The sequence below is a fragment of the Pollicipes pollicipes genome, unplaced genomic scaffold (assembly GCF_011947565.3).
Source record: "Pollicipes pollicipes isolate AB1234 unplaced genomic scaffold, Ppol_2.1 Scaffold_3718;HRSCAF=4362_pilon_pilon_pilon, whole genome shotgun sequence".
Classification (NCBI taxonomy): Eukaryota; Metazoa; Arthropoda; class Thecostraca; order Pollicipedomorpha; family Pollicipedidae; genus Pollicipes; species Pollicipes pollicipes.
The window spans coordinates 495,637-621,408 of record NW_023596361.1 but is presented as its reverse complement, the minus strand read 5'-3'; the positions used below and the strand labels follow the sequence as shown (position 1 = coordinate 621,408).

Genomic DNA, 125,772 nt, shown 5'->3' with positions numbered 1-125,772 from the left:
CGAGGGACGGTAGGCATTCATCACCAGTCAGCCGTAATGTGGGGTGATGTACGAAATGAAAACCAAGGAACCAGTTGCAGCATTTCATTTTTACAAATATTTTGTCTTAACCTTTTGATTAAATAGAATTATGGGGTCGACGCCCACGCTCGACGGTGCTTGTCTCGTAAGACATGACACCGCCATTCGACCGCGGCGCTTGGCGTAACGTTAGAACTATACGGCGAAAGTTTAACGGGCTTGCCGCTCGGCAATGCCATTCTACCCTGAGAGTAGAACCCCTGACGTCATCTGACATTTATCGTACCCGCTGTTACCTGCCGTAGTCCATGCCAGCCGGAACAAAAAAATGAGTGCATAAGGCGACTCGAGCCCTGCCCACATCCAGTGAATCGAAAGGCAGGTGTTCTCACCAACCACGTGATTGGAACGGATTGTGGAAGGGAAGGGAGATATCAGCTAGTTTTGCGTGCAGGCTTAAACATTTGGTTTCTGTGCTCATGATTTGGCTCCGGCTGACATGGACTGCGACCAGTAGCGGCAGCGAGAAAGGTCATGTGACGTCAAAAGGTCCTACTCTCAGGGTTGGATGGGCAGTGCCAAGCGTTACGGCACGTTAAGCTTTCGCCGTGCAATTCCACCGTTGGGCCGGAATTTCACGATCCGCTGGTGTCAACAGGCAACAAGCCTTCTATACGTGGGCGCTGGGCCGAGGATTTATCCAACCAAAAGGTTAGGAATAACTCTCTAGAGAATATGAAATGCCTTAAGTGATTCCTTCGTTTTTATTTCGTACATTTTGCCAAATTAAGGCCAAATGGCTATGCATGCCTATCACGTGATTGCGTGATATTGGAGCAGAACCGATCGCACAGAAGCCTCTTCAGCTCACGTCGATTGCAATCGAGCTTCATTACCACGTCGTCGAACGAACGCTTCCACAACGTGGTCGAATGCTCCACTTTAGATATCGTCGAACGTCGAACGTCGAAGGACCATCAATCACTTCACCACTCAAATCTGTCTGCGGCCGGGGGCATGTGTCTGCATCAGAGCTGTTCCGTACAGAAACTTGGCGCCGCGTCACAGTCCAAGGTTCCAGGATTGAATTCCGAGAGCTTAGCCGCGTTGGAACGTGAGGGGACTTTATGTTTGCGGTAACTGCACCACCACTAGCTCCGGAGTGGTTATTTAGCCTAGCACCTCTCCCTCCTCCTCCCTGCTTCTCCCTCTGACCCTGGGCCGGGCTGCAGAGGCGGGGTGCGGGCGGCGCAGACCACCCTGCTTGCGACCGCGGTGGCGCGGGCTGGGCGCCAGCCCGGCCGACCGGCGCCTATTTGCGACTGCAAACAAGCCTTGACCCAACTAACCGATGATCTGAATCCATAATTCACGAGCATCAGCGTTCTGTTGAACAGCACCGGCTGCGGTCGACGCACGGCAATCATATGCTGGCGTGCTCGCCCCGCGGGTCGGTGGTCTAGACAGACCCGCGCCGCTCGTGCGCCCTCGCTGCTCGGTCTAAATTCAGTTTAAAATTGAACGGAACTTACCGCATTTGACGCATGATTCTTACGATTGTGTATGCCGTAAGAGTATTGGTTGCTGCTAACAAAGCTCAGAGAATCTGGTTAGGCTGCTCGAACTCTGCCGTAAGGTATCAACGAATGACCTTAATCTCCGGTGACAGTTCGTAAGGATTGTCATGTCTATAGATATGATTCTACAGATGCTAGTTATAAAATTGCTTGCCGTGACGAGCAATAACACTTTTTATGAGGTTATGCAATGATAGTGATGATATCTCATGCAGCCAAAATGTTTGCGTAGAAGTGCAAGGCGACTTCAAGATATGAAGAGCTTGGCACCATCGGCTTATGTAATGCTATCTGAGCGTCCCAGAATGTGTCTGCATAATCTTCGCATCCATGGCAATAAGCATACGTCTGGTTGGCCGAGGAGTCGATACGAAAAGATGGATGCCAAATCGATTGGACAGCGGCTGTGAATCTCTCTCGCGAAGATACTACTGACTATGGGTTCCATGAGCGCAAAATGGTCAGTGTGTCATCGGAGGAGGTACTTCACGACCTCGCACACCTCGTACACCTCGTAGTGCACCTCGTCGCAACCACTTAAGTCGAGAGACCATCTACCTGTTCGTGGAGATAATGGCACTCCTGGTCAGGAGCCGACCTAATGCACTGAAGCCTGGCGTCGCAACCACTAATGTCGAGAGACCATTCTACCTGTTCGTGGAGATAATGACACTCCTGGTCAGGAGCACGACCTAATGCACTGAAGCCTGGCGTGCGAGAGCCACCATTACGGCCTACTTAGTTTTTCAGCCTGACCTATCCTGGGTTATGTGTAACCGCGCTCCCAACGCTAGTTTTTAGCTGGTTCGTCCGTCGTTTCAGGATTCTTCCATTTGCCTTGGCAAGGATTTCTCTGTACTCCAGGGTGTTTTGATGCTCCATCATCGAGAGTTGACGGAACCATACTGATCCGGTGCGACAGTATCACAAACGTCTGCAAATAGCTTTGGACATTCAGTTGTGATTTGAAAGCCGTAAATCGAAAACAACGGCAGCTCATCGCAGTTTTGAGTGTCTTATATAATGCCGGTGTTTAGAAGGAAATGCCGGTGTAGGCGCATGTGGACATTTTTGCGCTTAAGGGGTTTAAGGGTTAAACGGGTTTAAAGGGTTAAGAGACGCTTACGCTTTCACGGTTGAAGACACTGAAGTAAGCGTCAGATGTGATGCAACAAGGTCACTTATAACTGTTGGTATACCTTAAAGTAGGAAAAACTACTCTAGACAACACAATCTCTCTGTTTATTTAATACGCTCCTAAATACATCATTGTTTGATTACGCCACCACACCTTGCAATATTTTGCTGAGCGCCAATCAACGGCCGCTATATCTGGAAAGCATTCTCACGAACGCCAGATATAAATGAATCAATCATCACATTTTTATTGGCCTTGATCATCGCATGGCTTATGAAATGACGGGATTTGAGTGACGTTATTATGACGTCATGAATGCTAAGGTGCCCTTCAAAAACTCTCCCAGAGCACTCTACACATTTGCTGCCTTTAAGCTTAAAAATCAGACGGCTTTAGGTTTAAAAACACAGGAGCCGTCAGCTTCATCAAAATGTCTTGAGGAAGGCTATTTCCGTGAAAAACTCAACACAAATATGGAGCACTCCCTTTAATCCCCATTTTTGGGAATTCGCGGTACTTTGTTGTTTGAAAAGTGTCTCACATTGTGTAAACTAAATGCTGCCTTATCCAGCGTCCTGTCACTTGTGGACACCCGGGTCGTGAGATCATACAACAGCGGGCGGGTTGCCAGGCGGCTGACGGGACACGCTGGCCACTGACCTGTCCGGGGCGGGGGCCGACCGTGGTGCCCGGGCGGCCGACGGGGCCGGGCCGGACCGGTCCCCCCGGGCCCGGACCCGGACCTGGACCCGGACGCGGGCCCTGACCCGGACCCGGACCCGGACCCGGACCCGTGGCCGCTGCCGTCCGCATCGGATATGTGCCCGACGCGATGGCCGCCTTCCGCACATCGAAACACTTGTTGCATAGCCACTTCGGAGTCCTGGAATGGGACGAGAGACACCTCAGATATGGACATAGTCAGATGGTCCGAGCGGGAATGCCAGGCCACTGACAGCATAAAGGCATTCCATCCACTTTCCAGAGCTGGAAGACGGACCATTTTTGCACACGTTTCGGCTGGCTCAGAAGTATTTTTAGCAGGCTGCAAAAGACTGAATATCTGGAGGTCCATGATGCATGGTCATGACGCGTAAAATTCAATGTAGAACGTACGAAAGCTCCTCACCGATAAAGTTTTTGTGGGCTAGGTGAACCGACCCCGCCGATGCTGTAGTTAATCATCTGTTTATTGATCCGGTATTTTCACGAATTTTGAGTGAATCCAGGGGAGTGCTTTGAGGCAATGCATAAAACAATAAATTTGTATTATTACCCGGTCATTTTTTCAGGCCAGTCCATCATGAGATAAGAAATGTATGGACAGGTTAAGCAGCCTTACTCAGTCATGGGTAGTGATACCTGCCTCAGCACACCATCCTGAAATTTTAGTGTTTTTTTCAAGATCGAACCGATTGGACACGCATTTATCCGCCATCCACGGTATATCGAGCCAGCCAAAACGCTCCGCAATAGAGAATTCCTTAATGCATGTGACTGCGACATAACAAGAACAGTGCTGAAACTTTAATTATGTAATGGTATGGCCGTGCCGCCATGGGATCTGGCGGCCAGGCAGCGTTCGTGATGGATCGAACAGCAAATGATAGGTGCCAGGGACGCGAATAGCGGGCTGACGGGCAAAAGGATTGATAAACGTCGTCAAAGAAAGAGACCATGGAGTAGGGTGGAGTGAGGAGGGGTGGAGTGGGGAGGGGGTGGGTAGGGGGGGAGTGGAGTGAGGAGGACTGGAGTGAAGTGGGGTGGAGTCAGAAGGGGTGGAATGGGGAGGGCGGAGTGAGGGGGGTGGAGTGAGAAAGGATTAGTTGGGAAGGGTGGAGTGAGTAGTGGGTTGCGGGTGGGGACGGGGGTGGAGTGGGGAGGGTTGGAGTGGGGACGGGTGGGTGAGGGGGAGTGGAGTGAGGAGGACCTGGAGTGAAGAGGGGTGGAGTCAGAGGGAGTGGAATGGGGAGGGACGGAGTTGAGGGGGGGTGGAGTGAGGGGGGTGGAGTGAGGAGGGATGAGTTTGGAGGGGTGGACGTGAGTAGGGGTTGCAGTGGGGAGGGGTGGAGTGGCACGATTCGAGGCTGGAAAGGAGGCAGAGGTGCGTCGATAGTCTTAACGCCGAGCTAAACTAAACAGGACGGACAACGTTTGGTAGCCTATGACGCCCACCACGCGATGCGGCGCCATGAGGGGTGATAAATGGATAGCGCCAGTTTCGAAGCACGGCTGGACGGCTCGCTGCCTTCCGCTGCAATGGCGGCACTGCACGGCACAGCATTATTACTTACCAATGGTATGTGTGCTTGAGGCGGCGAAATAATGGTGACATCTGTTGATGCCAAAGCACTTGTGACACATGTTGGTGAGGGACGTGCCCCGAGAAAGCTCAGTTTCCATGCGATGCTTTTGCAGAAAGTTTCTGATCGTGCACTGCGAGCGGAAGCGTACTCCATTTGTCTGATGAGCTCTCAATTTCGCTTAATGCGAGACGTTGGACTGCATCTTACAAATTCGTGCTCTCCAAGACGGCTGTGTGATGCTAAGAGTCAGGCCGGTTAAGCTCAGCTCGTACCCACCAGGGCTTATACCAAATATGAATTAATTTCGGGTAACGACTGCAACCTTGGCACGGCTGGTGGGTTTGGGAAAGCTGTTGCGGCCGGCTCACTTCGCCACAGAGCCGGTGGGCACACATGAGCCCATGAAAATTGCGAACAGTCATACCCTGGAAGGATTTCATTCCACAAAGTGTACGTTCCTAAGGGCGGCAAATGCATGCAACAAAAATGAGGCCTGTGTTATCTTGCAGAGTGCGTGAAGCGTATGGCCCCATTGCATACCAATCGTCAGCTCCTAGAGTGGCTTAACGCGAAATGCAAGATAAATATGTTTTGCCTCTGGGTAAAATGCTCGCCCCCCGTTCCCATGCGCAATCCAAAACAGCAGCAAATGCAGTGTGAGTAAACTCAAATGAACGCCCTTGTGCAATGGCATGGAATGTTACGCACCGAAGACGTCCTGAAATGCATTATATCATCCGTCCAATATTTTTAGCAATACTGTTCCTCACCAGGCGTTATGCAGGGTACAGTGAGGGCAGCGTGGTTTTCCACGCAGCGGTATCTGCCCTGGCACGCGTTCGCGTTCCCCAGCGGCGCCCTCTAGCGGGCATGCGCTGTTCTCCTCTCTGTCCAATTATTGCCAATAATCCGGCAATATGGGCGCCGAGATAGCCAATCATGAAGCGGGCCTGTTTGCGTCACCGACCTGCGGATCACCGCCGCGCATCTGCCGGGATGTGGGTCTGGGGACGCACATGTGTCCAGAGATGCGGACCAGGGAGCTCCCATCTGCCAGGGATGTTGGTCTGGGGACGCACATCTGCCCAAAGATGTGGACAAGGGAGCTCGCATCTGTCGGTGATAAGGGGCGGGGGCCATATCCGCCGGAACGTAGGTCAGGAGGTGTAACATGTGTCCAAAGATGTTGATCAGGGACTCCCGCCTGCCGTGGATTTGGTTCACAGCAGCAGTAATCTGCCGCGATGCGGTGCGGGAAGGAACGTCACTAGGATGTGGGTCAAAGGGCGCACTTTCGCTGAGTTTTGTATGTTTGAGAAGATATAGCCTCGGCAACAAGCACCAACTCAGACATGCAAGCACAACCTCCGACTGGGATTTGAGTTAGCGAGAGCACATGGAACAGGTTGGGTTCAAAACTTCTAGCAACATAAAACTTCATTTGATTAATGTGTTTGTATTGTTCAAATGTCCTAGAAGTGATGCAAAACGTTATTTATGAGACTGTTGGACACTTTCTGACGATCTAAAAATTCCGTGCATTTCTTCGTAGAATATTGAAGAAATCATCAGCCGTTCGCCAGTTGGGCAAAGCAGACCCGAGCAGCCCGACGCAACGGCCGACGCAAACCCTGACAGCATGAGCTGCGTCAATGGCCGCGCCTCTCAACTGAGCAAATGCAGCCAGAGCCAGCTGCCAGTCGTCTAGAAAAGTGGTCACCCTGGCATGTGGCCGGTTTGCGCGTCTTTTGGGGAAGCACGGTGGACAGATTTGGGTATAAATGGCATGTACGGAGTCTGTAAACCTAACACCTTGAAGCGCACATCTCATTATTATTTGAAGGCGCTTGGTCCTCGAGCATGAATTAGCTCTACATGGTGAAAAATTTGTTCTTTTCATCAACTTTATCAATAAACCTTTCTTAATAACACGATGCAAGGGAGCCAAAGGATGCTAGTAACTTTTGCTGGCAACTTTGCGAACAGATAACCAAAAGATGTTAACTCTTGCGCTGGCATGTCCTGTGGCGACAGCTCCGAGGGACATACCACAAATGCTAGTGGTATATTTAGCTTTTTCCATCAGTCCATTAGATACGATCTGTCATGATCATACAACTGAAACCAACCAGTCGTTAGTCCGGCGCCCGTGTGGTTATTTTCTGCCGTTTGGACTGTCTATGGAACAATCTACTTGTAAAAATCATGCGTGGTTTATCGCCGCTGCATTCAGCCAAAGTGATGCACCAATTCGCGGTTACAAGCGCTCTGTGAAGACCGTTGATGAGTGGAAAAACAAAATCCTTAGCAGTTTACATGGAGCATACAGGTTTTACTTGCTTTACTTTAATTCCAGGTCTTCTCAGGGCAGTGTACATTGTTGATTGCCAAACAAGCCATGGCCTGGCCAGCGTGTTGCCTAAGGTGGAGGGTGATTCCCGAGTCTTTGCCTTGCCCGTCTAGTTCCGGAAAATGAGGTTTAGATCTCAACAAATGCCATAGTTGGTACGGGACCATGAGATTTTAATTTGCAGTAGTCACATACTCAACCATTGCCCTTAAACGACCGCATTGCTGGACGCCGGCTGTCAAGGAACAAGACGCAAAGCCCTTGGTTTGTAAAGCGTTGTGCTGTTTAAACAAAGTTCGATTTCCACACGCAACATTTTTTGCAACCTTGAGGGCTCAGCATGGCATTTGTGTTTAAAGTTAGCAATAGAGCATTCCTGACACTGGGTTCATAACGATTGCAGCTAGCAATATAATACTCTAAATAACAGGGCAACTGCGATTTGCCTGACAAGCTGACCAACTAAGTGCCTGACGGCGTCAGAGACCAGGATGCTTTGCTTCCGAAAATTCATGTGTCTTTCCTGTTATCTCAGGGTGTAAGATTGTGTTAGATCCAATGTCTTCTAAGGAGACCAAGAACGGCACCATTAGACTAGCAGGGGCCCAGAGATGCGAGATGATCCTCTTCAAAAGTGGTATCGAGGCCTACTGTCGCTAGCAACAACAATACACCAACGCTGACACTGGGTATCAATGCATTCAGCTTAGAGCACATACGCATCAAAAACTGAGCATGCTCAGAGCATTAGCTGGAGTGAGCTTACACTGCATCGTATTTGGGTAAGTTTATCCATCGATTTCAAATTTAAAGTGCGCGTGTTGCCGGAAATAGCACACGGGCATGTGCGTCAAACATATGTCCGCGTTCACTTGCTCCAAAACAGACTCCAAAACTCCAAAACTCCAAAATATGGAAGAGTCGGGGGCTTGAATTGTCATTCTAGACGATGTTTCTTACATGAGGCCCTGACACAGCACATTTCGTTGGATGCACAGGTAAGATCGAAGGCACCTGATCATCATTTATGTTTCTCATGGTTCCAGCGCCGTCAAGAAAACGACTTCGTTCAGCTTGTGTCTCGATCAGCGGGTCGTCGTTAAAGGACAGCAAAACCATGACCCTGCAAACAGCGTAGGAGAATCCCGCCAATTGGTCAGATATCATTCAGATATCAGTCAGTTAGCATTTTGTGAGCTCTCTGCCTTCAGCGCAATATTGCACGCACAAGCCGATCACCATGAGCCCGAGCACCGGTCGATGGATGCTATAGGTGATCAGATACGGACACAGCTGCAGTTAAAACCCGAAATAGCTATTTCAGCTTGCGTAGCGAGGGCGTCATCAGTCACCAAATACACGTTATCTCCTTATCTCTCCGTTTTACCCCATAGTTTTTGTCTCACGTCATTGTGCGATTAGTGAAGAAACGACCTCATTACATTCCCAGCCTGAGAAACGGGCCGAAAATTACTGACGACAAATTGTTGTTTGCGCATTATCTTCTTTCCACGCATGACCATGAGATTGAGGTGGCGTGTCTCGCGTTCTGCTGGCGGCGGCGGCAGCGGCCTGGAGGCAGCCGTCAGTGTTGATCAGCGTCGTTGGTGCCGCTTGCCTGCGGCTGGGGCGGTGTCTGGGACACAGCGCGCCCCAGGAAGCCGCACGAGGGCTCAAGAGGTGAGACACCGTGCCACACAAAACGCGCAACGGGGGCCCGGCTAGCGGGCTGCAGAAGTCGATTCCATTGGTCACGGCCCGTTGGACGGCGCAGGCAGCATCGTTGAACAAGAATAGCACAGTCCGTGGCAGTTTGGGCGCAGTTAGTCCAATTGTAGTTGGAACAAAGCAATGCTGTGCGACGATAGCTACGGTGCCATGAGTGGCAGAAACAGCTAATGTGCGGGACAGAAATGGAGAGAGGAAAGGGCTCCACGTTATATACTATCAGGGGCCTGAGCCCCCCCCCCCCACCCCCCCCCCCACCCCACCCCCTCACCCACCCATGTTAACTTGAAACCCCCACCCCTACCCCTGCCAATGGCTCTCTGAGCCCCAATTAATAGCACGTTTTTTCCGCAAATTACATCCTATTCCATTCGGTTCGCATGCATGCAATTTCATATCGCCTTAGAATAAAAGTTATGCCTCTGCAGCAAAACAAAACGTAATTAATCGAAGAAATCTTCTTTTAAAAAGTTAAAAGCTTGACATCGAGGATGCACACCCAAGTAGCCAAAACCGGAAGAGAAAGCAGGTTTTGGAGCTGCATCAGGTCAAACTTATCGGCTCAGCCCCAGTCGATAATAGAAAGTGGCACCATTGGAAATAAGGTAAAGGCTGGGAGTAGCACTAGTACTTTGTCCACTTCACTACTGATAGCTGCTGTAAGCGTGCAGCAATTTCGATGAGACAGTAGAAGCAGAAAGAGACTACAGAAAGGAAAAGAACGACTTCTTTTTTAGTAGAAATACTTTTGCTTCTGTTTTATTGCCTCCGCTTTCTTGTTGTTTTGCATAACCTATGTGTAGTAGTTTCATTCGAAAAAAAAACTTTTAGAAAATACTTTTTTGAAGGCGCACTAAGGAATACAGGGACGAAACACCGGATGTCATAGCGGAGAACCTCGGGATGCCGAATAACGCGACTGAGGACCTCATAATGTCATGTTTAGGCACGGAAAATTAAATGTGTCCCCCAAACCAACATAAGACTAAACCGCCTCCGCGAATAATGTTTTTGTGGAGATTTTCAAGTTCATGTTAGCCGGATGCATTATCTCACCTCGTCGCATTAAACATGTTGCATGAGTCGCACGGATGCGGTAGCATATAACATGTTGCATGCTTCATGTCGATGAAAACAAGATTCTTTACATCTGTTAACTTCTAGAGAGGTAATGAAAATCTCTCCGTTGAACGCAAACAAATTTTTGTTGATCTTTTTGGATTACTGAAGCTGAACCTCGGAAGAAAAAACGCATTTCGACCAAATTAATGCAAGAGAATTCATTGGTTTATCAGCATCATGCCTTATTTTCACCAGCGAAACATTCCCAATGGTACTGACATTGCATTAAATTTAACGGCACATATCTAAACCAAAATAATCAAAATGTAAATATGATGCGACGAATTTTACTGCAGATAAACGAGGGCCTCAGCTGTCAAATTTTGCTGAGCATAACCTTACAATCACAATGTCATCGATGCAAAAAGCTACTCAAACTGCTGTGCTGTTAAATAGGCAGACGTCGCCGTGTCCAAATATCGCGAAAAGAAGCCGTGCAGCATCCGACAGCCATTCGCTGGGAACGTCACATCTGACAGGAGCGGCGCGGGGCGAGCCGATGGCAGCACCTGGCCGCGAGCCGATGGCAGCACCTGGCCGCGAGCCGATGGCAGCACCTGGCCGCGAACCGATGGCAGCACCTGGCCGCGAGCCGATGGCAGCATCACCACCGACGGCCGATGACGGCCAGCTAACACCGACCTCCCCCGCGCCAGGGGAGGGGGGGGGGGGGGGGCAGGCAGACGGGTCCCGCATGCGGCAGGGCCGCTTCCCGTGCCAGGAGGGAGGAGGACTGCAGGATTGCAACATGATGCACTCGTTTAGTAGTGCTAAGCCTAAGAACCTGCAAAGGCTTTCAAAAAACAAGATGCATTGCCATACAAAATAAAATCGGGATGTTGTTTTGTAGCGAAGGCCTGCAAAACAAGAGGAAGCATGGCAGACATGACGCATCAGTAAACCATATTCCGCAAAATTAACAATTTGATGACTACATGTCACCGAAAAAAGTGAAAAATAACTACCTGAATCATTGAAACCTAGCACGATGTCATTGGTGGTGTCAAATGTAGCACGAAGCTTATAAAATGACAAATGTTTACAGTACTCAGCTAGTATTAAGAGTGAAGGGCACCCGTGTAGATCTCGGGGGGCATATCACCCCTCAAGCCCCAACCCCAGCTCTTATCCGAGCGCGTAGTATCCACCGGGCCACCGGGCCGTGTACTAATGCCAGGTCAGCGTGGCAGCGCATTGGCCCCTTGTGGGCTTGCCGGCTGGAGCAAGGCAGTCTGCGAGCTGGCAGGTCGGAAAAAATATGCGTACCCTAGAATATACCAACGTTCTCGGCGCTGATTGGCTGTTTCATGACAGCTTTGGTAATGATCTGGTGAGTTTGTTGGAGCTGGTGAATTTTGTTGGATCTGGTGAATTTTGTGGGCAACCTTACAGTCTTCATTGTTTCACACCCATGTAACTGTTTCAAATAGATCCTGGGTGTTTCTGCAATATGTGCTGTTTTTGCGTGCATTAAACCTTTCTCGTGCATTCCAGTTACCAGTTGACTTGCATCTACTCGCCTAGTACCTACCGACCGACACGGAACACTACCGACCCAAAACTGCTCCTACCACACTGCGTATTTATTAACCTGGCTGATACATACTGATACAGTACTCCAGCTCACCCAGCACCCACTCACGCGGTCCATCCACTGATGAAGAGCACCTAACGACCCTTGCTCATTGTCCAGGTGCACTAACTGATCCAGCACACCAGGAGACCCAATACACTAACTGATTGGCATGCTTGTTGACCCAGTGTACTCACTGACCTATTTGTTCACTGACCTAGCCCTCCGACTGACCTAGTGCCCAGACCCAACGACCAAGTGCACATAAGGCATAGTAAATTCACCCGCCCACACGCCCACTGACCCGGTACCGACCCAGGGCATCCACTCTGTACACCCACTGACCCGGTACCGACCCAGGGCATCCCCTCTGTACACCCACTGACCTGGCACCGACCCAGGGCATCCCCTCTGTACACCCGCTGACCTGGTACCGACGCAGGGCATCCACTCTGTACACCCACTGACCTGGCACCGACCCAGGGCATCCCCTCTGTACACCCACTGACCTGGTACGGGCCGGCGGCCGTGTGCTGCCCACAACTTTGGCAGACCACCTGCCGGCAGCTCACGCACTCGGTCTTCGATTTCGGAGGCACCTGGAAAGCATTCGCACGTGTATAAGCAAGTGGAGTTTGTCGGCTGTTTGCTGAGGGAGGGGAGAGCTGGCGCCACCATTCACTGGAACTCCAAGACTCTGCGTCAATGAAGTGGCATGAAATTCTCCTCACCGCCCACCGATTTTGGTTAATCATACGCGGGAGAAATGACCGTCTCCGGAGCTCCATTATCTTTTTTCATGCATCTCCAGACGACAATGACATGTCAAAACATTCCAAACAACACCACTTCCAGTCCAAGTAACAATGACACACAAGCAAACCAAATGAGTACAACAATGACTGCAGACGAAAAACCGCCTCAAAACTTCGTCGCCAGCCGTCCGCCCTCGCCTCCGCCGCGGCCCGCGCCTCCACGTCCCGCCCGGAAGCTGGGTTATAGGGGGCGGCGGCTGGCGCGCGCCCCCTGACCGGCGGCTGTCCGGCCCAGCTGTGGTCGAGCGACGTCCGACAAGCCGCGCCCATCGATCGCCCTGTTAGCACTGCAAACAGGCGGCGGACGCGGCGCGGCGCCGACGCCCGCAAACCCAACACCTCGGCACATATTTGTCACGGCTTAAGGTATTGATCTAGGATGAGAATGGGCCACTCGGTGCCGAAAAAAGGCGCGCGGACAGCGTCACACCCCCGGAAACACAACAAAGATGGCCGCCTCATCCGCGTGCCAATATTGAGGGACGGCTAATGATACTGGCAGCGCGCAATGTCATGGCCAAGCGGCCTCCCCAGCCATAGCCCATCCGAGCATTGGCACTCGAGCCAGCAGCCAGCACGAGCTCCGTCTGCGCTTGCCAATGGTTCATCTCATACCTATCCTGCCGTGATATTTACCATTTAGCTGCCTTGGAGGCCAGTAACACAATGACGACTCCAGGCCGTCCAAGTTGGACGTGGCAACCAAAATGATTGGAAATAAATTGGAGCTTGGGGGAAAACCGTATGTGAGCTATATGGAAGAAAAAGGTTTGATTCCTATGCTTTGATAACGAAGTAGATGAGACTTTTCGTCAGTTTGGTATGGAGCTATTTTCAAACAGGAAACGAAGGATTGAGCCTAGTGTGCTACATGTTAAATCTGAGTGCACGTCGTATGCTTTGGATAGAGTCTGGATGCCTACTGCATGTCAGAACTGTGAATGGGATTGATTCCATTCCGCAAAAGTTGGCTGACCCCAAAAATAGTCCCTTAGCTCACCAGCCCGAGAAATCGCTTTTAAGCATGAGTTTAAATGGATCGCAGTCAGCCTAGCTGTCTAGCCCGATTCTATATCTCAAAAAATGTTGAATTTTATTTGCATTGTACTTACTTTACCATGTTTCACAGCTTGCTTAAACTACAAGCATGGGAGAAGAGTGTTTCGTTGTTTTGACTGCATCGTGCGAGTGACAGACGAACCGTGTGAGCACCTGGATTGGACACGGCCACTCCCACCAGCATTCGAAAGCAGAAAAACAACTGGGAGAGCAGAGATGGAAGGTGGCTCCTTCAAATCAGGGGTAGGAACCTTATGCCGATATTCGCTCGATTGGCGGAAGCTCAAAATTTTCAAGATATGACTGTTGATAGCAACAGCTCCTCGGTACATAGAAACAAGTTGCTGGTTCACTGGAAAGTAGCTCTTTTTTTGATAATCCGAGCATTTTGATTCTCTAGGATCTGGTCTGCATGATGCGGAAGAGGGCTTTTATCTCAAAGCAGACACATGTGGAGAGACTGTCGCATCTCCATGGCTAATCGCATTGCTCGGTGCGATCGCAGACTCAACGCTTTCGTGCGAGAAGCATGCCACCAGAATCATGGAAAATGCAACAGGACTCCGATATTGCTGCACGACCTCATGCACTGTTTTTCATTTGTCATTTGGTGCGTTCAAAATGATTATTCAATCCCACGTCTTCCAACATATCTCATACTGACTGAGCATCCGCCAGCCGACTGCATGACCAAGTGGCAATTGCAGACAATCCAAAAAGTGGTCAGGATTGCTTCTGGCATGAAATGCAGCTAACATGTCACACCTTGTTTTTAAGCCCCGAATTGACAGCCGTACTGGCGACTAAGTGAATGGGATAAACGTAAAGAAATACTTTTTCAGGGCTGAGATACGAGGCCCCCTGCTCCTAACTTTCTGCTGTCCTGCCCATTTTCTCGCCACGTTCGTCTGTGTCACTTGGTAAGACACGTTCCTCTACGTCAACGCTGCGCGACCTGCCCAGGTACACACTGGAGGCCACCAAGTGGACACTTCCGTACTGTGCCACGACAGGCCGAAACCGCAGGCCTCCGGCCACCACTATGACGTCATATGTGAGGAGATTCAAAGCTCTTACTTCAAAACGCAAGTGCTTCGAAACGTTACTTCAAAGCACTGGCCTTTTGAAGTGGCGCTTCTTCATCGGTATTTCTGTATTGCTGTTCTCCTGATGTACATACTTGGCTCAATAATATTTTGTTAAATTAGGGCATTCAACCGATTCGCATGGAGGGCGGAAGAAGGCTTTTGACGGAGAGTACTGGAAGTGTGCCAGGGAAGGGGTCTTGAACATTGCAGCGTTTCCTTCACGTGTGGCTGTGAGTCATGCTGAAATATTTAAGAACTGTATTAAATGCGTATCCAGCGGAGAAGGGGTTCTCGCCCAACATGATCAGCATGTAACCAAGGAGAAGGGGAAGACAAATGGAACAAGACGTGAAATATTTACAAGTTACCGCTGGAAGCTATAATGAGATCCAAAGGTAGCCTGTTGCCAAAAGTAGTTTAGGTTCAGCGGGACTGACGTTATTCAGTCGGGACGCAACGGGTCAGGCCTTAGCTCCAATTTTTTCAATGTTTTCGGTGGAGTTAACACTGGCAGCGATGTCGCTCTCAACAGCGCATATCGCATGCGCCGTGGATGCGTCTGCTCACCGCATAGCGTCCTGAAAGCAATCAAACCATGCGATCCGCACCAAGCCATACCTGAACCAAAACTGAATCGCCAAAAATGAATCGCAAGATAACCGATACCATTCAAAACCAAAAAATCAAAGTCAATACCGATGACAGTACCGATACCAATACATATAAAATATAATATAACATAACACATACACCTTATGTTGTGTATTTGTATATTGCATATATATATATATATATATATATATATATATATATATATATATATATACATACCAATACCGATAACAACAAAGCCGATACCAACCAAAGCCCATACCAATCAGACCCCGTACCAATCAAAGCCCGTACCAAACAAGGTGGTAACGCCAAATTATGAGCTACAGGCATGAATTATTTTCCGAGCGGTACCCTGACTTAAACACGATATTCTTTTCGCTTGCAGTCCAGACGAGGGTGGCTTGCGAGGGACGGCCCATAACTGAAGCCATTCAAGGCGAAGTTCTGTCATTATCAGCCCAGTCCCTGTCAGTCAGTGCGTGCCAGCGACGGAGCTCGGGATTACGACGCCCTCACCAGGTCAGTGCCGGCCGGCGACGGAGCCTGGGATTAGGGCGCCCTCACCAGGTCAGTGCCGGCCGGCGATGGAGCATGGGATTAGGGCGCCATCACCAGGTCAGTGCCGGCCGGCGATGGGGTCCGGGATTAGGGCGCCCTCACCAGGTCAGTGCCGGCCGGCGATGGAGCATGGGATTAGGGCGCCCTCACCAGGTCAGTGCCGGCCGGCGATGGAGCATGGGGATTAGGTGCGCCATCACCAGGGCGTTGACGACCCGGCGACGGTGCCCGAGATTAGGGCGCCCTCACCAGGTCAGTGTCGGCCGGCGACGGAGGCATGGGATTAGGGTCGGCCAATCACAGGTCCCGTAGCCGACCGGCAGACGGTGCCCGACCGATTAGGCGCCATCACCAGGTCAGTGCCAGGGCCGGCGACGGAGCATGGGATTAGGGCGCCCGTCACCAGGTCACGTGTCGGCCGGCGACGGAGCATGGTGATTAGGGCGCCACATCACCAGGTCAGTGCCAGGCCGGCGACGGAGCATGGGATTAGGGCGCCATCACCAGGTCATTGTGCCGGCCGGCGACGGAAGCATGGGATTAGAGCGCCTCACCAGGTCAGTGCCGGCCGGCGACGGGAGGCAATGGGATTAAGGGCCGCCCGTCAACCAGGTTCAGTTGCCGGCCGGCGACGGAGCATGGGATTAAGGGCGCCCTCACCAGGTCAAGTGCCGGCCGCGACGGAGCATGGGAATTAGGGCGCCACTCACCAGGTCAGTGCCGGCCGGCGACGGAGCATGGGATTAGGGCGCCATCACCAGGGCCAGTGCCGGCCGGCGACGGAGCATGGGGAATTAAGGGCGCCATCACCAGGGCAGTGCCGGCCTGGCGACCGGAGCATGGGGAATTAGGGCGGCCATCACCAGGTCAAAGTGCCGGCCTGGCGACGGAGCATGGGATTAGGGCGCCATCACCGAGGGCAGTGCCCGGCCGGCGACGGAGCATGGGATTAGGGCGCCTCACCGAAGGGCAGTGCCGGCCGGCGACGGAGCATGGGATTAGGGTCGCCATCACCAGGTACGTGCCGGCCGGCGAACGGAGCATGGGATTAGGGCGCCATCACCAGGTCAGTGCCGGCCGGCGACGGAGCAGTGGGATTAGGGCGCCATCACCAGGGCAGTGCCGGCCGGCGACGGAGCATGGGATTAGGGCGCCATCACCAGGGCAGTGCCGGCCGGCGACGGAGCATGGGATTAGGGCGCCATCACCAGGGCAGTGCCGGCCGGCGATGGGGTCCGGGATTAGGGCGCCCCTACCAGGTCAGTGCCGGCCGGCGACGGAGCATGGGATCAGGGCGCCCTCACTAGGTCAGTGTCGTTTATAGACATAGGTACAGAGCAGGGGTGGCGCCAGGTGTGACCAGGAAATGAGGCAGCTCCGGGTACAGGATAGACACCAGGGAAGGTTTCACCTCATTGGGCACGCAGGCGGCGTCAGGGACAGGACCGGCTTCATGGACAAAGTTGGCCCCAAGCGTCAGGGAAAGAACTGGCTTCATGGACAAAGGTGGCCCCAAGGGCAGCTGCGACTGAAAGGACCGATGCGGTTCAAAGACCGGGGGCCGCTTCGGGGACAAAGATCCTTTTTCGGGGCAGCGGTGGATCCACGGGTAGAAGGCATTGAAGGACCCCAGGACCCTAGGGATGAGCACCACCTCGCGGCAAAAGTGTCTCCAGAGACAGAGCCGTCTTGGAGGGCAAAAGTTATTCCAGAGGTAAAGACGGCTGCAGCGGGGACGGGGGCGACCAAGATAGAGCCAGCGCAAGGGACGTAATAATTTCAGCGGAAGGGCGTCAACCAAAGCGCTCCCAGAGGCAGAAGGAGACTGCGCTGCTACAGGCGGCGCAAAAGGTAGGGCCGGCTTCAAAGACGGAGGTGGCTGAAAGAGCAGAATGGGCTTTGGGGCCCAGTGCATAATTCTAAGCCACAGGCGGCTCCAGACGCAGAGGCCTCTCCGCAGGTAAAGGTGGCTCCCAGGGCGGGTGCACCACCGCAGGGTCAAGTGTATTTCTAATTCCATGTGCACCGCCGCGGGGTAGGGGCAGTGGTGGCGTCAGTGACAGAGAGAACTCCGGGAGCAAAGCTGGTTTCCCGGTGCTGGCTGGTTCAGGTCACATTTGTTCCGTGAGCCAGGGACGGTCTCAGGGACAGGTGGCCTCACCTCGCGGATCTGGCAGAGGGCGCACTTGACCGGCGGCCGGTGCCCCGGATCGGCGCCGACCCTGAAACACGAGCAACACGCAGTGTTAGAGGGGTTTAGAGTAGGACATGAGAAGTCCGTGTTGTGTAAGAGCACGGGTGAAAATTAAGCGCGAAAAACCAGGACAATGGAGGTATGGTTGGGTACATATTTCGGCAACATGCCTCTATTGAAACAATAGCAGAAGACAAGGATAGGAAGAAAGACAGACGCCCTTCCGCTATTGTTTTGATAAAGGCATGTTGCCGAAATATTAACCCAACTGTATTTCCACTATCCTGATTTTTCTCCGAGGAATGAGTCTAATACTGCTGTCTTGCAAACACTTTCCAACAACTTCCTGGAGTTAGAAAGTAAATGGGATCGACAAAGCCCTTTCTCCAGCTGCCTAGAACCTTGCACATTACCACACAAGTTACAACTTTCAAACCTTTCACACAAAGATCCTTGGCCTAAAGTTAGAAGCAAAAGCGACTGATAATGGTCAGAAACAATTACCTCAGCGTCGAAAACAGCTTCCGGGAAAACTTGTTCACGTCGCGTAACTCAAAAGGTTTTTGTTGTATATCATAGAAGTCATGCGGTCAGGCACCTGTGGCATACCACGATGACATTGCCCGCTCGGCTGGAGGTCGCGCTCCGCGACCTCGCGCCGAAACAGTGGCACCACACCGCTCCCCCGTCACGCACCATCAGTATTACCGGTTATGCTCGCTAGCCTCGCTGTGGCAGCCAGTACTGCCATTAGGGAGATTGCTCGCTCTGTGGAGCAGCCCGCACGGCAGCAGCCGGCGTGGGACCTCGATCGTCCGATCATGTGGTCATCCTCCGTCAGAGGAAATGTGGTCATACGACCCGACGACCCTCTTTCAGACGACACGTGGTCATACGACCCGACGATCCTCACATGTGGCCATGAGACCTGGCGATCTTCCGTTAGACGACACGTGGTCATACGAGCTGGTGATCCTCCGTCAGACGACACGTGGTCATGAGGCCTGGCGATCCTCCGTCAGACGATATGTGGTCATACGACCCGCCGATCATCCGTCAGATGACATGTGGCGATCATTCCTCAGACGATATGTGGTCATACGAGCTGGAGATCCTCCGTTAGACGACACGTGGTCATACGACCCGACGATCCTCACACGTGGTCATGAGACCTGGCGATCTTCCGTTACACGACATGTGGTCACACGACCCGACAATCATCTGTCAGATGACATGTGGCGATCACTCCTCAGACGACATGTGGTCATACAAGCTGGTGATCCTCCGTTAGACGACACGTAGTCATGAGACCTGGCTATCTTCCGTCAGACGACATGTGGTCATGAGACCTGGCGATCCTCCGTTAGACGACACGTAGTCATGCGACCTGACGATTTTTCGTCAGGCGACATGTATTCATGAGACCTGGCAATCCTTCGTCAGACATGTAGCGATCTTCCGTCAGACGACATGTGGTCATGAGACCTGGCGATCCTCCGTTAAACGACATGTAGCGATCTTCCGTCAGACAACATGAGGCGATCTTCCGTCAGGCTATATGTGGTTATGAGACCTGGCGATCGTCCGTCAGACGACATGCGGTCATACGACTTGGTGATCCTCCGTCAGACGACATGTGGCGATCTTCCGTCATACGACATGTGGTCATGAGGCCTGGCGATCCTCCGTTAGACATGTGTGTTCCGTCACGTGACATACGGCCACTAACTATCTCATGATCACAGGCCAGGTGCCAGGAGAGCTGCAGTGTCCCAAGGCGCACCAACATGGTGCACTGGTGAGCTAGGCATACACTGTTGTACTGCCACAAGCACCTATCGTTGATTTAACCACCTACGAGAGCGTTTGCGTGCGGTCCATAGCGAGTCCCTTACTAGGTAAAGGACAGATGTGCATTCTGCCTGGTTATGCTTGAATTTGCACCGCACTGACGAATGAAATATCCACATAATCTGTATATGTTATCATTATAATTATTTGCCACACCCCAATGCCTATTGCAACTCTCAGGTTCTCTAAAATGTGTTTCGTTTGCCCCAATGTTTCGCAATGGGACCGTTAAAAGAAGTCGTACAAGTTGTTTGACTGGAAAACGCAGACAATCTGTTTCCGAGAGCATGATAAAGCGGTCGCTGATGACTAAAGTGGAGCCATCAGGGACAGTGATGACGTCAATCGTATAGAATTTCGGGAAGGGGCAACTGATGGGCTGTAATGATGTCCCTGCTCACGTAGGCTGAACAACTTCAGTCATCAAGTCAGTGCAGATTATGCAAAGTTCATAGCAGAGTGCAATCGAGTCGGCGTTCGTTGCTCCCTGAAACGACCAGGTAGCAGATGGTATACTCGTCTTATCCCTGCAGGATGATGATGATGATGTGCCATGGAGGATGACCATGCAACTCTCCTTCCTGTGCACGTTGTCACTGCTGACACCTTGAAACGAGCGGTGGCTTCAAATGCATTTTGTTCTCGTTCAATCACCTGCTTGTTAGAAGTCCTGTGTAGGCAATGAGTCCTAACAGGAATCATCTTAGCTGTGCGCTTCTGTTTGAAGGGACTGGTTTGGCTTATAAAACACCGCAAATAATTTGGTTTCGACAGTAGGAACACATCATCAATTCCGGTGTTTCCAAGGTGGACTGTTCCAGTGCCGTCACTGGGTCGGCTTCACAGGTGCGTCAGCATCAGCCCCCTCCCCCCTCCCCCCCCCCCTCCCCCGATGACGTTGATGGTGCTCTTGACATCGTACCTGGCATTGTAATTTTTAGAACACACAACTGAACGGAGATTGAGAACCTAAACGAAATGAATACCTACGCATGAAAAGTGCGACTCACGATGCAGAAGCGCAATATATTTGACTCAGATGCGCAAGTGCACGTGGTTTATGCTTGCGCTGTGCTCGCTCCATACATATGACCCAATGATTCTAGAGCAACAGTGAGCTCGGTTGGCTCTTTGCAGTCGCTTATGTGCAGAGCGTGACATGCCAGAGCTTAAAACACCGGAAAACAGTGACGTCAGTGAGATGTGTCCAGCTTAAAGCACGCCGCCCTGGAGCCCTGGTCACTCAAGCACTTATTGGGGCAAAAAGATGTACGGTGTTGTCGCGGATGATACACTTATGAGCGCCTTATCTACGATGTGTTGGACATTTTCTGGAGAAAAATGTCATAACAATGGTCGGTTATTGGCTTCAGCGTTCAGCAGCCTAGGATGGTACGCGGGCTTCACTCAAGCCGCAGGGCTGGTGCTTCATGCGATGATAGGAGCGCTCTGGAGGCTGGCATTCTCCTTTTGCGCAGTTGATTCCACTAAAACTGACTTGCCTGGTCGCTTCGCGACATGTTTGAGCCATTCGTCAGGGTGTTTGGGTGCGTCGGCTGACTCAGGAGCATGCAAGCAGGAGCTGCCGGGTCCTGCCTGCAGCTGGGAAGGTCTGTCTGACCTGCAGTCGACTACGGGCCATACAGGGCCCGTTCTTTCTTAAAGGTCGAAAACGTTAGAACCAATCAGGAAGCGGTGACCAACAGATCTCGTAAAACTGCATTAGACAAGTGTCATTGAACACCATTGCAAGAGGTCGTTGATGTGGGGATGCCATGTCATCGTGTTTAAACTTAACAAGTTCATCCTGTCTATGCTCGCAATGGGCCTTGGCGCCGTGGATCATACCATAATGGTGTGACCTGTGACATTTGGCGTGAAGTCCCACGGGTAAAGTCTTCTGTGTGAGAGGGTCTTGCTCCGTTATTTCAAGCATGGAGCACGACACAATACCGAATCAAGTGGCAATCGATAGCACTTGTCAGACGGCATGGAATACAGGCAAATTATCTGTGATACAAGTCAAAGCCGCCATGAAATGTCAAACGTTACTCCCCAACATCTCTTGACTTGGATTTGGCATATTTGACGCAGGCTGGATATGCTGCCTTCCAACTTACTTCAAATAGAGCCAAATGCCCATGCAGCGCTGGGCAGATATTAAGCAAACCAATAGAAAGTAGGGCATCAGATCCGAGACGGGACGCGAGGTCTGGCCGACGTACCGCGGGAAAAGACGTCACATATTATCATTACTCGTGAGCTATCAGCTTCAGGTCTGACATTCTCATCACCATCAGCGTTAGGAATGATCTTCCAGTTGCCACATGGTCATCCTCAAGCCTACCCAGGGACCTCCGAGGTCCTCTGGTCAGGTGACGAATGTCGATACCCAGCTGCCAACAAGCTATAGACTTGGAGCGATAAAAGCCAATGAAGCTCTCGAGAGAACCGAGGAAGCAAAAATCGTGCCCTCAGCGTCGTCCTCGTTCCTCCCGATGTTATCATGGTGCTTTGCACTGCCAAATATGCTGGACTCCTCGAAGTCTACAAGGCCTGCAAGTCATCACATATTATTATGGACCGCATTTACCACGTTAGACTGCTCTCATTTGCCTTTACATGAGTATTAAGTAAGGTATGCGGGTGACATCAAATCACATCAAGAAATTGTATCCATACTGAGCCAGTCTTTTAGCGCACTGGCATACGATAGTCCCGTTTCTAGAAGTGAGGCCGGACACCGAATGATTCTTACTTGAAGTATGAGAAAACTTTCAGCTTTAGCTGTCTGGTCCGGCCAGACTGAGCCGGCATGGTCAATCACGCATCCTTAAACCTTGCAACCAATGACCGCAGCTTCGTGTCGTCTGCAGCGAAAAGGGGGCGTCATTATTCCAAGGCCGCGCTGTAAAACTGTGCCGCATTTGCTCACAAACTGTCTAATCGGACATCTCATTTCCGCAACATTTAAACATGAATGAAGTAAGGCCTCTCTTCGACCAGTATAAAAGCAAGCTTTCTTACTGTGCACGGTTGTACAGCGCGGGTCCTCCTCCAGATCTTTGGAGTCCGGCGTAGCGGCGACATGAGACCAGCGCTGTTTAACGGAGATGGGAGCGGATATAGCACCAGCAAACGTGAGAGTCGGTGCGCGTACCGTCTGCGGGCGGGCGCAAACTATGGATCCACGCGCTTTAAGTCTGCCGAGGACTGACGTCAGATCCTGGCAGCCAGGGCAGATACAGGCTCAAATTCAAATGCGTAATACGCTGAATGTATCGTCCACGAATCACTAAGCGCTCTCCACCATTGTCCGGCGCACGGTAGCGGCAGGGGCCAGCCGGGTGGCGGTCAATATGGTGCCTCTTCCAATCCGGCCTCAACTAGCATTTGCTGTGGTCCGGACCTAGGCACTACCTAAGACCATGAGAGCCATATAAGCCCAGTTAACTGCGATCAAAATTATACTCATATAATTGCGCTCTCCCAGTGCTTTTCACAATCATCAGAAGCGTATATCATTCCAAGTACCTCGATTTCATCGACCAAAAATTGCCAGTGCTGGTCATACAGTCAGACAATTTTCAACCCAAGGGAGCTGTGAAAAGTGGCGGGATCGCTACACCAGCCAACCATTGATTGTAGTTGCTAGATTATCATGAAAAACGGACATGGCAGTGTATTGACAGCTAAGATTTGTCCCCGAAGTCGTATGGCTCTTTTCTCTTGGTTGTTAGCATCGTCTGCATTATGATACCACCATTTTCTGCTATCTTCTCATTTGTCCCGCATTACACAAAACGTCTTACTGGTTGGAGTATAAGACACGTGCTAGCGTTACATAATCTGCCAGCATATGGCATCTGTATACGATTGCATGTATACGGAGCATGTTTTGAGGCATATCCAACCATAGTTCGCATACTCCTTGGACTGCTATGTACGCACATTGCAAAAGTACACTGGGGAAGTTAAGGGCACCTCGCTGTTGCGAGCAAGCCGCAAAACGGCCTACGAAGCTTCTTTGTGTTTGGATGAGAGAGCCGACTCGAAAGACCAAAGGTTTTCGGTAGGCTTACAATTTTGCAACTCAAAGCATAGAAGTTCTAGACATAGACCTAGGCGTAAAGGGATGAAGTTTTTGCTTGGCTGTAACCCCTTCTCTCAGAATGCATGCCTCGGTCGTTACGTTGTCTCCCTCAACATTGGCAATCTATATTTGACAATCTACATTTGACATTGACAATCTGCATAACACTGGCAATCTACATTTGATAATCTACTTCAGTCTACATTTACCAATCTACCCGAACCATTGCTGTGCACGTGGCATGCCGCACATCACTGACTGACTTTTTAACAGCTCTTACAGCTGAGCATGACAGCTCCTCATAGATAAGGATCAGTGCAGCATCACGCCACAGCGTGGTATTTCACTCAAGATTTTCCGATTTCTCACTGCTAACAAGCCGCCTGTAACTGGCTGAGTCAAGACTTAGTACGCGTGCCCCAGCCCATTTCGGTGGCGCGTTCGGTTAGTGGGGCCGCCGCAATACGTATGGGGTCTCGGGTTCCAGCCTGGCTTCGGTGTATTTTTTGTTGGCCGGCTCCCGCACAGGAAATGGCAGCAACTGGGGAGTGATCACCTTGCCGCAGCAGCAGCGCTGTACCGGCTAGTGCCCGCGGTGGCGGGTTTGCGACCATGGTCTGCCTTAAAACAGACCCCCCAGGCAGGAGACCCACCCCGAGGACACGGCCTCCCTCTGTGTCATTGGGGCAGTCCTCTAACCAACGGGCCCGAGAACTTAGGCTAAGCCCAATGCATGCATACGTGCTACGGCGGGAATCCCGACAGCAAACGAGGGGTCAAGGTCGTCTCGTAAAGGAGCAGAAATAATGAAGCCTCTACCGTGCACAGTGTATATGGTGTTTCTTCCTGTACCCAAAACAAAAATCCCGCTCCTGGGCACCAAAATAACTTAAGATACGGAATAGTGCCACCATTGGAACCTATATTTGCACGATTTACATAAGTAGCATTGATTAAGTACGCACGGTGTCTTGGCACCGATGTCAGGTACATAAGCGCTGCCTGAAAGGGATCTTTTTCTAGCGCGATTATTTCAAAGACATTGTTGTTTTTGGATTATGCTATGTGTTTCACTCGTTATGCGTCTCAAGATGCTTTACTGCTTCAGCAAAATTGGCTTTGAACAATGGATCTTTGATAACTTATTGAAACAGTTCTGAAGCACCAGGCAGTGCTAGTGAAAGCGAACGTCGTATTTTTTTCAATGGGATGAATTTTAGTACGTTTCATAGGCATTACTTAACGCATACAAAAAGGGCAAGTGTCGGTGGGTTTTCAGTGATCCCTTATGATCGCTTTTCTATCACTGATATGGCAACGTTACACGGCGGCTTGCGCTCATCCTGCCATACTTCCTTCTTGCGGCAGGCTGCCAATTGCGCTCAACCTGTTACAGTTTTTTATTGCGGCAGGTCGGTGCTTGCGCCCAGCCCATCATAGTTCCTTATTGCGGCAGGTCGGCACTTGCGCCCAGCCCATCATAGTTCCTTATTGCGGCAGGTCGGTACTTGCGCCCAGCCCATCATAGTTCCTTATTGCGGCAGGTCGGTACTTGCGCCCAGCCTGCCACAGTTCTCTTTTATGGCAGGTTGGCGCTTGTGCCACCGTCCGCCCTTGAAGATTGTTAGGTCGCGTCGTTTCCGATAGCCCACACGGCCCAGCTGGTCCTGACGCTCCAACCTGACCATTCGTGACGTTCAGCTGGCCGCTGGGCTGGTTCTGATGTCATAACAAATCTGACATTTCGACTCGTCCCTGACGTCCTGGCGAGTTCAGACGCCCCAGCCAGTCATGGCATTTTGCTTAGTCCTAGCTGTCCAGGAGGTTCAGACTTCAGGCTCTCCAGTTAGTTTTGCCGTGCAATCGCTTCAAACATGTCAGCCGACAATACAATCCAGTTGGCTCTAACCCTCACTTACAGCAAAACCCAGCCAGCCGAAAACCTTATTGAGTTCTGCGCGTCCACCACCTTGCTTGTCAGTCAGTTGAGGTCTACTCCGTCTGCCGCTCGGTCAGCAGCAGTGTGCGCCCAGCGCAGCCAGAGCTGTGACCGCCGGGGGCAGAATGACGTCAGGCGACCCGGTGACGTACCGCCTCGGGTGCCGGGCGCGGCGGCGGTCGCGTGACCGCCCAGCTCCCTGGCGGCCATTAGACGCCCGGCCTGTGGCCGATTGGTCGGGGCACTCGCCTGCAGTAATCGGGTCGCACCGGCGGGGGGCGAAGCCCGCCCCGCGCGCGCCGGCTTTACTGACGCTTCACGTCGGCTTGAATGGAATTAGGGCCCGTACGCGGCCGCGCCGTGACCTACGGCGGAAGTCGCTAGTCCGTCCGCCTGGGCTGTAAACCGGCTGCAACAGATCGGCGGCGGCGGGCTTGAGGCGCCGCTGGCAGCTGGGGGCGGCGGTGCGCTCGACCAACGGCTTCATCGCTCAGATAAGCGAGCCGAGTCCAAGCCGGCGCCGGAATCTCTGACGAATCGGGGCCAGGCGGTGACAAATGCTGCTCATGACGACGGCTTCGGCCACTGACTCTGGTCGACTGGTCTGGCTGCGGGTGATAGCGCTCAGGCCGGGCTCAGTCAGCCCCGCCCGCCGCGACCGCGCTTGGTGCGGCCGTTTCGGGCCGGGGGGGCCGCGGCGATGGGCCATCTCGTCTGATGAAGGGACCGAGCCGCCGAGGACGCGACTGAGGCCTCGCGGCGGTGGAGCGGGACGAGTTCTTTGCAGCTCTGAGGCCGGGTCCAAGACAGGGCACGCCGTCAGCAGACAGTGCCGAGTGCGGTGGCGCCGAATCCTCAAATGGCCAGACAAGCACAGGACAGACACAGCTGGATGGCAGCAGACAGCCGAAGGGCGGGGTGGCGCCGGACCGCCAGACGGGTGGACAGATGCTCTCCAGATGTCCGCTGCTTTATGTATGGTTGGTTCCTGCCGTCAGCTGTTTTGGTCTCTCTCGTCAGCTATTTGGGAAGTTTCTAGGCATATCGATGTGCGATTTGTGATCGACAACAAAAAAGAACTGAAGGTAGTTACGAAGAAATCAAAGTATCTTTCATGGTCAGCGTTGCAATGGAATTGCGATATTTTAATGAGGCTTATAATGATGGATCCTCCCGATCATGTGCTAAATCTGGAAAGCTAACCGGCTTGTCTTCTCCGCTGTAGTCTCCTTTCCTAACCGTTAAGCTGTTCACCTCAGGGCTTCATTGCATGACTGAGTTGAAAAGCACTGATTTAGCTTACTCACACATAACAACCAATTTTGATTGCCACCAATGCACCCTGTGATTACTTTTATTCATATGTCCATGGTCCATTATTCATACGTCCAGAAACTCAATTTGATCAAACCCCTGCAAACCACCCATGTTAACTCAAAGGCCGCATGGCAGCGGCATCGATTCTTGGAACGGCCGAACCAAGAGGCATTGCGATGAGCGCGGCCTGGGCCAGACACGGCGGTCCGACAGCAGACAGCTGCAGAGTGGAGCGGCGCCAGTCCGCCGGACGGCCGGCAGACCACGCCCAGACGCGACTGCCAGGAGGCGCCGACGTCGACGACAATTAAATTGTCGGAACTCGGCGGCATGTGACCGACGGCGCCGTGGCGTTACCAGCAGCGCAACAGACGGCGGCGCACTAGGGGACCTCGTGGATGGCTCTCTCAGGCGGGTGGCGCTAAACGGCTCAAGCCGAGCAGTGGTAGGAGCTTAAGGCTTAAAGGAGGTGTTCCACATCTGTGTGGCTTTTTAATTGAAATAGCTATCTTGAGGATCATTCGGTGCAGTTCATAGCCCTGTTCTCTTTCAGACCTAAATTCCTCTAGTTTTTGGGCTACACGCCCGTGAAGATGTGCAGACTTTTTCGGGGAGACTATTGCATCCAGGCATCCACGATGTTATAAAAACGTCATTCAAATCATGTCATTCCATAAGCCATACGGTGATCAAGTACAAAAAAATACAATCGTCGAGTTGTTCATATCTGGCTTTCGTGAGCACGATTTCCAGATATGAGGGCCGTCAAATGGCTTTCAATCAATGTTGTGTGAGCTGCGATGATGTCAATCAAGCGATGACACATTGAGGAATACGTTAATTAACAGAGGAACCGCGTTGCCTGGAGCAGGCTTTTCTACTTAAAAGGACACCAACAGTTTTAAGTGGGCCACTTCATCATATCTGATGCTTGCTTCAGTCTCTTCAGATGTGGAACATTCCCCTGAACGTTTTATGGTCATATGATGGCAATATTCTAGGAATACTAAAAGACGCCGCTTTACTGAAGCGTGACTGTGCGCATTGGTTTTGTTAGTTGAAAGTTCTTATGCTGAGTTAACGGCCGTCAATACACCAGGAGATACTGGTTAAGCGACGTTGTATGGTAAATCACGGGTACATTGGCGGTGCTCGATCTCGACGATATTGACGATATTTCGAACTATGCTCATCCTCAGAGTGTCAGACGACAAATGGGGCGCCAGACCGCTGGAGGGCCAGACCGCTGCTGTGCCAGACCGCTGCTGCGCCAGACTGCTGCTGCGCCAGACTGCTGCTGCGCCAGACCGCTAGAGGATCACACCGTTGCTGCGCCAGACCACTGGAGGACCAGACCGCTGCTGCGCCGGACCACTGGAGGACCAGACCGCTGCTGCGCCAGACCGCTGGACGGCCGGACTGCTGCTGTGCCAAACCGCTAGACGGCCAGACCGCTGCTGTGCCAGACCGCTGGAGGATCAGACCGCTGCTGCACCAGACCGCTGCTGTGCCAGACCGCTGGAGGAGCAGGCCGCCACTGCACCAGACCTCTGGATGGCCAGACCGCTGCTGCGCCAGACCGCCGGAGGGCCAGACCGCTGGAGGACCAGACCGCTGCTGTGCGAGACCGCCGAACGGCCAGCCGGACGTCAAGTGCCGCACCAGACCGCAGTGCGGCCTGCCGGACGTCACCCAGACGCACGACCCCTCGGCATCACTTTTGAGGATGAGCGCAACTCGAAACGTTGAGTAACTTCAGTACAATGGTTATTTACCATTGCCAAGTCGTTTAGCCAGCATTTATTGACGTACTAAAGATTGTTAACCCAACAGAAAAACATTCGACTCAAAATACCGAGATACCAGGAGCTAAAGACCTTCCCTTCTTATATCATGCATCCATGAGGTCACTGAGATCCGGACTCCAGCTTCACTTTGGTCCAATTTGCCTTGATGCTTCTTTACAATGGAAAACTCAAAATTATCGCCATCAGCCCAACAGTTACTGGGATATAGAGGCGGGCCCCACCGACCCCAGTGGTGGCTATAGCCATGGCAGTTTATTGGGTGTACTCACCACGGAAAGTTTAGCAGAGTTCGGGACTTCAGCAGAGTTCTGCGCTTTACCAGAGTTCCGCATAGGCCAATGCACATGGGCTACCGAGTGCAACGAGCAGCGGACGCGCGCTACCCTGTCTTCCACACGAGCGAAAGGCGATGGGCCACAGCGAAGCGCCGCACGCGGGGCAGGCTGCTACCCATGATGTGCTCCTGGCGTGAGGCTGACAGAGTGCTTCAGCTCTGGGGCTGACATGATCGAAAATTGGCTTTCCGCCCAATTTAAAAGGCACTGGGTCGGCAAGGTCTTGCTTATGTACTGAGTGTATTCATTCGCACATACTTTTAGCTTAGAATGCGGAGTAAATTTATTCCCATATACAGGTGTTTACTGTACGCCTGCTATGCTGCATTGCTATGCATTGGCTTGGGTATACCAGCAACTAGCTGATGACACAAAACCCCACAATCGTAATGCAGTGCACATGACAGGTGTTATCTATACATGATTGCTTATGGAGCTCCCACGTAAATTATAACATGAACTGTTAAAAGATCCTGCGATAAACTATATTGCAATCTTATTGTAGAAAAGAAACGAGCGACGCACGACGCGGCAGACCGCTCGAACTGACCGTCAGCGGTGACTGCCACTGTCATAACATGGCATAGAAGCCATGATCTTCAGCCGAAGTCATGGCATAGAAGCCATAACCCTCAGCCGAAGTCATGGCATAGAAGCCATGACCTTCAGCCAAAGTCATGCATAGAAGCCATGAACCTTCAGCCGAATCATGGCATAGATGCCATGACCTTCAGCCGAAATCATGGCATAGAAGCCGTGACCTTCAGCCGAGGTCATGGCATAGAAGCCGTAACCTTCAGCCGAAGTCATGGCATAGAAGCCATGACCTTCAGCCGAAGATCGAGGCTGGCGTGGCGCCAGAGACGCTCCCATTGACGCATCAGGCCCACTTATTGAGAAAAGTCAGTGGGGAAATGCTCGCTGTTTAAACCATTTGGGTCTACCGGATAATAGTGTGTACGAAGAGCGTTGTGGCGTATCCTTATCAGTTATTTTAGCATCCTATTTTTGAATGAAATTTGCTCATTGTGTCCATAGCAGTGCACAAAGTTTTTATCCTAGGCATGAACCACCTGGGCGTCGACTGCGGGTTACTGACACATTCACATACAGCATTAGTTGCTTTTAGTGTATGGCAACGTAGTGTTCAGGGAGCGGCCAAAGTCTTGGTGGGGGGGGGGGGGGGCGGGTTAACAAAGGGCACACTGATAGTTGTCCCCTCCGCAGCAATCCCCTCAAAAAACATTGAGTGCATAAATATATATATATATATATATATATATATATATATATATATATATATATATACATAAATATATATCCCCTCCGCACCCCCACTGCGATTTTCATTGATTTTTATTTTTGCATTTTTTTACTGAACAGAAGCCGTCGAAGATGCGATTCTGTGTCCATTCATTCACCAATCAGCTGAAAGAAACGGGCGTTAAATGGCTGCATGGAAAACCACCGGTGCTACCAATTTTACAATGGTTTAGTTGACCCTTTCTAAGCCGACAGCACTCAGATGTGCTGTAAGATTTTGCTGGGTTGTACGGAGCGCCCCGTGAGCGTAGATTGTAGGTCAAAGTGAGGTCAATGACTGGTGTGAGCAAGACCAGTCCATGTTTGGTTGGGAATGTGCAACTTTCGTTTGGAATGGTTTAGTGAGAAATTATGCAGCATGGTTCTCAACAGGCGTGCTAGCAAGTATCATAACCCAAAAATTTCGACGCCCGGTGTTGTAGCTTGTTGCACTAGCTGATTATGCAAAAGGATGGTCGACCTCAGGCAAACGTTCGGTAGTTAGGGCCCTGACTAACACGAGATCCTTCCACCGTACCACACTGGCCGTCTCGGGTCACGTCACGGACACAGGACCCCTGTCAAGCATCTTGGGCCGCTAGCCGACACAGGGGCGCCTCATTCTTTCGGGGCCCGATCAATGCAAATCGCGGGGCCTTGTCCCTGCTTGGAAAATGAGCCGTCGGAGATCATGTCACGGAGCCGACTGTTCGGTGCTGGTAGTTACTGGCAGCAATAGAGACCCGACTGTCCCAGCGTTTCCCAATTGATGCAAGAGGCACTGTGACTGACATATGAGATCCCGGCCCTACAAAAGGAGATTTTTAATATGGCCTGCAGTCAGTCTTCGGGCCTTTCGGTCCTTCAATCGGACCCTTGATCGTATGTACCAACGGACGCTTTAGTCCCCTCTTCGAGTCCCTCGAACACTGCCAGGTTTACCAGACGCGTAAACGTCAAACGGTGCGCCTAAAGGCCTCCGACTACGACAGTGCGTCTCTCCAACGACGCGTCTCAGAGCGGCGCGGGTCTGACAGGTAACCGATGCGGTGTGAGAGGAGCCCCCGGCGGCTCGTTGAAGTATATTGGTCGGACCGCTGTCAGGCGTCGACCTGCCGGAGGGTGACCTCAATTCGTCGAAAGCCTGTTTCAGAACGCCCGAAGTCGTCTATTGAACTACTAGAGATACGAGCGTCACGGGGCCACGTATGTACTTCCTTGGTGTATGTGTCTGACCTGAGACCGTTTTTATGATATGCGATTGAATAAGCAAACTGGGTTAACTTAAACACCAAATAAGCCTTGGAATGGGCAATGCGCGATGAAATCTGTCAGAAATTATGCTATCGGCGACCACTTCGGATGACAGCTAAATGCAACCGCAATGCTGTTAAGCGGTCGCTGGAGCAAGTGTGTTTTCAATTTTTTTTTATTAGAATAAGCACGTTTTAAAATAAGTTTCTAATGGTGTGGAACCGAACATTATGGATAATCCATAGTCACTAGTGACAAATAATGTCAGGAAATAAATATAGGAAGGAACAAACCACTCTGGAAATAGGACAAATGCATATATCGGCCTGAAATATTTTCACGAATGATATCCAACACTTGAAACAGTCTTTCCCCATCGAACAAGATCGCTTATACACTTGTTCAGGCAAAAATGGAATATTTATTCGATGCTGGTGTTCGCCGCTGGTGATAAATCACTGCGGCGGCTGAGCTGACTTCCTTTCAATGACCTTTTCGACCCACTAAACCGCTGGAAATGAGAAGGTACGACGGCCGGACTGTGAGGTGGATGTTCCAGCACCTCATCCTTGCTCTTCAGTATTCCCCTTTTCACCTGCCATGTCAGGGCGCGCATTGCCATACCGGTTTCCTGGTCCATCTAACACCATCATCGGTTTCCGGGTCCATCATTTGATAGTTTTTTCCAGGGAAAGAAAAGGGGGTGGTCAACAGCTTAGACAGCAGAATTTGTTGGCGCGATAAAACTTTCAGGGGCGTGACATAAAAGAACGCGTGCCAAAGCTCATGGTGTACCATATCATTACAAGCCGTGTTCGCCCTTTACAAAGAATGCAACTTTACAAGAGGAAGAGGGTTTTATGTATGATCGTTCATCCCTTTTAACATGCTACATGACCTGGTTCTCTTGCAGCTGACAAGATATTCACATTTGTGGCAAATAATTTGTATCTTCCTGTCCAGCTGTGTGCCCCTAGGCAAAGCACGGCGGCGAAAACGGACACGTGTTGGCAGATTATTTTCGGTGCATTTTATGCACACTGAGGGGCTGTGTCCTATATCTGAGGTAGAACAAATTAAAACTATGACGCACAGCAACACGTACCCGGATTTGGCGCCCTCCTGGTCGAACTGCTGCGCCTTGTGCATGACCTCTTCAATGATGGCCCGCTCCTCCGCACTCAGTTGGCTCAGGTCCACGCCAGGGGGCAGTCCTGTAACACAGAACACACACACAAGATTAGTGCGATGTGTGAAAGGGTTTGTATTTTCAACGCCTTCCTCGCTTGCGTTTTCTCCCAGTTTGGTAGCGAATGCAAGTGAAGGGTGTCCGACTTCATGATTTGTGGTTAACTTACATCCGCAACTCAAAAAAGATGAAATTCCGAGCTAGGTAGATGGGCTGTTCATGATAACTTTGTATGTTTCATACAGCGGCATGAGCGAGCATCTGGTTAAGCGTCAATAAAGTTCGCCTAGCAGTTTAGGTGCGTTCGGGTGCAGGGTTCACTCTGCTTAATGGATCGACTGGACACTCGATCCACCCAGAAATTGTGTAGTTCCGCAGGCAGTACAGGACCACCAACGGAGGATGCACTACACCATTGCATGTCATGCAGTTCTCCGCCAATCAGAAAAGTCGTGAAAACTGTCACCTCTTAGCATCATCTAAACGTAGTATGCCAGGGCCGTTTCTATGATTAATCATGACTTAGCATAATGTCGTTAAGATTCCATACCGTGTCAGATCGAGTCATGGGGACCACAACGGGTTATTTGTTGCCTTTCATTCTGTGTGTATGCCTGCGATCATTGCTCCTCGATACAGTATATGAGTGGGTACTCTAAACACATGTGCACACTACACTAAACACTGAACACTCCAAACAAAGGATTCGGTAATTCAAACACATGAGTGTGGCCTAACTAGCCGACGCGTACTAATCTAGTACTAATCGAGTACTAATAGTACTAATCGAGAATCCATACATAAGAGTGGGTACTCCAAACACATTAGAAGATACTCCAGACATATGGGTGAGTACTCAAAACACATGAGTGAGTTCTCAAAATACATGTACTCCAAAGGCCAACCGCATGTAGTGATGGCTTCACACGCCGCTGACGTGGGTGATGGGTGATGGCGAGCGAGATGGGGGACCAAAAACGTCTTGCTTGGACTGCTAGAAAATTGTTCAGCTTGAGCGAGCCGGCCCCGCCGTCACGTGTGCTCCTGGAGGGCCTGTATCTTTGCAGCCAATGGTCGCTGCTACACGCGTTTTTCAGTAACAAGCAGCCCATTCCTTCGAGTATTGTGGAAAGTCTTCAGTCATCTTTTTCGTTTTTGTTTTAGTTTAGGGGAGGGAGAAGTATAGATGTACCTGGTTTGGATTTGTGACCTTTGAGGTCAGTGCGATGAAGGGAGGATTGAATTTAAAAGACAAAGATTTGATCGGACACCACGCTTGTGATCGGTTTGTAAAATAAATCCATGAAGAGCTATATTTAGTTAGAAGTGAGCGAGACAAAGCTCAGGAATGTTGGTGTATGGGGGAGGGTTGTGGCGTATGGTTAACCACACGTCCACCGACGTCCAATCGAACGTCGGTGCCATGCGCGCAACGCCCCGCTGTGTTCCGCCGTCGGGATGTGCCGGAGCAAGTTTTACATTGTTATATTACGTGAGCGTCGAACTTACGAAATAAAAGCGTGCTAAGCATAGTAGAACAGGTATGCGCGTGTATGGACCGTTGGGTACAGGCAATGACCCGTTTTCACTGTCTTTTACCTCCTGTCTCAGATTATCAGCATCTTTTCAGTTTATGTCTACTGACTCTTGCAAATCGCAAAGTCGTGTGTGGCCACCATCCCTCTCATACGTTGATTCCACCTTTCAGATGGATGGTTTCCACGCGCATAATGGGTCGATGAGCTGTTTCTAAATATATTCTAGCTGTTGATGGGCGTGCAGCACGTCCATTTATGTGAACCACAGGATGAGATCGGAATTAGTGATCCCTGGCTTCATAATGAGGACCCCGCTCATCTCCTGCGACGCTCAGTCATTTCCCACCGGCCGCCGATTGCCGGGCCGGGGTCGAACGACGGAGGCCAGCCAAAGGGTACTCGGCCCACGCTGCAGAAGAGTGTCACCAAACGACGTACCTGCCTCCCAGACACAATGATTGCATTTGGAGCTATGCATTTGAAGAAGGAAAGGCGATCCCTTCGAGATGGTCCATAAGACGCTTAATCATGGTTGTGTTGCTCATTAATTTGCATTTCTCTATGTAGCGATCTGATAAATTAGCATACGTTCCTGTGAGATACCTAAGAAGGATTTGGAACTCTAGCAACGGATTACATAGACTTGCTACTCAGTTACATCACGCCTAAATTTCAGACAACATACTGACACACAAATTCCTTAAAAACCTTCCCATTAATCTCTTTTGAAATTTATTCGAACCTTGAAATAATTAGGTATACAATTTTCTAAGTTGGTTTGCCCTTTTCTACATGTAGCACTAGTTCTTAACTAGCAGATGTAGCAATAGGTCTTACAAATGTTCTCATATAACGGTAAGCAACAATATTTATCAAGCACGTCAAACAAGTGACCGGATAGGTAAATTGACTAATCAAGGGAAGTGCTGATGGCCTCTGATGGTTCTGATCTATTCCTCTCCTTGAATCGCTTTATACACTGTCAAAGGTCACAATTTTTCACATTTGTTTTGAGGCCTTATAAACAACCGGACCTCATATTTTCCAATTAACCTGAAGATTGAACAGATTTTGAGCTCATTGGTAGTGAAGAAACCGTCTAAGCTTTACAGGCTCATTACAACTCTGGAGCAGATGACGAGGGGTGCTCACACTGCCTCACCTGACGCACACAAGACAACTGCTACTGCCCGGCGCTGACTAAAACACTAACACCCTGCCTCACCTGACGCACACAGGACGACTGCTACTGCCCGGCGCCAGCTAAAACACTAACACCCTGCCTCGCCTGACGCACACAAGACGACTGCTACCGCCCGGCGCCGGCTAAAACACTGAGCCGCACACAGCATTTGAGCTTGTTCTCACAAAATTAGTTCATGTGATCAGAGAGAGAGAAGTGTCATGGCAGCCCATCCTTCTTATAAACCACGCGGCCCCACGACTTGGAGGCCGGAGAAATCGACGTGGTTTCGTATGCAGTAGTAGGAGGCATACACAGTGCGCATCTGCACGACTCCAGTGTTCTTCTGGATATCAGCGCCTCTGGTAGGAGGAGACCAGTCACCAGATGGGCACACAGGAGTATTAGTGCTTGTCCTCCGTAAGTTTCGAGCAGCTGATAAACCTGGACAGCTAAAAGGCTAGGCGACATTCATAGATGTCATTGTCATTTTTTTCCATCCTGCACTACTCCGCGGAGCATCGTAATAGTTTCGTTCCCTGCTTCATTTTAAACGATGCTCTGTGTCGCCCTCCACCTGGTCATCGCCTGACTTCGCCATCGGCATCCAGTCCACCACCTGCTCGACCAGACATGGTTCTGGAATCGAGCGGAATCGGCTGTCGGGTCGGCTGTCCCCCGCTAACCTGACCGATCGAGTGAACGGATTCGCGGCAGCCGGTGCGGTCGGCTGTCCCCGGCGCCGGCCGTCAATAGAGGCGGGGGACAGAGCGGGGTGGGGGGCAGAGGGGTCGCGGTCGGTGGTCATGGTGGTGTCGCCGACAGAGGGTGGCGTGTGCGGTCTATTATCCGACGCCAGAAATAGGCAGCGAGAGGTGGAGCTCTCCGTAAGGACGGCTATTTTAGTGAGTGGGTCGTCACAAGCCCGTCTGTGCTTAACAGAACGAGACAGGGCAGAAAGCTGACCGCCAAGCTCAGCCCGCGTCTCAGCACTAAAAAGGAATATGCACTGCACATATGGTTGACATGTGTGTTACCTTGCAAAAGTAGTAGTTCCGTAATACAGTTAGGTCTTGCTGTCAGACGCCAGGCAGCTTTTTAAAAAAATACGGATACGACGAATTCATTCCAAGGTGACATTTGAAAAACCTTTAAATAATGACAAATGATGAAAATATTTATCCATACAGAATACCGGTGACTCCCAACTTAAATTCATCGACTTAATAGAGGCAAGAAGTAAATGAGCTCCCAATGCCGAATGCACCGCCAACAGATTAGGGCCTTTCTTTCGTTATGATCAAGTCGTCGTTCAGCTCACAATGACACATTGGGCACAGCTCATTACCCTTTGCATCCATCCTGTCTCTTATCTTTTCATTTAGCACCATTCCGTGTACCGAGCCTCTACCGAACGAAAACACTGGTCGCCCTAGTAAGGAGCATAATGTGGTGTAAGGCAGCGACAACATGGCTTCCAGTCCTTAAACCGAGCGTCGCCTGGACTGGACCGCTGGGAGCTGACAGCGCCCGTGATTCCCTGCGACACCCTGATAGTGGAGCTGCGTTTACGTCACCCTCCGCGAGGAAGTGGACTGAACTTGGTGATGGGACCGCCAGCTTGTGTCAGCGTGCGATACGACGCGGCCCGGGCGTCGCCCTGGCGGCGTATCTCGAGCAGCGGGTGCCCGAGAACGACATCCGTTGCCTGGCGACCCGGAGCTGACCGGTTTACACGACCATCCAACCAGCGGGTGCCCGAGAGCGACATCCGTTGCCTGGCGACCCGGAGCTGACCGGTTTATACGGCCATCCAACCAGCGGGTGCCCGAGAGCGACATCCGTTGCCTGGCGGCCCGGAGCTGACCGGTTTATACGGCCATCCAACGCACTATCATGACGGCTCTGCTATCTGACCCGCCGGCCCGTCCCCTGAGTAAGCGAGCACAAGGGTCTTTCCAAAACGGTGAAAATGAAAGGTCAATGGAGTGGGAGACCCCGGACGATGGCGCTGACTTCCAGAAGCAGTTCCGCACTTGGTCATGCTGGCGAGAATCCAAGCAACGAATGTGTTCAGACCACGACAGCACTACGGTACTGGCGGTGTGTTGGAAGTGGAACAGGTAGGCGCATGCTATCCAGTATGCGCGCTGCTCTATGATTGGCTGAAGCGCCAGGGCAGACTGTGGCCAACTAGAAACAGGGATAACGTAAGACATCACCTGCTCTGGTCGCCCACAGTGTCGCTTAGAGCCCTGCAGCGCCCGGAACCGTACCGTGCACGCGCAGAGGCTCGTGCGTGAGGTTCGCCTGGATCTGGGCCTGAGGCCTGCGTGAGAGCCCTGCTCCCTAACTGAGCACCCGGTCGGCGAGGCAGCAGCCAGAGGCCTCGATCCTGGCGACGGAAATGGCCGTCGCCGGGGCCCAGAGGCTGCGCCGCCGGGCTGGCGCGCCCCACGCCTGCTTACAAAGCTCAGGCTCGGTGCGGCCACGAGCTCCGTCATCCCCATTGATGTGCCTCACCGTCGGCGCCGCCCACGGCGAGACGGTTCCGGCGCGGAGCGCGACCAACGCGCCGCAGATCGACCGCCCGCCGGAACGCCGACCAACACCCCGCCCCCCCCCCCCCCCCCCGGCCCTCCGGGGAGGGGGGGGTGAGGCCGGTGGACCCCTGGCCGCACCCGCCCTTTTTGTCGCCGCTAGTCTGGCCGCTGCAGACATTGGAGCTCGCCGGCCGCTTCGACTAATGGAGTGCGAAATCGCCGTCAGTTCTCTCCCGCCGGCCGGCCGGCGTAATGGCCGGCGACGTCACTATCGGGTTCCGCGGAATTTTACCGCCCGAACTGCGCTCGCAATTAGCCGGGAGTAGCCAGAAGTGGCGACTTTGGTCGCTCGGCTTCATCAGTACTGGGGATGCGCTGCGGCGCATTGCTCGGCTCTTGTACATGCTGCAAGATGTGACGGCTGGAGTGTGCAGCATTATACGAAGAAGGGCCGAGCAATGTTGTTTTACAAACTGCCGGTGGCAACGAGGCGAACATCGCCATAATGTAAATGAGCATTCGTATCGTCGGTGTTCGTGTTTGCTACGTGATACCGGTGTGCTGTTCGTCTAGTATGCACGTAATTAGACGACGGCAATTAAGAAACAAAGAGCGCACGCAATCAGGCAGATTGGTGGATTATAGGACACAGTGAGTCATAAGTTCTCGTAATCATGTTAATTACAAGCTCTAGCCCGCTGCGCACATGCAGACTGTCTGCCGTCACTGTTGTTCGTGCCCGATACTATGAGCAACTTTTTGTCGTCATTGTTGTCCGCGTCCAGTACTGTGAGTAACTTTCTGTCGTCACTGTTGTTCGTGTCCGGTACTACGGGTAACTTTCTGTCTTCACTGTTGGTCGTGTCCGGTACTACGAGCAGCTTGATCTGAGAAAGAAACGCCCTCAGCTGCTGGATTTTTTTGTATCATGAGTTCAGAGCTCTTGTACTGAGATATCAACCTTCAATACACGAGGAGCTACTGGTTAAACTGGAGGGACGTTCTAGAGGGAGCATTGGTTAGATTGTCAATACTCGATGTTGCAAGTTGTGCATGTAATCACGGGTCATAATCACAGGTTGAAATGTCGAGTGTAGACGATGCAACCATTGTTCGATCGAGAACATCATTTATTCAGTACCCCTTGGTATATTGAACGTCGATAACACAGCTGAAAAACTCAGGAACTCATAAACTATGAGTGGGTTCCAGCTCTAAGTTTGGTCTAGAGGAGTTTAAAGGGCTCGTGGAGAACGCACCGTGTTATTCCGAGTTTGCAATCATAAGGTCAGTATTCGCTGCGAGCATTCATTTCACTATCTGAAGCGATGCAGCTATCTCGCGCCGCTGCACAGGGATGGGCACATACAAGGCACCCTGCGAGACAGCAGAACTACTGAGAGTGGTTCGCAATCGGCGCAATGGCCTCTGCATTTGAAACACTTGAGGAATAATTAAGAAATGCTCACTGGAATATCGCTGCTTCCTCCACCTGTCAACTACCGACTTCTGTATCCTCAAAAACTGCCGCATCACACTTGTAGAAGTGTATGCTTCCCCAACACGTTTCCTTGTTAACTGAATATCTGAGCTGTGTTGACACCTTCATCGAAATCATGGCAAAGTAGCAAAATCTCACGCTCCGTGACATGTTTCGCAAGTTGTACGCCGCGCGTCGCTAGTAGCATGATTCCACAGCACGATCTGTGTCTGACTGATGCAAACCACACCGGCCTGGTGTTCTCTCGTGCAGACTGTATCTCACACAGGCAGAGGCGGCCTGAAGTTTGGCAGACTGGGCTCGCTTATTCGAGCGACTGCTTTCCTTCTCTCATGCACGATGGAAGAGGGCGACAGGCACGCTCTATGTCACTAGCCGCTGTTTGGTAGCATAACACAGCGTTGGCAGCCGGACGCCCCCAATAATTTTTACCGGGAGGGAGGGAATAGAGGAAAGGCGTGACCACACATGGACATATGCTGCAGGCAATTCACGGTCGTTTAGTCCATCATCACAATGGTTTTTAAGTATCAATGGCAACGTTGGTACCCCCGCTCAAACTGAAAGCAGTTGGTAAGAAGACAGCATTGTATGCTCCAATAGTCGGTGATCCTCTTGTTGCTGAAATGACTGAAGCTTTGTACTCACAGGAGACTTTTGGCAGTCGCTCAGTGTTGGGGCAAGCGAAGGCCATTGTGCTTTCTGACGAAAAGAGACGTCTTGTTCGTTCGCGGCCAATTCATGACATTGTTCGGCACAGCGGAAATCGCTATCTGCTGTTTCCTATCTGAAAGCATTTTACTGATACGCTGATGCAAAATGAATGTGATGCAGCCGTCACCACTTGGGTGGCAAGTTCCGCACCCAAGTAACAGGTAAAGCATTGTGGGAATTCTGATACGGACATCAATGAGCTGGTGATTCATGCAACCAAGTTCATGTTTGAAAAGTCCGCAGGTGCTGTTCCAACGTAATGTCGAAGCTGAGTGGCTTTAACAGTTCGTGTGGGTGACAGCTTGGACCGTAAAGTAACGCCATATCGGCACGCTAAATGGCTCAGTGAGTTTGAATAGCCTTTGCCGATGGAGACCACTATGTATCATCGCTGTTAAGCACACTTACACAGGTGACGTGCCAAATAGCACTGGTTGGTGGCGCTGTGAAGTGTCATGCGATGGACATCATTGGCAGTTTTGATAGAAGCTGTTTGCAGTCAGTGACTTGTGGCAGGAGGATATCATCAGCGGTCTTCCTCGGCGTTTCTTGCAGAGCATGGTGAACACGAAGACTGAGCGATCACCAAACATCTACATTTACCTATCATCTTCGTGTTCCGGCAAAACCTCTACGAGACTGCTTTGGCATCCCGCCATCCTGTTACAGCATTTTTCACTGGCGTCATAATATCACGCCCATTATAGTGATAGGCCTCAGTACCGAGTCACTAATCAGTTTCGAACTCCGACTTCATGGTCAGTCAGCCACCAAACCCACGAGCTGCCCACTTTCGTCGACCTCACTGTCAACGTTCAATCTGACGTCTGTGTGCCCCCAGCCGGCTGGCAGCCCCTCAAACAAGCGTCGCGAGCTCCTCGCAGCGCCGCTCTGGCAAACGTCTTCGGCTGCCATTCAAGGGCCGCTGCAGCCGCAGGACACCGCCCAGCAACCGCGGCCGCCCTGCCCAGCTCGCTGATGCGCTCGGCAGCCAGCCCGTCTCCGGAGCACGGTCTGCCGGCGCTGGCCGGGGTCGATCACGCTGTGGCCGCCCTCGCCGGGCGCCGCTCGGCCGGGACAGCCGTGTCGACGTCCGGTCAATAGCGCTAGGCGATGCCGGTCGATCCGACACGGGCCGCTCCACGTGCGTCGACGTCGACATCGCGTTCGTCTGATCGGTCAAGGCCTGCTTCGGCGGCCGCTCCAGCGTGGAAACACCAGGGACTGAAGAGAATGTGCTGGCTGCCTCTTCGCGTGGCGTTTCGACCTACCCAAGGCCATGGACCTCACGGGAATTACCAAGGTGAATAGCTCACTCGGTGTCGTTTGTGCCGAGTAGTCCACACGAGCCGCGGCCCTTTCACTTTTCGGAAATTCAAGATTATTTTAAAGGGCCTGTTCCACAGCTGAAGATACTAAGGCCAACATCATATGTGATTGAAAGATCTCACTCGTAACTGTTGGAATACCTTAAAGTGCAAAACGCTGATCTGGATAACGTGATTCTACAATTTATCAATATGTTTCTTAATACATCATTTCTACGTCTTGGGACGTTTTACCACACCAGGGTCGTTGTCAGACTGGCTGTGTCAGAATCGTCAGTGCAGCGGACGAGATGGCTCACCCATAGTACTTTAAACCGCCGCAAGGTGGCATGCTAATTTGTGCACGTGTGACGATCCCGGCGTCGTTATGTGGGCGTCTTTTAGCGCTTTCTCGTAATCTTCTTGTATACTTCTCTGTGATTTTATATTGTTCTTGCATATGCATTATCGGTTACGGCGCTCTGTTAAGATATTCGATTTCCAGGCTCATGTCTGTCATGACTAGTAGGACTGTCCAATTACCTATGCATCACAAAACGCCTTTCATGATGGGGGGGGGGGGGCATGCATTTAACGCTATAAGCTGGTTGACAGCCAACTGTTGCCCGTTGATGCGGCGATTCGGCGTGCTGACGTACTCCAGACACGATTAAGTCAATGGCCACATTTTGCATGAACTTGAACACAGTATGGCCACCGGAGAGGTGGAATTCGCCTGACGTCTCTATGACGACATGGTTTCGGAGTGATTTGGAAATAGGGCGCGCGAAATAATCTGCTCAGGTTCGCGTGCGTCTAGCTCAGAAATCAGAGGACTTGAAGTCTTAACCCTCGTCTTGATTAGCCGTTTTTGTATAACGTGGACTGATAGGGGGTTCGATGTGATCACCCCGGTGTTTCCAAACTATTTAAGATGAAAATAGCAAAAAAACACCAGCGGTTTTATCGTAACGATATCTTGCAATTGGTAGTAGCTTTTTATGTTGTTAAATAAATAATCGGCCCCATTATGGCAGGTCAATGGTCAATTTTTCACCCAGCATTACGTAATATCCTAAGGAAGTTGCACGAAGCTATGAAGCATGCATCTTAAAGCTCTCCACGGTTTAGATAAACCTATGGATTCCAATGAACTGCACCTGAGAATTGCCTAAACACATGTATGAGGAAAGTGTTGTAGTTTAAAATTGGCCAAACCAAAAGGATTGGAATAGATCCAAAAGTTGAATGTCAAGTTACGAAGAAAAAATGCTCTCAGATACGCTTCAGTTGGCGCCTTGTTTCAATCGGCTGAAATGGTGGCGGCCTGATGCGGATTACTCCGGACGGTAATTTTCATGAGATGGATTGGATCGAGTCTGAGTTGAAATTTGTGGAAAGCGGATTCGCGAGCGAATTGTGGTCAGAGTTGATAAGTAAGATGCAGCTGGATCCTGGAAAATCAATTTGTGAATGGATGTAATGTCCTCCCAAGCTCTTCTCCAAAAATGACACTTTACAAAGCAAGATTTGCTATCTTGCCTCAAAAGAATGTGTAAACGATTTAATGGACCTTGAGGGTTTTGGCGTGTTTGCTACCGTGTCTTAGAGGGCAACTTCCACATTTGTATGTGGTTTTCAACTGAAATGCTTATGGTGAAGATCATTTGATGCAGTTCACAGCCCTGCCATTCTTAAGATCTAAGCCCCTCAAATTCTGCGCTACACGCCCGCAAAGATGTGCAGCCTATTTCGGCCGACTTTTCAGAGCCACCCAGACATCCATGACGCCATAATAATGGTGTAATAACGCCACAATAATCCTGTCATTCTATTAGCCATTCGGCGATGAAGGCTCAGAAAAATATACTTGTTGAGTCGTTCATATCTGGGGTTTGTGAGCACGACTTCCAGATACACCGATTTTTAATAGACTTTGAACCAATGTCTTGCGAGATGCGTTGATGTAATCAAGCAATGACGCATTGAAGAGCATATCTACTTAACATAGAAATTTGGTTTCTAGAATGGTTTTCCATTTAAAAGTATACCAATAGTTACAAGGGGGTTCATTTCATCAAATCGAATGCTTGCTTTAATATACTCAAACATGGAACACTCTCATTGAGGATCCGAGGAAAGACTTTGATCACAAAAATTATGTTTATTGCAGAGTGATTATTGCATGGATGATCACTCGTCATTCAAAAATTCGTGACATTGCTCACATTTGCCGTGGATACAAACAACCCTGCGTGATTCCCGGATGACATGTCTATCAACTAAGCAGGTATTTTATAGATTTCTAGCTTATACAGTGAGCGAGTGGGCGATAGTTAACAGCCTGGGGTGGGCCCGGCGTTTACAGCCATACCTGACTCGCTCTGGGTCCCTCATCAGCCCATAAGCGAGTGAAACTCGAACGCTCATTAGAGGGCAGCCAGTCTTCAGGTGTATCAACCTCACGGTCAACATCGTCACCTCGTGACGCGTGTAGACAACGTGCAAAAACGTGCATTCATGCGGGCGGCGACGAGGGATGGCCATATTTAGTCAGGGTAGGATGTCCCTAAACATTAGCCCTGTTAGGCAATGGTGCCGCCCGCACTGGGTCAGAGGTAACGCACCTTGTTAGGCCATGGCGCCACCTGGCCATGGTGTCATATGCACTGAAACAGGAGTGATACATGCGTGTTTCACGGAGTTTGACAAAATATAGCCACAAACACACCGTGGGCTGATCAATAACAAGGTCCATTATAAGGCACAGGAAGCATTTGAGTGGCTCTTTTGCGCTTTGGCTGTTATTAATTTGCGGTCTGTTATTTGGTTCAAACTAATCTACCTAGCGCGCATGATGCATTTCAGAGTGTTTCAAAGTTTACACATACGCCTGCCAAACGGAGCGGAGGCGAGTCAGGGCACACCAACCTCAAGAAATTGAAGGATGAGTGATTGAAATGGCTGCAACCAAACGGTATTCTAATACGCTTGTCTGGCAGGATGTGAGGTGGTGCTGACGTACCTCCGCCACATTGGCGTAACCTGGCCGGTGCAGTGGGTGGCGCGTCTGCTGCTTATGGCGAACAGAACGCGTGCGTCAGATCGGACGAAAACGCTGTCTAAAACACGTACGGGAAACGCAACGAAGCGTTTTTCGCATCACGAGGGGTGGAAATGGGTGGTTATAGATAAGGCTTGTCAAACCATGCCAACCAAGGTAGGTCACTAGTACGGATGAGCTATCGGTCAAGGCAGGTCACTAGCACGAAGGCGTCCCGGTCAAGGCAGGTCACCAGTCTGGAGGGATGTAATCCTCACCCAATGTAACGGCAATTTCTCCCTATACTGTTGCATGATACTAGCGGCATGGTGTCTACGCCTCATGACAAAAATGGCATTAGGTTGAATATGTTAAGAAATTGCATCCAACTAAGTATAAATTGTCCACTGTCCAGAAGCTCCTAAAGTTGCAAAGATGATGAGGCAAACGCCAATAATGTGGAAAATCCTACTCCATTCCATCATCCAGGCTGCTGAAGAAACAATCCATTAGTGGCCAAGCAGTCGGGCGCTTTATTTCTCAGGCTATCACTCACGAAGCGGCTGCCACATTCGTCACGCTGCGCCAATGTGATGACGGGTCTGAGCCCGCTGACTTCCACAGATATGCGCGTCGGCAAAAGGCGCTCCGGAGGAGCCGGTCACGAGAGCGTCGGCGATCTGGTCGGAATCTGGCTTAGGCGAGCGTCCAATCGGTCTGGTCAAGAGCGCCAGGTCAAGGCAGGTCACCAGTCCAGAGACGCCATCGATCAAGGCAGGTCAACAGTCTGGAGGGGTGCTATTCAAGCTGCTGTTCAAAACAGCTCAGGTGGCTTACGGAGCAGCCGGGTGGAACACGACATGTGTGCAAACGAATTACTGGCCAGGAAAAGTCGTGTGTTACAAGTCTGACCGAGTTGGTGGCCAAGACTTGTCACGCATAGCGAAGACAAGTCATGAGGTCAGACGAATCGCCGACCAAGACGAAAGTCTTCTTGTCACTCCGAATGACGCGTCATCTTAAACCTGCTAGAAGAGTTTGTTTGAAGAAGAGTTCATGCGGAGGAGCTGTGATCCAGACGAATCGTCAACCTACTGAGTTGTCAACCCGATGAGCCGACAACTACATGGGCCGACAACCAGACCAGCTGCCAGCCAGAAAACCCGCTGCGTTCATCGAACCACGCCCCGAAGGACGTTGGTCCTGTTGGTGGGCACGGGCTGCCAGTCTGACACCGGCGGTGACCATGGTAAGGTCGATAGCAGTGAGGTAGACGCTGCTCTCCTCCCCTCCCAGTCCCCCTCCCCCCCCCCCCCCCGGCCTGCCGCCTCCTGGTAACGCTCTCTCCGCCAGACGCTGCTCTTCCTCCCACCCTCCCTCCCCCCTCCACCCCCGGCCTGCCGGCTCATGGTAACGCTCTTCTCTAGACGCTGCTCCACTCTCCCCCTCCACCTCTGGCCTTGCGGCTCATGGTAACGCTTCCCGCTCGATAGCAGTCACTTAGAGCAACGGCCAACCAACCATAAGAATATCTCGAATAATTCAGGAACGCGGCTACTCAAAACTTGAAACAGCTGCAATAGAGGCATTGGGACTGAAAGAATTGCAGCAAATGATGCAGCTAACGGCATGGTTTACTTTACTGGACTCGAATGCAGGCAGGCGGGGTCAAATTTAGCCGCGGCTCAAGAATTGGGGGGACGAGTGCGAGTACACTCATCGGCAATGGCTCGGACCGGCTGGCTGTTACCACTCTAATGAAGACCAAACAGGGGCGCAGCCTGCGAGCGAACACTACGGCGGCTTATGCAGTTGCACGTGAAAACAAACTGACGAGACCAGTGTGGTGCTAGCCTAATGAGGCAAACCCCGCGAATTATAGACGCCAAGGAATTTGTTTGCTAATTAGCACCGCTGCACATTGGGCGTGCCGTTGCCTGATGGCACTGGCAACGGTGTTCATGATCACTTACACTACACGCATGTACTCTACTTTTAGTTCCTCTGGTACGACGGCGGTCTGCGCCTTATGCTCAGCAGACCAATCAGAAAGTAAAACAGGATTTTATGTAATAGACCACTCCAGCCTTTTAACCTTTAACTCTGAAGCTGAGCAGATGACCATGCAGTCAAGCCATCATCTTAGTGCTTACAGCTATTTTCCAACTTGTGCTTTCTTATGGACCTAGTTCAATCTGAATCCTAATCTGAGACATATTTATACTGGAAAGAAGTTACCAGTAGGCATAGAACCGGTTGCTAGCTGTGTGATGGCTATACGCTTGTTATATCTAAATACATGGCAGCGTTAGGGATTTAGCTGATAAGTCACTAGCTTTCGCCCTTGACACATTATTTCATTTATCAGTATTTATGTGGACTGTGAACGTCGTGATTCGTTCTATGATATATTATGCAAAGCTTTCGAAGGATGGCCTATTCAGCTGCAATTCGGGACATAACTCAAGTATTTGGAAACATAACTCGAAAGTGTGCCGATACTTTTATGCAATCTAGCATGTCTCTTGAGTGAGATTTGAAGCAACTAATGTAGCAGTGAGTTAGCGTTAGGAGGGGACCCTCGTTCCTTTACGCGACGAGGCATTGCAGGACATGCTGCAATTGGTGTACTATTCGCTCACGATGAAGTGCCACATTAAATCGTCCGGAAGATTGAGCGCTCCCAAGACCCTGATGCAGTGCCCCGACGGAGCACTCGGTTGAGACATTACACGTAATGGTACCGATGCATTTGCTCAGCTCTACGCCTCCCCTCCCCCCTCGCCAACGTCAGCGGCGGCTCAGCCGCCCTGGCTGCGGCCGGCGCTACCTGCAGCTGGTCTCGCCGCTAGCGAGGGTCGCAGCCTCAGGCTCGGCTCGAGGCGCGACTTTGGGCTCGGCCTGGGGCTCGGCTCGGGACTCGGCTCAGAGGTCTGCTCAGCGCTCCGCTCGCGGCTGGTCTCGGGGGCCTGCTCCAGGCTCGGTTTGGATCCCTGTTGGGGTTCTGCTCGAGCTCCGCTCTGAGCCGGCATCGAGGCTCTGCTCGAGGTGCTGCTCCGGCCTCTGCTCAGTGCAAATCTGGTCTCATGACTTTCCTCGCAGCATGGTTCGATGTTGGGCTCAGGGCTCGACTAAACCCGACTTGCGAGGGACCCATCGGACGGCGGCCAGCACGCCGCAGCTGACCCCGGGGACCCGCCGAATGACGGCCCGCACTGCCGCAACTGACCCCGGGGAGCGCTGGACGCACTTCATTCCACCCTCTGCTGCCCGGCCGGGCCGGATTTATTGGCAGCTCTCGGCAGGGTAGTCAGCCACTGGCGACGCTTTCGGTGGGTGGGGAGGGGCGCAGCCCACACCCCTCGGGCAACAAACTCAACAGGCGCCGACAAGTACGGCCGTCGGCGAGATAAAATGGTCCCGCCACAGGTCAGAACTTGAGAGGGGCCATCGACCCTCTGTGACGCAGCCAGTGGAGCGGCTCTCTCCGGCCGGAGGCCGTGCTGTTCTGTGGCCTGATGCAGCCAGTGGAGCGGCTCTCTCCAGCCGGAGGCCGTGCTGTTCTGTGATGTGACGCAGCCAGCGGAGTGGCTTTCTCCGGTTGGAGGCCGTGCTATGCTGTGATGTGACGCAGCCAGTGGAGCGGCTCTCCGGCCGGAGGCCGTGCTGTTCTGTGATGTAATGCAGCCAGTGGAGCGGCTCTCTCCAGCCGGAGGCCGTGCTGTTCTGTGATGCGACGCAGCCAGTGGAGCGGCTCTCTCCGGCCGGAGGCCATGCAGCGCTGTGCGCGGGATCAATACGCTCGGATCTGCCGGTGAGTGGGCGGCCGGACGGTCACCGACAGGTTGTCGCGCCGCGTGACTCGATAGTCGCGCACGGCCTCCACGCTGCCGGCTCCGAGATCCACAGGTGTGGAACCAGGCTCCCCAGGACGGGACTCTCCATTTTTCGCGAAGGTGTGACATTGACCCTGTGTTGATGTCTCCCGCAGATTAACTTTGAAACTTTTACCACCACCACGCATGCGCCTTTAGGGATGTTCCCACGCGGTCCTAGGACTTGTGGGTGAAGGCGTGGCACCTCAAGACCAGGGCTGAGACATTTCATAGAGACCTGGCACCGACACCATTCCGGCATCCGTCAGGGTGCGTGAACATCGGCTGGGAGCCGGCAAGACTCAGCTTGTGCTGAAATCATACGCGCCAACAGTTGCTGTTGTTGGCAAAGACCGGACTTTGTCAACCTCGGCAGGGTTTCAGCACGCTCAACCCTGATGCACTGCCGACTGCTGACAACGTGGTGCTAAGATGATCTTTTCCACCTAAAACTCACGTGTGGATGACCCCTCTGGCTACGATCCACGTGATGTCATCACCATTTCGGACCCGAAACCCACGTGATGTGGCAATCAGCCTCGTGCAAAGTTCCGCTCTCGAAGGCGACCCTACCTGTTTGCTTTAGGACACATGCGAAAGCAGGACAAACAGTCTGACACCCCGACGTTTGATGATTCACTTGTTTGGTGGTCCTCTCCTACCCGGGAGCCGCTTCAGCCGGTGATCATTCCGAACCAAGAGCATCATCTGACAGCAGCCATGCTTGACCGCCACCCTCCGAGCCAATGACCCACGCTGACCTACACTGACCCACGAGCCCACGGTTACTCACCAGCGTCGGCGGGCGGCGGCGGCGGTGGTTGCAGGGCGGCGGCCGGCGGCCCGCCCGGCCCGGGGAAGCGCGGTCCAGCCGCCCTCAGGTGCGGAGGGCCACCCCGCAGCGGGCGCGGACCGCGCGCGCCCGGCGGTCCGGCGCCGCGCACGAACCGCGGGTCCCCGGCGAGCCCCGCAGGTCGCTGGGGCCCGCCGGGTCCGCCGGGCCGCGGCCCTCGCAGGCGCGCCGGTCCCATGTGACGGGGTGGCGCCATACCGGGCACGACTCCTCCCGGCTGCGGCACTGGCATGCGTGCGTGACCGGGGGCGGTGGGCCGCGGCGCGCCGTGCGAGCCGGGCCCGGCCCCCTGGCCCGGCTGGGGCTCGTCCGTGCCGATCACCGTGTTGATGAGCTTGGAGGCGAAGTTGAACATAGCACGGCACTGGGCTAGGGCCGGGGCAGTGCTGGCAGGCCGAGCGGCCGGTCCCCTCTGGCCATCGGCGCGCGGCCCGGGTCAGAGCGAGTCACACATGTGCACGCGCGGACGCACTGGGCGGGAGAGCGGCGCGCGGCCGGCGCCGCCCGGCTGCCCACCAAAAACCGCGATGGCGGCCGGCCCCGATCGACGCCCTCGACACTAGCGCCATAGATCGATAGCGGAGCTCGGCGAGAACTGTGACGTCACCAGTTCAGGTGTCGCCTGATTAATCATGCCTGATTGCATCTGCTTAGCAGCTTAGCTAATTAAGCTCGCACCTGGATGGGAGCGTTTTCTGCTTTTTCGACACGGAGTGATGGTTATTTATCAAAGAAACGGGTTAGCATTGCAACCCGATGGTGGTACATAAGGTCACAAAGAGACTGCGATATTCAACCACCTCATGGATGTAGCTTTGCTGGTTATTTAGCTTTGGTATATTGGCGCATTGGCACGTCATTTCATAGCTTACGGCCAAGCTGGACCTAGTCCTGCCAGCAGGGCAAAAGATCACGAAGGCCCAACTTTCCCTGCTGACGGTGCTGTAAACAGACAAAATGAAGCTCTTGGAAGACGTTGGAAGATTAAAAAAGTCGCAACTATAATAGGGTTATACCTACCAGGGTTCAACGGAAATTAAAATAATCCACAAGCCAAGAATGCTCTGTTTTCAAAGTCATGGTAGGTCCATCACTTGGCTATTGCAGCGTCGATTTGACGGTCAGTGGATACATAATGGGCAGAATAAGACACTAAATTTATCTAGTAACTTTTGCCTCAAATACCTCACACTGCCTACCAACGGTACATCCCAACACGCCATAACGAAGACATTGACAAAACATTAGACGTTCTGTTCCCACCATGAAAGCTCATCGCTTTCCACCAGCAGCCATTCACTCCTGGTACTGCGCGTCCCTGAAAAATTTCCATAACATCCATCACAAATGTTTCATACACTCGGAGCAAGCTTTACTTGACAACTGGTTGCCTTACTCCTGTTGACAATACCATCTGACGAGTATGTTAGTGGCGTTTACCGAGATCTTCAGGTAGATTTTTCTGTATTTATATATCTTCCAGACTTAAAAAATACGACCTCTTTCGACCTCTACTGCCTGCCTCTGTGCTCAGTCAGGAAAAATGCAATCATTTCGTTTCTTGCCGTCCACCTTATTTTGGTAACAAATGTGTTCGGGAACAAATTTTGTCTGGAAATTTTAATCTTAAGTTATTTTATATTCATCCCCTCAGCTTTCAGCTAACAAAACCGTTTGCGATAGAATATTTCCAAGAGCAACAGAATTGGGGTAATCTGCTTATTCTTAACATTTGCTATCTCTCAAAAGAGGAACATTTTTGCCACAAAACCACAATGCGTTTGGAAAGAATCTCTTCACCAGATGCCTTCCGTCAGTTCCAGCAGAGAAGTCCGGGAATGCAAACTGGTTTGATCGGCTAGCGTCTCCTGTGCCCCTGGAGATGCCTCGGTATATCTGTTGCGTGCTGCGCTTTTGTACCAAGAGTGATTTGAATCTCTTTCTTTTGTTTATATCACACGCGTGAGTAGTTTTGCATTTTTGACAAACCAGCTGATATGATTGGTTTGCCCAATATCCACGGCCTTCCATCTTGAAGATACGCTCAGATAATATTTGAAGCCTGTCGCTTGAATTAGTTGGCCAGTTGTTGGACTGCTCCAAGTCAGATGCAGCAATAGTGGCATCGTCCAGGCTATCTCGAAGGCATGCGCTGTACAACAGAAGTTTCCCAAATAGAACGATCGGGGTCACGTGCAGAGTGAGTCTCACCTAAGTATGAAAAATTTTGGTGGCCCGGCCATGCCTCGCTACATTGTTTTCCGGATCCTTATTACTTACAACCACTGACCGCGGGTACACGAAACTGTCGGCAGCAGCAAGCTTTTTTGACGTGGTGGTGGATGAATCATTAGGTACTGATATGCAAGTTGTTTGAGTAGACGGACTTCACCCACATTATTGCAGAATCACGACAATTTCACCTCTCCCATCCATCTCCTAGGAAAAGCAAAATGTTTGAATCACAAAAAAGGTGAAGAATGAGGCTCGGAAACAGGCCCGGATTTCGGTATCCAGACGTAGACGCCGCATGGTCTTGGTGAGCGTAAGCAACTAAGCAACACTGGCTAATCAATATCAAACTAGTCCAACCCATAATTCTGAGTCGCAATTTCTACACGTCACAACTAATTGCAAATTCATCCATTTCTTTCATTTGAACTGGCGTCACGACCGCTTCTAGTGCCGGCTTTTTCAAACCAGGTTCTATTGGGCGAATGATGTCTTCATGACCTCTGTGGCCAGGACCTTCAGAAGCAGGCGACTTTCGCCTCTCCAGGTCATCCGAAAAGTACACTTTCCAACGCATGGGTCAAATCCAGCGGGATGGGTTGCCTTCGTTTTGTTACGGAATGTCATATGCGCATGAAATCATTTGTTATATTAGCGAGCTTGCTGTACTCTTGATTGTATCGTGAATGCATATACCTTGATATGGGTTGCACGCACAAAGAATTGTGCAAGCACCCGGCCAGGCGACTCGTGGTTAGATAGCTAATTCCTCTGTACCTTTCGATACGTCAACAGCATACTGAAATATCAACGCATTCTCACTGAAATAGACCAACCTTTTCTACTTGCTTTTTTAGAACTGAGCCGCAAACCGCGAATTTCATTGTAACAGTGAAGAGTAGGAGGAGTTAGCAGATAATATTCGTGTTTCCTAGCAAGGTCAAAACTTTAAATCAGTGACTGTCCACGATTTCGTTAGCTAAAACTTCCTGACCTGGCCCTGACCAGAGCCAGCCCATTTCAACCAATGGACATTAGGAAGAAGCGCCGTGCCAGAGAACTTATTCCCGCACCTAATATGCGATAAAATCAGGCTGACCTCAACATGCATTAGCCACACCCATCTGTGCGAGTTCATGAAGCGTATGGCTCCGTCATCTCGAGATGGTGAAATATTCGTGCTGATAATTGACAACTCCCACTTTCGTTATCAGCCCGCTCACCCTGCACTGGACAAGACGTCTCAGCAGTTTTACGTGAGGAAGACTAACAAAGGTGTTGAACAAGGGGCCACCACTTATTGTATCGGCAACGAACGCACCACCAACAGTCTGAGAAAATTAACCGGCTGTGCTGTGTTGGTCTGCAGGGATTGTCAACTTTTACTGCAGTGAGACGCCTCTTAATCGAATGGCAGACGGGGTTGAGAGGCCATACAACTAAGCGCTGTGATCAGCGACTTCCAATAGATGTGCAGCCGCTGGCATTCGATCTCTGGGAGCCGGGGCAATCAGACATTTCAGGGCTTTCTAGCATCGATCACGCCTGTGCTTCGCCGGCGGGACCTTATTTCTGGGTATCGACTGGCGACGGGCAGGCGTTGTGATTGTGGCCCCTTGATACGATGTGATCAATACAATGGCTCGCATACAAATAGTGCCTTGTGGGATAACTGCAGTACGTGTCCTTCGAGAAAGAGTTTCCAAGAGCTCAGGTGATGTGTAACTGCCCAAGAGCAGTCTGTCCTGTGTGCTATTCACTGCGCCGCCTGCGTGCCTATGTGAGCCTGCAGTTTGTCCTGCGTGCCTATGCACTGCGCCGCCTGCGTGTCTGTTCACTGCGCCGCCTGCGTGCCTGTTCGCTGCGCCGCCCGCGTGCCTGTGTGTTACTGCAGCTATATTTATGCAAAGGTTTTTAATTAAGATTCACCGAATGAAGGTCGTCGTATTTAGAGGTTTGATTTGAGAAAACACTGTATGCTGTGCATTGTGCATAGGCTACGATAAACAACAAAGTTTTCTTAAAATTGGATTGCTGTTATAAGCCCTTTTTATGTTTCCTACCAAGCAAAATGGAATTTTTGGTGACCAATGTGTGAAATGTTTCATAATTTTGGAGGTGCCTCGAGCCCCTTCCAGAGGCTCATATGCATTGTATGCTTGGGGTATTGGCAGCACTGCGTAACGGTAAGTTACTTTCAATTCCAATGCCTGCCTCAGCGATTTAAAAAAGATCAATTTAATCAGTGAATGCAAAAACAATTTCCAAAAATAGTCATTATGGATCAGTCTAAAACTGTCGCATTGTTTATCGAATGTAACCGATTTTGAATTAACGTGTACACCGGCTTCTGTGGCATGGTAGAGACAAAACCTATGCATAGCGTCTACGTGCGAACTTCGCAAGCAGGGCGGCAAGGGAAGCCAGGAAACACAACATGAAAATAGCTTTGACCGAGAGGTGTCATAGATCATCCGAGTTAAAGGATGCTTCAAGGGAGTCCGGAAGGATGGAATTGGAGGAAGAAGCCGTCTGGTGCATGGCGTTAGATGACAATAAGAAAGCATGCTCATTAGGTGTCTTCTTCGGCCCACCTTGGGAGGATGACGAAGTTCTCATGCATTTCTTGGAGACATTAGCGCAAAAGTTTGACGAGTCTAATCCATGTATGAGGATAATTACTGGATATTTCAATCCTCTCGACATTGATTGGGGCGCTACGCTCCATAAGTCTGGTGGTAGGCATCGCATTAAAAGTAAGAATATTATCGAAACTTTGAACACCCTGGATTTTGAACAGATTGTTAAAGGATCTACCAGACACTCTGAGCATGCTTAAAACATATTGCATTTCTTGATAACTAATGTAGCAGAACTAGTCGAAGGTATTGACAAATATCGTATCAGTGATCATCAAGTCTTGATCATTAAAATGCACTTAAGATTGAATGAACCAAAGCCCAAGCGGAGGGAGTACAACGAAGAAAAATTGCGTAAATGTAATATTCAACGATTGCGCCTCAATCCAAAGAAATTAAGGTTTGAACAATTATTTTCAATGGGTGTTTGTTAAAGGAGATAGAAATGAAGTCCCCCCCTCCCCCCCCCCCCCCCCCCCAGTCAAGAGCCCGTACACATAAGGGAATGTTGGCTCTAACATTTAGTTAAGATCCGCTCAATGCAGTCTCGTCTCCTTTGTTTTCATGCCTCATTTTTGTCATGAGACTATTGGAAATTCGATCTGAATAAATCCGGTCGTGATATCTCTGAATGTAACACCACAGAGTAGTTAAAGAGTACGTTGGAAGAATAATGAAAGTGATAATGAGGTTGTTTCTAGAAGTGTAATTGAACTGTCACTGTAGGCTAGCGTGCATGGTGCGTTGTTTCTGGCTATTGTGATATTCTCAAGGTTGTCAATGCTGGGTATTGTTGTCATTGCGCGGCATTCTCAAACAGGGCATCGATCTTATATCGACAATCTAGTTTTCCGTGCAGTACATAGTTTGCTGTATTTGCATCCCCCAACGGGACCGTCGTCGGTGTTTGTGGTGTAATAAAAAGCCGGAGTGAAGGCGAGCGCTTTAATCTGATTTTAGAAATGTTCCAAAGGCGAAAGGCAGGCCTTTTATAGTGATAAGAATCGTTGAAAATCTTATTTTCGATTTGTTTCATAACGATGCCGATTTGTTTGCATACATGTTGATTTTTACATGAAATATAAATATATTTCTGGCACGGCGCGAAAGGAGTTAACACAGGTAGATACCACATGCATGCGCGATATGTTTGTATGTATGCAGCTCTGCGTAAAGCATATGTGTTGTGCGTGCCTCCGCAGCATTTCCTACCTGGGGAAACTAGGGTCTGTCTCCGCTTGCGCGTTCTCATAATCCCTCGACACTATGAAATATGTATAAGCGCCTTGACGGCCACAAATGCTCTTCATGTTTTGAATTCACCAGTCACCAACTGTTTTCGCCTATTCTTGGCTCCTCTTTCAAATACTCGGGGATCCTTTAGAAGGGAAGCTCGTCGTTAGCTCTTCATTCACTACTTTAACTGCGTGGGTGTTACAGACCTAAGCAGCTAAACGTATCGTAAAATAAGCCAACATAATTTCTTCCATCCTTAACTCTCCCACGCCGGGCCGATCTCTCCCTCAGAGTCAGCAGCGCTGCGCCTGGATTAACGTGTGGCCGTGGCCCATGAAAGCCGGCCAGCTCACGGCCTTGTCCACATCGTTCCCACGCCTCACCCGCTCGACCTCCACTCCATCACCGTCGGGCGACGCATGAGAGCCATGATGACCAGCGGGCGCCGGGCTGGACCTCGCGCTGCCGGCTGAGCGCGGGCTCGCGGGGTGGCAGAGGTCACAGTCTGTCCGTGATGAGCCGCTGCGAGAGGGCTGCAGTGATACCCCGCGTCGGACTGCCCGTGATGAGCCGCTGCGAGAGGGCTGCAGTGATACCCCGCGTCGGACTGCCCGTGATGAGCCGCTGCGGGAGGGCTGCAGTGATACCCTGCGTCGTCTGCCCGTGATGAGCCGCTGCGAGAGGGCTGCAGTGATACCCCGCGTCGGACTGCCCGTGATGAGCCGCTGTGAGAGGGCTGCAGTGATACCCCGCGTCGGACTGCCCGTGATGAGCCGCTGCGGGAGGGCTGCAGTGATACCCTGCGTCGTCCGCCCGTGATGAGCCGCTGCGAGAGGGCTGCAGTGATACCCTGCGTCGTCGGCCCGTGATGAGCCGCTGCGAGAGGGCTGCAGTGATACCCTACGTCGGACTGCCCGTGATGAGCCGCTGCGGGAGGGCTGCAGTGATACCCTGCGTCGGACTGCCCGTGATGAGCCGCTGCGGGAGGGCTGCAGTGATACCCCGCGTCGGACTGCCCGTGATGAGCCGCTGCGAGAGGGCTGCAGTGATACCCTGCGTTGTCTGCCCGTGATGAGCCGCTGCGAGAGGGCTGCAGTGATACCCTGCGTCGTCCGTCTGTGATGAGCCGCCGCGAGAGGGCTGCAGTGATACTCTGCGTCGTCCGTCCGTGATGAGCCGCTGCGAGAGGGCTGCAGTGATACCCTGCGTCGTCTGCCCGTGATGAGCCGCTGCGAGAGGGCTGCAGTGATACCCTACGTCGGACCGCAGGTACGGATTGCGGGCCGATGCGGTGTCGCGTCTGGCGGCGCTGGAGGCTGATCTGCCCCCGGCAGGTGGCGGGCTTTGCACCCTAAGAGCATCGGTTGACACCAGCTGCATCTCCCGCAACATTGTAGCCTAACGTTTTTTACTCTGCTATTGGCCGGGGATTTCTACTGCACGGAATTCACGTTAAGACAGAACACAGATTGCAGAATGTTGCTAGTAACCAGCTTCACTTGAGTATCATATCGGCTACGATGCCCGGAGCCCACATATCAGTCCATTTCAATAGGGTGATGTGAATGATTACAAAAGAAAAGATTTTACACAAAAAACTGATTACAAAAAAAAAATTGTTACTTGTTGTGAACCCGTGTGAAGAGCCCAGTTTGCTCCTGTAAGCGTTAAATGGAACAGTTGGGTCGCATGTACGCTCTTCAGGCTGCGTGTTCAGGCCGTGCTTCTCAGACTCTGTTAGTTAGGCTGTGTGTCTAACGTGTATACAATCTCTCTACGCAGCTTGACTTGACAGGCTCGACAAATATCGAATTCATCTGAAACGATTCTTAAATTGAGATATGTCCTTGGGTGGAAACCTGCGTCGACTTAAAATGATGCCGTGGCACCCGGAGTTAGACTGGGAATGAACCCCACTCCCCGAGAATCCAAACCCGAATCGATCTCGCTGAGGTAAAGTCAAGCACAAGCCTGCTAAATAAAGCCGCTGTGGCTCAGCAGTACCAAAAACGTGTGTAAACCGCAAGGCAAAGCAAGGTATTAGTTCAATTACAGCCTAGGCTCACTTTATGGCCGACATCGAAGCCCATAGAACGTGTTCTGTCCTAAACTGCTGCCAATCGAATTTGAACTCGACTTCACAAATATCGACTCCATCGGAAACGATTCAAAAGTTCGTGCTGTCACACCATTTCTGAGAGTCGAAGGCCGAATGGAGCCCGCAGTGAAAAACTCAGGCATGGGTCTGCTTGTATAGCCGCTGAGGCTCAGCAGCATTAGCAAGTGTGTAGGAGACACAGCACTAGCCAGCAAAAAATGAGGTACTGACTTTTCGCAGTTGACGATCGAATTTGGGGACTCCTCTCTGACGGAACGCAACATGGGATAAAGAAAACATAAACGTTTTTGGTTGTGGCCAGACGAAGCCTTGGCAAGCTGGTTTAAGTTTAAAGGCGCACGCTGATTTATTTGTGCCCGTAGAGAGATGCCTAGCGATTGGGGGAGTTTAAGAACTACTCATGACGAAATAGGGCAGTAAAGCTGACACGATTTTATTCCAAGAATGACTAATACGTGCCTCAGCAAACCGTACTGAACGCCTTGTACGACCGCAACTGACGATTTATGACCTGCGGAGCATTAGCCCGGTGTATGGGCTTGATTGACACTGCGAGACCTACATTGGAAAAGTAAACCCCAAAGTTGAGGCTTGCCGGAACTGCATGGTCTGCATGACGGCCACCATTGCATATTTTACTTTCTTGGACACTTCTACTGGCCTTAAGGCCTGAATGGCTGCCATATGTTTTGCCAGTTTCACCAAATAACCAATAAATATTTTCCTACGGTGTCGACATGCCTCATGCGCCCAAATTATATTGTTGCATGCCACATATAGATAGGCGGTTGTGCGGCTCGTAGCACACTTGCGTTTTGCTTACAAAGAGATCTGCATTACAGTAAGGTCTGTTATCAACAGTTAGAACCATCGATATAATAAATGTCAAGCTCATGGAAGGTTAAACACTTTTCGCATTGCATTCCTGCCCATTCGTATTCCGTCGACACCTCAGCCTACTTGGAGGGCCCCAGTCTGGCCAGCCCGACCCCTACCAGTCGCGATGTACGTGTGTCCGGAAGGGCACTGTGTCCTGCGCCAGCGTGGTACGTGATTTTCTAGCTACAGATGTGATGGCCGGAGGGCGGCGTCGCTGCGGCCTGCGCCGTCTCCACCGGCCAGTTCCGTCTGTCTGTCCCGGCGGGCGGAGCCGCCTCCACCGGCCAGTCCCGTCTGCCTGTCCCGGCGGGCGGCGCCGTCTCCATCGGCCAGTTCCGTCTGTCTGTCCCGGCGGGCGGCGCCGCCCGCCTGCACCGGCCAGCCCCGTCTGTCTGTCCCGGCGGGCGGCGCCGCCCGCCTCCACCGGCCAGTCCTGTCTGTCTGTCCCGGTGGGCAGCGCTGCCCGCCACCGGCCAGTCACGTCTGTCTGTCCTGGCGGACGGTACCGCTGCGGCCTGCGCAGTCTCCACCGGCCGGTCACGTCTGTCTGTTCCGGCGGGTGGCGCCGCTGCGGTCTGTGCCGTCCCCACCGGCCGTTCACGTCTGTCTGTTTGCAGGGAGCACGCACCGCTCGATACACGCGCGCACTGGGGCTGACAGCCTGCAAACTGGGCTACACGGTTGCTCAGGAGTCACCTGGGCGGGGTGGCGGCGGGTGGACGCACCAATGGCACACGGACAGACGCGCCAGAGGCAAGCAAGCGGATGCGCCACAGACATACGGACGGACGCACCACAGGTACACAGATGGACGCACTAGAGGCACACACGGACCGACGCATCAGAGGCACACATGGACCGACGCACCACGGGCGCACGAACAGACACAGCAGGGGCACACGGACGCGTTACGTAGGCGAACGGAATAGCTACGCCGCATGGTCACGCCGAAAATACACCGATAACCTCAAGGTCATGTGGACGGACTTACGTCACACGGACGGATTAGAGACACAATAGAGCTACGTCGCTTCGCCGAAGCTTCGCGGACAGACCAGAGCCGGGCGAATATCGCAGAACTACGGAGCCGCACCAGGAGACCGCTGATAGACCAGGGACTCGCGAGCACAGTGACAGCTCAAGAAACACGACGCAATATCTCCGAGGACCTAAGCCACCCACCGGTGCACTGGGTCCAATCCCCTCCACCCGAGACAAACGGGACTGACGGCGGGGTGAGCGCGCGGTGAGACGGGAGCCGGCGAGGTCGGTCGGTAGACGGCGGCGGTGGTCCGCGGGGCACTCATTACAGCCGCGGCGCGGCGGTCCCCTCAGCCGATTGTGGCCGGCATTGTGCCGCCGGGCGCCGACCGCTGCGCCGCCAAATGTCGCGCCACTAAGTCACATCGCGCTGATGAATGGGCCTGGGCTCTATTTGGCCGCTTTGTCTGTGCTGGCACAGGCAAAAGTGACGGAGCGAACATAAAAAGGAGCTTAGCGTAATGCCTCGTGACAGAAAGCACCTCTCATTCAGTACCAGAGGGGTGGATGGCTGGCGAGTGACTTTCCAAAAATGGCGCGCGTTATGTCCTTTTAACGAAAAAGGTCCTCAGATGTCCTGCGCAGGTAAAGCGACGCATACCGGCTGAAAAATGACTCAGTCAACGGATGATTAAAGACAAATCGCGGCTCATTTGCAACGATATCAGTCCCATTCGTTAACCAGTTTTTAGTAGCACTGGGGTCAGCCATCACGGATAACCAGGCATAGTTGGGCGGGCGGGGTCACATCTGGATTGAGGCTATAGTTTAGCAAGAACGCAGGCTAGCCTGACATTTACTGACACCATAAACTTTACCCTAACCCTGTTGTCGCCGCTGGCGCCATCCCGGTGATGAAATACGCCCATGCTCGGCGTGAGCTGAGCAAAAGTTCCGCGCGGCTCTGTGTCGCCGGTATCCATGCAGGCCATCCGAGTAGAGGGCGCTCAATGCAGGACAGCTCGTGCCCATAGCCTTCTTTTCTCAGCCCTCCCCTCGCCGGTCGCTCGGAGGCTCCATTTGACGCATGATTCACTGGACTGTCCGCCGGATGACAGAGACGGCGCGAAGCCCGGCTGGGTAACCGGAGTCCCCCGCCCGCCGCCATCCATCGACCGTCCGCTGCTGCCGACGCCCCCGCCGCCTGTGCGGCCGTCGACGCTCGCGACGCGCCACCATCGCGCGCGCTCGTCGGAGAGGTGGTGCCGTAAGGCTCGACGGTCGCCCCCTCGGGTCGGGTCCGGCGTCGACCTCGATTCGGTGGACGGGCCGTCAGCGTGTCTGGCGGGCAAATGGGCCGCATTCAGGCTGGTCAAAGCATGACTGAGCGTAGCTGCCTAAGTGCGGCGGCAGGACCATGGCCGCTGTCCAGTCAGTCAGTCAGGGACCGACAGCCATTGGACAGACTCCGCCCTGCGGTAAGTCCGCCTGCCATTCGGAAAATGCTCGCGCTGCCACCCGTGCACACTTTACAAACGCCGACCACAAATACGCACACGCACGCGCCCGCGATGGAGCTCTAGCAGAGTGGACCGTCTCGCGGTGATGGCGGGAGGGGGCGCCGCCCGCCGTGCGACAGTCGTTACCGGTTGGGGCCTGCGGGCGGCCGCCCCCTGCCGCGTGCCTTAGCGCCTCTCCGCCGAGCCGCGCCGCGCCGCCGGCGCCGGCGAGTGGAATCTGATTAAGGCCGGCCACGATGAGAGACTGGCCGCGCCTCCCAGCCGGAACACTACATAAAGAGCTGCCGACGGCGGCGACCGACCGCAGGCGCGGCTGCCCGCTGCGCTCTGTTCCGGTGCGCAATATTCACATGAGCGATGTTTGCGGCGTGGCCGCCGAGGCAGGGAGAGAAGGGCGAGACCGTGCTCTGGCCTAGGTCGGCGCTGCCTTTGGAAGTGGGCGGACGTGGCTTCGCCTGCTTTGCTATCCCAACACGAGAACCGGGTCTGTTGAATTAAAACGAAGTGAAAAGGGAACTGATTACAATCTCGAATAAGTACACATAAAATCACGGTTTACAGCTGAACATTTTAAAAAGTAGTTACATATGTCCTTAGGGTACTTATACTAAATCGTAATGATAAGCGCACGGGCTACGCATCCTGTGTCCGCCTCTGTAGAGAACGCTCACAACAAACGTAACCTAGTTCAGCGCTAAAAGTGTTGTATTTCATAGGGCCACTTACATGAATGGAAAGCACAGCATGGTATTTTTTTTGTACTGGACACATCAGCTTAACTGAAACCACGTGTTTGGCTGTTCACTGTTGTACGATGCGATTGCGGCAACTTTGCAGCGCCAGCTTTTCTTAGCATTTTCTGCCGTCGCTGCTTCATCAGGCGTCCTGTCCTCTTTCCATTTGTCTTCTTGATACTGACTAGCTTCATCCATGTAAGCCGTGAGTGATCATTGTTGCCTGTCAGGCCTCCGGCGGATATTATTTGACGACTCTCCTTTTTCCTTTCCGCTCCACTTCTGATCAATGCTGACAGCTCGCTAAATATTCATCAAGCCTCATTTTTGTCACAAAACATTCAGCCGTCACACTGATTTCTATTGCACAAATGACGACTCTTTCATTCAGTATAAACCCGCTATTTTTGACAAACATTCCTGGTCCCAGAGCGAAATGTGATTTAACACATGCGGCAGAACGGTAAGCAACAGGCGCTTAAATCTTGACCCAGGTGGTGTGTGCCGCAGTATATTAAGCTGTAAATGTCTGGGCGGAATTGAGGCCTGCTTGATGTACTGTTGATTTCACGATTGATTGAAACTTAATGAAGTGAGCTGTAACAACTGATGTATGCTGTTCGTTGAGCACAGGGAATGAAAACGCAACTTAATCATCAAACATGAAAAATGGCAATACGGTATCTTCAGCCTTGTATGTAAAAAACGCATTCCAACGCATAACTCAACGTTTTTATCGCATCCAAAGCAATGCTCCAACTTGTTGAGCTAGTATCAGTAACAGGGCTCTGGAGAGATGCAATGTAAATTTGACTATGAAAAGGAATAAATGCGCCGCTTAATTCGTCAGTCCACCAAACCCTCCACTCCATGTGTGGCCGGTGTTGACAGCATATCATGAAATGCTGCAGCATTGTTGAGCGACGCTCAACGTGACACGTACAGACATCCTGGCCTGGATGTACCGCAGCCAATATTCCGCGTTGCGTCACAAATGATGCTGTCACACGCCTGGACCTGCCAGATTCCATTCGGATGCGCACGCCCCATTTCCCCTGCTCATCATTAAGCCATCAGCATAAACGGTGCTCCAGTCGGATGTGATCGATGCCGGCGGCGGTGGCAGCCGGGGCGGCGAAAACACCGTGCAGCCCGGTGACCCGTGTAGCGCGGCCACGACGGGCGGTGCCCCCTGACTGATCCCCTCCGGAACCGGCGCCTGCTGCGGTCGCCGCTCCGGCGTGGCTGCCTCTGATTACAGGCGGCCGCCTCTCTTCACCACCGCTGGACGCGGACCGCAATCTCCGCCAGCGTCTGGCGGCAGCAACCGACGTGGACCTGCCGCAGATGCCGCGGAGATCCCAGTGCGGCGGCGATGCCTGCGACCGCCCGGTCTCAGCGGCAGGACGACCGCGCGGTTCGCCTCGGGCGCCGCCAGCCACAGGTTGCAGCCGCGGACGTTACCAGCGCGCCGCGAGCCGCGAGGGCGGAGGAGGACGGCGCGGTGGGCGCCGCTCGGCAGGGGGCGGCGGCCGGCGCGTCCCGGGAGGAACGGGAGGCTCCGCCGCCGGCGCGCATCGATTTCCAGCGGGACGGCTGCGGCCGAATGGTTGCGGTGGCGGCCGCCAGGCGGCTCCGGCGGCGGCGGCGTCAGCTGACCAGCGACAGCAGACATGGCGCCCGCCGTCCAGGTGCTGGTCGGCGCGCTGGGCGGCCTGCTCGGCCTCGCATGGCGGACCTGCGCCGAGCACTCGCCGCCGCTGCTGCTGCTGCGGGAGCGCAGCGTCGCTAACGACTCGCAGGAGGTGGCAGAGCCGCGCGTGGAGGCCGCTCGCGAGACCCATATGGCGGCGGCGGCGGCGGCGGGCCCGGTGGCCGCCGCCCACCCGCTGCTCACCCTGCTGCTGGTGCTGGTCATCGGTTCGGCCAGCGTGGCCGCTGCGCTCGGTCTGCAGCGAGTTCTGCGCCGGCTCGTGCACCGCGACAGGTGGGTGAGCCGCCCGGCCGGCGTCCTCACGCGGTGAGTGGCGGCGTGGTCGGCTCCAGCTCGGCCGTCCGCCTGCCGCTGAAGCCTCCGTCGGACCCATGCCTGGAGGTGGTGTGGGACTGCTGCTTGCCAGTCTGACGTTTTGCTTCGTTTCAAAACAGGAGATTTTTCTAAAAAAAGAGCACGCTTTCGTCACGCGAGTCGAAAGGGGCCGTCAGGGCGCAAGAAAATCAATTAAAGGTTATTTTCTACAGCCAAATGTGATTTCATAGTACCATGCACAATGGTCGACATTGTTTTAGATGACAATTCGTATCCTTATTATCATTACAGGCCAGCGTGCTGCCATGGCACCTTCTTGCGTAAGCGTATGGCTGGAAACACGCGTAGTTGTCAAAAGAAGCGGATCCATATGGTGCTGTGTGCTTCGATCCGTGCTATCTCTAAGTTGTTCGTATGTGCACACAGAGATGCGAGAGTCCCATTGTTTTTATAGCATGACCGGTCTGATACATTGTCGTAAATGTGGCCCATATGTTCCCGGCATATCACTCTGGTTGGTGCTCGAGCGAGTTTTTATGACGCACAGCAAGGCGAGTGGGAACAACGTGCCGAAGTTATTATATCAGAATTGCCGTATTTCTACGTTCACCTAGTCACAAAATACCCTGCTCTCCTCTGGGTCTGCACCAACGTATATTTCTAGCTGAGACCTTCCAACGTCGCGACGATCCAACACTCTTATCCGCTATCCAGCTTACTTGCTTCATCCTGCATCCTTGCGACATCCCACTTGTCTGCATGCATCAGTCACGAGTGGGCTGAGAGGCCTCGTGGGAAGGGGGACCACGACCGGGTACCCAGCGCACATGCGCGAGTTAAGGCTCGGCGGTTGGCCCCCCAGGCGCACGCAGACCTGCCAGACTGTTGACCATTTTCCTCTTCCCATGGCCCTGAAATGATCATTTCTGGCCGAAAGGGTTGAAATCCACCCCAAAAAACTACAACCAACTCGACGATGGGACTCATGTCCTGGGAATCATGTTCTGCGCTGTTACTGTTTACCTTGCGCGCCGGCAGATGGCTGTAGTGCTGAGCGCCTGAATGGCAGGCTGTGCCGCATGGCATGGGCGAGAGAACGTCAGCCACGGCATAAATCCGCGTATATTTACATTACAGCATGAAGGGTTCGCACGTTGTAATCCAGCACGGAGAGCTGCGCCCGCGAAAAGGATTCGCCAGTTTTTCCAATGCAAGGCAAATATCGCCGTAAATTCGCACTGGTAGGCCGAGGGCCGGTCCCATATGAAATCTTGGCCTCCCAATATTGCGCCATTGCTAGGCGAATGTCTAGCCAGGAGTGGAACGTTTTGGAATCTGGAATTTGGTTCTGGAATGGAGTTTTCCATCGTCACGGAAGGGACATGGCCCGTCGTCTCTTTTTCCTGGCTCCATCAGCGAATGTCGCAAACAGATAAATTTGAGTGGATAAAGTTATACTTGTCGGAATTTGAACGGAGCGTGACTGCCGCTTTTCTTAGTCCGATGAGGAAATAAAACTTGAGGCATAACACGAATTATCATTGTAGCATAAGCGGCAGGCGTTGTGCTTTATTAGTGTTTTATGATACAGGGCACACCAGTGCTGCATGCATACGGAATTATAAGAGCAGTTTTGGCCACACAACCACGCGCGCTTTGATGAGTGCTGTGCTAGCACCCAATAAATCGAATACATTTTGTCATGTAATATGAATCATATTTTCAGGTTAGGCAGCTACCGATACTTCAGAGTCAACCAGGACGACGACGGGGAGCTGGCAGAAGTCAATGGAGAATATCAGATGGGACTGGATGACTCCAGCGAAGATGAGGTCAGCAAACTGATAGCTGCGAAAGCGGAGGAAATCAGGGTGCTTAGATAAACCAATAACATATGTTGCTTTGTATCAGTCACGTATCGTCGCTGGATGGCGATTCCATCGCTTCCTGCATTGTTAGCATTCTCACGTCCATGCATGGTCACTCGGAATGCGATGGGTGTCTGCACTTCGTTGGCTGTATTTATGTGTTGACGCGGAAGCCAGCAGCGTCGATGCTCCGGCCGCGGCGGTGCAGAATGGCGGCTGATAGCGGGGCGCCGGCTCCTGTGCTTGCAGCTGGGGCCGGCCCGGCTGCCGGTGAATACGCCGGAAGCGGCCGAGGTCCGGCGCAGCTGCGGCCGCTCGCCGCCTCCCGAGGCCAAGTCCCTCCTGATCGAGTCCTCCGATGAGGTGAGCGGGCCCGCTGACTACGTCCTCGGACGTGAGAACGGTCACATCCTCTGTCGGCGGTCGGGTCTGGTAACAGATATTTCGTCTCGGATCCTCCGATGAGGTGAGCCGGCCCACCTGACTGCGTCCTCGGACGTGAGAACGGTCACCTCCTCTGTCGGCGGTCGGGTCTGGTAACAGATATCTCGTCTCGGATTGGATCGGATCGGAGGATTGGTATCGATTCATCATAGGAGGTGACCTGATCGGGTTTTCGGATACGTCGAATTGGCTCCAGCGAGCCCAAGGGGTCCCTCCAGATAAACAAAGTGATGGCATGTGCAGGAGGCCGGCAATTCTAGAGAAGTCATTCCAATGGAGTCATCGGTTTAGGTTCGTTTGGGTATGTAAGGGAAAACCTTCCTGATACCACCCCGGATGAGGTGAACCGACCTCAGGGCATTCGGGCAGTTCGTACTGACTGGGCCCGCGAATGAGGGGGCTGGTCGTAGTGAAAGCGTACTCCTGACGGACCTCACAAGGGGCAAGCTAGCCCCAGGGATTTCGAGGAAGTGCCTCCTGATCTATTCCCCATGTTATCCAGTGAAGAACCTCCTGATACAAATTGGATAAGATGAGCCGGTCTTAGGTGATTCGGAGTCCCTCCTGGCTGAGTTCTAGAACGAAATGGGCCGACTGATAACGGCGACCCGAGAGCGTGACACGGCCTACTGTATGGCCCACGCGGTCTGGAAGTAATCACCTACGGAGAGCGACTGGAACAAATACAGGCGTCTCAGACACAAGGCTCAGCGCCTCTTAGCTAGGTGCAGTGGCCAACTTCGATGTCAGCACAGGCCCACGGACAAGACGGCCCTGTGTCTCTGCGTCAAAGCGTCTATGCTTCGGCCGGCAAAACCGACAGATGCCGAATCACAATCTCATGACAGGGCCGATTATTTTAATCGTCAGCTGGTGTCTGTCGGTCCACGCAACGCCACTGAGCCAGCGCCTGAGGGGCCCACGTATTTCATCACCTGGACCACTATGCGTTACAGCGAACGGCGTGAGGCTATCACATTCCATGAGGTCTCTGCCATCATCAGTGGCGTGTCTCCTTCTAGGGAGGCGGTGTTTGAAGGTGTATATCTATATGCAGAGCGTTAAATTTTCTCGGTTATTGGCCGTTTGTTTTTCATCTTGTTAACTCATATGCTGTAGCATGTCTCCTCCCGTCTTCTCGGAAAGTGGCATCTGCGTTCTCTCTTCACAAATCTGGTGCACGTGATACAGGTCGCAATTTTAGACCTATCCTCATTTTACCGAGGTGATCACAAATATGTGAAAAGGTTGTCTTCACGCGGTTGTCGTCCTATCTCGTTACCAACCATGTTTTATCTAGCTCACGATACAAGTACAGACCAGGCCATTCCATAAAAAACACCGTGGTAAACTCGGTCAATGGATTGCCCACTGAGTTAAGAAAAGCCATGAGGTTGTCGTCACGTCATTTGCTTTGGGCTGAGCGGCTGATACTGTCGACCATTCCGCCTTTTCATGCGAGCAACAAGACCTTCAAACCTCACCGAGTAACCGACCTTAACCTTGAAACCTCTTTTAAAAAACATTTACTCGTATTTCAGGACAATGGGCTCATCTGGCTTTCAGAAGTTCGTGGTGACCAAAGCTTTTTTGATGTTTTAAAAAAATTGGATCAGCGTTTAAGTTTGCTCTAAGCGCTGTATGCCTATAAAAAGGTTGGTCGGGATCATCTTAGATTAGTGACCTCTTTTGACCTTTATTTAGTCCAAACAAGATGCCTGCTGACAATCCTGCGATCAACAAATGGGACATGAGCGCCAAAACTTCGCTACAACACATGCCTTCTATTAAAAACCAACTTGGTTTCTACCCCGATTATATATTTATACCTGGCTTAAAGGCAATTCAGTAAGTCGTAATTCTGGATTAAACTCTCCAATTGTCCACGAAATCACTTCAAAGATGTATGGCATTGTCCAATACTCAGTTGTCGCATCAGGTTGAACCATTCTCTATTATTTCCCTTCGTTGACAGCCATGGCCTGACCTTGACTTGCCGGAGGCCAGTGAACTACAAGGTGCATCAAATTGCTCATGCCAAAAGATCAGCTATTTACTTTTCTACATTTATGCGAAGTTTGTCCGGCTATGCTAGAGTGTTTGAAAGTTATTCTGGAAAACCTTCGACGGATCAAATCTCCCCCCCCCCAACACACACACACATTGGCACATGCTACATCCCAGCAGAAAAGGCCTTGGTCAATGTCAAAACATAATTCCCTACTAATTCCTTGAGATGAAGCCAACCAAAACAATCGTCTTTGTTATCGGCACGCCCAACTTCATTAGAACGGCCGCATCCTTTCGCCTGGACCTTGCCGGTCTCACGCTATTCCTTCACCTCTGTGAAACTGCGGGGCGTAACATGGGGACAACCACATGTCCTGGGAGGATCACATCTAAAAGCTGCTGTACAACTTTATCTCTTTAATATGAGCCGCCTCTCACTGCTGTGTCTCAGCGTGCCACCCACGCATCGGTGGAGGGCGCGCTGGAGCCTCCGACTCTCCGCCTTTCCGTCACGTGCCGACTGTTGTACTGCGCTGCCTTTTGTTGAAATGGCCTGCTTCCGCCCAGTGCAGCCTTTGGTACCCCGCGTGAATTTACACTCAAACTAAACAAGACTTTGACTTCACAATTGCTCAACAAATGTGTGTATATGAGCCTAGTTCACTGTTTTTTAATCAATGCGCATGTTTGTGTAGTTCTTTGCTTTTACCATGTACTTGGTTGGGATCGATAGCAGCCCACTGCGTGGAATGATTTATAATAAGCTAAACTGAGCTTAGTTGGCTAAGTGGGCCCGAGGAGGTGCCTCCTGATAGGCCCCTGACGTGGTAAGCTGGCGGCAGGGGATCGGAGGGATCATCCCCTGGCAGGCCTCGGACGACGTGGGCGGGCCGCAGGGAATCAGGGGAACTATCTTCTGATACAACCTAGGGCGACGTGGGCTGGCCGCAGGGAATCAAGGGAGCTACCTTCTGATGCAACCTAGGGCGACGTGGGCTGGCCGCAGGAAATCAGGGGAAGGACGTTTTGACACGACTTCGGACAGCTTGGGCTGGCCGCAGGGAATCAGGGGAAACACATTTTGATACTACTTCGGACACCTTGGGCTGGCCGCAGGGGAATCAGGGGAAACACATTTTGATATTACCTCGGACGACGCGGACCGGCCGCAGCACATGTGATCTGAAAAAATTATGCCAAGAGACTGTGCGTGTGCGTGTGCGTGTGCGTGTGCGTGTGTGCGTGTGTGTGTGTGTGTGTGTGTGTGTGTGTGTGTGTGTGTGCGGCGTGTGCGGCGTGTGCGTGTGTGCGGCGTGTGCGTGTGTGCGGCGTGTGCGGCGTGTGCGTGTGCACGTGTGCGCGTGTGCGCGTGTGCGCGTGCGCGCGTGTGCGCGTGCGCGCGTGTGCGCGTGTGCGCGTGTGCGCGTGCGCGCGTGTGCGCGCGTGTGTGCGCGTGTGTGTGCGTGTGTGCGTGTGTGTGCGCGCGCGTGTGTGTGTGTGTGCGCGCGCGTGTGCGTGTGCACGTGTGTGTGTGTGTGTGTGTGCGTGTGTGCGTGTGCGCGTGTGCGCGTGTGCGCGTGTGCGCGTGTGCGCGCGTGCGCGCGTGTGTGCGCGTGTGTGCGTGTGTGCGCGCGCGCGCGCGCGCGCGTGTGTGTGTGTGTGTGTGTGTGTGTGTGTGTGTGTGTGTGTGTGTGTGTGTGTGTGTGTGTGTGTGTGTGTGTGTGTGTGTGTGTGTGTGTGTGTGTGTGTGTGTGTGTGTGTGTGTGTGTGTGTGTGTGTGTGTGTGTGTGTGTGTGTGTGTGTGTGTGTGTGTGTGTGTGTGTGTGTGTGTGTGTGTGTGTGTGTGTGTGTGTGTGTGTGTGTGTGTGTGTGTGTGTGTGTGTGTGTGTGTGTGTGTGTGTGTGTGTGTGTGTGTGTGTGTGTGTGTGTGTGTGTGTGTGTGTGTGTGTGTGTGTGTGTGTGTGTGTGTGTGTGTGTGTGTGTGTGTGTGTACTGCTGTTCTGTACATCAGAACAGAACATACAGACGTGTGTGTATACGTGACTTGACCTCAGGCGCGACGGCATGAAGAGGCGTCGGTCGTGGTATAACCAAGAGCCGGTGGGGACCGCCCGGAATACGGGGTTATGCGCGGCGGTAGCTGGATCTATCCGTTGATGTGCAAGGCCTTGGGAGAGAACAAGACACAGCCTGTTCTCTTCCGACGTGGTGTACGCCAGGCCTTATGAGCTCTTGATGGTGGGATGTTCGCAACGGATGGAGATCCCGCCATCGACGCTGATAGGGAGGGCGACAAGGGACCGGGTCGCCGGACAGGGCGGTCAGGCCGGGTCTCCAGAGTGTGCCGGCCGAGGAGACCGAGGAGTAAGTCGTGGACGCAGGTCACGCTGGGCGCTCGCTGTCTGCCAAGGGGCTCCACCGTCTCATCGCGCGCGTTGCCTCCAGGCCTCTGAAGGACGCGCCAAGGGGCGGTGCCTTGCAACGCTCACTCTGGCGGGCGGGAGGCGAGGGCGCAGAAGCGCCGGAAGCGACGCCTCCGTGCTGGACTGTGTGTTAAGGTGCTGCCTAAGCCGCGTGCGGCAGCGGAAGGCTGCGAGCGGTGGGCGTGGCCAAAGAAGTCGTGGGCCGCCCACCGTGGACGAAACGCAGAGAGCGTCTTCCGAATAGCGAGCCGTCACCCTGGAGGTCTGGCGAGAAAACGAGTCGTCGCTCAGCCTCGGGCACCTGATGTCGGTCCAGAAGCTGCGTCGGTACAGAGCTGATCAATTTAATCGGATATCTTTAAAAAGGTTTAAACGCGGCTTTATCTGGGAGCCCTGGGAGCCCCCCCCCCCCCCCCCGGCCTTAACTAACCCTCGCAGACTCCATACATTCGGCGCACCACCGTATGTGATGTGTATGTGTATGTGATAAACAAACTCGATTTGTCTTAATGAGAACTCGTGCAGGCGTGCCAGTTATAATGCCAAGGCGCGGGATAAAACAAGGGGGGGGGGGGTCCCATCCGTGTGTCCGCCAAGAATGAGTGGGGTGGCGTGGCGCCAGTGGATGTGTATGCTTGGAGTGAGTGCGGTTGTGCGCCGAATGCATGGAGTCTGCGAGGGTTAGTTAAGGCTGGGGGGGGGGCTCCCAGGGCTGTTATCCAGTGAGCCCTTGCAAATGTATTCGCCGGTTACGTGGGATCCCTTCCAATTTGGGCGCATTATCAACGCATGCGGTTTTGTTTTTGCCCCGTTCAAATATTACCATCATCTAAGAAGTGGAGGTGGGTTACCGTGGTGTACCACAAGAACCAGGCACAAGTATGTCTCTCGCCAGTTCCTATGTACAGCACGGCACACAGCCATATACAGGGAGACAGCCGTTCATGGTGCCTGACCGGACCTACCATCCAGCCAATGTCCCGGTCACCCGCTTCATCCCATCTCTGTGGCTCACATGCGTATGTGTTGATATCGGGTGTACCGGAGTCACAACGTGCCGAGCCGTGCGCTAGCGTCAACTGGCTCGTATGCTGACCAATGACTTCCTCAGTATAAATTTGCTCTTGTGGGAAGACGTAATGGCGGCAGCCGGCGACGCACAGCCAGCTGGGGTCTGGCAGCAGCGCAGAGCACCCACCCACCGCAGTTTCCCTCATCACAGTCCCCCCCCCCCCCCCCCCCACACACACACGTGCATATTGATTATTGAAAGGTTGTTGATGATAAATCGTATGTGAATGTTCAGCACTTGACTTTTCGTAAATTAGGCAAACTGATGTCTGTCAGATGGCATTTTAAGGTTGACAGTGCATTTCTGGACGCAAGCTCTATACTGAAAAAGGAAAATCTCTCTCCGTGAAATAAAGAGATTCAGACCATGTGATACATGGCGTTTGGTACCATACATACAGGTGGGACGGATTCATCGAGTGGTGAATCCGTCCCACCTGGTTTTGTAGCATCGCAACTGACCTAGTTTTTTTCTGTTGCAGGAACTGATCCAGTGAATCACCCCGTCAGCCATTTCATATGTAAACCTTGCACAGCACGCTCACGTCTCCAGCGGAGACAGTGGCATGTCACGCGCCATGTTTGTCATGTGTACAGCCTTCGCGAAATGCATGAGATCAGCGAGTGAAAGCTCTTGTTTTGTAGAGATTTGGTTTAAGTTTTATCGTGAACAACTTTTGCGTGCGGAGTGTGAGTTATTTGGCATGTGTGTACCTAAGCATATTCCTCGGGCCGAGCTCCTTTGCCTAGGGCCTGAGCACTCTGTGAAATGACCATGGTTAACGAATGACAGGACATTGTCATGCCATATGTAGGCATTCTGCCATGGTTAGGAGCTTCCGGGCGAAAACTTGTATAGACTTCATTGCTGACCAAAGTTCATTATGCTTCTCGCAAAGCTTGTGCTTGAATCCGAGATGGCTCATCGGTGGCTCCGTCATCAGCCCTGAGGCAGGGATAGACGGCGGGGGAAAGGATGAATTCGCGGAGAAAATAACGTCAACATGATGGCGTTGCACAAGAAGAAAAATCTGAAAAATGGCTTGGTCTTGGTCAACTCTGCACCCAGTAATTTATTCAGAATTTATATATTTGCGGTAGAACCAGACACAAGTATGTCTCTCGCCAGTTCCTATGTACATATTCATCAATGCCTGCATGTAAAGAAAAGGACTTTTTAAGGAGAGAACTGGGCGATGCCGCCATATTTTGCTACGCATGCGCTATAAGCCTGCATGAGAAACCCACGTAGGATTTACTAATTCCCTAACGTTACACTTCTACACTACATACTGTGAGTACATGATCCCTCATACTTTCATTTGGCCGATGACCACGTGGTCCTTTACGCAGCGAAAACGCACGGGCACGCTCAATGTGCAAGGTCATAAGTGACAGCGTGCCGCCCACACGTGCCGCAGGTGGGAGGCAGCATGTCCCCTCTATCGTGTGCCCTTCCATCAGGAAAATACGGATACTTTTCGTACCATATTTTTCATTTCATATCAAACATTTCGGCGTTTAAAAGGCCAAAACTGCGCAAGGTGAAGCACCATGCGTATCCAACAGTTCCAGCGCAGCATTCCTGCAGGAGAGCACATCTGGGCCGCACCCGGCGACCGAGCGTGTTCTGAGGCGGTAGCCGCGTGGCTGCGGCCAAGATTACCTCACTCACCGATGTATGATATCAATGTTACATTATCACGAAGTTATGTTGCACCAATGTACACGCCCCGCCCTGCCCAGCCTCGCCAGTGCAAGTTGTGTGTGCGCGTGTGTTTGTGACGCAGTGTTCATGCCGGTCCAGCTGTTTTTCAATATACTCAGGTACCCGATACGGTATCCAGGGTCGACCTTGTTCTAACACCGAAATATACCGTCTCTGAGAAGGAAAAACGCACGCGTCGCCTCCCGGCCAAGTCAAATGCCTCGGGGAAATAGGCCTTAAAATGACAGATGCGACACACGCTTTTCTTTGAGACAACAGAAGACAAGCGACATCGACACCGCAAACTGACTGAGACAGTTATGAACAGGACCCACGTCATTCGGAGTCAACACTCGATAACCAAGTGCACCAGGGACATAAAATCACCATGCCTCGCGGAAAACTGCGAGTCCCGACTTCCTCAGGTTAGTTTATATCGCAAACGCATTTGTAGCTGCACGGGCCAAGGAGGCCACCTTTCTTTCTCATTATCGCTTCGTACTACGTCCCACATCTACGCGGTGGAGTATGCCGGAGTAGGGTGGGCGGTGGAGTAGAGCGGGTGTTTGTGTATGGCGGCGGTGGAGCAGAATGGCGGTGGAGTAGGGCGGCGGTGAAGCAGGTGGAGGCGCGGAAGGTGAAGGTGGAGTAAGGCGGCGGTGGATTAGGGCAGCCGTGGGGTAGGGCGGCGGCGGAGTAGGGCAGAGATGGAGTAGGACAGCGGTAGAGTATAACAGCGGTGAAATAGGGGCATTGGAGCAGGGCGGAGGGTAAGTAGTCGCTCCACCTATTTCCGAGCCGCTGGTCATCTTATGCTAGTGCTGTGCTGTCCGCGCAGCCCTCAATACCAGCGATGTCAAATCACCAGGCCAGCTTCCAAGGAGCCAACGACACGATCACAAAGACAGGCCAATTCAGCCGACGACGCGGAGTGATTGCCAACCTGTACCTCAGGCCTTAGCGGCAATAGAATCAATCACAGTACGTGTTGGTGAACCTTGCCGTCGTTACAGAGCGCACACGGAGACGCCCTCCTGTCAAACCTCTTCATGGCCACGGCTTTTTCTTATTACAAAGACACGATCAGGCCCCGCGTGTTTCCGTCGGTAGGCCTGAGCCGTCCTCACAGCACATGTCAGCAGTCTCAGGCGGTGGGGGTCAGCTCTCTCCGGTACCTGGAGGTGGGGGTGTCAGCTCCCTCAGGCACCTGGAGATGGGGCGTCAGCCCTCTCAGGTACTTGGAGGTGGGGTGTCAGCTCTCTCCGGTACCTAGCGGTGGGGCGCCAGCTCTCTCAGGTACCTGGAGCTGGGGCGTCAGCTCTCATGCACCTGATGGTGGGGTGTCATCCTCTCAGGCACCTGGTGGCGGGGCGTCAATCCTCTCAGGTACCTGGAGGTGGGGCGTCAACTCCCTCAGGTATCTGAAGGTGGGGCGTCAGCTCTCTCGGGTGTGGCGTCAGCTCTCTTAGGTGGGGCGTCAGCTCTCTTCGGTACCTGGCAGTGGGGTGTCAGTTCTCTCAGGCACCTGGCGGTGGGGCGTCAGTCCTCTCAGGTACCTGGAGGTGGGGCGTCAGCTCCCACAGGTACCTGATGGTGGGGCGTCAGCTCTCTCAGGTACCTGGCAGTGGGGCGTTAGCTCTCTCAGGTACCTGGCAGTGGGGCGTTAGCTCTCTCAGGTACCTGGCAGTGGGGCGTCAGCTCTCTCAGGCACCTGGCGGTGGGATGTCAGCTCTCCCACCAACAGCTGCAGGCCGGGCCTGGCCGTCTGGCGGGGCCGTCGCCGGCTGCGGTCTTCTGGCGCTTTGACCGGCGGCTGCGCGCTGCAGGGAGCGCAGCCACCCGGCCGCGCTCTGATGTAGGCGGGCGGGCCGCGCAACGCGCCACACTCAGGGCGTGGTGACCGAAGACCGGCCCCGGAGAGCCCCAGCAGTGTTATCGCGGCGAGCCGTGTGACAGGTGGCGATGCTTCTGACCACGATAGAGGAGCGCGAGACTTTGTCACAGGCATTTGACTATTTCTATCCTTCACCAAAGGAGACATAATGAGTATGTTCGACCAATGGCATACGTCTTCGCACATCTACGACTTATTCGGGCTTGGTCAGCCACTGCGAAAATGTGCGACAATGTTCGTTACAGAAACGAATAAGTACCCATATGAACTAACATACATTTAAACGAATACGCGTGTACATGCACCTGCCCATCATGTCAAAAGTACGCTAATTTCTAACTGGCTAATGCGCTCAGGACCGTCCAGTTAGCAAATCTCCATACTCTCCCCATGATTCGCTGTCAAACGCGGAATGGATTCATACGCCAACATACCTTGCAGCACGCTTACACTTCGGCAGCGTGAAAGTTCACAAAACAAGCAGCGAGGCATCGCCAGCATTTATTATTCAAAATTTCAGCACGGGTAAAGCAAAGGTAACTAATTCTCATAAAACGTTGTCATTACTCCCGCAAGCACAAAAAATGTCCGCGGTAGTGGTACACTTACAAAACTTCAATCCCAACCGTGTGGGAAAGCACACCTCTGAGGCGAGGGAGTCACAACAGCGTCAACAAACTTTGCCCCATTCCAGCTTGGATAGAGGTAATCGCAATGGGAGCAAGTGGGAGTAGAAAACTAAACTGTACGACTCGTCAACACCACCGGGGCCGGAAGCGCCACCTACACAACCGAGACGATCTCGCTATACAGGTCGGGACTGAGGATGTCACCGAGACAACCGAGCACCGAGTCGGGGCACAGCGGCGGCGTCTTCCCGGCCCGCGTCCGCTCGCGCCTCCGCTTGTGTACCATCTTCATGTGCATCGAGTAGTTGAACCTGACCAGGAAGGACTTGCCGCACACGTCGCACGCCAGCCCGTCGCCGGCCGTCGGGCTGGCGCCCTGCCGGCTCGGCAGCGTCTCGGCGTCCGGGGCCGCTGCGTCCGTCGGCGGCGGCGGCGGCGGCGGGGGCGGCGGTGGCGGCGGCGGCGGCGGCGGCGTCGCTGGAGGCTCCGGTCCGCCGCACTCGTGGCTGTGGACCATCTCGGGCGTGGCCACGGGCGCGCGGCAGCGGCTGCAGAGCATTAAGCCATGCGCGCTGGCGCGGTGACGCTCCAGCTTGGCGGGCGTGTCGAAGGCGCGCAGGCAGCGACTGCACGGGAAGCGTGGCGGCTCGTGACCCAGCCGATGCCGGTACAGCGCCGACGCGCTCTCCATCACCAGGCCGCAGACGTCGCAGCCGCGGTAGCCGGTGCGGTGCAGCCGCAGGTGCAGCGGCATCAGCACGCGCGCGATGAACTTGCGGCAGACGCGGCAGCGGGCGGCGTCGGAGCGGTACCAGCGCTGAGGCCGCAGCTCAGGCGGTCGCGGCGGCGGGCTGCGGTCGCCGCCAGCCGCCGGCTCGGGCAGAAGCCGCGGCGGCTCGGCGCTACCCGAGTACGTGTCGGCCAGGTCCAGCACACCGTCCACCTCCACCATCTCGCCGAAGTCGAGCAGGCGGCGGCGCGGCGGCCGGGCACGCCGCGCCCCGCTCGTCGCTGCCTCATCGCCGGAAGAGTCCGCAGCTGGCGCCGGATCGCCCAGACGCGACACGAAGCTGCGTCGCAGCAGGTGCGAGCCCGGCTTGCGCAACACCTTCATGCGCCGCGCCGGTGGCAGCACTAACGGCTGCCGCTCGGCCGCCAGCGACGCCAGCAGGGTCGGGGCCTTGGACACAACCGGCGACTCAGTGGGGGCCAAGTTCTCCGGCACTTCCTCGGGCGCCACCTTCCTCTTCCTCAGCCGCTGTCGCATCGTGCGACTGATTCTCGGCGGCGTGGGAGGATCATTCACATGCCGGAGACATAGCTGCGACAGGAAGCTGCCCTTGAAGCGGTCGCGCTCCATGTCCGGCATCAACGTCACGTACGTCGGCAGCGCGGTGGGCAGGCCGCCGCGCTGCCCGCCGTCGCCGGCGGGACCCGGGGGCTCCTCCGGCCCGTGTCCGCCGGCCGCACCCGCGGGCTCCTCCGGCTCACGCCCGTCGGCCAGCGAGGAGCAAGCGGCGGCCGCCGCCGTCGCCAGCTCGCGCAGCCGCAGCAGCGCCGCGTCGGCCGCGACCGGTTCGTCCTCGCGCTCCTCGGCCGCGATGGCGGACAGCTGCCGCAGCCAACAGCGGCGCGCGGCGAAGCAGGCGCACGCAGCGAAGCCGGTGAAATCCGGCGCCCCGGCCGCGCCGGCGCCGTCCGCCGGCGGTGGGCCCGCCACGGCGTCCGCTGACGTCCCCGGAGCAGGCTCCAGCGGCGCCGCGACGTGATCACCCGACCCCGCATCGCGCGCCGTCCGAGAAGGCGCAGGCTGTCCGCCGGGATCGTCACAGCTCGGCACACAGACAGCGGGGCTCGATCCCGGCAGGGCCAACGATAGGTTAGTTGGGCAGGTCAGCTGGTTAGCAGTCGTATTTAATGTGCCGTTGCTGGTGCACGACATCTTCTCGACATAACGTCCTCCTGGCTTCTGCGCCGACCTCCCGGGTCCAGGCCCGGCCATAGCTTTTGATGACCGCAATTTGGTCGTTAGCTTCTGGGCCGGTTTCCGCCTCCTCGGCACCGAAGCTGGCCGCGGCCGGTGCAGGACGGGAGAAGTGGACGACGGCGGGGAGATGACGCCGGCACTGCCGCCTGCCGGCGCAGTTGGTCCCAACCCGGGCACAGGGCAGCGCTCCGGACCGGCGTCCTCACCAACGTCGTTCTCCACCACCCAGATCACACCACCCGCCTCGGCCACCACGCCCGACACATCGTCCACCACCTCGATCACGTCCTCACCCGCCGACAGCAGGACGCCGTCCAGCTCACAGCGCGCGGCCGCCCCCGCAGGCCGGCGACCGGCCGCCGACTCGTCCTCGTCCGGCGCCGCCGTGGCTGCCGCCTCCTCCTCAGACATCTGCGACGAGCAGTCCGTGAAAATATCAATCAGCGGCGACCCGACGCCGTCCGAGTGCTCCTCCCAGAGCTCGGCGAGCACGCCGTTGGGGATGTCCGGCGGCCGCGAGCGCTCCGGCTCGGTGGCGCCGTCCGCCGGCTGGCCGCCGCTCCGACGCGAGCGCAGCATACTTCCCAGCGGCAGCGGTGCCGTGCAGGGCAGACCAGGCGACACTGATGACGCCCGGTGAGCAGGGGCCAGGCGCCGTCAGCAGAGGCTACCTGCCAATGGAAAGGTACGTTAGGAATGCAGGGAAGATACACCATCGAGCTATATTACGTAAAGTTGTTTTTTTTTTTGCAAAGTGTTAATTACCATTAAATACAACCAGACAAGCAAAAACATTTTCGCACATCTCGCACATCTCGCATTTCGCACATCGCAGAATGTTTCTTTGCCCACTCATCCAGCATTTTGTGCAATATGCAAGAACCTGGTTGAAGGTAAGACATCAACAATGGTCTTAGATGACAGGAAAAGTTCGAGATACATTTAAGACTACCCAACACCACAGGCTGGTATTACGTACTAACTTCCAACACCACAGGCTGGCATTACATACATAACTCCCACAACTCACGACTAGGTCATTATAGAGCAATAAAGGGACCCTTAAGGGCAATGTGTGACCATATATCTTAAATGAGGGTAGTTCCCATTACCTACCAAGGAGATGTAGCTGTCAAAGCTGACAAACCCAAATATCACTGGAATTGCGAGTGAAACCACTTTATTGATGAAAGGTTGCATCGCTCCATTTCTCAGAGCAGCACTTCAGCCAAATATGTGATGTGTTGACTCACATGGGACTCACATGGGGACCCATGGGAAATTTGTAGGTGATGTTCACAAAGCTCTAGATTGAAGGTACATGGGAGTGACACATTTGTAAAATTCACCATGCTTCAATAATGTTCACTTATCTGCTATAGCACAGTGGCATTGTGTCTGTAATGCTCATTTGATAATCATATAATCCATGATAATATGAACCATGATAATCATAGTCAATCTGGACCTTGAAGGGAAGAAGTGAGCAATACAAACATTATTAGGTTGCCAATTAAGTGTGCACTATAGGCTGATGTGCACTAAAGATGTGCACTGCAGGTCAAATTGTCAAAAAGGTTGACAGAAGTGGTAATAAAAGCCTCAAAATAAGGGGCAGCTACCTCCAGGGAGGAGATTGAAAAGGTCTCTCAAGGGCCTCAAGGCATGAACTGTCAGCTAGGATGCTCCTTTCATGAAAAGGCACTGGCTACATCTTATGCGTTACTGTAAAGGACTGCTAAGGATGGCCGTAATCTCAAACAATTAACTTGTTTCTTTCAGAACATCAACCAAACTTGTGCGAGTCATGGCAACCATATGTCTATATAAAAAATTAAGTGCAACTTTAGTCATAATGAAGGGAAGCTTCCATGCTTATATTGTGTCATGCACCGCCACACAACTACTACGTCATGAGACAATTCCTTTAATATTTCAAGTAAACTTGTTGCATTTTACCCTGCAGTATCAATCCACATGCACCAGACCGCACGGGATATAACCCCAATGACTGAAGGAAATTGTTGAGTTGAGGAAATGACAAGTTCAGGAAAGTCATCAAATGAGACTTTCCTCAACATACAAATGCTATTTACAATCCACCTCACACAACCATCCCATTTGAAACATGCCATATGGATTCCTAGTTGGTGCAAGAAGCATAGACAAAACTACTGAGCTCTTCTGAAATGGATATCATCACTGTCCTCCAGGAACAGTCTCAGAACCAGGCCCCTTAACATGCACAGAACACTGAGAGGACCGTGACAGTCCAGTACTAGGCTTTCAGCTACCTTAAATTTTTGTGGGCAGGTTTTTAGAGACCAAATACCACTGTGACACTGCCACACCTGTTTCAGCTTGGCTCCCTCAGCTAATAATCAACTGGCTGTCAACAACAAGTCATGAGAGTAGAGCTTCTGGGACACACATTTACTGTTTGCATCTATGCTTGATACCAATTTGTATGTGTGAAAATCTGTGGCCTTCAGTAAAGCAAAATTCAGTGCTTAAATGGCAGGAAATATTCCACTGGGTCTTTCCCCCTATGCAAAATACTGTGACAAAATTAGACTTTTCCAAACTTACTATTCACCACTTCACAGGGCTCATCAATAGCGCCATACTAAAACTTTACCTACTGCAATACCCTCCAGAACTACATGAGCTGGCCAAAATAATTAGGCTTCAAACAGACTGTGTTCTTCTTTGCACTGACGACTCTTGAGAACCACGACAACGAGGAACACCTTGTGCTTGTTTGTTTGAACCAGTGTGACAAGGTTGTTGTGGAAGCCAAGGGTGCCAATTGCATTCTTTTGTGAGCCTGACCATCTCAATGCTGAGTTGGGCCCCAATGATAGCTTGCTCTCACTTCTTCACAATGTTTTTGCTTGCACGTTACAAAAAAGAAACTACTTAATTGTTCACAAACTACCATCTTTGACTCTATCTGGGACATGCTGAAAAACCTTCTCTGGGACCTAACCATCCACCTTTGAATGCAATACAATATGAAGTATATATATATATATATATATATATATATATATATATATATATATATATATATATATATATATATATATATAGCCACAAAGTTCACTATGTTCTAGCAGGCATGCCTTGTTCTGGAGAGCTTAACATGCTAACATGTTGAGCTTTGTTGTGGATTTCTTGAATTTCTTGTAGTTTGAGACTGTGGTCAACTGTACAATGTAGAACTGATAAAGATTAACAGTCTCAGTGAGGGTCTGCTTTCAATTAATAATCATTGTAAAAAGTCAGTAGGTTAACAGCAGGGTGGTAACAGTCTTGGCAAATTAGTGATGGGTCTCCCCCTTGCACTCCCTTCTCAAACACTTCATTATTTTTTATTATTCAATTACTTATAATTTTATTTAACTATTTTGATAAAGTTTGTGACTAGGGTGCTGCAAAACATTGAACCCAAAAGCAATATAATCCTGGATATGCAAACTGTCTGCTGATATGCACCTCCTGTGTGTGCCATGTCTAGCTGTGGAATTAACACAATATAATAATATATCCACATAATAGCAGCATATATGACTAACAGGTTGAAATAAAACAGGTTGATGATGTGTGACTTGTTACTCTGCTCATCATTTTTTCATATATTATGCTTGGTTTGCAGTTATTTTTGGCTGCTACATATTTTTCAAGCCCAGTGAGTACCAGCAACTCAAATGCTCAAATACTGGCTCTTTTCATCTCGCCTTTGCACATAACACCATAGACTATGGTGGTCTTATTGTGGAAAGATCATTTGGTGCACTGGACCACTTGCATTACTGCTATAAGTGTCACTAGTCACTTTTGACATCGGGTTTGTAATAAGGCCAAAACTGCCAAATTATTGTGGTGCAAAGCAGAAGCACATGGGAAAAGCTATGCTGATCAAATGAGCATCACATGATGGAACTTTCTGCATATTTTGAAAGCAAACTTTGGCAAGCATAATCCCTCTATCTTAGTTTGTGCTCATGTTTTAAAAATCCCTCTAGCTTGATCATCAAGCTTAGTCCATGCATCTTTGACATTTCAAATTGATTACATTACCAGCCATTTTATCTTAGTTGGCCATAATGCTTAAATACTGTAAAAGCAAACAGAATGTCTATAAGATACACCTTTCACACAAGACAGTGCCACACAAATCATGTGGTATAGTGAGCAATCTGTGGGCAAAATAATACATGCTAGACCTGGAAGGAAGCCTGATAGCAAAACACCTTAGCCCAATTACAGAAGCAAAAGCAAGAAGCATGATTTCCGCAGTTAGGTATGACCTGCATCATTGTACTGGTGCATAGGTAACATCTTCATTCTAATGGCAGTTTATCACAAGCTCCAAGATCACTATGGTAATGATCAAGATATCTCAGTCAGTGTCACATTTATGAAGTATGGAGTGTTTTTATAATTGTACAAAATGTGTAAGTGGTGGCTATCACAGCAACAATTTTAAGAGTGTCTATTGAATATGAAGGACACAAATGAAAAAGAAACTTTTATAAGTTCTGAGAATTTGAGAGTAAAAAATGATGAATGACTTTTCTAATACATGCCAAAAGGCAATATCTGGTATGCTAGGCAGGAACACAGCAACCTTGTTGGGCCATGCGGCTCATTGGTATACTTGAGCTTGATTAGTCTAAAGACTTCATGGCCAGAACCAAAACAAATATAACAGCCTGAAAAAGATGAACAATGCTATATTTGCATGCTTGGTCTATGGCGCTGGGCCATCATCAGTGATCAAGGATGATGACATTAATGCAAGCAAAACACTGTTTAAAACCAGATTGAATCTTTTGTCTACACTACAAGCACACAATGTTCAAATTGTGGCAGATGTAGCTAAGCGAAGCATGTCATTGACTGATTTCATAGTGGCTTTACTGACTTTCATCAAATTTGCCAGTATTTTAGAAATTTGTCATGTTTAGATGCTCACTCCAATGGCTTTCAAATACCAAATTGTCTCAGTATTGTGTGCTTGCCAAGCAAGGACAATCTTGACATGCTTGAACCCCATGATACAGAAAAGTTGGGTGCTATTATCACTAAGGGTGTCTGACAAACATAGGATGAAAAGACTGAAATTGACCGCATTCCTTTCATGATCCAGCACCACACAGACGTGCCTTTCGGAAGAGGCAATGCTAGACAAAACACACCCTCAAAATATCACTCAACATTTATCATCCACAATGTATATGTTTATCACACCTTGCATAAGCATCTACCGCCCAAATCATCCAACCCAGCCACCCAAAACAGACAGGATAAACACCTATTCGCACCCCATCTGTCAAATCTGAATGTAGTGGGTTAAATCATGGCAAAAACACTCACCAGTGGCCAACACCACACCCAACAACCTTCTTTCCTAGATTGAATGATCAGAATACCACACCATCTCAGTATTAATGCTTCTTGAATTTCTTTCAAACTGCTCACCAATATTCTTACATGCCTAACAAAATGGCACGCATCCACAGAAACCACAACGCAACCCTACCCACGCAGCCGCAATACGGGTGTCCCGCTTGCCGACATACAGAAATACGCGAGCAAGCAAGGGGACCAATCAAGGGAGCTCCCCGCTCCTCCAAAACATGGAGATTCCAGATGACCACACAACCGTTGCACCACACGCCCCACCGCACCCGCACCACCTACCCGACCACAAACACGAAGCAGCACTTGTAGACAAGTCCCAGTGCTCCGAGCGTTTGCCGTAGGTTGTGCTGCCATCTACCAGCGAGACCACGAGGCCTGGGCACACGAGTGAAAGTGAAGGTGGCGCAATGCCAATAGTTTTCGTTGTAATGTACTACACGCAAGGTGCGTGGTATGCTTAAAAATTATCCAACGGCAATTTAAAAATAAACTATCCAAAGTTGCTTGATATTGAGACTGCACATGTATGCTTTTTCAGAAGCCTGTTGTCTATTTCACATGCGGGCCAATTTAGAAAGCCCGCCACACGTTGGAATCGAGCGTTGCCCACATCTTCAGTTTCTCCTTCCTTTCGGCACGCAGGCGCGCGGGACGCTTATTACCAATTATGACAGCAACATTCACTTTTACCTCGACAAGCAACCACATTTCAATATGTTCCATGCCACGTAATGCATCTAGAGGTCATACCCATTGACTTAAGCATCCACAAAGCCGACTTAAGGGCGGCATTGAAAGGGTACGCAGCCAAGCGGGATACGGGAACCCTGATGCCTGGGTCACTTACACTGTTTGGGACGGTTTGCAATAGATATTGAAACTTTTTGCAGGAATTGAGTCCGCATAAGTTCGAACAAAAATCGACAAACTTTGCACTTTCCCGGTTATAAACTTTGCCCGTGTGTCTGGGTTAGGGAGACCCGAAATATCCAAATCGGCAACCATGCATTATGTCAAATTGCAGGCAGATTGCAATCAGTCAAATTGCAGGTGCATCAATGAAGCTGGATTTCAACTAAACTGAAGGGAGCTATCAGAACCTGAGAAGGTAGTGGTCTGTGCAATACCTAGTGTATGTATAGTGTTTGTGCAATATCTAGTGTAGTGATATAACCGATACTGTCCGTCTGGCGCTGTCTGGAGGTTGATGGGAAAAAACAGCATGGGCAATAGCTACCAAGATAAACCAGTATTGACTTGACATGCAATGGTCTCAAAGGCATTTACTGCATTATGTCATGCACATGTGTATCAAGTTGAAATGAAAATAGACACATGCTATGATGCAGGTCGCGAGTTTTACCAGTGCAACACAAAGTGTGTATGCTTTTTCATAGCCAATATTACTACCAAAGGATAGATTTTTAAAGCTGTGTTGAGGTAGCATGGTACTGTTTTCTCAAAAGTGAGATGGAGAATGAATCACAGCACTAACTCACCCCGAGCAAGGCTGAGAATGTGTAGGTTCCCAGTGCACATCATTCTTGAAATCTACTGATTTAAGCACAGTACTCTGTGCACACAGTATAGTACACAGTCATTTGTATTCACATTTTGATGATGATGAGCTCTGACAATTCTGAAAACAGAGAGACCCAATATATGTAAAGAGACCCAATACATGCAATATTACGCTGCGCATTTACCCACACTGACAGCAGTCACACACGTGTAGTCAACGCTATTCCCTCCACGCCTTCCTGAACCCATCGTCGTTCCGGCCAAGGGGTTCAACGTGGTTTGCAACCCCCCCCCCCCCCCCCACCACCGCGCGAGTCCAGATCGCCGAGCACGGAGGCCGGTCGGTCACGAGGCGTCCATGGGACTGTCGGCCGCGCTGCAGTCGGCGCCTTCCTCCGGCTGCTCCTCATCCAGCATCTGCTGCAGCTGGTGGATGGACGTCACCAGCACGTGAAACTGCTTGCGGCGCATCTCCAGCTTGGCGTCGAGTCCATCCTGGCAGGCCTGCGCGCGAGACAAGGCCCACGTCCGTCAGCTGGGCGGAGCGGACGCCGACAGCAGCGGATGCTCCACAGGACCGCCTGATCGCCACAGCTCGCCGCTCACCGTCAGCCGCCCGTGCAGCCGGTCAAACACGTTACGTTACTTTTCCGTAACGAAACGTGTTCAGTTGTTCTTAACAATGGCAACTTGCCAATGGTAAACGCTGCCAGCGAAGAATCATAAGACGAAGACCACAACACGAATATTAAGTTTCCCAATCAAACCGATGCATGCACACCTCGACTGGGTTTCGCTGGGCTCGTCAGCTCACTGGCCGTGCGTTCGTGTGTAATGCAGGGCCGACTACCATGCCACAGGAGCCACACTGAAACTTCACCTGCATCGACTGGAGCTCGGCCTTCAGCTCGGCCAGGCGCGCCTCCGTCTCCTTTCTGTCCGGCTGCTGATTGATGACTTTGGCGAGTGCGTCGTACTCCATCCGATTCCGACGTATCTGCACAAAAATTACCAGAAACAGCTCGAACAGGTACAAAAAATCCAAGATTACATGACTGACTAACGTTTCGGAACGGAGCAAGAGCATGCGCGCCACTCAAACACGCCATTATCAGTTATGTTCTATATGCCAATTAGTCGCAAAGTTTCAAAGAATCTATTACGGCGATACCACCCGTGCCTTTGTCTATCTTGTCCACATATTGAGCACATGTACACAAGACGTTACCGAAACTTTTTGTTCAGGTATGAATTGCACGACTAACGGAAATATCAAACGTGTGCTGACTATGAAGACTGTACCTGTTTGGCTTTGTTTAGCTCCTCCTTCGCCTGAACTATTTCAGCTTTCACCAACTCTGTGCCTGAGTCGATCTGCTTGTAAAGTGTCTCATAGTTTTCCAGCTCAATGGCATTCATCTTGCATCCTTGTTGTGATTTAGCGATGGAGAACTCACACTGGCTCAGCTGGGACATCAGTCGCTCATAAGTAAGGGACCTGAAACCAGGGAGACACCCTGTACCATACACAATATATACATGCATACATGTACATGTGTGTGTCAACACCAAACCATGGGAAATGGCATGTGACAAGGGATGTGCTTAAAATCTGTTAAAGAGAAGCAAACCGTCCGCACTGTTTCACGAGCACACACCAGCAGGTGATGGCCACTGGCATTGCCACCACAACAAAAGAAGAAAACATAAGCCTGGCATGTCTGCTTCTTCTGTTCATATGAAACTTTTAGGACATCAGTAATTTCCACATGTTGTTTAAAGTCAACCCTATAAAGCCTTTTGCTTGGCAAAATTGGGTTCAACTATCAACATTCCCCGACACTAGTTTAAAGACTGGTGGCAGCATACCTAGGACTGTCATGATCATGAGAAGTAGATTCAGGCACAAAAGAACGGCCAGCGGTGTCTGAAGTGGCTTGAGACTAGTAACAAAAGCAGTGGCAGTATACCAAATGCTGGACAAAATAATGGAAAGAAGATTCAAGCACTTAAGACTGACCCACAGTGTACAAAGTGAGGAAAAAATAATGGGCAGAGCACACACCCTTCATCTCCTGATGCATCATCAGACATTGCCCACTTTGTGAGGTTCTTCAGAAACATGTTCAGCCGTCGGTCATCTCCCGTTCCGTCGCCGTCGATCATCAGCCGACGACGGATCACTTCCTCTGTCGGGCAGACCCAGTCAATCACCCAAGAACACAGATAGCTGCATAGATGCCTCAAAATACTGCAATGCCAAAAGAGCTCACCTAAAAACCACGCCATGATGGGGTAAACACAAACTTGGAAACATTTCCACTTAACGTGGGCAGTAGAGCATATTGGTAAGTTAGCAACACTGACACATGCCAATGCTCATCTGTCAATCATAATTCAAGATTGGAGACATCACACCAGGCAACATGTGAAGCCACATGTCATAATTTTGACCAGCAGCCATATGAAGAGACTTTAAGCACCTCTTATCATGCATGGGCACAAGGTCAGGCTTCTGATATCCAAGCTGATCCTTCATTTTTCAGTTGATGGGACCTTTCACAAATCATAAATGTTTTCCAATTCCCCATGATCAGTCATACTGTATGGTCATCTGATACCATAGAAGGAAATAAAATCATGTCAACTAATGTAAAGTTATTTTATAAAACAAAGGATGATTGTGAAACATTTAGCACTTTGCAGCATGGCTCCACATTTAAAATAAAATTAAACAACAGTTCATGCATATTTACAAGTCCTATCTGGTGTCACATGGCTCATTGTTATGCCAGGCTCCATTCTTGAGGTAATGTAGTAGAAACTGCACACAAGGCATATTTGTTTGACTTCACATTAACATGTCAAAGGTCACATCACTGGTGAGTTACTGCCCATGCATCACCCACCATACAAAGTGACATAATATGAATATCCATGCTGTCAAAGTACCCTTAGCTGGTACAGTAGACAGTGACTTAAACTAACTTATATTGTCATATGGTTTTACCCATCACACCTAAAGGTGATGCTAAAAAACTAAATGCTAAATCTATGCTAATCTTGCAAAGATGCTACTACTACATCTAGATGCTAAATCTTGCAAAGTCCAGACAACCTAAAATAGGTCATCACATGCTATGCAATGCTGTTTTCAACTATCCCTAGTATCTTGCATGTATGGCTATACAGCTAGCTGGTGAGGGCCTGATGCCTGAGACCTCATATACAAAGGTACATATGATGCCAATCTGGTGAGGACTGGACTGTTTTCTATAGACAAATATTGTTATGGTCTCAGCCTCTAGCTATCAATAAGTTGTTAAGCAGGAAATGACCTACAGGATATAGCTGTCTAGGAGACTACTTTGACCTTGGCATATACCACTATAAGAAGACCCACATGGAAGACAAACCACCACAATTGCAGGGGCCTAACAGAGGCCTCTGTTGCCTGTGTGCATGTAGGCCAGGCTGCAAACATACACATGCTAAACAATGTTTCAAGGAATTCTAATGTTAAAAACACTATATATTTCCACAATACTTTTTCAATCCTAAAAAAAATAAAATTCAAGGCAATCTTGCCTGACCTGAGTCCAGCACATGCGAGCATAATGTTCAAACTACTGATGCTATATAGGCATCTGAAGCAGCAGGTGAATATTTTGCAGACTAGCCTGCACCCAACTCAACAGTATATAATGGTTAAAAACCACATTATCCCACAGATGCCTCAAGCAAACCACCACAAGTGTGCCAAAATTCCAGCATTAGTGCAAAAAATTACAGGCTTCTAGCAAGTACTGAAAATTTTGAACAACTGACATGAAATAAATAATTTTGAGTACAGAAAACACTGGGTTTTCTCACAAAACTACAAAACAATCCCATGCAAGGAATGAAAAAGCTGCTTCAGTTCCTTAAACACATTTTAAAAATTATCTACACACACCCTTAACTTCAAACTAACCACCACAGTATCACGATGCAAACGTAAGTTCAGAGAAACACGACGATATTCCAGTGGTCGAACAAGCGGCCTTTACACACAGACGACACAGACACACGAGCAGAACAAATATGCTTACCGTCAGACATGACAAATGAATGAATCCGCTATGTAACTTGTCGATGACGACTGATCCACGAACACTTTCAGCTAGATATGACAAACTGCGGCCTCCGCCGGCGACATCCACGGTCACGACCCGATACAATGTAGCGTGAGCGCAAGTTTGGTCAACAGAGCATATCGGGGACCTTTATAATTGTTTAATTTAAGGTACTTATTGGTAGTGTTAAAAAGGCACATTTTGAGGTGCCTTTTTGAGTGGATGGATTTTTGGGACCAGAGCACTTATCCGGTTTTGCTACAGCCCATGATAAGCAGGCCTTGTTATGTGAGCCCTGACCGCTAATTCCGACCGTGCAGTTGCAGGTCAGCGGCATAATTTGGTGACGAGATTTTAACTTGCCATGTGTATTCAAGATGGAGTGTCTGCTTCTAAGGTATTTTTTATGGATTGGAAAGCAACGATGTAGTAGTACAAGTACAAAAACCCTCTTTTAATTAGGTAACCTGGAGATTTTTCCATTGGCATCTACTTGAATAAATTAGTAGTCATGTCTATCAATCCTGTGTCAAAATGTTGGCGCGTTGTTTTCAAAGCAAAGTTCACGCGCTTCTGCAGGACGAGTCACGCGTGACTGGTACGTGGTGTGTTTTGGGGTACTTGAATTTAATTTCGATGGGTGTAGATGTCAGCTGTCGAGCGTGGTTGTCGTGCTTCCATTCAAGCTTTCTCGTACGCTAGTGTCCGTGGCTGATTCCTGCACCTTCGCATTAGGAGTTATCAAAAAGGAAAGGGTTTAATGGGAGACGGAGCACGCATCTATGTGCCATCGAAGTCACAGTCGGCCATCGAGTCTGTGTGGCGTCGGTTACCTCTCACCCCGATAGAGCGCCTTTAGCAGAGAATTAAAGACCATTTATCTGGCATGACCACAGCATTATTGGTACCCAACCTTGTTGAGAAATGACATTAGATGTGTGAGTGTAGTTTTGCCAAAGTTGATAGAGGCTAAACATGGGAAATAGCCAAAACCGCCTCCAAAATAATCAGGTAGTGTGCTTCTTCTCAAATTGGATGACCTGGCAGAGTTGGGGCTAGAATATTCAACTGAATGGGGAACCACCTGCACCTTGTGACAGACAGAGGACCACTGACTTGGAAATTACCTCATGAACATGCTGATGTTGACATTATGTTCTGCCAATAGCAATATGTAATGTTTTTTTAGGTTGTGTGCAAGGGCATTCTATTTGAGTTTGGGCACATGCAATGGCATTAACATTACAGGATGAGATGATGGATGACATGGGTGTGGCATTTACTCAGGATTACCCAGCTTACAAACTTAGATGTATTAATAGGCATGGGGAAAAAGGTAGGTGGAAAAAACTGCTGAACTAAGATAAACACACAAATAGGTTGATTGAGGCATGTGATGTTATACACAAGACCATGCTTCCTTTGAGGATTTTTCTGTGAAAACAATTTGGAATCTTGTCCCAACTTTGCACAATTGTACATATACATATGGGCCAGGATGTCATACATGACCAGAATATCTTTTGGGCTGTTGCATAGCATTCCTGTGGGTGCAAAGTGAATATGGGTTTGCCCTCATGAGCACAGAAAGAAGAATGAAAGGATGATTTTAGGTGGGAAATGAATAGGGCATATGGATATCAGATTCAGTTCTAAGCATGATATTTGATAAATGTTCCCAATGTTTTAACCATGAGAAGACTTGGACTTTTGGATTCCCCCTTGCTCCCCCCCCCCCCCCCCCCCCACCCTTCCTGCCATGGTAAAAGGCAGGCAGTGCTATATAGCCTCAGCAGTTGAGAGGGTCATAAAAGACCCAATGAAACACACACACTCACATGCGAAGATGTATGTCCATCACTAAGCTAAAACCATAGGGATTAGGGACACAATTCATTGCATTAGCAGTCATGAGGTGGCTGACTGGGCATTTACAGGGCTGCCAAAACATGCAGGATGTATGGGTTTTGGGGGACAAGTTAGGGTATGGAATGTTTTGTATGCATTTTTAATGGGCCTTCATGATGTGTGCTTCCTTGTTCCAGAAATGTTTGTGGCATTGACAGCCATGACAGGTCACAGCTTTTGGGATCTAAGCCTTTGATCCTTGATTACTGAGGACCATGGAGAGTGAAGCTAAGGAGGATTTCTCTGGCAGAGGTAATTGCCTGTGAAAAATTAAATGGATGGTCAGTATAGTTGCTCAGAATGTCATTTGGTGTTTGCCTCCTAAATACTTCAGGACATTGCATAGGAACCTGGGCATCTTATGAAGCATGTTGCATATGAGTTGCATGAATGTCAGTCCATGCTGAACATGCTTGGCTTTGATATTGTGCATGAATTCTTTCTGTTCATGCATATAATGTAGGCAATGATACATGCTCTGTGTCTAATGTTCATTTCTTAGCCCCAGCACAAATGAACAAATCAAAGTCTGAAAAGAATAAAACACCAAAGCAGCTGAAGAAAACTAAGTGTCCTGCCACAATGGACGAGCCTCCTTCAGTGGTTTTGGAATTATTGCCTGAAGTGCGGTTTCCAAGGCCAGAGCCAGAGACTCATTTGATTGCAAAGCCTCTGAAGAAAGACAAAGCATGTCTCTTTATTCCTGAGAATGCTGCTGCTTCTGGCTCAGAGTCGATGCCAGAGGTTGGGAATCAAAGTGCTCCAGCAAAAAGTCCCAAGAAACTGACGAAGACAACACTGTCTGGTGTTGCTCGTGAAGACCCAGCAGTGTCCGGCGCAGAATCACTTCCTGAGGTCGGGTAAGAGTTCGAAAGATCCAACTCCTTTTAAAGATTCTTGCAGTGGGTTATATCCTGGAATGGTTTGTTTCACTTGAAATGATGCCAGTTGATAGCTATAGTTGAGCATACATAGTTGTTTGCATGCTAGCTCGATACTTCATGAATTATGTCGTCTTTCTGTGTATTGTTGCAGTGTGGCATCTAAGGGTACTTCCCGCAAACGCCGCGTTGTGCCCTCTCGGTACAAAGAGTCTGCAAAAAACCGCGCCGCCGCCACGCCCACGAAGCGTTTGGAGGCGTCGGGTATCTCCATCAATGAGAGCAGACTCTTCTCTACCGCTACAGCCAGGTAGGTGGCACAGGACCTGTGACCTGCATAGGTTTAGGACTTGTTATCGTTATAGGTCTTGTGATTCTGTGTGTATTCTTTGAGTCATTCACTTCTGATGGGTACTGTCTCCTATGTTAAGGTGTTAAGAATATACTCTACAGAATATACTATTTATGTTCTCAACAGAATATACTCTTTGGCTTAAGCCAGCCACCTATGATTGCATAGGCGTGTGACGTATATGCAGGGTTGTGTTGTCATCGTCTCGAATATGTTAAAATGCAGTATGCATGTTCTGCTTCCAGCACCCCGAATTCCACCATCGGAAAGAAGGAAGGAACCGTCATAAAATCTCAACCCAAGCAGCCCCCAAAGATGGCGAATTTGCCACTCTCTGGTAAGCATGAGATTGACATGCTGCCTATATCGGACGCAAAAGTGATGCGTAGTTTGGCGTTCTCGCTGTAGTTATGTTAGTGACAGCTTGCATTCATTGTGTCGATCCATGCTCTCATGCTTTTGCAAGGTTTAGTATTTCCGACAACGTCTGTGTCATCGCACTGCTGTCACTCCTGCTACGTACTGGATAAAACAGTTACGTATTTGTACATTTCCAACGCGAAGATTGAGGAAGTTCAAAATGACGTCACATGTGCGTAAACCAGTTCGGGTCTCCATACTGATCCATTTACATCTTACAGACAAAACCGCACCCAAAATAAAGAAATCCAACAAGACTGCCACCGTCAAAGTGAAGCCCATGCGCGCCATTGATGCGACAAAAGCTCAGGTTTGTTGCGTGTCACTTGCGTATCTGCGTGCTGATGTCGCGAGGTTGCAGTCGTGCACCCATGTTCAGAGGAATGCCTCAGCATTAAACCGATAAGGTAAAGCTTCGGTTGTTGGGATTGGGCATGGGAATAACAGTGTATAATGTTATTGTTCCGGAAGTGCGTGAAAAATTACGATGCGAAAAGGCAGCTTTTCAATCCCTACAAATCTACGACAATGTTTTTGAAAATACCTAATCAATCTAAAAGCTTATGTTTTGTCGCAAGTCGTAATTTACTGTGTCCTGAAATTTATTACTCCCTTTTTATCTCCAATGATACCAAAAGAAGCAAGGAGCGGCCTATGACTCATTTGCTGATGCAACCTCCGCTTCTGGTGTTGTTTCCCCGTCAGCTTTCAAGTCAGTTTTCTTGTGGACTGGCCATTCTCCTTGACCGATGCTGTTTGGACCATTTCGGCCACCATGCTCATCGAAATCTTCCTCCAGCAACCAGTGCTGTTTTCCAGGAACGGTTCGTAATTGTCGCGAAACAACCAGCGTTTCATGGTGTACGGCAACGACAGGTTCTCGGCGCCCTAATTGCAGGCTGCGCCTCGCTTCTCTGTACCAATCGGGAGCGGGTCGATAATGTGCGCTCTTCGATCATAGTGGCCACCGGGTCTGCAGGCACCGGCCTCATGCCCCAGGCCACGTCAGCCGTCATGGTCACTGCCAATGAACACGTGGAGATGACCTGGGGCCGGGCGCCGTTAAAAGTTCCTTGTTTTTGCTGCCGTGCGAGGAGCGTGTTAAGTCGCACCAATCAGTCGTGCGTTGACACCCTGAGCATGGGGTAAGGTGCCGCCGCGGCACAGCACCACTACGGCGCGTCTTTGGCGAAAATGCGGCTTTGCCGGCATGATAGTGATCACCCCACGTTTCTTTCAGAGTATCCCAGTTTTAGGGTATGGCCATAGAACATGCTGTGTACGCCAGCGGGGTCACACCACCTTTTGCTAGCACTCTGCACCTGCGTCACGTACTCGCCCCCTGTAGAGGTCATACGGAGGCCGGAATCCTGCCTGACTGTTGGATAGCTGAGTTTCAGGTGGACCCGTATTTCGTCTCCGGGGTTTTTGCACGTCCGCGACTGCGGGTCGTACAGTGTCAGGAACTACCTGGACCGGCTGTGGCGCAAAAAAAAGCGTGAAGACAGGTCTGAAGGGGAAGATAGGCATTCAGAGCGCCACCTAAAATGATGTGATCGTGCCCGATGCCGAAGCTATATTCTACTGGAATGGTGAAGCGTCGAAACGGACAAGAGACTTGTGCGCAGGGTACTGGGAGCACAGGGCGGGAATGTGACATCCGGATCGGTAGAGGGTGGAGCTTCCTAACAAGGTCACGGACAGGGGGCTCTGTCCAGCGTTACCCCCCGTCAAAGTGAATTGCGTGAGGATGACGTGGATGGTGCCATATGCGGAAAAATGTGTTTACCACTCTAAAGAGCTGCATTCAGCGGCGCGACGGCGGTGAAGAGCTACCATCTGCAGCGACACCGCATCGCATAGCGTCGCTCGCTCTGACTCTGCCGGCAAATATTACGCCGGATCTGTGACTGCTGTTCATGCATGTGTACCCATCGGGGCGGGAAAAAGAAACGTTTCAATTTTCGGTCAACTTAAGTTAGCGTGGACTGTATATGACGCATGCTTTCCCGCGTATCAAACGAATTCTAAGCTGCCAGTGTACTCGTTGCTGCTATCTCAAGCACCGAGCACAGTGGCACGTGTGCTACATTGCGTTCATATATCACGGGACATGTTCGCCACGCGACCGTGGACCTCCGTTCATGGTGCGATGTCGGTGCAAATGTCATGCGTTTCAGTATGGCACTCAACCCTGGCCCTGCCTCACTTTGAAGCACAGCTTTTTTGCTTGAGATTGGTGAATCAGTTTGGCATCTCTAAACCACTTTTCAGGTTTGTTTGTTCTACGATGCAGATGTCACGTATTTATGTCTAGAAATGCATACATCTGTATCTATATTGAAATATATATTTATTTGTACGTAAATGTATCATGTAATAGGTATATAAAACATGTATGTATCTGGATATATACATATGTATATATATATAGCTATATATATATATATATATATATATATATATATATATATATACATATATATATCCGTCCCCTTCATTGTGATGTGACCCGTGTGGCAATCGTCGACTGTGGCTTAATCGCTGGTCGTATATCCAATGAGTGTTTTATGGCCCGGAATGGCCGCTTCCATTGTAGGCAAAGCTGTGCCCATGGTTGGCTGGCTGTACCTCACATGCAGCGGTGCACCGTGTGCCTCAGACGGTTGGAGACGCTGATCGGGTGCCTGAGCACCAGCTGCTGTACAACCAGTACCTGCAGTGGACGTACCTCTGCAGGGTGACCGAGGCGTCCATCAAGAGGGAGCTGCCGCAGCTCAACGTGAGAGACACTGGCATCACGCCAGACGCGCACTCCGCCGTTAGCTGCACCTGATGTGTGTCACGGATTCTTGGATTCCGCTGTGATACATGCACTTGTGTCAGACGCGAGGCGGTTACGGCATCCGTATTCGACGGACTGTATCCGCGGTTTGTTGCTGGCGTTAGTTTACGCCGACAAGTCCGTGATAAGGCCCATCTGGAGACCCAGCTCATCCCGCTTCTGGTCCTTCCTTTGCTAACTTTCGACGCCAGGGGCTATGCTTAGGTACCACTTTACGGCAGCATCAAGTGTAGACCACCGAATCGATCCGTATAGATCACGCAATGGTTAAAAGCGTGGGCCACTGAAGCCGTCCATATAGATCACGCGATGGTTGAAAGTGTGGGTCACTGAATCCATCCGTATAAATCACGCGATGGTTGAAAGTGTGGGCCAGTGAATTCATCCGTATAAATCACGCGATGGTTGAAAGTGTGGGCCACTGAATCCATCCGCATAAATCACGCAATGGTTCAAAGTGTGGGCCACTGAATCCGTCCGTATAAATCACGCGATGGTTGAAAGTGTGGGCCACTGAATCTATCCGTATAAATCACGCGATGGTTGAAAGTGTGGGCCACCGAATCCATCCGTAGGAATCACGCGATGGTTGAGTTCCTTCACCGCTCTGGTGCCGATGTCGACCGCTGAAACGTGTCCGATTGAACGTCGCGTCGCTCAGTTTCAGGCGCGCCAGCTGAGCGCGCTGGTAGAGGGCGCGCGTGAGGAGAAGCTGGAGCTGGAGCGGAAGCTGCAGGCGGTGACGCTGTACCGCGAGATGGCGCGGCTCGAGCACGAGCTGACTGCCGTTCTCGGGGCCATCAACGGTGAGAACAACACCCGGGTGGGACCGGCCCTCCCTGTGGACCTCCCCGCCCCACCCCACCTCTCATGACCGACTCGACACCACGGTTGGAGGGTTTCTTGCACGGCTTTACCTGTTCTCCGGCTGCCACTTTCACTTGCGTTTGGGACATGACCTGCTCCCTATAACTGGGTTGTCTCCGACGGCTGGTTCAGCTCCCACGGTCCACACTTTGAGACGGCACAGTCCGCCCCTGTGTGGGCTGTGCAGAATGATAAATCTGGCACACGGCGATTATGCTGGCGCATTTGAGCTTTTGCGTCGTGGCATCCCCATTTGTCACAAAGTTTCTCGGGAGTTACGCCCCGGAGTGAATTGATGACATTCCCTGATCAGCTGCTGTGCGTGTGCTGCATTGTTTGAAGTTGAGGAATGTCAACGGTGCGCGATGCTCCTGCTGCGCCAGGCTCGGCGGACGCGGTCCGGGGCGACCTCAGTCGGCTGACCACCATTCTCGACGCCACGCGGAACAGGCTGCAACTGAAGCATTTCACCGAGCCGACAGATGTCGCCCGATACGCGGGTACGTTTCCGCGCCGTCGCCGGTGGTCGCGGGCGTGTGAGTACGTGAATATTTGAACATCGGACAAACATATTTATAGCGAGCATATTTATAACGTGATGATGGCACGCCGGTGATATACAGTGGTAAGCTTTTCCGCCGAACGGTTAGGGTTTGCGAAGGTGGAGGATAAGTTTTGTTACGAGAGTGCCAAATGCGAGCTCTGTTGTACTTTCAAATTGGTGACTTACGTCAGCTGCGTCGCAGACGCGACACCAAGATAACTTGTCACGACTGCATGCATATCTTCGCCTTGCCTCATGGTGCAAACTGCGGGATTTGGCGAAGGTCAAATCGTCTCGGGATTGATCACAGCCTGTCTGCATCATGCATTTTAACATAAACTAAGCCATACATGTAGCTGACATCCACCTGGCTGAATGCGGTGTTCGGTATCCCTGACCAATCCCCAAACTGAGTGCAATCCCAGCTACACCGCCCAGTGCTAAATCCCTGTGACGTGCTTAGTTTGTTCTGAAGGGCATTCTTCAGAGCAGTGGTGTTAGGACAGCGTCGACATCCAGAGTACCGCGGCCTTTCCCCTGTCTCGTCTGACCTGCCGTGCCCGCCGCAGAAGACCTGCTGCAGGGTAGTGCCAGGACAGCGTTAACAGCCTGAGTACCGTGGCCTCTCCCTTGTCTCGTCTGACCTGCCGTGCCCGCCGCAGAGGACCTGCTGCAGGGCAGTGCCAGGGCAGCGCTAACACCCTGAGTACCGTGACCTCTCCCTTGTCCCGTCTGACCCGCTGTGCCCGCCGCAGAGGACCTGCTGCAGGGCAGTGCCAGGGCAGCGCTAACACCCTGAGTACCGTGACCTCTCCCTTGTCCCGTCTGACCCGCTGTGCCCGCCGCAGAGGACCTGCTGCAGGGCAGTGCCAGGACAGCATCAACACCCTGAGTACCGTGACCTCTCCCCTGTCCCGTCTGACCTGCCATGCCCGCCGCAGAGGACCTGCTGCAGGCGGCCGAGCGGTGCCGGGACGCCGTCAGTGCGCTGAGTGACGTCACCGCGCCGCACTCCAGCCTACTGAAGCACACGGCCGAGTCGGTCAGCAGTCTTCAGCAGGCGCTACGGGGCGGCATGGACGACACACAGAGGTACAGTCCCTGGCCCCGCCCGCCTGTCGTGTGTTCAGGGGTGTATCCGTGTGTTCGAGTGGTGTCATGTCTCTGATGCCACGAGCACTGCCACGCTGCGGTGCACACTGCGCGCTCGGCGTGCTACCCCCAGACGGTGCGCTTCTGCTCGAGACCGCGCGTCTCCGTCGGGAGGTGTCGGCCGCTTGGGAGTCGTTCGCTGTCTAACGTCAGGCCGGTGGCGGCTGGACGGGCGCGACCAGTGTTAGACCGATGGCGGCTGGACGAGCGTGGCCAGCGTCAGACCGGTGGCGGCTGGACGAGCGCAGCCAGCGTCAGACCGATGGCGGCTGGACGGGCGCAGCCAGCGTGCTCGCTCGCTCACTCCTTGCGCTCGCTGTGAGGCCGCTCTGTGTCTGACTGCAGGTCGGCGGAGCTGCTGCGGGAGCTGAACTCGCTGACGCTGCAGGAGGCGTCGCTGGCGGTGGGCAGCTCAGGGCAGTGACGGCGGACCGGACGCGGAGGCCGGCTCGGCTCGGGTTGAGGGTGCTCCGAGATGTGTAATGGGGGGGGGGGGGGGGGGGCTGGCTGGCGATGTGCCCCGCAGCTGGTCAGCGTGGCGCTGTTGAACGCTTGGATCGCTGGTGTAACACTGGCGCGCTTGTTGCTATTTTTGCTGAATAAAAGGTCAGCCGTGACATTTCTCCTCGGGGGCTTTGTTAATGCGCAGTCATTTGTCGCTGTCTCACACCGGCAGACAGTCACGAAGAACGGTGCTGCGGTCTCCGTCCCACGACCACAGCATCCATACGCCGTAGAGTTCTCGTGTCCAAAAAATGCCAGCCAACTCTCTTATTCTCTATCTTGCTTCATCTTGCATCCTCGCGATGCCCCAATTGCCCGGGGGAGGCTGCATGCGTCAGCCACGAGTGGGCCGAGAGCCCCGTGGAAAGGGGGATCCGGACCGGGTACCTAGCGCACTTGCGCGGGTTAAAGCTCGCCCCCACCAGGCGCATTCAAGTCTGTCCCACCGTTAACCAGCTTCCTTCATCCATAGCCTTGAAAGGATCATTTCTGGTCGAAAGGGCTCTAATCCAAGCAACCAAACCAACCAACAACTGGTCTTGCTGTTCCGTTAGTGTATGAATTTGGTGGGAGCTCGGCCTATCCCAATCAAATCCTTGCATTGCGTGTCAACGGCAGGTTTTCAGCGGTACGCTGGCTGTCAACAGAAGTCGGTGGCTACTGCGTCGTCTGCTTGTCCGTGCGGGACGTCGTACCGCGGGTACCGTGGGTTTTGACATGTGACAGCGGCTGCCTTATCACGCCTGCTCCGTGAAGCGGAAGTTGCTGGCGCCATGTAACCAGGGTCCTGAAACTCGGTATCAAATGCGCGCATTAATTCATATTACTTGTATTAATTCGGATTACCCCGCGAGGTCCACCGATGCGTCGCTGCGACGAATCTCCTGCATTCGTGCTTCCGCTTGATCCAAATGCTTTGTTAGCTTTCCCACTTGACTTGCCGATCAACAGCTGTAATCGCGCGAGACCACAGGAACGCAACCCACGTCGGCTTCAAATGATCTGGGCAATCCTAGGTCGGGTCTTGTATTTGAGCAGTGCGGTAGTCATCGCCAGAAAATATAGGCTCTGCGTGATATTTGGTTTTTCATTTTTTAAGCATTTTGTCAAACAGTGGGGGCGGGACCATCACAAAAGGAATGCAAAACCGCTACTCATTCACTGCTCCGTCCGGCGCCCGCCCCGTCCATCGTCACCATACACCTGTGATGCCCCGCGTTCCCGCCACGCTACGTTGGAACATCGTGATCGGTTCCCAGCCGGTCGCGTGGGACTGATCTGCCGTTGAGTGGCTAACGTTCATATCTAACTTCAAACAGACCATATGGCTGGGACGCCCAACGGGCCCGATTACCCAGGTCTACACAGGGAGGGAGGGAGACAAGCGCCCACATGTACCCCCTGATATCATGGCCGAGCCACCTGCTCTCAGATTCGCACATGGCGAATATCATGGTATCATGGTGTACCAATGTATATAAACATATGTGTATATATATATATATATACATATATATATATATATATATGTGTGTGTGTGTGTGTATAATATGTCAGTACCAAAATGCAGGGCCCAAGCAAAATTGAACCCCCTGGCCCCGGTGACGTTCAGGGAATGGTACTTATGATGGGCGTAATTTCACGAGTTGATTTGGAAGGGAGTGAGCGCCGGAAAATGACGTGAGCTACCCCCAAAACACGGATTTCTTCTCGGAACTGAAATACCTTCCCGAGTTGGGGGGGAGGGGGGGGTCTGGAGCCCAGCTTTGAAAGATTTCCCCGGAACGGAAGGGGAACTACACGACTGGTACCGCTTACGCCCCGCCGTGGCTGCGTGTGCGTGATAGGGACCATACCATCAGGCTAACCTGTACTCTCGGGCTGGCGGTCAGACCGGCGGCACTCCCTGTTCCAATTCTGCCCTGGCTCAGGACGCACGTCTGCGCCGCAATGACCGATAAGAATAGGTTCGTAACGCGTGCCGTGCTTTCTTCATACGCTTGTCTGAGTGTTTGCGATACCCGATAGTCGTCATGAAGACGGTGAGGGGAGGCAGGCCGGCCCGCGTCACGCGCCACGCGCCTGGTAACGGCGGCGGAGGCGCGGTGATCGTTGACGCTCTTTAACAAGTTGAATCCCGAGCAGTCTTCGGCTTAAAGCTGCCCGGGGGAATGTGCCAGCAAGGCAACTTAATGCTCGCACTCGGCACTGCCAAAGCACCTCCAGTGCCAAGGGAACCCAGTACTCAATGTTGTTAATACCGCGTGGCATAGTGTGTGCGGGTGCGGCTGAGCGACATCCGAGATTAGCACAATTGGGTCCGGTAGTGAAGTGTTCGATCCTAAATGGTTATTAGACTGTCGATGGTCCTGCAACTGCTGCAGTTATAAGCCTACGTGTTCTCATGCTAATTGTGAAGAGCCGGCGGTCACATATTCAGTGTAGGTGACTCGAGCCCGAGTTTCTCGGATCACAGATCCGCCTCTCTGCCGGTTCATTGTCGACGACTCGGACATTCCCAACTGAATAGTATGGGCCCAGTGATGTGAAATAATGATAGTGATACGAATATATAGATGCGTACATATTATGGATGCATGGATATACATGATATGGATGTAAATATGATAGTTATATGGGCCCAATGATACGGCAATTCAAACGACATTAACTAATTTAACGGTATGTTTCACGCGCTGCCATTTTGCCTTATATTTTAAGGTGACACCATCTGTGCGCAGAGAAACTGATCGGTCTTCGAATCAAGGCGAGACCGGTGCTCTCGCTGCTGACTGGCAGAGGGAGGCAGCGCGCTCGTTGCCGACGGTAGAGAAGCATTCGTCACACTCGCGTGTCATACATCCGCGGCGGTGTGTCAAAAGCGTATCAGCGATGGGCGCGCGTTGCAGACCGAAAGGTGTTGTAAAAGCCCCGAAGCAGGCCAAAATCAGCGAAAAGTGCATTTCACTTAAAAACGAGTGACGGAAATGCCAAAATAGACCAGAATTGAAAACGCAGAGTCGTCCGTAGAAATTGTCGGTGTCCACGCAAAGCATCGATTTTGGGTGCTGAGCCGTACACGATCAAGTGGTGCTGCTGCGTCTGGTGCGACCAGCGTCCTTGGCCGCTCTCGTCAGGGGAGGGGCAACAGGCGCGGCACGATCGCTGAGTGCCTGCGTCGGCCGCTACTGCACGGTCAGTTTGTACATGAGCGCGTCCCGGGCCGGCACCTGTGCGGCGATCTCCTGCGCTGGCGTTACCACGCCGAGGTCTCCGTGACTGAAGAGCTCGCGCAGCGCGTAACCGGCGGCGGCGCCGCAGCCCACCTGGTTGGGGCTGAAGCGCACGGTGGCCGGGCTGTCGCCGAGGTTGACGACAGCCACGGCGCAGGAGCGGCCGGACGCCGTCATCGGCAGCACGGGCCGCCACCAGAGCTGCGCGTCGGCGGCGCCGGCCGCCGCCAGCCGGCCCAAGACGCCCAGCGTGTCCTGGTCGACCGCGATCACCTCGCTGTTGAGCAGGATGGCCGCCGAAGCGGCGTCCAGCCGCCGCAGGTCGTTGGACATGATAAGCGGCGCCGCCCACACCGACCACAGCGCCATCTGCGTGCGGCTCTCGCCCTCGTTCAGGCCGCTGTTGCCGATCAGGAGCATGTCCGGGTCGAACCATGCGCCGGGGCCCGCGAACGCGAACTGCTCGGCCTGCAGCAGCGCGTACAGCCGCGCCACGCTCACCACCGACTGCCAGTGGTCCTGGATATCGTGCGCGTTGCGCCACAGGTTGCAGGTGGCGGCGATGGCCGAGTAGTTGTGCGGCCCGTGCTCGTACAGCGGCCATTCGCACGAGTAGACGATGGGCCGGCCGAGCGCGGCCAGCTGCGCACCGAACGCCTCGTGGTCGGCCGGCAGGGCGGAGCTCCGCTCGTTGCAGCCGTCGATCTTGAGGTAGTCGACGCCCCAGTCTGCCGGCGGGGGTGGGGTGAGCAGCTGGTACCGTTGGAGGGCTGCTGCAGGCCTATGTGCCCGCTCCGGCCCATGGCATCACTGGTGGAGGCGTTGGTACAGGTCAAGGGCTGACATTGGCGAAGACTGTGACGCCGGTGGAGATGTTGGGACGGACATAAACGCTGACAGACGGTATATCTATAAAGACGGAGGTGCAAACCAACGGAGGGCTGAAACGGGCGAGGATGGGGGATACAGGCGGAAGGCTGATCCGGGCGGGGGTAGGGTAGGGGATACAGGCGGAAGGCAGGGGTGGCCTGGGATGGGGAATGCATGCGGAAGGCTGATCCGGGCCGGGCTAGAGTAGGGGATACAGGCGGAACGCAGAGGTGGCCTGGGATGGGGAATACAGGCGGGGGCTGCTCCGGGCCGGGGTAGGGTAGGGGATACAGGCGGAAGGCAGGGGTGGCCTGGGATGGGGAATACGGGCGGGGAGCTGATACGGATGAGTTAGGGGATACACGTGGGAAGCTGACAGGTGTCCGCCCTGCCATACACGCAGAATGACTACAGGCGAGGGCGCTGCCGCAGGTGGAGGCGTTAAAACAGGAGGAGGCGGTTGCACAGGCCGTCAGCAGACTCTGTCCAGATGACCTGGTGTGTTTTCCCACTGATGCTGGGAATTTCAGGCGCGACTAAATGAGCATAGTTTCATGCAAAATGCGCCGCAATTACTCAAGACATTTGCGTAGCCCATTTAATTGAACCTGCCTGTGTGCTGGCTTCGCGTGAGGGGAGGGCAGTCAACTGCGTATGCCAAGCCTGCTATGCATGTTCCCATCAATCTGACTCGGGACCACGAATAGCTCGGTTGGCTTCGGTGTTTCCATCTGGGATAAACCCACGATGCAAAATTGATGTAATTAAAAATATACTACACCATTCTGTAGATGATAACAGTGATGATCAGCTGCAGACTTCTCACCGTGTAAGGATTCTTGTGCCGTGGCAGTATCAGGTAAGAAAGGTGAGGATCCCGAAGGAAATGCACGTGTTGCAGTAGGTAATATGCGGTCTCATAACCGAAAGAATTTCAAGTTTGATAAAGCAGGTGCATGCTCTGCATCAATAAGTTAAACGTAATAACTAGTGCGGAGTTTGAAATGCGCGGTCGTAGAGGCTGTCTATCGGGTTGTCCTAAGACTAGCAGTGGTCATCAGGCCATCCCATATCTTGCATAGCGTCCCCGCCATACGGCGAAAGTCCGGCTCCAGCCACACTTCCAGGTCCGCCTGTCGTTGAGCTTCCAAAACTGCACCCACCGCCAACCGTCCGAAACGCCACCTACCGTCAAACGTCTGCGCATCCGTCTCGAAGTGGCCGCGCAGGCCCGGGTAGCCGGCGCAGGTCTCAGAACCGATGTCCTCGTAGATACCGAACAGCAGGCCCTTGTCGTGGATGTAGTCGCCGAGCGCGACCATGCCGGACGGGAAGCGGTCCGGGTCCGGCTGAAGGCGGCCGGCCTCGCTCCGCGTGCTGGCCAGCCAGCAGTCGTCTACTATCACGTATCTGCGCACATCCGGGCAGGGAACGCCGTAGGTAGAACGCTTGGGGATGGGGGCACACTACCCGCTTCCGGCCAAGAGCTGAAGGAGCGTTCCGTGGCAGCGCGGGGTGCAGCCGGTAGGTTGCAAATCTGGCGACACGGGTCGAGGTCCCCTGGTGGATCCGGAGGCCCTTAGGGGGTGCCACGTTCACTGCGGCGTTAATCTTTATGGGAAAGAAAAGATGAGGTGAAAACTGCTCTCCGATTCGTTTGACCCCGAAACAAGAAGAGCGAATGGAAAAACGAAGCCTGGTTCTGAAATCAGGTTGCCATGAGGCGCCATTTGAAATGTGACATGACGGCGTTCGGTGAGATAGACTTTTGAATGAGACATCTCACCGTCAGTTTTGGGGTGAGAATTTGTGTTCCTCTGGGCTGCGCAGAGTCGCCAGGTGGGCCGCTCGCGGTTGTGGCGAACTTGCACGTGAGCTTTTTATGGCTGTGCGTGGAGTTCTACTGTGGGGGCCGTTCCCGTGCTGTGCCGAGCGCACACAGACTATGGCTGTAGCTCTGGACCTCTTTGGAGGGCCTTCCTCACAAGTTTGCGTCGGCCGCTCAAAATTTGACCAGTTATCCAAAAATAGTCATAGACAATACAAACGGCCAGAAATCGCTGCATTTTTCTTGCACAGTGCATCCTCCGTGAATCACTCAATAAATTTCCGGCGGCTCTGCTCGTGCGGAGCGTGGTTCGAGCCCCGCGTCCTTGAGATGCGCGTGACATCATCTCCATGTGGGGAAGCGTAGTCTGAGCACCTGCTGAGTTATGTTTAGCACCGAGCACTGCCTTCTCCGCGCTGAAAGCCAAGCACACCAACTAACAAGGAGCGCTGGATCCATACACGTGATGGCGCTTCACTCACAGTTGGCGCCCGTGAAGATGTGCTTCCTCTGACACACGCGCAGCCCTCATCCAAGCACTGGCGAGACCCTTATACTCATTCATTTTACCCTAAACCAAACCTAACATTATCAGACGATCACTCGCCCCGACCCGCCCACCACCCACACCCACACGCACACATACCCCACACGCACACACACATTACTCACACGAACTGTGGTTCTCACGTATGTGCCGTCCGCCTCACGTATAGTGATGCTTCCCGTTTGTAGCTCTATCCCCATCCGCATCCGTAGTCCTAATCTACATCTAATGTGCTCGCCTGTGTCTGAAATGCTCTCAAACGTATTTGCAGCATCAATTTGTATTCTCATTCATTTTCTCATCGGGGTTCGTGGTCTCCAACCCGTCCTCGTAGCCATTATGAGGACCGTCCAGTCAAAGGTGGGGACTCTTGGCCCTCACCTGTGCGAGACGGATACAAACACTAGTGAATACCACGGCTCTAGTCCCCACCTGTGACTGGGTCTTCATTTGTTACTGCGTTCTCCGCTGCCACTGGGTTGTCACTTCTCACTGGGTCCTCACTTGTAGCTCAAGCCTTCATTCGCAGTCGTAGTCACAACCTGCAGTTGACGTCTTGGCTTGTAGCCGAATACCCCATCGGCAGTCTACATCCTCATCTTTAGCCTGCGTCCTCACCAACAGCTGGCGTCCTCACTTGCAACTGGCATCCTTACCTGTAGCTGTGGTCCCCACCTGTGCCTGGTGTTCTTACTTGTAACCGGCGTCCAGGAAGCCATCCTGCTGCATGCGGTCAGCCATGTCCCGCATCAGCTGTTCGCTGATGCAGCTGTCAGGCTCGTTCTCGCAGTCGATGTTGCAGCGGAAGCGCTCCCAGGTGAGCCAGCCCATCGGCGGCGTCAGCGCCAGGCCGTTGTCGCGCGCACGGGCCGGCCCGGCCAGCAGCGGCAGCAGCAGCAGCAACAGCGGCCGCGGCAGCGGCAGCAGGGCGGCCATGGCGGCGGCGGATGAGACACTGCCCAGCCGGTGACGGGCGCGTAGGCTGGGAACAACTGCAGCTGAGGGCAGTCGGAGGCGGCCGCCGTGGGAACGGAGCTGCCCGGTCGGCAGCAGTGCAGCGGCCGGCAATGACAGCTGCAGGGAACGGCAGCTCCGAGCAGGCGGCGTGGACAGGCTGTGCAGGCGAACCGGCTGGCTCTGGATTGAGGTACGCATGCCCCTGCTCAGCACGGCAGCTTCGATTTCGTTGACTTCCAGACAAAAGTTATCTGGACCAGTGGCAAATCGTTTCCCATGCAAACTCGGCGGAGTTTGTCACAAATTCTCACCCCAAAGCTGACGGTGAGATGCCTCACTCAAAAGTCCGTCTTACCGGACGCCGTCGTCTCACATTTCAAACGGCGCCTCATGGCAGGCTGATTTCAGAACTAGGCTTTGTTTTTCCACTTGCTCTTCTTGAGTCAGACGAATCTGAAATCAGTTTTCACCCATCTTTTATTTTTATTCACCCACCCATAGAGATTAGCACCGCAGTCCACGTGGCATTCCCCCAAGGGCCTCCGGTTCGACCAGGGGGACCCCGACCCGTGTCGTCAGATTGACGACCTACCGGCTCCACCCGCGCTGCCACGGAATGTCCCATCAGCCCTTGGCCGGGAACAATAACGTGCCTGCCGAGCGTCCTACCCACGGCGCCGCGTGCCGGAAAATGGGAATGGGTCTCATTAGTGTTCAATATAGTGCATCAATATGAGATCAAAAGGAAGAAAAAGCCACCCCACGTTCGTCTGAAAATGTCCGTCCTTTGGCGGAATCGGCTAAAGAAACAAGCTGCAACAAGGTTTTGAGGGCGCGCGCTGGCAATCTTGGGGGCAGGAACAGCAATGAGCTGGGTTACAGTTCCGCATAACAGAAAGACGTTGACCGCTGCGCACAGCGCCAGGCGGCGGGCGGCGGACGCGCGAGAATGACCATCCTGCTTCTGAAAGTTTTCACCCGCAAAATTTTGAGGTCGTCCTGCCAATAGATCATCAAATAACTCTCCCAGTTCATCACCATATTCCGGCGCCAGTTCACGCTCCTGTAAATGTTAATCCATTCTTTTCATCAATCTAAAAATAATTCACGTGAAATATCCGCTGACACTGCGTTCCAAACGAACAAAATGATGACCTAAAGAGTTTAAAGGTACTTCTTTCAAATGCGTCATCATGTCGTCCGCTCGTTGGCCGCCAACAAGTGTTAGCCATGCATGTTCAAAATTGTGTTACATACAGCAGTCTTGACAGTGATTTCCTAAGGCGTTCATAGATGCCTCTTTAAGACAGGTTAACCTTTTCGTCCCCTCGTTTCGTCCGCGCGGTGAAATGGCCGGTGGTTTTTTCCATGCAGTTATTTAACACCCAGCTTCGTTCCATTTATTGGCTTCAAATGCAAGCAGGATTGCATCTTCCTGTAGCCTCTCTGGCTTCTGTTCCAGTTAAATTGGTCAAAAAGCAGATAAAACGAAGACAATCTTGCCGTCTCGAAAAGTGGGTCAAAGCTGGTAATTTTGGTTTGGGCATTCATTGTTAATGAACTTATTGTCGGTTTTGTGCCCTCCACACACAATCCCCCTTACAAAGTCTCTGGCTGCGCTCCTGAGCGTAACCATCATCGTTATTATTACCATCAATCGTCTCTTTTCGGGCCATTCCCATCATCTCGGACCACTCGACGTCCATTTGATCATCACTGTGTTTATTGAAAAAGAACTGAAAATGCGAACACAAATCCGAAAGGTGCAGAGGCAAACGTAGGAATCGAAACACATTGCTTGAAGCACGTAAAAGAAAATCGCAAAGTCAGTAAAGGTGTAAGCCATCTGTAACTTGAAGGACGTTTACCATACTCATGCCCGTGAAGTACACCAGTTTTCCACCTGAACTCATGGTTTGTTACTGAGTTTGACGCTAATGAATTGCATCAGGCGTGTCAATTCTTTGTAAATTTTGAGGGTTGGACAGAAGGCCTGACAACCTATCCCAACCGCATTTTTCTCACCGGATTTAGCGCATTTTATATTGATTAAACGCGATGTATGTTTTTAAACTTTGCATCATTTATAACAGTGTCTAATTTAAGCAGCATGGACGTCATGCAGGGTTGGATCCAGGGAGCAGTCACTGGACGCACGCGTCTCTTCTGATCGGCACTTGAAGGCACCACTTAAGAGCCCACCTTAGGGCGCCGATAGCGCTCTTTTATGGCGGTCACGGAATGCGGCACGCACTTTGGTTGTGGGGGACGGGGACGGATACGCAAGGAAAGACTTAGGTCATCCCCATATTCCAGAGCTTTTTACTTTAACCTCCAAAACCATTGCGTGTCTTATGGCGCTAGGCATGTGAAGTTTATTGCATCGTTTATCCGCTTAGCTGTTACTGTTTTTATATTGTGGTGAAAGCAACCATGACTTCTTGTTATGAGAGTGATACGAGACGCCACTAAGCAGAAAGGTCAAAGAAGATAGTCTTTGTGTTGTGATCATCTTTTGCCCAAGTTTTTTTATCCAGCTAAAAACATTGGGGGCCAAGCCAACATTGAGATGCCCAACTCAGCATTGAGGGGGGGGGGGGGGCAGGCCCCCCACAAAACCATACAAATCGGCACCCGTGAATTGCATGTTTGCAATTGCATCACACTGTTTTTTTTCACGACTTCGTTTTTGTTTGCTGGCGTGACGGTGTTGTCGGCTACCCAGGCTCGGTTTGGTTCCGAAGAGGTGTGTGCTGCTGCTGCTGCTGCAACGGCGGAGATCGACGAGTCGGATTTCATCGTCACGTATGAAGAGGAAGATCACGGATGGAGCGTTTCCTGCAAGTGGAATAATGGAAACAGGCCGGGGGCATTGGCAAACACGTTCGCAGAGTACTAAATTGCGCCGGCCGCCCAGGACGAGAACGTAGAAGAGGTGAAGAAGTGGGTAGACAATGGCTGACTGACGCCTTGCAACGAAAGGAAACACGGGCCAGTGCGAGGAACCGTTCCACTGACGGCGGTCATGCAGCCTAACAAGGGCAAGGTGGCAGCCTGTGATGGGCTTTCGAGAGCTGAGCTCGCACCTAGCTGCTCGCACTGCGGATGCTGATGAACGCGCAGATTAACCGCGTGAATGGCGACGAGGAGGCAAAAGGGACGCACTTATTGATCTTTGCAAGGCGTATCTGCAAATTCACGTTCACAGATCATCGTGGACCTACCACGCCGCGTTTTCGGTGACAAACGCTACCGCCTCACCCGGCTCGGCTTTGGACTGAATGCAGCGCCTTATATCCTGAAGGAAGTGGTCGCCGCCGTGTTGGGCCACGACAAAACACTTCGTGAAGCGACGTCGCCATAACTGAGCGACATTTTTGTGAACGGGAGTGTAACTAGTGATCAGTACGTCGAAGCGCAAATGCGTCAGAACGGCTCGAGTACAAGACCGCAGTCCGTGTGAGCGGTAGCGGGGCTCGCGTGCTCGGACCTCATGTCCGCAAGACGGGAGACCAGCTCAACCGGGAACGAGCCAGTGAAGTGGGAGGGGCTGCCGCAGAACCCAACGCGCCGCAGGGTGTTCTCCCTGTGCGGTCGCATGGTCAGTCATCTGGCTGTCTGTAGCTGGCTGAGAGTCGCCGCCTCGTTTGTGAAGAGGAGAGCGAATGTGGTGACGTGAGCAAAGTGCAATCAAGTCAAAGATGCACAGGTTTTAGACGTGATGGGCGAGATGGTGCGCATGCGCGTTGAACGACCAGGATCGCGGTTGATCGGACGTCGCCAGCACCCGAGCCACCGTCTGGGTGGATACCAGCTCCATGGCTCTCGGTGCGGGTCTGGGAGTGGAAGGTGACGTCTTTGAGGACGCCAGCTGGCTACGACGTGAGGACCGCAGTCACATCAACTTAGCAGAGCTGGACGCAGCCCTGAAGGGTTTGAATCTAGCTGTGGCGTGGGATATGAAACTGATCCGCTTGATGACCGACCCACGCGCGGTGTTCTACTGGGTATCCGGCGCGCTGTCGGGGGACGCAACGCTCAAGACGAAGGTGGCCAGTGAATTTCTGATCCGGCGTCGTCTTTAGACCAGCATGTCTATCGCTGAGGAGCATGACCTCAAGTTAGATGTCCCCTTCGTGCCGTCCGCGGAAAACAAGGCCGGTAGTATCACACGAGTGCGGAAGGTGGCTGAAGAAGAGAGAAGATGAAGCTCCGGCCTGTGCGGCAGTCAAAGAAGACACGACGTGCGAAGAGGCAGCGCGCATTCACGGAGTTGGACATCCAGGCACGCTACGCACTCTCTACTTCTGCCGCAGAGTGTCGCCGACAGTGTCTCGGAAGCTGACGCAACGGGTGATGCAACGATGCGTCGCGTGCTAATCCATCGATCCTGCGCCTACAACGTGACTCAGAGGCGAGATGAGCGTCGAGGAAGTTTGACACAGGATGGGCGCAGATGTGGCGCGTGTGCAGGGGGACACTTTCTGAGCAGGATAGCCTGTGGGGCCGCTCGTTTCGTGATTTCGTGACGGAGGCGGCTGATTCACCAGGATGCTTCCAGCATGATTCAGCAGCTAGAACCAGTCTTCTGGGAACAAGGAGCGCCCGAAAAATTGCTCGTCGATAATTGTCCAGTCCCTAAAGCCTCGGCCTTCAGTGAGTTTGAGGAACGGTGGAGCACCGGGAACGTCTTCAGATGTGTCCATAGCCGAGCGTCGATGGCGTCACCGAGAGATGCCATCGGACCGTACAGCAATCGCAGCACGCACTGGCTGCAGTATTCAGGAAGCAGTCTACATCTATAATATCACACCAAAAGATGGTGTCCAGGCAGGCTCCGCCCCAGCAAACACGACGTACCGGTACAAAGTCAAAGTGCGCAGCGTCAACGCATGCGCGACATCAACCACCAGAGCGTGCCCAGAGTGATCTCGTGTCGGTTCAGCATCGGCAACAGAGTGTGGGTGAGAGATCCCAGTAAAAAGTGGAACGTGAAAAGCTTTCCGGGTTCTATAACGCGATTAATTTCAGCGCAAGCAGTGGAAGCGGGTGGGACGCCACGGCATGTTCACGGCCTGCCACACGCCACAGCGGGTGGGTTGGAACGGGCAGCCCCTACGCCGCACTGGGTGGAAGCGGGTGGGACGCCACGGCATGTTCAAGGCGTGCCACACGTCACAGCGGGTGGGTTGGAACGGGCAGCCCCTACGCCGCACTGGGAGTCTGACGATGGCCCGCTGTTGATCCCTGTTCAGCGGAATGGGAGGAACGACGGCAATGGAGGCCCGGGATGAGGAAAAAATATTCGGATGCAAGTGAAGATGACAGAGGAGATGGAAATCCACCACCCAGTGCATGTGAAGAAGGGATAGCAGGAAGAGGGGATAAGAGTGTACGTAAACCGGGTGCAGAGGACGTAGCGTCGGCAGAGAGAGATGTTGTCCAAGATGTCAGTGATGATGTGACCAGAGAAAATGCAGAGGGCATTTTTTTGAGGAGAGGTAGTCGAAGACGCCAGCCCCAAATCATGCGTTCATATGATCGCTAATGATCAGGGAGGAGTATTAGATGGATGTGCAAATGAAGCGTATCAGAAATGATAAGTTGCCACGGCAACGCGATCAGAATAATATCGTTGAACTATACCATGTAACATGATGATTAGTCAGCACAGGGAAAATGAAGATAGCAAGCTCGGGGAATGGTCGGGGGTGAGACTTTTAAAGGGTCGGGTTTCTAAGCTAGGAACGCAGAAAGTTATGCGGGGGGGGGGGGCAGGAGTGGCAAACGGGGGTGTGTGTTAGAACTAGTGCGGAGTATGTTTCTATTGCGTTGTGCCATTTCTCTTTTAAATACGGTACACACCCTGCGTATGAGCCTGAGAATCCACAAGGGATTCCTCGACGTTTTTTTTTGTGCAGTACACGCTGGCCGCTGGCATGAACCCCGGGCATCATTTGTGCAGTGCCCGCTGGCATGGATTCCCGGATGTGCTTTGTCCGGAACCCACTGGTCGCTGGCACGTATTTCCGGGTGTCCTTTGTCGCGTGCGGTACCCGCTTACCGCCGGCATGAACTCCCTGGTGTCCTTTCAGTGGTACCCGTTCGCCGCTGACATGGATTTCCAGGCGTCCTTTCAGTGGCACCCGCTTGCCGCTGGCATTGATCTCCTGATGTTCTTTGTGCGGTACCCGCCTGCCGCTGGCATGAATTCCCGGACGCATCATTGCGGTCATAGGTATGATATAGCCACGAATGACTGATATCTGACGTATCCATTCACGAAGACGAATGCTGGTTTCCGTTTAAGGTCATGCCATTGTACTTTTAGCGACATCTACAGCGGCTGCATCGCTAAATCGCGGTTGGTCACGATTGCGTACAAGTCTCTCCGACGGATGGGCCGGACGAACGGCCACCGTGCCCTAACCATCGGATGCAAAGCGTGCGTACCTAGATGGAAGAATGCATTGTTATGTGCTTGGGCAGTCTGCCATCAGGACGTCTCGCAAAGATCAAACGACTCGTGACGCACGCCTGCGCGCGTTCTCGATGTCGCACCTCCCTGGGCGATAGTGCTGTTACAACCCCACTACATTTGGCACTAGCAAGGTCGCACTGCCGAACACGACAGCCACCGCATTCCTCCGAGCGCGAATCCATCGCCCGAAGTTTTACGGTTCGTCTGAGTCACCCCGCTGACGGTTATCTTGCCATGCCGATGCAAATGTCAATACGAAAGCTCGCCCCAGTCTTCACGGCTATGATGCAACCCACGTGAATTGGGAACTGCTGGCCCAGACATAGCGACATCTTTCTGTAAATAGTTTACAGTTAAGTCCGAAATCCCGTTCCTGACCCTCACCGCAACTGCGGATCACCCCCGTTACGTAAACGCCGCCGTGCGGTTATGTAAGCACCAGCGGTGTGTGATTAACAAGGATCGCGTACGACGTGAGCTGCGGTAAGTTGGCATCCGAGGCTTGGCCCCGGATGAATGGAGCCCTTGCGATAGCAGATTGGCTTTGGCACTCTTGAGTGGCAAAAATGGTAAACTCGCTCATCTTACTTAGTACAGCGAGCACCGGCCATCTCCCTGTGGGCCCCGCCTTTGGGAACGCGTAGTCGGCGGTACGCGAAAAGAAAAGGCCTGCGGATCTTCTGTGTCATCTACCGTTAAATGAGCTGGACTATCAAACAGCCTATCCTTAAATACCAAGGAGGACGGCATGTCACAGCACACCGTTCTGATTCATCTTGCATATAGCTGTCGGCTTTCGCCTCACGCCGTAATGATTCTGCAAGTTTGGGCCTGGGCGTGGGCCCAACGGGAGGCGCGTATGTTTGATGATGGAAAAATGCTGCTCTTTGTCCGCTGTCCATAAGCTGGGCGTGAACAACTCCCGATCTGCCACTGTTCAGCATGCGGACGCCCACTGGACTGAGCGACCGTTGCGAGCGGTGTGAAGTGACACTGTCAATGCCCGCAGCACAGCCGACACGGTCCATCGACCCACCCGGCCAGCCCCACCCAGGTCGAAGGGCACGCCAGACCGTTCCGAGACGCCGCCTCGCGTCGCACCGGCGTCACCGACCGCCAGAGGACGACAGAGCGGCGCCGGTGCTCAGGAGGGACCGGGCCGCGGGAGCGGCTCGGTCCCACCCGAGTTCCGCGCCAGCCGCGCCAGCCGACGTCCCGACAGGCCCAAATACCAGACAGCGCTCGCGCCGTCTTAACAAACAGAGCGCAAGAGCACGCGACCGTCCCGCTGACGTGTATTGACACTGGAATGGTGATGATCGGCGTCGCGGTTCCGAAGCTCGAGAGCGCACCCACTTCGTCTGGCGGCAGCCGGCCCGCCTACTTGGAGACGGCCGGGAATGGGTGGTACTTGTGATAGCTGAGCCATTCCAGGCCGCAGAAGCGGCCGCAACGGTCGAACGAGTCGATCGAGGCGATGTCGGCGCTGCTCAGCTCGAAGTCCAGGATCTCCATGTTCTCCTTGATACGGCTGGGTGTCACTGACTTGGGGATGACGATGTTGCCGCGCTGCAGCTGGTAGCGGATCAGCACCTGCGCCACCGACTTCTTATACTTGTCGGCGATGTTCTTCAGCTTGGGTTCGTCCATCAGCTCCACGTCACTCGGCTTGGCCCAGGGCCTGTGGGCAGGGGATGCGGACCATGATGGCCTTGAGCACGGCAGAGGGGACACACAAGGCACCGCCTCCCGCAGCGGCCATTAACAATGCCGGAAGTGCCCGACATCGCCTGCCCGGCCCATCTGCCCGAGCGTGGAGTAGGTGCGGAGCGGCAGCGCGGTGCCGTCCCCCGACATCGCCTCCTCGGCCCATCTGCCCGAGCGTGGAGTAAGTGCGGGGCGGTAACGCGGTACCATCCCCGACATCGCCTGCCCGGCCCATCTGCCCGAGCGTGGAGTAGGTGCGGAGCGGTACTGTCCCCAACATCGCCTGCCCGGCCCATCTGCCCGAGCGTGGAGTAGGTGCGGAGCGGCAACGCAGTACCAGCAGGGGGAGCCACGGCAGCAGCCATAGCGCGGCTCACCGGTCCGGAGAGCCCAGGGGACTGTAAGCTGTGATGACCACCTCCTTCTGCGCGCAGAACTCCATCAGCTTCTTCTGGGTCAGATACGGGTGGCACTCGACCTGGAGAAAGGGAAATCAGCGGCGCTTGGAGTCGGGCACGCGCGGCGCGCGACACGCACGACACACCGTCGCAGCGATGGGTCGCAGCGCTGCTGACGAGGTGAGCCCCGCCCACGACACGCACGACGCACCGTCGCAGCGATGGGTCGCAGCGTTGCTGACGAGGTGAGCCCGGCCACGACATGGCAGGGCACACCGGTTGGCCCAGCGGTGTAGGTTTGTGTGATCAGATATGACGATTGCTGGGAAATCAGGATCGGCCCAGGGATCTACACAGATTTGGTAGTGATGTGGATTAAATATATTCAAAACAAAAATTAGTGATTTGGCCGGCTAGCGTGAAGACACCAAGCTCACGAAACACTAAATTGGAATTGAAAGTGTCACAGGATTAAGAACAACTTAAGCCGTGCGCTTTTATACACACCATGTTCTTTTAGCCAGGACTTCATCTGTAAATCTAGGGATTACTTGACAAATTCATACACAAAAACTGTCTACCACATCGCCGTCACCAGCACGGCTTGCTTATTGGTCGTGAACGTCGCAGCATACAGAGCACCGCAACGACAAATCACATTACATCGGCATGGACCTAGTTCTATCACCAAGCTGTGAAGGCGTGGCAGCTGCCAGACAACTCCAAACCCTAAGCCCCGGTGGCTCGGCCGCAGCCCGCCGACGGCCGTACCAAGGCATGTGCGCGGCCGCCACCCGCAGGGTCCCCTCGGCAGGGTTCACCGACCGCCCGACCCTCAACCAGAAGTGACCCGTTAATCGGGCCACAGCCTGTGGCCCTTTATTCGAGCCGCCACAGACCGTCCCCCGCTACTCGGGCACACGTGGGAGCCGGCCGGCAACGCGGCCGCGGTGAGTGTTGTAACTCGTGGCACGGCTCGGCACCCCGGCCGGAGTCCACATCACTGGGGCATGTCATAGTATCTTGGGGACAGGGTCTGTTTGTTTGTACACTGCGAAATGTGCCCGCTGGCCGTGCAACTGAGTGATGGTGCTGTCAGTTCTGTCTCCAGCGAGCTCCTATCAGCCCATCCCCACTTAGCAGGCAAACGACCTTCGAAAAAAATGAGAGTCCGGCAGTCGTGAAATGTTTTTTTATGAATTCCTTCACAATGAAAAGTTTTTATTAATTCCTTCCCAGGCAAGCTTGTGCTGTTCGACCCCCGAGCGCGTCTCTGTGTGTGGAGAAGGGGGGCAAGACAGAGGGGGAGGGGGTTACCCATGGACCAGTGCTTGAGATGGGGGTTCCTGAGCGCACGTCCTGAACCCCATCCCCATCCCAAAGGGGCACCTGTCCGCACGTGGCTGACCTGGTTCACACAGACTGGCACTTTAGCCACGGCCAGCACACGCTCCAACTGCTCCTCGTTGAAGTTGGAGACGCCCAGAGACCGCACCAGCTTGGTGGTGACGCCTTCCTCCATCGCCTTCCACGTGTCCACGTAGTCAGCGTCAGAAGGGATAATTTTGCCATCGCTGTCTTTCGGGAAGAGATCGTCTCCCTCCTGCAGCAAAAGGTCACAACCGAGGTCAGAACGACAGACGGGTCAAATGACACACTGGCCAAACCTGCAGACAAGATGGCCCCGAGGAACCAGAACGAGCCGGTCGGGAAAACACAGATCCGATATATGACAGAAGCCAAACAAAGCGAAGCCGGCTCACATAATACATCAATCTTGTGAGTCCTGATAAGGCTGCAACCTGCATGCGTCTTGTCTCTCCTGTGTTGTAACCCACAGACCAGTGTTGAGGTGGGGATCAGGGTCGAGGCAGGATCGTCCCTCACCTTGTACCCCATAGGCCAGTGGATGAGGTAGAGGTCGAGGTACTCGAGGCCGAGGTCTGCTAGCGTCCGCTTCAGGGCCGGTATCACCAGTTCCGGAGCGTGGAAGCTGTTCCAAAGCTGCCGGCGGAGGCTCGCGTCAGTTGCAGGGGCTGGACATCACGTGCGCTGCGCACCGTACTCACACACGCACGCGCACACACGCTTCGGTTAATGGCGTGACAAAACAGCCCATGATTTTAACGGTTTGCCGTGAAATCTGCTCCGCTAAGAACAGATCTATTGCGCCACAACCGTATACAAGAATATCATGTCCCTAGCATAAACAGTTGATACAGAAAAGGTGATAAGAAGCGAAGTGACTTGAACTCGCGCAATACCGGCACACAATGGACAGATGGGTAGGTGAGCTGTAGTGAAACAAAAGCAGAATGCACAGGGGGGTCTTTCTTCACGGCGGCATCTTTAAGCGCGCCGCGATCCGGTTATTTCCGCCGGACTCCGGTTATTTCCGCCGGACTTTTCAAGGCCAACACGGTGGAGACGCCGCCTCAGAGCGCCAGCGGCCACGAAAGCCGACTCGACTCGAACTCGACTTCCGAACCCAACACGAACTCTACACCCGAACCAAGCTCGAACTCGTGGGTACATCGGCTCACTGCCCTCCCAAACTACGGGGGCGAGCGACAGAACGGGCCGGTCCGCCGGGGGGGGGGGGGGGGGCAGGCTACTCAGCCGCGACGTACCTTACTGGTGATGAACATCTCCCGCCGGGCGGGGCTGCTCAAACGCGACGTACCTTACTGGAGATGAACATCTCCCGCCGGGCGGGGCTGCTCAAACGCGACCGACCTTACTGGTGGTGAACACCTCCCGCGGGGCGGGGCTGCTCAAACGCGACCGACCTTACTGGAGATGAACATCTCCCGCGGGGCGGGGCTGCTCAAACGCGACCGACCTTACCGGTGATGAACACCTCCCGCCGGGCGGGGCTGCTCAAACGCGACCGACCTTACTGGTGATGAACATCCCCCGCCGGGCGGGGCTGCCCAAACGCGACGCACCTTGCTGGTGATGAACACCTCCCTCCCTCTTACAGGTGCCGTCCTCGAATTTGTTCTTGAACGCCTCACCGATCTCCTTCTCGTTGCCGTACACCATGGCGCAGTCGATGTGGCGGTAGCCCAGCGTCAGGGCCGTCTCCACAGCCTCGCGCACCTTGCCCGGCTGTGACTGCGGGGAGGTACGGTCACCAGTCAGCGGGCGGCACAGCGCGGTCGCGGTCCCGCACACAGCGGCGGCACGGGTCAGGCCTGCTGGCGGTGCGGTCACCAGTCAGCGGGCGGCACAGCGCGGTCGCGGGCCCGCACACAGCGGCGGCACGGGTCAGGCCTGCTGGCGGTACGGTCACCAGTCAGCGGGCGGCACAGCGCGATCACAGGCCCGTAGACAGAGCGGCGGCATGTGTCAGGGCACCTGGCCTCGCTGCTGCAGGCGGAGAGTGTCGGGCCGGACGGTGAGGTGGGAGCGGGTTGGTCGCGCGAGCTCGAGTAGCGGGGAAGCGAGGTCCGGGACCGTAGTAGTGAGGCCCGGCGCGACAGGTCACAACAGTAGGGCGAGGAATGTAACCGAGAGCTCGGCAACTTACAGCTGGCTGACCGCCAGTTTTGGCGGATTAGACCGTCGCTCGCTTCCTTACATCTTTGCAACGGACCACCGGCGCACGTCCACCACCATGGCGACTGGCACCGCGGATGATCCTACTCTGTTTGCGGCAGGCGATAGCTCGACTAATACCTTGCTGGTAACCAGACTCGAGCCCGATACATTTCGGTCATGATTTGAGTGCTGCCTACAACTGTGCATTCGCTTCCGCAGTCTGCCGAGAGGTGGGCGTAGAACTAGCTCTGTTCCAGCTGCCCTAGCTCTTTAGGCCTAGTTCTGTCGTCGTTGTTATATACAGGGGCCGCCTCCGCGCCACTGCCTTCTGAAGGGTAACATCCTTCCGTAAAACACGTGACGAGACAAGATCATGGGAACCCTGATCGCCACTGAGTGGCCGGACTAGATCAAATGGCGCATATATTTGGGTGCAAGCATTCCGAAAATAAATAACATCATATGAAATAAAACGCAAAAAGTGTCCATACACCACAATATAAACCAATAACAATAACAATATCAATATCAATATCAATATCAATATCAATATCAATATCAATATATATATATATATATATATATATATATATATGTATATATATATATATATATATATATATATATATATATATATATATATATATAGTTCTGTGGGCCAGCAAAAAACATCCACGCCGGGTTTTCTATCAGTGGAAATCAAACTAATGTGCCAAGGACAGGGACTGCATAACATGCCTTGGGCCTTTTGGGCATTATTCCAATGGGCTTGGCAAATGAGATCAATCATTTTTGCCATCACCCTCACCCATCCCCAGCCCAAATGACATCTTACCGATGCATAGCAAAGTTCGATCGAAAATTGGTTTTATATGTAAACGAAGAACCCAAACAAATGAATTGCACGCAGGGGCGTCACCGCGACCTTTGTGGGTCGTGGACAAGCCTGAAAAGGTCTTCATGGTGGACTTGCGTTACAAAGCAGCTTGCCAAATGCATTACGATTTTGACATGTACGCAAATGCTTCGTTACCTTTTACTTCACGATGCGCATATTTCATTGAGACCTCCAGGATGGCGAAATAAGTGACGTTCCCTGGCATTCAACGTTGTCTTTTCCTAAACCGGAGGTGGCTTATCCTACTCAGTGTTTACTCCGTGGCCCTTGGGTGCCGTACAATTCTTCCTCGCATTACAACAAGGAATGATGCTATGGCTACAAAAATTTACGCACCATGCATAACAGGTATTGCCGGAATTGCGCGTGCAAAACGACGTGATCAAAATAAAACATCCGCACAAACGCGGGCTGGCGACTTGCGTATAGGACGAGATGTGACAGGAGGAGCGGTAACTGATATGCATACGAAACTGCGATACGAAGAACTACGCACATCAGGCAATGCTCATCAAGGAACGCGCATCTGCGAGCTGGAGCACCACGAAATATGCCCACGAAATTCTGCACATGTGAAATTTTCCGACATCACGGCTTGTCGGTAAGAGGATTTGGGTCCATACAAAGCCTGCGATACCAAGGTTCCAGCACGAATAAATGCCACACAAAGGTGCAAAACGAAGCTTGCACGGACATTTCGCGATACAAATATTTGCGTCCGAAGACATGCGGTAAGAAAGATTTGTCCGATAGCCTCACTATATATATATATATATATATATATATATATATATATATATATATGTATATATATATATATATTATATATATGTATATATATATGTATATATATGTATATATATATATATATATATATATATATATATATACAAACATCACCGTCATGCATTGCAATCTACGCTGACCGTCAGTTTTGCCATGTGTTGGGATCCACCGTGATTCCCGCAAGACAGCCTTACGCCACCGTTCGAAACACATAGTTTACCTGCTCTGGACGATGTAGGCTCACGACCAAACAATAGCGTGGCAGACCTCCACCTGACTCGGACTTGGGGACAATTGAACATTTATACGAATAACTTTCAGTAAGTGGTAGACAGCCAGTACAAAAAAGGGCTCTAGAGGGACACAACTTTGATCATGCCTGTATGTTACAGCAGAGCCTTCTCCAGTTAAGGGAGCTTACCGATGTCGATTTGTATTTTGGTGAGAGCCCTGCCCCAATGCTGAGTTGGCCCCCAATGTTAGATGGGCCCCTACATTTTTGGCTGGAATATTTAAAAAAAACGTAGGAAAGTGCTGACCATTACACAGATACCATCTTTGATCCTTCGTCTTAGTGGCGTCGCTATGAAAGGTGTAACTGGGTAACTTGTACTCGCAACCTTAATGAGATATACTCAGTTAAGGGGTAACTTTAGATATCGGGGTAAACCATGCCTATAATTTGATTGCTTTTTTGTATTGTCCGTTAAGTGTAAGCCCAGACGCCTTTTTCTCTCAACTTAACGTGATATTGACGCCACTGGTTCTTCGGTCTCGCGGAGACTCTCTTATTCCCAGCGACATTTGGTCCTCTACCAGTGGTAGGCTATGAGCCGAACAATGCTTAACGTTAAGATGAGACCCCCACTTGCGTTGCTGTTGGGTCTCATGAGAGAACAAAACGCAACGAAAGCAAACGCATAAGCAAAGGCTTCGGAGGATTATGCAGTAGAATAGTACATCGTGCAGATTGTGGCGAAAATTCATGGATGTACTCGCGGGCTTGGTCACGATAGACAGCCCGCGCTGCGCAAGGGTTTGAACGCAGGGGCATTGGATAGCTCCCCACCAGTGACCATAATACAGCATTGAGCACATAAGTACACCATAACTGACATTGGACTCCTTCCGATATGAACTGTTCTGTGGTGTGCCTCAAGTCCTGCGTATTCCCACTTCCACTAGTCTGGAAGGCCCAATGGCAGTTTATAACCTTGCTCTTCAAAGGCTTGTGCATCTCGATTCTTGACGCCATCAATGGACCCGGAACAGGGCACCGTTGGCCTGTCCGGTTCAGACGCCCATGCCCCTCCAAACACCAACACGCATGACGGGCCGGCGGCCTTGGCGATGGGCGGAGCTCCGCGCCCGTCCCGAGGTCGTGAGGGCCCCGATAACGCATAGCGCCGGCGCGACGCCGCTGTCGCTAGGGGCCGACCGGCGTCCCCTCCCCATCCCCGCGCGCGGCGCAGGAACCTCTGGCACGGCTCGGGACAGGCTTGGCGCTATGGGAGAGCAGGGCGGCGCAGCGCCTGAATCGTAACAGCTGGCGGGAGACGTGCAGAGCTGCAGACAAGAGGACGAGAAAAGCTGCATCAGTCCAGTTAAACACGGGGCCTGTTACGAGGAGACGCCTCCAGACTCCGCCGCGCCTCAGACACGCACTTATGCGACTGTGCTTCACGAGGAGCGCAACGCCCCAAAACCGGCACACCACGCGCAGCTTTAGACCCACAGCGGGCGCTTCCCAGCGCCGTGCGACGCGGGAATCGTATCCGTAGCCCTCCTCGAATCTGCCGTAATGCTCGCTGTAAAGGCGAGCCTGATTTGAAACGGAACGTTCTGCGTGTTGGTCGTGTGCTGAAGTATTAGTAACTCGATCTTTATTGGGCCCCGTGTTGCGATTTGATCATATTTGCGTAAACTGGCAAAGCAGGCGTGACGGCTCCAGTATTACGCCATGCGTATGATGTAACATCCCACCGAGCTGAACCCGTGGCATGCCGTCAAAGTCTACCGAGCTGAAGCCGTAGTATAATGTGACATTCCACCCAGCTGAAGCCGTAGTATGATGCAACATTCCATCAAGCTGAAGCCGTAGTATAATGTAGCATTCCACCCGAGCTGAAGCCGTACTATGATGTAACATTTCATCGAGCTGAAGCCGCGGGCTTGCTGCTCATCAGCAAAGTGAATGCAGAACAACACAGTAAAGTTAAAGCTTACTACCACGCGCCCAAGCTATGCAGCAGCTTCGCTGCCACAGCCTGCCCAATTAGCCTTGCCTCGCCGCCTCCTGACGCGTGCCCTGATGCGCTCTGTGCTGTGTGATCGCTGTCAAGTCGAATCTCTCGACCGGAGGTCCGGGGAGGGTCCGGCGGCATTCCGTGCCGACCTTCAGACAAACGCCGGCCATTTGTCGCGCCACGTCGCGACGGGCCCGGCGCAGCCACGTGGGGCCGGCGGGCGCGGCGGCGGCCCCACCCGGAGCGTGACACCGCATAGCGGCGCACCGGGCGGCGTGTGCTTACGAGCACGCCGCCACTGCCGCACGCCCTCTAGCATGTTAACTAGGGAGGGGGGGGGGGGGGGCCGGGGGGGCTCAGTCTCACCGGTGAAGTTTCTAGTTCTCTTCCCCTCTACACACTCAGTCGGGGCAAAATCGTGCCAATGGGTGGACTAAGAAGTCATATGAGGATGTGTTCCGTTTATTTCGATAGATTTCCTGCAGTTTTTCCTCCAAGAACAATACAATATCGTGAAACGTTTTAAACAAACCAAAGCGACATCACAATTGTTTTACAACTACGTTCGTTGTGCAGTGCATTTGCGAGCAACACCATGCATTTAGATAAGACAGTGGCAATAGTCTTATTCCTCGTAGAGAAGTCAGGAGGATGGAGAAGTAGATGCGTTGATATTTCGGCAACGCGCCTTCATCGAAACGAATAACAGAAGTAAATTCACTTCTGCTATTGAAATTTACTTCTGCCATTCGCTTCGATAAAGGCATGTGGCCGAAATATCAACGCACCTCTACCGTCCTGGTTTACTACGAGGAATACGGCTATTACTACTGTCTTATATACAAGTGGCTTATGTTCGAGCCGAAGTGGGGCTATGCAGATCTCCCCCAGTCAGGGCCAACTTGGCAGTCTTTAAAGGCTCTGGGTCGCGGCCGCGTCTTCCCGGTTGGCCCACTTGGTAGAACACGGGAGTCGCGATCAGAACACCTGGCTCGAACCCCCAAATTCAAAAAGGAAATGCGCACTGTGACGCGTACGCGAATGGAAACGAAACATCAACGTCTTTCCCAGCAACTTAAACCTTACAACGGCCGGAGAGTTCAGTGGCTAGCACGCTACTTCACTGCGAAACGCATCAAATGAGGACAACAGTCAGAATATGCGCTCCATCCGTCACATCGTATCAGACCGTCGTGATCTGACTGGCCAGTCAGGTCACACGGCGACACGTACCTTCCAGGTTCCGAGCCCGAACATGGGCATCTCGTGGCCGGAGCCCAGCTTGACGGTAGGGAAGGCAGGCTGCGGAGGCGGCGTCATGGTGAGCTGCAACAGAGACCACACCGCGCTGATGATGCCGCCGATCCCGCGAACACGGACGTCTGTATAAGGCAAGGCCAGGTCGCCGACCAATAACCGACATCCGCAAACAACGGTGGCCGTGGCACATGGGCATAGCCTCGTTAACTAGTTTGGTACGCTGGACGGGAATGCAGGGTTAACTCTGCCCCTTAAATACACGAAAGGCGGGCTTCACTCTGGATTAAACCCACCTTCCTCTCAGGCTTTGGGTCGGAGCCTCCCACCCCGAGGCAAGACCGATGTCAACAACTTTCGATAGGGGGGGGGGGGGGAGGATGCGAGGTCCAGAACAATCACAACACTTGAATAAAAATGGGTGAGTAATCAAGCGCGTAACAACTGGCTTTCTCGTAAATGATCACTGGCATACAAATTGTCATGTGCCTTGCGCATCATCACCGTGAGGCATGGGATGAGGAAACCGGGGACGGGGCAGAGGCTGAAACCCACAACTTTCTGAAAACTTAACATTGGCCCTGTCGGCGTGACTGGAAAGAAATAATTTTCTTATATCTCATCTTTCATAATTACAATCCCTCATCCCCTCGCCCTCCTAACGCCATAGCACATCTGGTGCCCCATGCCAGCGGATAAACCTTATCGCAGTTTCGTAGCCTATTGGCACAGTGCATATTTTCCAGACCAACTGGCCACATGATTTATCAGATGACTGTCATATATAAATGCGTGTGTGTGTACAGTGGCAACAACTTCACAATAGATATTTCACGTATTTTCAACTCGCAGCTACACAAGGCCTAGACACCTGATTCCAAGCGCTTTTTGATGTGCCATAAAATCACAATAAAAAGCGTGTTGCTTCGCATCTGCCACGCACCCAGTTCCCATCAACTGACCCATAACTCTACAGAGCGACTCTCAGCGTTGATTATGCGGAGCTAGCGAAGTCGTTAACATTTCCTGCTCATTGGATGGTGACGTCACAAAACCACAAAACCACTGCCAACACAACATACTTGGATAAAACGCTATGAGGCCTGACGGGACTGGACGGGACCATGGCCAACCAAACGAGACCGGATGAAACCACACCAGACGGGATCGGATGGCACCGGATGATACTTTATGGCACCAGCTGGGACCGCGCAGGAACGGACGGGACCGGGCGGGACCGGACGGGACCGGACGAACAGAACTGGACCAGCCAGAAGCGGACAGAATCAGAAGCGACCTGATAAAGCTGAACGTTACCAGACCGGAACAGCCGTGGGCGGACGGCATTAGATGAAGAGGACCGCACCGGACGTGACCGAATGGAGCCGAAAACTTCAGAACGGAACCAGACGAAACAGGATGAAACATGGTGACGCCGGATGGGACCACAGGAACCAGACGGGACAAGACGGGGCTGGACGGAAAGGGGTGGATTTGGACGAGACATTATGGGATCAGATGGTCCCGGGCGAGACCTAGGACCGTGCGGGACTAGATAGAACCTGACAGGAGCAGACAGGACCTGACGCAATAAGACAGGATGAGACGGGGTCGGAAGGCAAGGGACGAGACCAAGGGCGCGTTCAGCCAACGGAAAACTATTCAACGAATAATCATCTCTCCGATAATCATCCGCGGAGATTCCCCATTTTTACTGGGCCGGTCCAGAAATTATCTCCCAGATTAGTCTCCCATGCGCCATCCGCAGCCAACGGTCATAGCTATGCATAGCGAAAACAGATTCTCCGTCTTGACCATGCTCTGAAAGTTCTCCGCGATTCTCTCTCGCTACGGAAAATTATCTGGAATAGCTTTCCATGACGGCAGTGTCAAACGCCATTCAATAAATTTTCCAACATTCCGAATAATTTTCCGAGATTATCTGCCGGCCGAACGCGCCCCAAAAGGAACCCGACGGGACAGAACAGGGTCCGTCAGGGCAGGATCAGAATCCACCGGGACAAGACCGCCCGTCTGGCCCCGTATGGCCTCTTCCGGCTCCACGTGACGTCGTCCGATTCTATACGGTCCCGAGCAGCATCGTATGGTCCAGTCCGATACCGCACTGTTTGGCCTGGTCCCATTCCGCTCCGTCCAAACCTTTCCCATTCTGTTTAAACCCAGTAAGCCTCATCCCGCCCCATCCGTTTCCGTCCGGGACACGGTTTTCTTCGTTTTGTTGCTATTTTTACTTTACAACCAGAACAGGAACAGGAGCTAACGTCAGATC

At 52.4% G+C, this 125,772-nt stretch overlaps 5 protein-coding genes and 1 long non-coding RNA gene across 6 annotated transcripts; 2 read left to right on the top strand and 4 right to left on the bottom strand.

Annotated features, from left to right (window-relative positions):
• Positions 1–12,329: 12,329 nt before the first annotated feature.
• On the bottom strand, positions 12,330–49,768 carry LOC119092937 (uncharacterized). The gene is made up of 4 exons (XR_005093575.1): positions 49,730–49,768; positions 33,149–33,257; positions 18,112–18,172; positions 12,330–12,414 (listed from the first exon to the last, which is right to left on the bottom strand). It is a non-coding gene; the product is annotated as an uncharacterized LOC119092937 (long non-coding RNA).
• Positions 49,769–63,802: 14,034 nt separating this feature from the next.
• Positions 63,803–73,787, top strand: LOC119092972 (uncharacterized). Its single transcript, XM_037215866.1, has 4 exons — positions 63,803–64,116; positions 65,885–65,990; positions 66,276–66,389; positions 72,457–73,787. The coding sequence occupies exons 1-4, from the start codon at positions 63,803–63,805 to the stop codon at positions 72,469–72,471; spliced, it is 549 nt and encodes a 182-aa protein (XP_037071761.1). The 3' UTR covers positions 72,472–73,787.
• An 11,424-nt stretch (positions 73,788–85,211) lies between these two features.
• LOC119092950 (THO complex subunit 7 homolog) lies at positions 85,212–89,362 on the bottom strand. The gene is made up of 5 exons (XM_037215848.1): positions 89,235–89,362; positions 87,209–87,332; positions 86,446–86,641; positions 86,024–86,140; positions 85,212–85,647 (listed from the first exon to the last, which is right to left on the bottom strand). Exons 1-5 carry the CDS (start codon positions 89,242–89,244, stop codon positions 85,489–85,491), a joined length of 606 nt encoding a protein of 201 aa, XP_037071743.1. The 5' UTR covers positions 89,245–89,362; the 3' UTR covers positions 85,212–85,488.
• A 1,985-nt stretch (positions 89,363–91,347) lies between these two features.
• On the top strand, positions 91,348–98,699 carry LOC119092949 (uncharacterized). The gene is made up of 10 exons (XM_037215847.1): positions 91,348–91,418; positions 91,669–92,026; positions 92,202–92,357; positions 92,645–92,736; positions 93,041–93,129; positions 95,482–95,601; positions 96,326–96,470; positions 96,915–97,031; positions 98,017–98,167; positions 98,573–98,699. Exons 1-10 carry the CDS (start codon positions 91,382–91,384, stop codon positions 98,649–98,651), a joined length of 1,344 nt encoding a protein of 447 aa, XP_037071742.1. The 5' UTR covers positions 91,348–91,381; the 3' UTR covers positions 98,652–98,699.
• A 3,217-nt stretch (positions 98,700–101,916) lies between these two features.
• LOC119092971 (alpha-galactosidase A-like) lies at positions 101,917–106,073 on the bottom strand (the record flags this gene model as incomplete). Its single annotated transcript, XM_037215865.1, has 4 exons — positions 101,917–102,057; positions 102,187–102,692; positions 104,024–104,244; positions 105,904–106,073. Coding segments are annotated over 4 exons (1,038 nt in total), but the record flags the coding sequence as incomplete, so codon positions are not given.
• A 7,840-nt stretch (positions 106,074–113,913) lies between these two features.
• Positions 113,914–123,550, bottom strand: LOC119092945 (aldo-keto reductase family 1 member B1-like). Its single transcript, XM_037215843.1, is given in 7 exon segments — positions 113,914–114,328; positions 114,732–114,832; positions 116,161–116,355; positions 116,640–116,756; positions 117,701–117,721; positions 117,723–117,869; positions 123,459–123,550. Coding segments are annotated over 7 exon segments (969 nt in total). The 5' UTR covers positions 123,546–123,550; the 3' UTR covers positions 113,914–114,027.
• Between the last annotated feature and the right edge of the window lie 2,222 nt (positions 123,551–125,772).

Excerpts from the sequence above, each read along its gene's own strand:
- LOC119092972 (XM_037215866.1), top strand. The coding sequence starts at position 63,803 with ATGGCGCCCGCCGTCCAGGTGCTGGTCGGCGCGCTGGGCGGCCTGCTC. Across the intron at positions 64,117-65,884 it reads CGGCTCGTGCACCGCGACAG|GTTAGGCAGCTACCGATACT; the intron begins GTGGGTGAGCCG and ends TCATATTTTCAG. Across the intron at positions 65,991-66,275 it reads ATGACTCCAGCGAAGATGAG|CTGGGGCCGGCCCGGCTGCC; the intron begins GTCAGCAAACTG and ends CTGTGCTTGCAG.
- LOC119092950 (XM_037215848.1), bottom strand. Across the intron at positions 86,642-87,208 it reads GATGCATCAGGAGATGAAGG|GTCCCTTACTTATGAGCGAC; the intron begins GTGTGTGCTCTG and ends CCCTGGTTTCAG. Across the intron at positions 86,141-86,445 it reads AGCTAAACAAAGCCAAACAG|ATACGTCGGAATCGGATGGA; the intron begins GTACAGTCTTCA and ends ATTTTTGTGCAG.
- LOC119092949 (XM_037215847.1), top strand. The coding sequence starts at position 91,382 with ATGGAGAGTGAAGCTAAGGAGGATTTCTCTGGCAGAG. Across the intron at positions 91,419-91,668 it reads GGAGGATTTCTCTGGCAGAG|CCCCAGCACAAATGAACAAA; the intron begins GTAATTGCCTGT and ends TTCATTTCTTAG. Across the intron at positions 96,471-96,914 it reads CGTTCTCGGGGCCATCAACG|GCTCGGCGGACGCGGTCCGG; the intron begins GTGAGAACAACA and ends CTGCTGCGCCAG.